The sequence below is a fragment of the Suncus etruscus genome, chromosome 3, assembly GCF_024139225.1.
Source record: "Suncus etruscus isolate mSunEtr1 chromosome 3, mSunEtr1.pri.cur, whole genome shotgun sequence".
In the NCBI taxonomy this organism is placed as follows: domain Eukaryota; kingdom Metazoa; phylum Chordata; class Mammalia; order Eulipotyphla; family Soricidae; genus Suncus; species Suncus etruscus.
In genome coordinates this window covers 69,628,467-69,772,645 of record NC_064850.1, presented here as the reverse complement: position 1 = coordinate 69,772,645, position 144,179 = coordinate 69,628,467, and the positions used below count along the sequence as shown (strand labels likewise).

The following is a 144,179-nucleotide window of genomic DNA, read 5'->3' as shown; positions in this document are numbered from 1 at the left end:
GAAGCTGAATTTCTCCTGAAACTTCAATTTACTGACTGTGGCTTATTTCTCCACCATTACCTTGCAATCTTCAGACTCACTGGTCGAAGGTGCTACAGGTGCCCGGGTCAAGCCAAGGGAGGCCTCACCCTCACCACACTAGGACTCTATATTTCATATTTATTCAACAGTGCCTAATAAGGAAATATATTTAAAGAAATATTCAAAGAAGATATACATGTCTCCTTTAAGTCTTTTGAAATATTATGGCGTGGGGGATAAAATCCAGAGCACAGCTTCAGCCTGTGATTTGGTCTTGTGGAGTCTAAACAATGGCTCCCAGTAGCCACATATCAGGATATATCCTCAAGCTGAGGGCTTCTCAGAAACGGAATCTGATAGTGAGCAACAGTCCACAGTGAAGGGAGGTGGGGAAAAAGGGCCCACTGATAACAAATCAGCACCTGAGGCAGTGGCAGCTTCTTCTCAGGCTGAAAATCTATCTTTTCACTTTGGAAGCTAGTTGGCAGCTGGCTGGGGTGGGGGAAATGTTCTTCTTTATGAGGAGTTAAGAACTGAGGGTAAAAAGGGTTAAGTGGGGGAAATAACAGAAGGGGAGCAAGAGAGTGAAGGGCTAGCAAAGAATTTGTAAAGTGGTAAGCAAAGTGGGGAAGGAGGGATTATATATAACAGGGGAAGGACGTATACAACATAGACGGACATTATGTATATTTCAGACATAGTTAGGCAGACAGTGAGGTGACCAATACATACACTCATGCGCATACAAAGACAGACACTGAGGATCAATCTATGGGTTACAGTTGAAAAGCTGACCCAGGTGAATTGGGACAGAGTGCTTAAAAAATATAAAGCTGGCAAGTCAGATGTAAAAGTTTTTCATTTTGTAGGTCAGTTTGGTTAGCAAAAATATTGTGAGTTCTTTTTGTCTGAGAATGTTTTTAACCCTCATCCCATGTGAATGAAAATTTTACTGGGTAATGGATTCTAGGTTGAAAGTTTCATTCAGTAGTTAGAATATATCCTTCTACTCTTTTCTTGCCTGAATTGTTTCAAATGGAAAATCTGGTTTTATTCTTATGTTGTTTATACTTAAGGTTTTTTTCTCTCTTATTGCTCTCTCTCTCTCTTTTTTTTGACATTTGAATTACTAAATGTCTTGGTGTTGTTCTGTTATGCTCTATTTTGCCTCTTGGATTTGTAGAGAAACCACTTTCCCAAGGTGGGGAACTTCTCTGTTATTATCTCCCTCATTACTTGTTCTTTCCCTTTCCTGTTTTCCTCTTCTTCTGGAATTCCTATAATTTGGAGCTTATTTCTCTTGTCTTTGTTCATTAAGTACCTTATGTTTTCTTCCAGGGCTTTGTCTTTCCTTTATTTTTGATTTCTTTATCACTGATGGTTGTAATTTGTCTTCAAGTTTATATACGCAATTCTCCACCTATGTAATTTTACTATTATAGCTTGCTAATATGCTTTTTAAGTTCCTTCAGTTTCATTTGTATGGATTCTTTTGTCTTCTTTAAAGAGTTCTTCTTTGAGGGGCCAGAGAGTTGCCTTGCAAGCGCTAGCCAGGGAAGGACCTTGGTTCTATCCCCCGGCGTCCTATATGGGCGTCCTATATGGTCCCCCCAAGCCAGGGGCAACTTCTGAGTGCTTAGCCAGAAGTAACCCCTGAGCATCAAACGGGTGTGGCCCAAAAAACAAAAAAAAAAAAAAAAAAGAAAAAAAAGAAAAAGAGTTCTTTGAATTGGTTGAATTGTTCATCTATAAATTTCTTAATTACACAGGCTAGTGACTCCTTGATTTCCATTGCTAAACCATTAAGTGTTGATTTTAGATTATCATCTAGGTTCAGGAGGTTGGATGGACTTGGAGATTTGCCAGAATTTCTCTCTGTATCCCCTACAGTAGATGTCTTCTTTAGCTTCCCCATTGATCTTTGCATTTAGTGGTTTAGAGTGCTGGAGTATCAGGGTGTTTAAGAAAGTGATCTATTGAATTGTTTATATGAAATGTGACTTAAGGTATATCTACTTAGAAGTTATTTTTCTAAACTAGCAAGGTTGCTAAGTATGATAAAAATTTTGCATACTAGTTTACTTATTTCTTTAGCTGATTTTTGAGCTGTATTTTCTAAGAGAAAAAAGTGCTAGATCCAATCTGTCAGATAGTTTATGATATAAATTGAAATGATGCTAGTGTGTCCACGGTTGGGGAAAGGAGGACTGATGGGAAGGAAGGGGGTTTCATAATGACACTGGAACCCAGAAGGAGTCTGAGGGAAGGCTGGAAAGGAGGTCCCATTAGAGCTTGGTGGAGGGGATTAGGATGGGAGCCTCCCTGTTCCCACCCAGACACAGGTCTTACTGTCCCCAGGGAACAAAGATTAAGCAATGGTTCTAAGATCCCGAAGAAGGCTGGGGAAAAAACAAAACAAAACAAAAACAAAAAAGACAGCCCCATTTACTTTTGGTTGAAGGGATTAAGGCGTGAGGTCCCCTATTCCCTCCCCAACAACAACCTGGTTGGCCCCAACAGATCAACAGTGATAGAACTGGAACCCAGAAGGAGACCGAGGAAAGGCTGAAAAGTAGGCTTGTTTCACCAGGAATTATTCTTGAGTGCAAAGTCAAGAATAACCCCTGAACATATCTGGTGTGGTAAAAAAGTCAATCAAATAAGCAAAGAAAAAAATGACAACAATTATCTTCCCAGTCAACAATAACAAAAAGGGATTTGGAAGCTGCTTTAGAACTAAAATAAAAAGGATGCAGAATACTTACCTAGGACTTACCTGGAACACCTTGGCTAGATCCTAATTTTATAGCCATTCAATCCTAATTTTTCAAATTTGAGAATAAAAGACAGTTTTAAGCTTTCACAATATAACTGTGCAAAGTAAGTTCTCACTGACATTGATTTTTGAGGGTCAATGTAGAGACACAGGACAGATTCCCCTCTTACTATACTTCGAAACAAAAGCAACCTGACAGTCTTGCTGGCATTGCTTAGCAAAGTCTTCAAGTCAGTATCTTTAATGACACTTTTACTTAACTAATTTTCTGAATATGCAGTAAGAGGCAAGAGTGGCGCAGGGTGGGCAGAAAGAGTCCAGTAGGCCAGTGGGCATGGCATTTATGTGGCAAAGAGCAGACTTTTGTTTGATTCCTCAGTGCCCTGAGCCCTCCAGGAGGGATTTCTGAGTGCCGTCATGAGAAACCCCTGAACACCACTGGGTGTGGCCCTCTGTCCCCTAAACTTTTTTTTTGTTTGTTTATTTTTTTTGGTTTTTGGGCCACACCTGGCAGTGCTCAGGGGTTACTCCTGCTGTCTGCTCAGAAATAGCTCTTGGCAGGCACAGGGGACCATATGGGACACCGGGATTCGAACCAACCACCTTTGGTCCTGGATCGGCTGCTTGCAAGGCAAACACCGCTGTGCTATCTCTCCAGGCCCTAAACTTTTTTTTTAAAGCAGAAAGTGAGTATGTAATTTGCACTACTCCAAGATTAAGTGCCATTTTACACTGAAAAATAAAATGGGCAGAAGTTCTATGCTAACCTGTCAAGCCAAGGACATGATGAAAATTCCTGTATGTTCACACAAATAGATGCCAGAGGAGCTTCTCAATTTATACTTTGATGTAAGTAGAAGACGAGGCAAAAGAATGGGAGGGCAATGGCATGACACAGAGCAGTTCAGTTCAGATCATCTGACTGAGTCCCTAATTGAGTCCCCAAACGAGGGAAGCTGAAGTGGCAAACCTGCTTCCAAGAGCCATCGAATGTTTATTGTAGTAATTGTATGTAGATTGTTACTTAGAGGAAAAATGATATTTCAGACAGAATGTTCCAGTTTGTGGAAGACTACTTGTTGCTTTACTTCATTGACCTCTATTTTTTAAATTGCTTTATTTAAGCACCGTGGCTACAAAATTGGTAAATGTTGGGGGTTAGGGTTCAGTCATACAATGTACACTATCCTTCACTAGTGCACCTTTCCCATTACTGATGTCTCCCATTTTCCTCCCACTCCATACCCCAACCCCCAAATTGCTCTAGAGCAGGCATTTGCTTCTCTCTCTCTCTCTCTCTCTCTCTCTCTCTCTCTCTCTCTCTCTCTCTCTCTCTCTCCTTTTGACACTGCTTTGGACTATTGTTAAAGGAGGGGTACCTTGCTGTTAGTTTCTATACTTTCAGTGCCGAGTTCATGTCTAGAGTGATCAGTCCCAACTAGCATTCGCTCTGGTACTATCTCTTGTTTTTCTTATATCCCACAAATAAGTAAAATTATTCCATTTCCATCTGACTAGTTTTACTCAGCATAATAATCTCCATTTCCACCTATGTATAAGCAAATTTCATGATTTAATTTTTTCTGAATGGCTGAATAATATTCATAGTACGTATAATATTTTATAGTTTTTTATAGTTTTACTGTTTCTTTAGACACTTATCTGTTGTCAGGCATCAAGATTGTTTTTAGATTTTGCCTATTATAAATAGTGCTGCAATGAACATAAGAGTACAGAGGGCATTTTTGTATTGTGTGTTTGTGTTTGTGAGGTATATCCCTATGAGTGGTATTGCTGGATCATATGGAAGCTTAATTTCTAGCTATTTGAAGAATGTCCATACTGTTTTCCAAAAAGGTTGGAACCAGTCTGCATTCCTACCAGCAGTGAATGAGAGTCCCTTTCTTCCTACATCCACTCCAGCACTGATGTTTGTTTTTTGTGTTGTGTGCCAGTCTCTGTAGTGTGAGATGGTACCTCATTGTTGTTTTGATTTGCATCTCCCTGGTGATTAATGATGAACAGCATTTTTTTCATGTGCCTTTTGGCCATCTGTATTTCTTCTTTGAGGAAATGCTTGTTCATTTCTTCTCCCCATTTTTTGATGGGGTTAGATGTTTTTTCCTTGAAACATAAAAATCAGTTAATCAGATGTTAATCCCTTATTTGAGGGATATTGAATGAATAGCTTCTCCCATTCTGTGGGTGAACTTTGTATAGTAGTCACTATTTCCTTTGAGGTGCAGAAGTTTCTGAGTTTAAGTTAGCCCCTTTTATTTAGCTTTGTTTCCACATGCTTGACCAGTACTATTTCATCCTTGAGGATGCTTCTAGCTTCAATGTAATGGAATGTTCTGCCTATGTTTTTCTCTATGTATCTTATAGTTTCAAGAACAATATCAAGTTCTTTAATTCATTTTGATATGACCTTAGTACATGGTGTTAAGGAGAGGCCTGAGTTCATTTTTTTAGCATGTAATTTACCATTTTCCCCAGCACTACTTGTTGAAGAGGGTTTTCTGGTTCCACTTTGTATTTCTTGCTCCTTTATCAAAAATAAATTGTTCATAAACCTGTGGGTCTATCTCTGGATATTTAAGTCTATACCATTGATCTAAGAAACTATCTTTATTCCAATACCATACTGATCACCACTTTAGAGTACAGTTTAAAATTGTGACAAGTGATTCCTCCCATCTCTCTCTCTCTCTCTCTCTCTCTCTCTCTCTCTCTCTCTCTCTCTCTCTCTCTCTCTCTCTCTCTCTCTCTCTCTCTCTTGCTAAGATTTGCTTTAGCTGTTTCTGGACATTATTTCTCCATCTGACTTCCAGGAGCATCTGATCCACATTTCTCAAAAATGTTACAGAAATTTTTATAGGAATTGCATTAAATATATACGATAATTTGGAGGTATTGGCAGTTTAATGATGTTTATTCTCTAAGTCTGTGAACAGAGTAAATGTCTCCATTTCCTTGTGTCCTCTTTTATTTCTTGGGACAGTGTTTTGTAGTTTTCTTTATATAGCACTTTTATCTCTTTAGTTGAGTTGACTCCAAGGTACTTGGTTTTCTGAGGCACAATTGTGACTGAAATTTTTTTTAATAATTTTTTTCTCATTCATTATTTGTTGATAGAAAAGCCATGATTTATTTTATTTTATTTTTTTGCTTTGTAGCCTGCCACTTTACTATATGAGTCTATTGTTTCTAGAATCTTTTTCGTGGAGTCTTTAGGATTTTCTAGAGACAGTATTATGTCAGCTGTAAACATGAGCTTCACTTCTTCCTTCACTTCTTTCCTATGTGGATGTCCCTGATGTCTTTTTCTTGCCTAATTGTTATGGCCAGTACTTCCAATACTATATTAAATAGAAGTGTTGAGAGGGGGCAACCTTGCCTTGTGCCTGATCTTAGTGGAAAAACTTTTAGGTTTTCCTCACTGAACATAATGTTTGCAATGGGTTATTGACAATATTGAGGAAAGTTCCTTCAATTCCCATTTTGTTGAGGTATTTTATTATGAAGGAGTATTAGACCTTGTCAAATACTTTATCAGCATCTATTGATATGATCCTATGTTTTTTGTTTTTTTCTTGTATTGAATTAGTGTATTATATTGATAGACTTGCATATATTAAACCATCCTTGGGTCTCTGGATTGAATTCTACTTGTTCATAGTATATGAGCTTTTTGATGAGCTGTTGGATTCTGCTTGCTAGTATTTTGTTGAGGATTTTTGCATCTTTATGTTGGGAACTGACTTGTTTGAGGACATTTTGCGGTTCTTTCTGCCATAGCCCAGCTTTTCACCTAAAAGCAATATGCAGTCTTGCTGCAAATTTTTGAGCTAAGAGAAAAGAATGTGCAGCTGCAGGACATAATTTAGCTCTAAGCCCGGAGGAGAGTAAAAACTGCCTGGTACAGTTATCAGAAACTAGGCCCCATTCCTTAAGACCACATTCCGGAGTGAATTAGGCTGTTTTCAATAAGTATATGCTACATTGTCTGTTCAAGATCACTGAGACAAGCACATCTTGCACCATTTCCTGATAGTCAAGCAATTAGGAATGCAGCTAGAAGGACACTAAAAGTTTCCATTGAAACAGCACGTTCAGCATAGCTTGAAGGTCATCCAGCCCCCTAGCCCACTGTCCACTTCGCGCCAAAAGTATGATTGACAGCACCTTTGTACTGCCCCCTTCTCCTTCACTATAAAAGAAGGAGTTGTATTTCAATAAACGCCTTTGAGCAGTGAAATATTGTCTTAGGCCATTTATTATTAACCTCTCTTAAATTTCTTACAGTGTGGTTGTGCTCCTACTCAGCAAAATAGAAGTGCGGTCGTCTGAGAAGCCTTCCCAGCTAATTCCTGCTGGCCGGGCCCCCCTGGGGGGCTTCTGGACCCTGCATCTTTACATGAAGGATATGAGCCTATAATTCCTTTTGTTGTTGTTGTGTCTTTGTCTGCTTTTGGTATCAGGTTGATGTTAGCTTTGTAGAAACTATTTGGTAGTGTTTCTGTTTCTTTAATTTCCTGAAAGAGCTTGAAGAGGATTAGCAGTAGATCCTCTTTAAAGGTTTGAAAGACTTCACTAATGAATTCATCTGGGCCTGGGCTTTTGTTTTGAGGGAGACTTTTGATTACTCTTTCAATTTCCTCAATGTGATGTCTGTTCAGGTATTTTAAATCATCTTGTTTTAACCTTGGAAGATTGTAATAGTCCAAAAATGTATCCATTTCTTCCAGGTTTTCCTGTTTTGTGTCATAGAGATTCTCTAAGTAGTCTCCGAACACCCTTTGAATTGGCAGACATCTTTATATCTTTAATCTCTGAAGTTTAAATTACTAAGAGAGAAAAACTAGTGATTACACTGAGCAGCATGAGATCCTATGATCTGCAGGGATTCAGGAATGTTCATCTCATAGCTGCTGAACTATTCTTTTGCTACTTCACTAAAATATTATGTTGGCATTTTAGGAGAAGAAGTTGGTACTCTGGTAATATGTCTAGTGTTGAATTATGTGCATGAGAAATCATCAATAGTAAATCACAGAGTCTCAATCAATAAAAATTAAAAAAATTCAGATGAAAAATGTGTGCACTTTATCTGTGTGATTTTTGTATTCAATTATGGTTGAATAACAGCAATTTTGTAGGATGCAATGTAATAAGTGAACATTCCTTTGAGGGGCTTAAACTATGAATTGGGTGACAGAAGTTGCCCGAGGCAAAATGATGAAGAACTGAAACAAAAAAGTCTTTATTTTGAAGTCAATAAGACATGATTTTCTAGCTGACTTCATGAAGATGAGTCTTTTTTTTTTCTAGATGATGCAATTTAGAAGTCACAGAAGACATTGATTCAATAATTATATGCGATGTACTTTTAATCCCCAAATATTATCTACCTTGACTCTCATCTTATTTCTAAGATTTTGCTCTGGGACTTTCCAGAAACAACTTTACTCTTAAATGACCAAGACTTACACAGTACAGGGACTTGTCAGAACATTCTGGAGCTCTGAAAGTAAGTCACCAATAATTTAATATCTGAGTTCCTGAAGCCAGTATGACACAAATATGTAGCTTCCAAAATGATGGTTTTGGAAGACCTGAGCTCACTTAGATATAAGTCCAGGTTATGTCTCTTTTAAAATCAGCTACATTACTTTGCAGGCACACTTTTTGCAAAGGGTTTAGGGTCTCCAGAGACCTGGGAGAGACATTTTGTGACTTTTTGTCTGTAATTGTATTTACTTTCAGATCCCAGATAAATGGCTGTGCCTGACCTGGCAGGTTCTTTTTGTAAAATCAAGTCTCACCTCCTGCATTACCTATTAAAGAATTTTTGTTTTTTAATTTTTTAATTTAGTAATCAATCACAAAGATTATCACAAAGCTTGTCCCTAAATGCTATTGAATTTCTAATATAGTCAGCTGAACTGCCATGATCACACAGCATGAAACTAGACTCAAATTTATGTTACTGCTATTCTATTTGTAAGGTAGAAGAAAATCATGATTTTTCTGAGACTCTTAAAAAACAACAACAACAAAATGAGTTCAGTCTATTTTAAGTCAGATCACAAAAGTTCTAGCCTCAGTTCCAGTCTCAGTTTTTTTTGGGCTGATTTGCCAAATAGATGAAATAGTTCTTATGGCAATTCTCTTCTTCTTTGGCAATTAAGAACATTCAAGTATATAATCTTCCAGTTGTCATCTAAGTCATGTTTACAATGGAAATACATGTAAACATAGGCTATTATTAAAATTAAAATTATTCTATTATTATTAAAAATAATTTTTGGCTTTAATTTGTTATTTTTGGATTATAATACTATTATTAAAGGGTTTTTCATCCATATAATTCCAATACCACACATGAGAGTACTCGACATGAGTAAACATGAGTAAACATTTATTTTTGTGGTGAGTGAAAGGAAGAGGATAAGTTAGAAATGAGCAAGTTGGTAGAAAAATGCTACTTTAAAATGCTACTTATGATAATTTGAATTTTATATAAGTAAGTAATTCAGGTGTGACTTTTTTTTTTTTTTTTTTTTGGTTTTTGGGCCACACCCAGCGGTGCTCAGGGGTTATTCCTGGCTGTCTGCTCAGAAATAGCTCCTGGCAGGCACGGGGGACCATATGGGACACCGGGATTCGAACCAATCACCTTTGGTCCTGGATCGGCTGCTTGCAAGGCAAACGCTGCTGTGCTATCTCTCCGGGCCCAGATGTGACTTATTTTTTAAACATTTCATCTTTATAAGAAAATTAATATAAATGAATTCTGTATTTTATTGGTTTCCCTACATCTACAGTTTCTCAAGCCCATTAAACTTTTGAAATTTGAGACTTATTGATTATTTGAATAAATTAAGTTATGGCCATACTGGTTAATTTTTATTATGTGAAGATAGATGAACTGCCTGTTTTATTGTCTTGAATATGCACTGAACATTTAGGCAGAAAAAGGTATGTGCAAAACTTAGGTTTGTTGCTGATATTAGTGGTAATATTTCAATTTGTCATTTTAGACAACAGACATCAATCAGTTCCATGGCCTGATACGGTTCAGTCTGAGTTGGGCTTAAAACCTCCTTACCAGTGGCATCCTGCCACCTAGCGGTTGATTATGGACTTCCCATTGGGCACTGGTCTCTAGGTCCAGGCTTTGGAAATCCAATAAAATGCTGTGAGCTATGTTTATTGATCATTGAGTCTTCTCTTGATCACTAATGCTTGTATGGAAGAGTCAAGATTCCTTTTATTCTCAAAGAGCACTCACATAACTTTAGGGAGAAATGGAGAAAGTTCAGATGTTAGACATTTCAGATCTTGGTTTGGCACCTAAACTGATTCTTGTTCTAAGTGAGACCAGCTCTGGAGTTTAAAGGCTAATTCTTCATGGATGTGCATAATTAATTATTTATCCTTAGGTGAACTTTCTCACTACTCTGTACTTCTCTAATACCTATGGCATTTACCCAGAGCTACCACATCTGTTACTGTGTATCACAACATCTCTTTGTGGAAGGTGATTTAGATTTACTGAATTTTAGAGATGCAAGTAACTTACGCAAACATACTCATATGATCCTTGATGGGAGAGAGTCTAAATATTTGCAAGCCATGTGACATTTTCCCTCTAGCTGCTCTGTCCTGTGTCCTGTGAAATTAAAATACTTTATGACACAAAAAGCAGATCTAAAGTTAAAGGGCTGATTATGCAAATGAAGATATTTTTATAATCAAAATATCTACAATGTTGAGTGAAAAGTTCTAAATGTTTGTTGACAGTTTTAAAATTGTTGCTCTTACTATAATGCATTCTACTGAGATTATTGCTAACAGGTAAAAATTTCCATTTCCTTAATTCTATAGATCCACTCTATTTACAAAAGACATGTAAAGAAAGCCAAGAAAAATTATGAGTACACCAAACATACAGTTGAAAGTTGAAAATATTGGAAGAAGAGGGTGGACCAAGTTCCTGCCTTGCCGAAGCCACACGTACTGTACCCATCACTCACCATCACTACTTTGCCAATGGCTGTGTTTCACCACTCATTTACAGTTCTTTACAGAGATACCAATTTGATTCAATTTCCAGATATGCCAGTATTTGGGCTAATATCACCAGGGCTTTTTTTTTTTTTTTTTTTTTTCTTTTCTTTTTTTTTTCAACCTGCTCTTTGCCTGTGACTTTCCCGATGGCATTAAGATTATATATTAGTAGCATTCAGCTAATACTTTTCAGAGTATTTATTTATTTATTTATTTATTTATTTTTTTGTAAACAATACTTTTTTTATTAATTTTAATTATGACAACAAAGATGCAAAGAAAGAGGACATGGTAAAGTTACAGTGGAAGCCCAATCACCCATAAGCAGAATTCTCAGTAGTCCCAACGATGATATCCCAGCCTTGATCTTTCAACCAAAGAAAATTAAGAAAAACAAAACTGAACCCATGTACAATACAATTAATTTGTCCCTCAAATTCCCAGTTGTATTACATACTATTTCTTAGCAGCACACAATATAATCCAAAGAGATTAGACTTATGTAACTCCTTAAACATTGAGGGCAAAGTACATTTATCTAGTTCCATGCACATGCTTACTAGTTTAAGTTAACCTCAAAAGTTTTAGTGGGTTGTTTTTCTTAAGGATTGGAGTCAAGGGAAAATAGTAAAAAATGGTGTTAGAGTGGCATTTGTTTGCATAGGCCCATCAAAATATAAGGGACATGGAAAGAAAAATCATGGTCTAAATACAAGGAGACCCTACCCCTGACGTTTCCCGGCACAGGACTGACTCTAGGCTCCAGGCAAACTAGTTTGTCCAATTCAAGTCATCGTCTGTAGTGGCAATACACCTTCATTCCTCACATAGTCTCTGTTGTTGGTATCATGTTTCTGTATTAAAGGTCCTGGAGTCTGCATATCCCATATTGCAGTCAGGATGGTGCAGAGCATCCTCTCGTTTCACCTCACACTTAAGGGGCACTAGAGAGAACCATGTCCTGAGGAGCAGGTCATTGTTGTTGTCAAGTCTTCTCAGTGTAATCGGAAGTCTCTTTTTAGGAGGTCGATGTCAGACCCTTGGTAGTGTCTTTCCTGGTAGAGGACTGCTTCCTCTTCTTCTCAGTGTAAACGGAAGTCTCTTTTTAGGAGGTCGATGTCAGACCCTTGGTAGTGTCTTTCCTGGTAGAGGACTGCTTCCTCTTCTTCTCAGTGTAAACGGAAGTCTCTTTTTAGGAGGTCGATGTCAGACCCTTGGTAGTGTCTTTCCTGGTAGAGGACTGCTTCCAGCTGTTGCTATAAAAGACCTTGGATGTTTCGTAGATAGCTTGCCTGGTTCTGGCGTGAATGGAGGATGCCCATTCTTCTGAGGCTTGTGCCAGGGCATTATATCAATGTTCAGGGTGTAAGGTACATTGTACTGAGATTTATTAGATAAGAACTTATCTGTAGGTATAGTGTTTTCCTATTTTAATGTGTCTATGCAAAGAAGGATCAATGCCATGAAGCGTTATTGGTGCATCTGGAGGCAATAGGAACAAGACCAGCAATTTCCATGACATAGTTCAATCATAGGCATTAAACTGAGGGACAGTTCCACCAACAATCCTTATTGAACAGCTTACAAAGAAAAGAAAAGATGAAAAGTGGATAGAAACACCATGGTAGAAGAATATAGAGAGAGTTACAGCCGTTAAAGAAAATATACATAAAATATTCAAAAGATATATGTGTGCAATTTATGTCATTCTAAATATTTCTGGGATTGTTAGATCCACTGTATGTCTTTGGTCTGAGATTAGAACTGTGTATTATTGAAGTTAAGAAGGGTAAATCGGGGGTACTGATGGTTGGGAGGAGAATACGTTCGCGCGGGGGCACTAGCCCCCGCGCGGTTTGCATCATGTAGACTAGTATGAAATTGCCAGTGATAGCCTGAGTATCACTGAACAACTATCTGCCACCCAACAGATCAAACACCACCCCCCAAGCCAATCTCAGGAGCTCAAGCCCCAACCAAGGCCAATCTCCGCAGCTGGCCTGAGAGTGGGGAAAACCCAGGGTGCCCCATCAGGTCCTCCCAGAAACCCACCTGGAGATCCGGAGGAAAGGGGGAGAGGGGGGTCGGGTGACCCAGGTCCGGGCCCCCCTACCCTAGGCCGGGCCAAGTGGCCCCTGGCACATACGGAGGTCTGCCAGGAGCCAGCCCATGCCGGCTGAAAATCCTGCCCCAGGAAGGGAGGAAAGCCCTCCCGGGCCCCAAGGACCAGAGCTCAAGACCCACCCTAGGCCAATCTCCGCAGCTGGCCTGGGAGTGGGGAAAACCCAGGGTGCCCCATCAGGTCCTCCCAGAAACCCACCTGGAGATCCGGAGGAAAGGGGGAGAGGGGGGTCGGGTGACCCAGGTCCGGGCCCCCCTACCCTAGGCCGGGCCAAGTGGCCCCTGGCACATACGGAGGTCTGCCAGGAGCCAGCCCATGCCGGCTGAAAATCCTGCCCCAGGAAGGGAGGAAAGCCCTCCCAGGCCCCAAGGACCAGAGCTCAAGACCCACCCTAGGCCAATCTCCGCAGCTGGCCTCATCACCAGGGCTTTTATGGAATGAGTGTGTACACCATTCCCTGACTTCTTTTATTTCTGGAAGCCCTGGCAGCTGAAAATATGCTCCATAAAAAGCTCAATATCAGCAATAATGCTTGAAAATCCCAGACAACTCCAAATTTTAGTATACTGTTATCCCCTTAGGAACACACCAATTTAGATGCCAATGTGTTTCTGAAACCGCCCAATGTTCAGAAACAAAAGAAGTAACAGAATGATGAACTAGCAACAAGAGCTTTCAAAATCTTCTGACAAAGACTTAATGACTTCATTAAAAGATAAAATAATTTTCACTGATTTTCTTGTAGTTGTATTCTTTATTTTTCTTTTCTAAAATTTTTCTTCCACTTACCTGGAAACAAATGTATTATGATCAACTATGTCAACTATGTGATGTAAGGTCTTTAAATAAAGTAATTTATATTTAAACAGATTCACATTTCCTAACTAGAAGAGAGGGGTAACTTTTTAGAGAGAAATATCCAGATTGAATAAAGACTTAATTATATGTGCTACTGATGATGATCTACTTTAATCTTCTTATTTTACCCTACAGTTGTTTTTTAAAATTTTTTATTGAGACCAATATGAATTATAAGTCTTTCACAGTTGTATTTCAGATACATAATGATTGTGAATTAGGACCATTCCCACCACCAGTGTTGACCTCCTTCCACCACAGTTCCCAGAATGCATCCCTCCACACTTAGCCCCCTGGACTGCTTAGTATAAAAGGTCCCTTTTATGTGTAGCTTGTAGTTTGGGTCTCTTGATTCTATTATCATTGACTTTGGGTTGGGTATTCAGGTCTGATCATTTTTAATTTCCACTCAATGCTCATGAGACCACTTTGCCCATGTCCCATCCACTTTTATTTTCCTCAATTTGTAGAAAGCCATAGAAATATGAGGTATGATGATTCATATTCTATGGTTTTGTTAAAAAAAAAAAGGGTGGGAAGCTTCTGTCAAGAAGCTATAAATTTAAATTTAAAAGAAGAAAAAAAAGGGGGAAGGCTCATGTGGCTTTTTTTTTTTTTTTTTTTTTGGTATGGGCACAGTAAGTATTGGGGAAATTAGGAAATTCCCTTAGCCTAAGAGATACAGGATGTCTCCACCCTTGAAGCATACTGCCATGAGACCCACTACTGGCTCCAGACAAGTTCATTGTTAAACCCCAAGGTCTTCCTTTACAGTGCCAGAAAACATTCTGCTCAGTTGTAGTTGTCAAAGTTAGTTCTCTGTAATTAGAGATCTTGGCTTTTGCACAAAGCCTAGAACAAAGTCTAGGATAGAGTCTTTCTTTATAGTTCCAGGAAAAGTTCTGGCAGTTGTTGTAGTCAGTCGTCTGTAATTAGTGATCTTGGTTTTTTTCACAGATCACAGGATGGAGAGTCTTCTGATTTCATCTCACTGTTAAGGAGGGCAGCCTGCTCTTAGATCAGTGCTTATCAATTATTTTCTGTCATGCCCCCCTAGGAAGAAAAAAACATTTTCAGGGTAGGGTCGAGATGGGAGGGGAAAAGGGACATTGGTGACAGAAGTGTATACTGATAAAGAGATAGGTGTTGAAACTTTCTAAGCCTAAAACTAAATCACAAATAACTTTGTAGCTGTGTATCTCACAGTTTAATTATGATTACAATACAAAATGAAAAAAATTTTATCTTTATTTTTTTTATCTTTATGTTTTATAGAAGACTATGTTATCCAATTTTAGATGGAATTTTTCTGAATACTTCTATATTGCATATATATATATATACATATATATATATATTAAAAAAAAAAAAACCTTTACTGAGGTCTGAATTTCCTGTGAGCTCATGGAGCTTATTTGAGAAGTCTGGAGTCAGCAGCTATGGAAACAAATATCAAATCAACAACAAGAGGACCTCTTCTGAGAACATATTGTTTCTTTTTGTTTTGTTTCCTTGAGGTTTAAGTGGGCTTAGAAACCTTGCATTTCTGGATAACCTGCTTTCAAAGGAAAGACATTGATGAATGAGTGGTCAAAAATAGCAAATAATTCTCAACTACTTGAAACATCTCCAGAAAGGGCAGGCTGAATATGGATGGGTAATTTCCAGTGAGAATTATAATCTTTGTTTCGTAGGTACTTTTATGAACTGTCCAACCTTCTGTTAATGGATTTCCTGATTAACGCTCCCAATAAACGCAGTTTTTAGCTGAGAGATGCTGCAAGGTAAGAAACTTATTGGAGTATTGAGGGAGCAAAATTTTCTGCTGAGGTCACTTACAAACCATTGTTCATAAAGTACCAGGCACAAAAACCAGAATTCCTAAAACACTTGAAAGCTATTTAATGTTTTCCCTATTTTGTTATACTTATTTAAAAATCATGTTCTTGTACCATAGGGCAAATGCTAAAGTTGGGAAAACTGGTCAATTACATGCAAAAAATATTAATAAACTCAAACCTCTCCTTAAAACCATGCACAGAGGTCTGATTAAAATGGATTAAAGACTATGATATCAGACTTAAAACCATAAGGTACATAGAGGAAAATGTAGGCAGAACCTACACAATGGAATACTATGCAGCTGTTAGGAAAAATAAAGTCATGAAATTTGCTTATACATGGATGACATGGAGATTATTATGCTGAGTGAAATGAGTCAGAGGGAGAAGAACAAATAGAGTAATCACACTTATCTGTGGGATATAAGAAAAATAAAAGACAGTATGGTAGTAATATCCACAGACAATAGAGATGAAGATCAGGAGAACCAGTCCATAGTAGGAAGCTTGCCATGAAAAGCAGAGAGTGCGGTTAGAGTAGAGAAGGGTCTACTATGAAAGTGATAACTGGAACTGATCACTTTGGACAAAAACTGGGTGCTGAAAGGGGAGAAAGTGTCATGCATGTCACCCCTTCATCAACACTAGTGCAAACTATAGTGTTAGAGAGAGAGGCAAAATGCCTGCCCCTGAGGCAGGTGGGTGAGGGTGGGTGGGAGGGAAGCTGGGGACATTGGTAGTGAAAAATGTGCACTGTACTGCAAATCAAAGTGTCTAAAAGGAAAATAAAGGGAGATAAAGAGAAATAGAGAGAAGAAATATGTATGCCCCAGAAACTGGGAGGACAGGAGGGAAAATAGGGAAATTGGTGGTAGGAAATGTGCCTTGGTGAAGGTTATTGTATATTGTATGACTATAACTCAACTATGAACAACTTTATCTGTGAAAAATAAACACCTATTTATGAACAACCTTGTAACCATGGTGCTTAAATATAAACAAAATTTTTAAATTTTATTATATAATAAAGCTTTATTTGGGGTAACAGGAGGTAAAGTGATTGAGTAAAGATAAAAATAGAATAATCCCTGAGCCCAGTGGGCATTATAATAAGCTTTATTTTAATTTCTTTGATGGATATATATTATGATAGTTTAAGCAATAAGGTTACAATAGTTTTTAAGTTTATATTGTATATAAAGAATTATTACACTCCCACCACCAAGGTGCTGATGTCTACCTTCAACCTCTATGTCACCTCTTATAAAACCAAGTTTATTCCCTCCTACCCCTTGCTCCATTTTTATTAGTTGACTGTTTTAATGCATGCTGCTACTGCCCTTAGCACCATCCATGTGTATGAGACCTTTTACCTATGTTTTACATATGTGTTACCTTCAATCTATTTATTGTTCTCTCACTCTCCACAAACTCTGGATCTTCCAGTGTCTAATTTATCATGAGCTGATATTGTTCAAACCCTTAATTTGATTCTGTATATACCACAGATCAGTGAAATCAGTCTGCATTGCCCTGCTTCTGTTTTATTTCATTCATTTTGATTCCTCCAGTTCCATAGAAGTTGTCATTAACTGACTGACTTCATTTTAAGAAACATTTTTTTTGTTTTGTTTTGGGATCCAGTTCTGGTGGTGCTCAGAGATTACTCCTGGCTCATTGCTCAGGGTTCCTTCCTAGTGAAGCTTGGGGAATCATGTGTTATGCGGGAGATCTAACCTGGGTTGGTTGTATGAAGTTTACTGTATTATCTCGCTGACCCAAGAAACTATCCTTAAAACAAAAAGATCTTATTAAATATATGCACATTATACATCTGATAAAAGATAGATTATATCCAAAATATACTAGGAACTCATACAGCTCAATAACAAATTAATTAAAAAAGGGGAATATGGATAGACATTGACCCAAAGAAATCAAATGGTCTTCAGACACATGAAAAATTCTTATCATCATTTACTATTTGAAAAGTTCAAATTAAAACCCAATGTGATATCACTACACACAAGTGAAACTAACCTAAACCTAAAAGATCAGAAACAACAAACTGGTGAAAATATTGAAAGAAAGCCTCATTCACTGTTGGTGGGAGTGTAAACACCTTGGGAGTTTAATATTAAATATTAAAAACATATTTGCTATGTGATCCAATAACTCAACCCAATGATGCTTATGCAAAGCATTAGAAACACTAAATCAAAAGTATATATGCATTATTATGCTAATTTACAGCACTATTTATCATTTTCAAGATATTAAAATGATCTAAGCACTCAGAGATGAATGAAAATAAGATATGTATGGTCAAATGAAGATGGAATATATGTATGTGAGAGAATACTATACAGTTATAAAAAAGGATAAATCTTTGCTATTTCAGACAATATGGTTGGAATTGAAGAGTATTATGCTAAAGAAATTAGTCAGACATAGAAATAAAACCAGATAATTTCACACATATGTGGAGATAAAAAAAATGGAACGGACTAAATTAACCCTCCACAGTTGGATTCTAACTGAAGAACTAAGGTCACCAGATGGAGAGTGGAGAATTCAAAGAGTGGAAGGGTGTTTAGTGGACTGTAGAAGAGAGTTATTAGTGTGGTAGGTGTGATGTGAAGACATATATTTGAGGTGCTGTGAACTTGTAATTCTAAAACATATACAGTATTGTTGACTATCATTACCTCAAATTTAAAAATTAAAGTGACAATTCTTTTTTTTAACATGACTACTAGAGAAATTAAAGTGACTTGTAAATTGCATCATTTTCTATATGATAGCATTTCTTTTATATATATATGTATAATTACTTTATCTAAGCACTGTGTTTCTGAAATTGTTCATGGTTGAGTTCCAGTCAAGAATGTACACCACCCTTCACCAGTGCACATTTCCTGCTACCAATTTTCTCAGTTTACCTCCCAATCACCCTCTCTCTTGCTCACTACTTTCTCTCTCTCCTACTTCTTTTTTGACACTGTGGTTTGCAATATTGGTAATAAAAGAGTACCATGCATATTACTTTATCTACCCTTTCAGTACTCAGTTCTTGTCCAGAATGATCAGTTTCAACTATCATTGTGACTTTGGACTGCTTACTTCCCTAACTATACTCACCACTCTCTACCATAATAGACTGGTCCTCCTGATCAATCTATTGTATGACAGCATTTTTTTTTGTTTTGGTTTTTGGGCCAAACCCAGTAACGTTCAGGGGTTACTCCTGGCTAAGTGCCCAGAAATCACTCCTGGTTTGGGGGACCATATGAGATGCCGGGGATCGAACCCAGGTTCGTCCTGGCAAACTCCCTTCTGCTGTGCTATTGCTCCAGCCCTGTATGATAGCATTTTTATAGAAAATAAAAGCTCTAGTACATCGAGTAATTGAAAAAAACTCTTCAATACACACAAACACACAACAAATACACCACAAAATATAAAACAATCTATTTGAAAACCAAATGAATGCTTACCCATAGAAGAATGCTATGCCCTTCCCTACATTTTTCTTTCCCTTGGATCTTGTTGTAATGATTGTTGCAATGAAACAGACACACAGAAACACACACACACACACACACACTTCTTTGTGGTACTCACTCTCTTGGTGTGGTGCTTGCTGGAGTTGGCCCTCTTTATTATGTTTGCATAATCAAGGTTATACCATTTATCAGCAGATTCTATGTTATTCAGTGCTCAGACATGTGCTTGCCAGAGAGTTTCGGTCTTGGTTGTTATGATCGCATATTTTTAAGTTTTGGGGCATCACACTTTAGTTTTTAACATATATCTAGTCACTCACCAAAGACAACGCACTCTGTTGCAGTACCAGAAGTCCCAGGCAGTGAGACACAGTGATCATGCTTAGTATATGCTGGCGTCTATCTCTAGCAATAGAACGTAAGGTCTCATTTTTACAAGACAGGGTTTTTATTTTTAATTTTTGCTACTGTGCTCTTATTGTGGCTTCTGAAGGAATGACTAATACATACACATAATGTGTAAAGGGACACTATGAAGCCTTTGAAAAGAACAAAATTTTTCCACTGGGCTTAAATATACTTAAAATACTGTTACTGAAGTAAACTACATAGAGTAATGAGAGTATTGTTAAACTATCATTCTAATAATCATTAAATGTTAAGTTTATAAAATATAACCCAAATATGAAAAATACAAAACCCATATATAATATTTTATATCTGAATTCCCGAAGTATGGTAGACCAGAGCCAAAGGAGAGAAAATAAGTAAACAGATAACACATCTGACTTCTTCTCACTCACATACACTATCTCATTTTTTGTTTGTTTTACTTTTTTTTTTTTGTGGTTTTTAGGTCACACCCAGCAGTGCTCAGGGGTTATTCCTGGCTCCAGGCTCAGAAATTGTTCCTGGCAGGCACGGGGGACCATATGGGACACCGGGATTTGAACTGATGACCTTCTGCATGAAAGGCAAACGCCTTCCTCCATGCTATCTCTCCGGCCCCTGTTTGTTTTACTTTTAAGCCACACCTCACACCTGGCAGTGCTCAGGGTTTACTTCTGGAACTGCATTCAGATATGACTTCTAGTGGGCTGTGGAGATCATATGGAATGTGGAGATTGAAACATAATCAGACACTTGCTAATCAGGCAAGTGTTTACTGTATTATTTCTCCTACTTTCATTTATTTAGATTTGCACTCATATAATAGCAAGAAGGGAAACTTAGAAGTAGAACTGCATACCATATCTTGTAGGACTCAGTTGTATTTCCAAGTCAAAACAGTAAATGGAAGTGATATGTAATGCAAAGCAAAAGTCCTACCCCAGGCGCTATCTCTCCAGCCCCTACAGTTAATTTCTTTTAATGAAAGAAACGTAGAAGTTAGTAATGATTTCTTTTCTTTTTTTTTTTTTTTTTGGTTTTTGGGCCACACCCGGTGACGCTCAGGGGTTACTCCTGGCTATGCGCTCAGAAGTCGCTCCTGGCTTGGGGGACCATATGGGACGCCGGGGGATCGAACCGCGGTCCGTCCGAGGCTAGCGCAGGCAAGGCAGGCACCTTACCTTTAGCGCCACCGCCCGGCCCCAGTAATGATTTCTTTCAGTTGGAACGTCTATGGTGAATTGCAAAGAGTAATTCTTTAGTGTCTTAATCTTTTAATCTTAAAGTATAATTTGAAAAGTCATGGGTGCTGGACATTTGTCTTGTACAAAACTGACCTAGGTTTGATCTCTGGCACCTCAAATGGTCCCCTGAGCACCTCAAGGTGTAACCCCACTCCACAAAAACAGTTTGTTTTGGTGAGCTAAAGTTTTGTTTTGCTTAACCATTTTTATTGAGACAGGAAACAGTACATTTAAAAAGTAATATATTTGCTATAAATAAATTCTAATTAAAGAATTTGATAAAAATAGAGCTCAATATGAAAAATCTATTTACATGACCTGGGGTTAACTTAGAGAATTTTTTGTAAATTTTTAATAAAGATAAAAGGAAAGTATAGAAATGATGTTTTACATTTACAAACCAATAATTTCTTTCTTATTTTTGGGGGGGTCACACTCGTTTGACGCTCAGGGGTTACTCTGGCTATGCGCTCAGAAATTGTCCCTGGCTTGGACCATATGGGACACGGGTGGTGGGGGGATCAAACCATGGTCTGTCCTAGGCTAGTACTTGCAAGGCAGATGCCTTACCTCTAGAGCCACCTCTCTGGCCGCAACAAACCAATAATTTCTAATTTTTTTTTTTTTTTTTTTGGTTTTTGGGCCACACCCGGTGACGCTCAGGGGTTACTCCTGGCTATGCGCTCAGAAGTCGCTCCTGGCTTGGGGGACCATATGGGACGCCGGGGGATCGAACCGCGGTCCGTCTCCTAGGCTAGCGCAGGTAAGGCAGGCACCTTACCTCGAGCGCCACCGCCCGGCCCCTAATTTTTAATATCTCAACAAACTGTCTGGCACCCTCGTACAGGAGCCAAGGCACTTTGCTTGAAACCAGTAGACCAGATTAGATCCCCAGCACCACTTAGATTCAGTCCCCTCGTTCATACCAGAAGAAATCCCTGAAACTCAGAGTGAGGAATAACAACAACAACAACAAAAAAGTGCTATGTAATCAGACTCATTGTACTTGTGTAATAATACCCATCCCACATTTAAATGTTAGGGGAAATGTGCATATGTATTAGTTAAAAATAGTAATATCAAATATATAGGACTGAAAATCTGAACAATGTAGGGATAAAGGTATGTGTTATATGTAAAGTGATTGCTTTATTACAAATAAATATTAAATTTTTATTATTTGAAAGGAAGTAACTTAACTTTCACAAACAGTATTTCAATCATGTTTTGTAAAATATGATTTGAATGTGGAAATAAAGTATAGAAAACTATGCATCATTCATTTAATTTGGGTTGACAGTGCAAGATTGTTCAGGTGTGGGAGAGAGGAAGTAAACATATAAAGAATAATAGCATGTCTAACTCTTTCCCTCCCACAGTGTATCTGTGTATGATCTTATTCATATAAAATTGAATACATAATTCTACACATTGCCTAATAAAAGAAGTACATTCTGAGAAATACATTACTAGACAGTTTTGTTGTATGAACATTAGATTGTAATTTAAACAAAGAAGTTACAGCCTTTACACGTGTAGTCTGTTATGGTAGCGCCTAAAAGAGCAATGGACACAGGTCTGTTGCTGATTCACACACTTGTAGGCAACACAGGACTGTACTGTTTCTTTTGAAATATAAGAAACTTAAAAGAATTGTTACAGAGCCATGCCCATGATCTACAGCTGTCGCCATGTTGCCATATCTGTCCATCAGCCAGAGAGAGAGAGAGAGAGAGAGAGAGAGAGAGAGAGAGAGAGAGAGAGAGAGAGAGAGAGAGAGAGAGAGGCAAGCCAAGCTGCAAACTCATGAATATAACAGACTCACAGATAACAACACTGGGGCCCTTCAAAAGTTGCTAGGGGACAAGTCCACCCCCTGCACAATACCCCACAATCTATGCCACCCCAATGGCTCAGATTTATTGCCTTTCCATTAATCTCTGCAGAGAGACTTAACCATCAAAACCTCTAGATATTCTGGTTTTGGGACTGAGGTCTCTGGGGTCTCTGGAGTCAGGGTGGTTCACCTCCCTACATGCCTCCACACTACCAGAAGCTCCAGTAGCCATGCTCACAACCCACAGTGGCTGCAAGGTCAGGTCATCAGCCCAAAGTCCTAGACAGAGTTGCTGCATATTGTAAAATAATGACAACCCAGTATAAATGCACTAAATTAGATGTGGGATTATTATAAAACCCAACTAAGCTAAAAAAAATAAACCCTAACAATAAAACGATCCACTAGCATCAGTTTAGTAAATCTTCAGAAAATGTCATAATGACCTGATTATGAGATTAGACAATTAAACATTTTTAGCAATATTTTTTAAAACAACTCTAGTAGCATTTAGTTGTAGCAAACAATATTAAATAAATTATTCATACCTGCCAAGGGGCAGACTTGAAGGAGGGTGGGAAACTTGGGAAAATTGTGGAAGGAATGTTGCACTAGTGGTGGGTTGGTGTTGGAATTATGCATGCCAGAAATAACTATTAGGTATAGCTTTGTAAACCCTGGTGTTTAAATGAAAAAAAAAATTGGGGGGAGGGCACACCCAGTGATGCTCAGCAGTTACTCCTGACTTTACACTCATAAATTACTTCCACCGGTTCTTGGGGGACCATATGGGATGCAGAGATCAGCCCCAGTTAAGCCATGTGCAAGGCAAAAAGCCTACCTGCTGTGCTATTGCTCCAGTCCAAGAAATCTTTTTTTTTTTAAAGAAGTGTTACAAACATTCAAAGAATAGTAATGGATGACAGAGATAGCATGGAAGTAGGGCATTTGCCTTGCAATAGTTGTAACAAAGGAAAACCAACATATGTACAACTGGCATTCCTACCATACCATTCTATTAAGTAACTCTATATCATACCATTCTATTAACTTTTATAAAAGCTATATATCACATTACAAGGAAAAAAGGGAAAGACTCATAAATATATGCCAGCAGGGGGACAGATACAATACAGTGCGTAAGGTGGGTCAGGTGCTTTCCTAGAACATAGCTGACCTGGATTTGGTCCTAAGCACTCCATATGGCCCCGAACACAGAGCCAGGAGTAAGTCTGGAGCACGAACAAATGTGTTCTCTTACTTTCTCTATAATTTATTCCTATATCTATGTACATATTTATTATATTATATTCTTTAATTTATTATGCTAATATATAATATATGTACTATATTATATATAAAATACATTGTATTATTTAATTAATTTAAATACATTATTTAAAATATGAATAAACGTATTTTAAAATATATACTTAAAAAAGTATAAACCCTAAAAGAGCACTAAGAGGTCCAAGATAAATAGATACACATGACCAATAATTAGAAATAGCCATACAGGTCTGAGTTCTGGGAGGACATATAAAACCTCCTAAGAAACTCAGCCTGCCTATCTGCAAGAAAAGAAAAAAGAAATATCCTTGTATAAAGTACTGCTGAAATAAAAAAGTCCTTTGGGCATATAGCTCTCCACAACAGCTATATTCTAAGTCAACTATACTGGATCAAATTTTTTATATGGTAATATGAAAAACATAAATAAAATTAATTATTAAGGTCTTTAAATTTTATTTAAGGTATTTCTTTCTTTTATGTGTTTCACCATTGTACACAATCATTAGGATTTGTATTTTGTTATACAATGTGGTCCTTATTCTCTATGAGTATGAATGGTGAGCATTTCACTGAAGAGCATGTCATCACTGTTACAGCATTCTGTCGCATAACCTATTATGGCTTTTGTTTGATACTCATTAAACAAATTTTATATTGCTGCTTTTCTGGTTAATGGAATTTTTATTTAGAGCTACACCCTTTGGCTCCCAGGTGTTACTCCTGGCTCTGTGTTCATAAATTACTCCTGGTAGGTTCCCCCGGGGGACCATATGAGATGCTGGGGATTGAACCCAGTTTGACAGCATTTGAGGCAAATGCCCTACCTGCTATGCTATCTTTTTAATCTCTGGTTAATGTAAATATTGACGAAAGCCTTAGTGGAGATTTATTCTTATTTCTTAAGTGCTCTTTATGTGGCTTTTGGACTCAGTCTTGTCCTCAGAAACATGACCAAACTTTCACATCAATAGACTTAAAATTTATGGCCATAATAAGTTGATTCTTTGAAAGATCACATAGATATTATGTACAGTTCAAAATATTTAATATTTTTCTTGGGCCAGAGCAATAGCCTATTTGCCTTGCATGGGACCAAAACAGGGCAGACCCTGGTTCAAATCCTGGCTTTCCATATGGTTCCCTTAGCCTACCAGGATCGACTTCTGAGTGCAGAGTCAGGAGTAACCCCTGAGAACAACTGGGTGTTACCCCTCCCCCAATGCCAAAATATTTTAATCTTTTTCTATAAGAATTTTTTAAGAATGATTCATTCATGAGCACTGATATCATACTTATTATACACTTAGTTTTAGAAAATAGGTTATAGTGAAAGTGAAGGGTGTTACTTCTTAGCAGAAGTCTCCTCAACTTTCTTCTCCTTTTTCCATAACCATTATGCCTATGTGTAGCACATGCATTTGTGCTGCTCCTTTAGTCTGGCTCCTAGAAATGAAGACAACATACAACACATCCAAAACTGACCCTCAGCAAACATTTAATGTAAGTGAAAAATCAACTTGCAAGATACCAAGGTTTTGGAGTTATTTGTTATGACAACTGTCTGGCATAATTCTCTAAGCACAAGAAATATAAAATCTCATTTTCAAGAATTCCTGCTTGGCTTCTGCAGATCTTTCTCAGGACAGGCAATGAATATGTGATTGATGACTGGCCCTTCTCTATGAGAGATTTAAGTGTAGGGTATTTGGGGTCATCCAGGATAAATGGAAAGTGACATAACCTGAGATGAGGTTTTTTAATTTTTTTTATTTTGGGTCACATTCGGTGACACTCAGAGGTTACTCCTGGCTATGTGCTCAGAAATCGCTCCTGGCTTGGGGGACCATACGGGATGCGGGGAGATCAAACCACAGTCTGTCCTAGCTAGTGCAGGCAAGGCAGACACCTTACCGCTTGCGCCACTGCTCCGGCTCTTGCCTGAGATGTTTTTAAATCAAGTAATTCAGAAGACTTAGAAGAGATTCATGTTACGTAGATGTGGCTGAGTCATGGCCATCATTGTAAGTCATCATTTGTAACCTGCATTAGGGTTCATGTCCTGAAATGCTAAGGTCAGAAAAACATTTTGAGATTGAAAACATTTCCTTTTAGTACTTGGTATAGTTCTTCATTGAAAATAATCTGGGAGGGATGAAGATGTAGTAGATGTACAATGTTCATTCCTATTATTTTCTTTCTCATTAAACTGACTTATTGATGAATCAGAGAGTAGCTTTTGTTCTCTTCACAGATCAGAAAATTCAGTATTTTTACTTAAGGGTTCGGTTGAGGAGTGGCAGAATTCACGAGACATTAGTAATCCAAGTGCAGTTCAGTGTTGGTGGATTCAACAGAGTGCAGCAACCTTTCAGGGAATGCAGGCTGTGATTTCCTCCAGGGATGACTTCACCAGGACTCTTGATAACAGTGCTAGCGTAAAATGGAATGAAATAGTTAGCTGAGCATTAAAAGACAGAATAATATGTGATCAGAAGATAGGATATTAAAAATAGCATATGGCTGGAAACGGATTTCCTCCCTCTCATACTGTGCCCCGTAAAGGGGGGCGCATTTGACCTCGGCAAACACTGTCATAACAAGCTAAGCCCTGTGTTTATGTCTCTGTATATCTCTGGAGCTGAGAGTTGCTGTGTCCTGCTTCAAACCCCGCTTCGAAAAGCTATGCATTTGAAAAACGTGCTCATTGTAGCCATTAATCCAGACATCACCTCTGATTAAAAAATCAGGTCAAATTATTTGATATATTTTTGTTTTGCAGGTTGAAGTTTCTTTTCTTTTCTTTTTTTTTTTTTTTTAATAAAAATACTATTTACAGTCGCACGGAGGGCGCGAAAAATGTTTTCTTCTTCCTAGGGGGGCATGACAGAAAATACTGAGAAGCACTGGGTTAAGGTGAGGTAAGAACAGAGACAATAAAGAATTGTTTTCATTCTCAAAATTTGTTTAGACTTAAGTACTTCCTTTCTCCCCTTCTAAATTAGAGAAATATAAACTCAATCCTTGGGTATCTTGGAGTAGATATATTCATTTTGCAAATAGGCATTATATAGAATTAGGGTAACTAGCATGGATCACTGAGGCTTTGCATCCTGTATACTCTTTACCATCACCATATTGTTGGAACAACCTGCGTTATTTGGTCCACTTGAAAAGGAGGCAGTAACTAATAATGAGTAAAAGAGTACTAGAGAAAACTTGGAGGTCTTAGTTGGTAGAAATGTCTGAATTTTGTATCTTTTTTTGGAGGGGGTCATACCCAGCAGTGCTCAGGGATTATTCCTGGCTCTACACTCAGAAATCACTCCTGGCAGGCTTGGGAACCATATGGGATGCCGGGATTCGAACCACCATCCTTCTGAATGCAAGGCAAACGCCTTACCTCCAGGCTATCTCTCTGGCCCCTGAATTTTGTATCTTAACTGTGTGATTTTGCTTGGGTGACAGTTTCTGCATGTTAATTTTATCAAATAACAGAACAACAGCAACAGTGTATAATTTATATAGAAGTTGTACAGCTTAAGTTGAGTTAATGCATACGAAGGGTTTACATGCATAGTTGAAGGGATAGTAAATGCTTTGAGCAGCATTAGCTAATGACAGAGTTCTTTACTTAGCTGAGAAAAGTCAATATAGAAGTGACTGGAATGACCACACAAGCTTTTATTTTAAATTTACCATTATAAAATTATAAAATATGGGAATAGACTATCTGAGTCTAATTTATTTAACAGTAATTATGAAGAAGTTAAAATTGGAAATACAATACCTGCTCAACAGACTTTGGCAACACGACACCACACTGCTTGTGTTTTTAGATAAACTGGAGTTGAAGTCATTTTCTAAAATGTGATGGCAATTGATGTCTATTGGAGTGTTAGAGAGCATGCCTAGAAATGGAGCAGAGTGCTATTTAAATCTTGCTTTTACTATTTAAAACATTAATTTTACTAATTCCAAAATCAAAGCTCTCTCCTGTTTTTCACTTCTCTACCATGTTACACACACTTCATTCAAAACATGCTCCATGGAAGCTCTGCCACTTAGCGTTCTGCAGCAGCATATGCAGCAACATGCACATGAGAGAGGCTTGATCTTTTATGGAAGCTATCACCTTGTGAAATGAGAAGACAGGACTCAAAAGAAGTCTCAGTACCTGCAATGCAGGCTGTCATAAAGCAGGCGATCGTGCCTGCAATCAGAGCTCTTAGTGCTCCAGAGGCGATGTCACTCTTTCTGGAAGGAGCCATGGATGCTGGATAACAGGGAAACAAGTATGAAAGATTAATGTTTAATGTATTAGAATATACCAAAGTTATAGTTTATGAGAATTTTTCTGGGGAAGATGTCTCCAAGTCAGGGGATTTTATAAAACAAACAGCCTAATCATTCAAGATTCAGAGGTTTCCATTCTGTACAGAAGAAAATAACTCCTAGATTTTATTCAAAGAATCCATAGTATGTTATAAACATAGTATGTTACAAGGCAAATGTAAGGAACAGTCTATGCAAGACATGGTCCCAAAATTTTTCTTGCTGTTGTTTTTTTTGAGCCACAGCCAGAAGTGCTCAGGAGTTGCTCCTGGCTTTGCACTCAAATTACTCCTTGCAATCTCCAAGGGATGCCAGGGATCAAATGCAGGTCAGCCGCTTGCAAGGCAAATGCCCTACACATTGCTATCACTCCAGCCCCAGGGTCCCAAATATTTTTGTCATGACATATATAATTAGTCACAGCATATTGTCAATGTACCTCTGACTCTAGGTGATCATTATAAATCTACTAGGCAAAGAAAAATCTATGTACTTGTTGGAGGTGCACTTTTACAGTTGCACAAATTTTTCTTGCAATTAGTTTGAGTAAACAGGAAAATTACATTGCATAGCAGGAATCACAAATATCAAAGGATTTACTATTACTGTAGGCTTTTTTTAAACCCTGACATGAATAACAGATAGTTACAAAAAGATGCAGAACTAATGCATGTCTATCTATATCATATCTGTTCTCAAAGAATATTATTTTTACTTACTGAGCCCACCGATTACTATTCCCAAGGAACCAAAATTGGCAAAACCACAAAGGGCATATGTGGCAATTGTCTCAGAACGTATCTGTAAAAAAGCATAAACACATAGTTGTATCTATGATATGATCTTTCTTAGCAAATACAACATCCTAGTAGGGCTTACTGTTCTGATAATGAGATAAGATTTGGAGGGGACAGAATATTCCTAGCAGTTCTAAGCCCTACATGTGTTCAGGAGTGACCAGGGCTACACCTGGTGCTGGATGAGGTGGGGGGAAAGGAAGTGCTGGAGTGAACTCAGGGTCTCATGCATGCAAAGTATGTGCTATACCACTTGAGCCATATCTCACAAAATACTAATTTTGAGAACTAAATGGATAGTGCATAGAGGCAAATACCCATTTTTTTAGAGGCTCTTTTTCCCATTTTCCTTTGAACTAAGTAAGGGAAAATGACTGTAGATTTAGAGACTCCCTAAGAAGCACATACAATAGACAAGTTGGTCTTATACTACTTTTAGGTCAATGATAACTTCTTTTTTTAGTAGTGGTTAGAGACATCATCACCTGATAATGCTCAGGGCTTACTCCTGGCTCTGCATTTAGGAATCACTCCTGTTGGTGTTGGGGAACCATATGGGATGTTGTGGGGGTACTCAAGCCCCTCAACTGTAACTTCTAATAAGCATGCTCTGGCCACCTGCTGTAATCTACCATTCCAGAGATATACAGTTTAATGGAGATATAAAATTCATCCCAAATAATGCTCACATGTATACATGTATATATTATACATAACATATTATAATATAAATCATAACATAAAAATATGATGTTTTATACATTACACACATATAGATCACACTTGCTCACATGTCACAAAAAATTGTTCAGAATGTACAAAGATTTGTTTGCCTCAGTGATAAGACATGCCCAATAAAAAGCTCTTAGAGATTTGGATACTTTAAAAAGACTACCAAATGACCACAAGAGGAGAGCATTTATCACCACAAAAATGCAAATGAAAACAAAGAAATTCTAGTAAGTATATAAAATGATTTAAAAAAGATGGACATATTAAGTTTTACAAGGATGTAGAGCACCTCAAATTTCTCTACATCATTGGTGGCAATGTGGCAATGTAAACTTACACATCTTGATACAATTTCTTACTGAGTTTACATACTCTCCATATATATGCCTAACAAACCCACTTCCAGGAATTTTTCCAGGAAAACTATGCCCATAAAAAGACTGAATATGAATTCTTATAGAATTTTATTAATAGTAGAATTTTAATTTTTTACAGTAACAACAAAATTGTTCTTAAACAGGCAGATGGAGAAATAAATCATGGTTATATATCACATTCTATTCTATAAAATAATAATATAATTCTATTCTATTATTCTATTATTTTATTTATTATATTATATTATAATTATATAATAATATATAATTCTAAAAATAATAATAAAAAAGGGAACAGTTGATAATACAATGACATAAGTGCTAAATGGAGTTCATTTATTTGAAAATTTAAAACAAGAAAATGAAAAGACTGCCTTGCAATTTTCTAGATGTGATGAAAATATTATTTTTCTTTTAATCAATCAACTAATTCATTGTGCACTTTCTAAGTATAACGATGTATACAAAATAATTATTTATGCAAATATATAGCATGAAGTGCTTATGATATATTATTTAAAAATGAAATCACACTCATTTGTTTACCCAACACATAGACACTTAAAGAAAGTTATCTATTTAATGCTAAATACTAGAGAATACAATGGTAAGTCAAACTGATTTCTTACTGCCAAATTGATTATAGCTTTGCTTAAACAGGAAGTACATTTGTAAACTCTTATGTAAATAAAATGGGCCCTTATTTTTGGTATGTAAATTATACAAAAAAAGGGAGCAATTGAAAAGGAATAAAAATTAGTAAAAGGCAGCTTATGGCTATCACAGGAGTCTTTCTATTTAACCTTGGTGTGTGCTTGCTTTTCTGGGTTCCTCAGTTCTGACTGACTGTCCATAGAAACTTTAAGTGAATGTTTATTTTATTTTGTTGGGGGGTTAGGTTTGGGCTACATGTGACAATGCTCAGGGGTTACTATTAGCTCTGCACTCAGAAATTACTCTGGTATTGGTTGGGGAAACATATGAGATGCTGAGGACTGAATCTATATTGGACTCTTGCAACTCTACCTGCTGAAGTGTTGCTCTGGCCCTTAGGTGCATGACTGAAGGTGGTAGAATTAATTAATTGAGAAACCAGTGAGAAGGTAGAAGGGGGTGTTTGTCCCAGGGCTAGTTCCACTTACTATTTTAGTCCCTATAGAGGTTATCAAACTCCTTCAGACTGAAGAACTGACTATAGAAGAGGCTCAGATTGAGAGAATTTTGTTGTTCACCAGGGGCAAAATCAGTCTGGCAAACTGTTCAAACAACTGAGGCAGCACTTTTATTTTATTTTATAAAATCTTAAAAAAGGAGGAGAAGAAAAGCAGAGTGGAAAGAAAAGGTTTGGTTCAAAGAATAAACCAGGCATACACTGGATTCCAAAGTGGTGATGCTCTTATTTTTCTTTTGCTAAACTAACATTCAAGATTCAAGACTCAGGTTTTGTTTTTTTGTTTTTTTCATTTGCTGAATGTAAGGCCACTTTTTTTCATGGTTTCTAAGAATCTTTTGTTGATATTTTCAATCAGCATATATGAAGCAAGATAAGATGTTTTAAGTATTTGAATAGTGCACTCTTCCTGGAAAAGCTCATCCTCATCTTCCCCTATCTTCCTAGTGATTTTCGCTTAGTTCAATTGACTTAAAAAAGTCAAGGTTATTAAAAGACCATGTGGAAGGACAGCATAAACATTCAAGATTATTCTTTTTCTGTTCTTGAGATTCCTGCAAAATGATCACACAGATGTGGCCAAGCAGGGCTTTACAATAAGTGGAAAGGGATGCCTGAATGATTCCACTTGACCTTTTCCCATATAAATGTGCATGATAGGTTGATAGAAAGAGCTGGACTACATTAAGAAACTTGATGCTTTCTATGGTTCTCCTTGCAGATGGAAAAAGATGCCATTTGTATAAAGAAGTCACTGTATTTTTTTTTTCTGGGCTCATACCTGGCATTGGTCAGGAGTTACTTCTAACACATCATTTGGAGAAAATACTATAGGCAATGTTTAGAGTGTCATGTCCTGTCATGCATTATGAACCCAATTGGTTTCCTGCATACATGTACTCTAGCCCATTTGAGCTATCTCCCTACCTAGCCTATAACAATTCATTTAAGAGAAAAGCTCCTCAATAAAGAGCAAATTAAAATATCAGTAAATTTTGATGTGTTCATACAAAGGGATAAAAAGCATAGATATTTCTGGGGGAAAAGCACATAACTTTCATGTTCTGATCTTTTAACTTTTGTAAGGGTCAACAATATACATAATTTAACAAATAATACTGGATTTTTGACTCATGGATAAGATCTTATTATTATCTTTTCCAGGTGATGTTGGGACATCTTCACCTCCTGAATTTCTGGATGATAAACATAAATTTCAAGAACTTGTTGACATTTTGTAGATTGGAAAAAGGAAATCAGAAATAACCAAATGTTTTTCCAGCAGGACTCACTAGTAGCAGAAGCCAAGGAGCTGATATTTCCAAATGTCTTCTGTGTACCTGCTTCTGGTTATACTCACCTCTCCTCACTCTCTAAGCCACATCAACTCTAATGTTCTCTCTTGTCTCTTTATAACTCTTTATAACTTATTGAAAGACCTGCTTGGTACTGCCAGAACTCTCAGCGTTTTTGTGCTCATTAACAAATCTATTTCTCTCTTGCAACTGGCAGTTGGGAATGGAAAGTATTTCACCTAATTTAGCCTGTCATTTACTTTTGGCAGAGAAGCAAGCTAGTGTGTGGTGATATTCAAATAATAAGGATGTTGGCCAAGCACCACTGCATGAACAGTTGAAGAATGAATACTTGAGAGGCAGGAAATCTTGAGAACTACTGTTCAGATCAGATATCTGGGTCAAAATGACCGTGATTATATAGCACAAACCAGCAGTCTCCTGGAGTAAGCTAGTATATTTGTGAGTGACATGTGGGAGTAAGTTAGAATATCCTTGAAAAATTGAGGTTGATAATGTGGTATTCAGGGAGTGCAATTTGAATTAGAAACTTAGGAAACTTGCTTTACTCTCCCTTCCTTTTAAAGTCAAGTAAGTGCCAAGAACACTTCTTCCAAATGGGTTGGTAGAATAATGGTGGTGGTCAGAAGTGTTTGCTGTTTTCCCAAGAATTTTCATATACAGCAGTTCTACTCTATAAAAAATAAGCTGTATACTCAGTTGACAACATGGCCTCAGTTACAGCCTCAGCTGGTTTCCCTTATTTCACTCAAGCAAGTCCCTGTACCTGAGCTCCTAATATGGTTACAGGAGGCTTATTTCAAAGGTGTTGGCTGAGATTTATTCTCCCCTTTCACTCACTTGGAGAATAGTTATTTTGTTCTCTGAGTTGTTAGAATATTTAAGGAGGGAGGCAAATGATTATTAATTACGTGGTGAGCCCCATGCAGGCAACCGTCTTGATGCTGGTTTAATGCTACATCGTTAGTACAAGGCACATAGCACATATAGTCCATTGAGTATGACTTGCATACAGCATATCTGGGTTCCATCTCCAGCATCCCATATGATCCCTGAGTACCTTCAGAAATAATTCCTGAGTACAGAGCCAGGAGTAAGCCCTGAGCACTACCAGGTATGGCCATAAGCAGTAAATATATTGATTGATTTTAACCCCCAGATTATATAACATGAGTTCATGCCAACTGTAGTCAAAAGTAAGTAATCATGTGGTAAGTATTAGTTTTGTTTCTCAATGCACACTATATTTAACTCAGCATAAAAGAAAATGACAAGGTGCTAAGTATACCACAAGATCAGGGATTCTGGATCTGTTTTGCTCTCTGATGAAAGCCATCATTGCTGATACAGAAAAGTACCAGTAACTGATGAATCTATGTGATGATGAAGTGTATTGAATAATAAAAAATTTTACTTACCGACATATATTGTTGTACACCATTCACAAATTTGGGTCCTGCATTTTTTCTTAAATTGATCAGTTTTGAGAGGTTCTCATATGCCACAAATTCATTGAAGAATGTCTTATAGCCAATGAGTTTAGCTACCATAAAGCTATCATTCCAGTCCACTCCCATCATGAATGAAAAGGGCATGAAAATGTAGGAGCATATTATCTACAAAACATAAAAAAGTTTTTCCTGGATTAGTGATTTGTCTTCCTAATTAAGAAGCCTGATGATATTGCCCACAGTCTCTCTCTGTTTTCCTAAGGTAGAAGGTCCATTTTCTTCCTTTCTTCATCCATTAGAAATCAAGTTTGAAACTGGATCATTATAAATAACCTAAATTCTCATTTTGGTCTGTCTCATTTATCTATGTCTTCCTACAAATTGAGAAAAGAAAAAAAAAAGTGGTTGGGAAACAGAGGCCAAGCAGTCTCAGGAACATTGAGTGGAAATAAAAAAGGTCAGATCTAAATACCCAAGCCAAAGTCAATGACAATAGAATCAAGAGACCCAAACTATAACAAGCTAAACACAAAATGGACCTGTTACACTGGTAGACCATAGGACTAAGGTATAAGGACTATAAGGTGGAGGTAGGGATGCAAGTTGGGAACTATGGTAAAGAAAAGTCAATACTGGTGGTGGGAATGGCTCTAATTCACTGTCACTATATTCCTGAAATACAACTGTGAAAGACTTGTACTTCACAATGGTCTCAATAAAAAATAAAAAAAAACTTGATTCTTAGAGATGGGGTTAGGAAACAAAGAATTTTGAGTAAAGGGAACTATAGGAGGGGCTAGATAGATAGGGCTCTTGCCTTGCATACAGGAGACCTGGGTTCCGTCTCCAGAATCCCATATGGTCCCTCTGAGTACCTCCAGGAATAATTCCTGAGTACAGGTCCAGAGTAAGCCCAGAGCACCACCAGGTGTGGCCCAACACAACAATAAGAAAAGAACTATAGTAGGAAACAGAGGTGTGGTGGAAGGAGGGTAATGTAAGAAACAGTATTAAGCTAGTACAATGTGTGAACTACACAAATTAGGCAGTTAGGAAGTTGCTCATGAGCCTGTTTATTTTCAGGAAAAGGCAGAAACAAATACAGAAGAAATAAAATAGAATATACCTCAAAACTCAGTTGTGGGTAGTCAAACATGTTTCCAAACCAGGATAGAGCTGAATTCACAAAAGACAGTAGAGCCAGGAAGGCGATCATATTCACAGCAATGTTTGCCACCAAGGAGATGGATGATGATGCTCCTTGTGATGCTGCTTCTAGAAGATTCCTAGAGTCACTTCAAAATAGCAATTCTAGAGTTATTAAGGAGTTTTCAAGAAATTGGACATCATAGGTATAGAGAAGGCATGATCAGTTAATTTAAAGAGAGAGATAGGCAAATACCATGGATGATACCATGGTATGATACCAGGATGATCACCTGAATTTCATGAAACAATGGAATGTATGTTTGTTAACTATGGGTGACAGAGATATGGGTGTCTATTATACTTTTCTTCACTTGGTAACATTTGAAATAAAATCATTGGTAAAGTTTAAAAACTAAGGTTTGAAAGCTATATTTAATTAAATGTAGCTACCAGAGAATATTTATAAGATATTTACAGTGTAGGAATTATTCAGATAAGGTCAGAATATCTATCACCTCATAAGAGAAATGGGTCACCACTTTTGCTTTGCACTCCTCCCTTCCACCTGCTGGCCCCAAGTGTTCTTTCTTAGTTGCATACTATTAACTTTATTTTCCTGAGTACTCCAACTTCCTAGAAGTTGCTTATCACTATTTCCTTTCTTTTCAATTTCCTTCATATTTATTTCCTAAATAATATACTTTATAGATTTATACATTTGCTAACTTTATAAGTAAAATCACATATATCGCATAAGAAATCTTTTGATATCTTGCTTTTTTCACACATGGCTATAACTACCTAAATGTAAAAAAATGAATAATTCTCAGAAACATGTTGATTGATGAAGTCTGTTACTTATGAGATACATTTGCAATCCTTAATCTCTTAATTTTTTTCCATGTTAACTTTCTTTTTCACAGGATAAATACAATGGAATAAAGAATGATTTTTCTTTGGTGAAGCTTAAATAGTTACAGAAATTTATTCACTTGAATACCACAGTTTACTGTATTTTTTTGTTCATTTGTTTGTTTTTTTTTTTGGGGGGGCAACACCCAGTTATGCTCATTACTCCTGGCTACGTGCTCAGAAATCGCTCCTGGCTTGAGGGACCATATGGGACTCTGGAGGATCGAATCATGGTCTGTCCTAGGCTACTGTAGGCACGGCAGATGCCTTACCGCTTGCACTACCTCTCAGCCACTGTATTTTTAATTTGGCCTCCAGCTTCCACCTCTACTCTGCCACCTGCCTGCCATTGCCCTCATTTGTAAGTGGGTACAATAGTGAATTTGATGAATGTTGATGGAATTCTTACCCATGTTCCATTTTCATGGCATTTTTAAGAGTTATTTTAGGTGTTTCTGTCTCAGGCCAGAAGAGTTTAGCCACAGCTAGTGATGCAGGTGCTGACATAACTGAAGCAGTTAATAAGTGAGAGGAAGATACCTGTGATTTTGGGAGAAAGAAAATCAATTTAGGGTCAGTGCCTCCATCATATTCAGAAAGATGGATCTTATAAGTGAAGACATGGGAATTTTTTTGTTTGTTTTTGGTTTTTTGGGCCACACCCGGTAACACTCAGGGATTACTCCTGGTTATGCACTCAGAAATCGCTCCTGGCTTGGGGGACCATATGGGACACTTGGGGATCAAACCATGGTCCACCCTAGGCTAGTGCAGGCAAGGCAGACACCTTACCCCTTGAGCCACCTTGAGATAAAAAATTCATTTTAAGTCAGAAAAATATTTTCTCAGAGGCTTGGAAGAGTTTAGTAGGACTTGATAGGGTGATTTTGGGTTGATGATCATATTTGGGAAGAAGCACAGACCCAGAACTCAATTTTCTAAAGACAGCTAAAACTGTGTAGTAGAAGCTTTCGAGGATCCCTTTGCTACTGTTGTATTGTTCAAATAGTTCGTAAAATGTTTATTTTGCTGTCTAAGTTTAGCTAGGGAATATCTGGAGAATGCAGGTATAGATTCCTTCTCTACATTTTTTTGATCTTTAAATTCTTTGTAGTGTTATATATTTCCTTATTTTTCTCCTATTTCACTACTACATAGTTGCCTTGCGACACTGACAGATTGGATAAGCTGAGTATCCAGTTAAACTGCTATTTCTAAGTGTTTCTTCACTTCTTACTTCTCCTTCATATTGGTGAACTTTTTGAGGTCCAGATAAAGTTTTGGGATGATAAATTTAGGGGTCAGAAAAGTTTTGTTGCAGTGATAGGACAATTGTCTTACATGTTTGGGTTCAATCTCTGGCATCCAGTATGCTCCCAGACATGCCAGGAATAATTCTGGAGCACAGGCCAAGGGTCAATCTTGAACACTGCTATATGTGGGCCAAAAACTAAAATACATTTTTGTTGTTGTTGCTTAGGGTCAGAGAAAAATTATTTTTTGCTCTTCAAGCACAACTATTCAACTCTAGTGTGAAAGCTATCATACAGACATAGGAGTAGTTGGTTTCCAAAGAAACCTTTTATTTTTTATTCTTTTTGGGCCACACCCAATGACACCTCAGGGGTTACTCCTGGCTATGCACTCAGAAATTGCTCCTGGCTTGGGGGACCATATGAGACGCCAGGGATCAAACCGAAGTCTATCCTGGGTCAGCTGCATGCAAGGCAAATGTCCAACAACTGTGCCATTGCTCCGGCCCCCCAAAGAAACTTTTTATATAAAATGAGAGGACTGGGTTTAGTTCATGGGCACATTGAATTGATTTCGGATTTAGATTGCATTTATTAATGCTAGTCGGAGTGAGGCTGGAGAGATAGTATAGGGGAATAAATGTGTGCATGTACCCTGATGACTCTGGTTTGACTGTCTACCACCACCAGGAGGTTGCTCTGAGCACAGACCCAGGAATAGCTCCTAAACTCTGCCAGGTGTGGCTCACAAACAAACAAAAAAGAGAATAATCAGAGTTTTTGCTTGTTTTGTTATATATCTATATATATTTAATTTTTCAGATATGCTACAGAATATAATTTTATTTTGTTGTAGTTAGATATGATTCACATTTTGAACATAGGGGATCTAGAACAAAGCTGTAAAACACTTTGAACTTACAATCTCCACACACCAAAAGAGGTGTCAACCACCATATACTAAGAAGGCCATATCTCTGTTATCTTGCCTGATAGCAATAGCAAAGAGCAATAAACAGTGATAGTTCAATGGGCTAAGCACATTTTCTGCATAAGGGAGGCCAAGTTTGATCACAAGGATGCTTGTTTTTTCTCTATATACCAACCCTCTGCCCCAGAACTGGAGTGTGTCCTGAGAAACACACTGAGAAGAAACCCCTGAGCACTGGCCCAACCAAAAACCAACAAAACAGCAATAATAAAGACATGGATGTCTAGTCCATATATTAGTCCATATATTAGAATATTCTTACCCCAAAAGAAATGTATGCACCTAAAACACTTCCAGCAATTGTTGAGAACCCGGCAGTCATTATTGCATGAAGCTCGGACTTTGTGATATGTGGTAAATATGGCCGAACCATTAGTGGAGATTCTGTCTGGAAATAAAGAGGAACCATATCAAGATACTCCTACAGTTTGCTGACCTGTGGATGAACCTGGAGGGAATTGTGTTAAGCAAACAAGTCTGAGGGAGAAGGAAAAATACTGACTGGTCTCACTTGTTTGTGAAATATAGAGAAAGTCAAGGGACCAGCAGTACTGAGCAGTAACAAACCCTGGGCCGAGGATTACAAAACTGATTACAAAGAGAACAAGGATTGGGGTGGATTGAAGATTAAACTAGAAAAGACATAGGAATAGTGGTGAAGGATTTTGGATATTTTGGTGGAGGGGTTCTATTGTACATTAAAAACCATAAAAACAACACTATTTTATTCTACTTTTTGGGTTTTGGGTCCAGTGGTAATCAGGACTTATTCCTGGCTCTATGCTCAGGGATCATTCTTGGTGGTGCTTGGAGGACCACATGAACAGACCAAAGAAGATTGGTGAATAGCCAGAAGGCATACAATAAAGTGCTCATAAGCACTTATTATCAGGAAATTTAGATCAAGATGATAATGAGGTATCATACCTGTGAGAATGACACATTAAAGTAAAAAAGAAACAGGAAACAGTCTTCATTGGCAAGGATGTGGAGAAAAGCAATGTTTTCATTACTGGTGGGATGTTGTCTGGTTCTACTCTTATAGAAAACAGTATGGAAAGTTCTCAAAAAATCAAGAACAAAGCTAACATGTGACTCAACAATTCCACTTATTTGCATTTACCTCTAGAACACAAAACATTAATTCAAAAGGACATATGCATGCAATTGTTTATTATAGCACTTAGCACAATAGCTAGTATATGAAATCAACTTAGGAGTTTAATGAAAGATGAATGTATAATGAAGGTATAATAGATATATAATAGAATCTTGTGCAGCATAAAAGAATGATGAAATTTTGCAAGTTGCTACACTTAGCCAATCATATTGAAAGCATAAAATCCAAACTACAAAACCCAAACTTAAAAATGTACCTGACAGGGGCAGGAAAGATAGCACAGTGGTAGGGCATTTGCCTTGCATGTGGCTGACCTGGGAGGGACAAGACTTGATTCCTGGCATCCCATGTGGTGCCCAAGCCTGCCAGTGTAAATTTCTAAGTTCAGCTTGAGCACCACTGGGTGTAGCCCAAAAACCAACCAACCAATCAATAAATGAAGGTTTTTTTTTTTAAATAAAAAAATGTACCTGTCAAGGTTCATAGAGGTAGTATAGTGGATGAGGTGTTCACCTTGCAAGCAGTTGACTCAGGTTCAATCTCCAGCACCAAAAATGGTCTCCTAAACCCACCAGGAGTAAACTCTGAGTACCACTAATTATGTTAAAAAAAAGTCCCTACTGAAGAGACATACTAGCAGCAGGTGGATGGAACCTGGTTATATTGGTGGAGGAAAGTTGACACTGGTGGTAGAATTGGTTTTGGAACATTGTATACCTAAAACTTAGCTATGAAAAACCGGGATTCGAATCATCATCGTTCTGCATGCAAGGCAAACACCTTACCTCCATGCTAACTCTCTGGCTTTCCCCCTTTTTTTATCTGTTCACATTCTTTGAGCACTTTTTCCATTGTATGATCATTTGCCTGAAGGTTCTTTTCCAATATCTTTTGCCTTATGGCATTGTTCTGTACATCATCTTTCAGTTCACCTATTCTGTCTCAGCTGCTGTTACCCTGTTAGAGGGGCTTTCCATTGAGGTTTTTAGTTCAACTACTGTGTTTTTCAGTTCTGTTATTTCAGTTTGAAGTTTTCTGATATCTATCTTTGTGTTTTTTTCAGCTAGAATTATGTTTTCTTTGATTTCCATGAGGATCCTCCACATCTCAGCATTACTTGAGGCTTACTCCTGGCTCTGTGCTCAATGACTCTCATGGTTGGGCTCAGTGGAACATGTGAGGTACCAGGGATGGACCCTGGTCAGCTTTAAGCAAGGTAAGTGAACTACCTGCTGTACTATTTCTCTAATCTGTATTTTAACAAGACTTTCAGGTGATTCTGAAGCATGGTCAAGTTTGATTTTTGATTTCTGGATCAGTGTGATGGGAGAACACGTGTAAATTTTGCAGTCTGTACTACTACTTTACATAAAGCCCTGAATTCACTTAGCATTAGTGTCCATTGAGACAGCTGCTTACACTCAGTATCTCCATCTAGTGGTTCACGCTGGTAGACTGATTTGATTCTCAAGCCTCCACGACGTCATTTGCACAGTCTAAAGCACTTTGCTGCCACAAGTTGAGAGGAACAAATATAAAACAGTACTAGCTATAATAAAGACAGCATCCCTAGGTGCTTTTGAAGTTGAGACTCAGAACTTTGGTGGGAAGCAATCAGGCTGTGGTTATAAAAACTTAAGCCTGGTTAAGAAGGGCAGGCAATCTACTGTGTGGGATCTCCATACATAATGGCTATACTTAAAAAAAATTAAGTGTTAAATTGAGCACCACATAAGTATGTGTGAAATTTTACAATTTCCCCCTCCTTATTTTTAATTGTTCTGTAAGATTGACTATGTTGGGCTTCAATTTATAGACTAAATAGAAACTCATTCTAAGAGCCCTCTGCAGGTAGGAGTAATCAACTCAAGATGGTGCCCTAATTAGTTCTGAGGTATTTTATGACTCTAGTGCTTCCAACTCCATAGGAAGCATGTGCCCTACTCTAATGACTGTGCTTTGGGTCAGAAAGCTGAGCTTATCTATAGCACAGTCTGCCTCTAGCAGTTATAATCCTATAATGTTTTTCTGGTGACTTGATTTTTGCCTTAAGGAATCTAATTTCCTCAGGCAATTGTGCCACTCACAGTTCACTCTTGGCTTTCTTGGTGTCTACATACCTTGCATAATGAGTAGGCTATCAGTGTTTACCACTCCATAGGAATATAGCTCTCTTATCTGGATTTTGGACCAGACCCTACAGTTTTACTTAGGGTACTGTGCTCAAGAGTGGTGCCTATCTGCTCAGGGAACCATTTGTGGTGCCAGAGATTTAAACTAGTGTTGTTGCCCTCCCTCCTATGCCATCTCTCTAGCCCAAGGAATGTTGCCCCTTTTGAGAAACACCCCTAGTATCAGTTCTTTGCCAAAAAAATAAAAAGCATTTATCCATTTACTTAAGGGTAAAAAAAATAAAGTCCACTTATAGGGAAGGGTGAAAATATTCATTAATATTTTCCTCCAAGGTCAAGAAAGACAGTTAGCTAGTTATCTCCTGCCAGTTCAAACAAGTGGGGATCAAGTTCAAGCAAGGTTGTTGGTATTTTGTTTTGGTCTTTCATATTATAAATTATATGATATTGATATTATAATATATAATATACTATACTATAATTATATTATATGGATATATTAATATATTAATACTAATATATTATTAATTATACTGCACAAACAGTAAGGCTAGAGCAGGCAAGGCAGAGGCCTTACTGCTTGTGCCACTGTTCTGGCCCCTAAAGGCTTATTTTCAACACTCATCCCAACAAAAAAAAAGAAATTTTTTTGTATTATATTTTCTAGAAAGAGTATTTATTTTAGCATGTACTTTGTTTCATTTTGATTATTGACAATGCAACTCACCTGCCCAATGAATATATTGCCAGCTGCAACGACAGATTCAATTGGAGATGATCCCATAGTAACTAGCATTAGCCACCCAACCTAAAAGAGAAAAAGGAACAAGATCAGTAAAACAGTGTTGGGTACACAACACTTTAAAATGAGGATAAAACTCTTTAAACAGAAAAAAATAGAATAAAATGTTGACAAGTCAGCTCTGGTACTAGAAGTGGGTTCTCCTTATCTTGTCCAAGAACAGGCTGATTAAATACTTCTATGTAAGAGCTAGTTCTGATACAGTATATATACTTTAAATGTTATATAGCCAATATTGTTGAAATATTACATATAAGTTGTAAATTGTTTTGCTAATGGTCAGAGTATTCTTCTTATTATATTAGCATTATCATTGCAGTTAAGGTATGTTTATTTTAAGCCTTTGGTGTGGTAACAATTTAATGTTCACATTAACTATTTTACAAAGGTCCTATAATCGTGCTCATTTTATAGAAGTGAAAATTGAGGTATAGACCACTTCAGTTGTTTCATTAATGATCATCCAACTACTAAGAAGATAAGTTTTTTTTTGTCTACATTACTCTCAAATGAACATGTTTATTGTTTTCTTTTCGCAGTCTTTCCGTCTAAGTATGGCATACAACCAAGGATAAGAACTTCCTGTTGTGTTCTCTCCTTTTTTGGTTACATACAAACATAGTAACACTCCATGCTTAAATAGTGAGAAAATCATGGGCTCTGGTTACCTCAAATTTCTATGTTCTGTGGTATTGTTTCTATCTCTTCTCATCTATTTCTTTCTCTCTAAATCGTTATACCCAAGGTCCATATGTACTATCTGTGTGCATTCAAACTGACAAATTTCTTATTTCTATGCTAACAGATGAATGTTTGGCAGTTTCTGGGCAACAAGAATAAGAACTTCTCAAACTATAAAAAAAAGTATGCTCACAAACTCCTTTACAAGCTGAAAGCAGCTTCCCCTTTTTGCTTTCGTTCTGTGGCAATTCAAACATCAGAAATGTATAATTTTATTACCCTGTAAAGAAAAGCAGTGACTCTAAGGCACTTGCTCTTTAAGGTGAAGGTCTGACTTGTCCCAGTTAACTACTTTCTTGTCTAATTGCAAAGATTTTATGAAAATATTTTGCAGGTTAAAGCCTTTATTTTATGGTTGCATGAAGGAAAGACGTTAGGAGAGAAGATATTTGTATGGCAGTAGAGAATCTTTGAGCAAAGAAGAAGGTACTTTGTAAAAACCTGGGTAAAAGAAAGTTGAGAGTTTGTCCCTAAAATAACCAGCTTTATACCTGTCACCTTGTTTGTGACAGTCCACGTACCTTTCTAATGATCCATTGCATCAGCCCCAGGTAGTACATCATAGACATCACAGTGCTGAAGAAAACCACGATGGGCAGGACCTGGATGTGACATGGGAGGGACCAAAACATCATTTTATTGTTGGCCCAGTTATTACGAGGTTTCATGGAGTTTCCAACTTCATCTTCCCCTGAATCTTAAGTAATAATGATGAAACTAAATAGACCTTTTACCATTAGTTTCTCACTTCAGTCTCTTATACTAATTTGTTCTGGATAAGCTAAGTCCATTTAGAAAAACGAACAGGATTGGAGAAATGGTGCAGGAGGTAAGACATTTGCCCAATATGTGGCCAATTGCTCATGAAGCCACAAGATCATCTCCCACACTCAGAAAGTTTCCGTTTCCTCCCTAGCAGTGGTGAAAACTCTGACAGTGATATAGGAAAGATATATGAGAATATAAAAGAATACAAAAAAAAAAAAAAACAACCATGTAAACCAAGCCATGAAAAATCATGGGTACACTGGCCACACAACAAGAGAGCTGGCAATCTGGAGAGAAAAGGAGAAGTCAAGCCCTGCTCTGCCAAAGCCACACCTACTGCATTCATCACCCAGAATCTCTGTTTTGCCAGTGGGCCTGCATCAGCACCCCTGCACAATTCCTTTTGGGGACACTAATCTGAACAAACTTCAAGTATGCCAGTATTTGAGATGATATCACCAGCACTTTTTGTAGTGAGTGCGGGCACCCTTCTGTATTTTCTTCTTCCAGAAAGCCTGGCAACTGAGAGCTTGCCCCTAAAAGCTTTAGTATCAGTAAAGACGCCTTCAATTTCTGGACAACTTCATATGTTTGAGGCTGTCATCCCTGTAGAATTTAACAGAATGAACAGCTAACCAGGGTTTACTAAACCTTCTGCCACTGTATTATTGACTCATTGGAGATACAATAATGCTTTTTCTTTTTTGTTGTTGTTTGTTTTGGGGCCACACCCAGCAGCTCTCAAGAGTTACTTCTGACTCTGCACTCAGAAATTGCTCCTGGCAGGTTTGGGGGACCAAATGGGATGCCGGGAATCAAACCTGGGTCTGTCCTGTGTTGGCCACATGCAAGGCAAACACCCTACCGCTGTGCTATCTATTTCTCTGGCCCCAAGATACAATAATTTTCACATATTTGTTTATTACTATGCTTCTTTTTTATTTTTAAAACATTTTTTGTTCTCTTTCTTTCTTCCCTTTTATTTATTTACTTTATTTAAAGAAATATTTAAAGAAAATGCATCACATATTTGACATAGTTGACCATGGTACTTTGGTTTCCAGATAAGTGAAATTCCACAAATGAGTGAAATTACTCTACGTCTAACTTTCTTCCTTTGACTCATTTCAATCAGCACAATAATCTCCATGTCTGTCTATGTGTAAGTGAATTTCATGACTTCATTTTACTTAACAGCGGCACAGTATTCATTTGTGTAGATGTACCAAGTTTCTTTAGCCATTCATCTAGTCTTGGACATCTGGGTTGTTTCCAAGAATTTGGAATTGTAAATAGTGCTGAGACGAAAATAGGGATGCAGAGGGCTTTACTGCGTGGTATTTTTAGGTTCCTAGAATATATCTCTAGGTATGGTATTGCTGGATCATTTGGAAGCTCAATTTCTAGTTATTTTTTTTGAATATTTGTATTATTTTTTGAAAAGGCTGGACTAGACAGCATTCCCACCAGTAGTAAATGAGAGTTCCTTTCTCCCCATATTCATGCCAGCACTGATTGTTTTTGTTCTTTGTGATGAGTTCCAGTCTCTGTGGCTTGAAATGATATCTCATTGCTTTGATTTTTTTGATTTGCATCTCCCTGATAATTAGAGATGTGGAGCATTTTTTTAATGTATCTCTTGGCCATCTGAATTTCCTCTTCGAGAAACGCTCTGTTCATTATTTTCCCTATTTTTGAATGGGGTTAGACTATTTTTTCTTGTTAAGTTCTATCAGTGTCTTGTGCATATTAAATATTAACCTCTTACAGAATGGGTGTTAGGTGAATAGTTTATCCCATTAATAGGCACTTTTTTTGTATCCTAGTACTGTCTCCTTTGAAGTACAGAATCTTCATAGTTTAATGTAGTTCTATTTATCTTGTTTCCATTTGCTTGGTCAGTGGTGTTTCATCCTTAAAGAATTCTTCAGTCTCAATGTCATGGAGTGTTTTGCCTACATTTTTTTTATGTACTTTATAGTTTCAGATTTGATAGCAATGTATTTAATTCATTTTGATTTAATCTTTGTGTATGGTGGTAAAGAGAGATCTGGATTCACTTTTTTTTTTGCATGTAGTTTACTAGTTTTTCCAGCAATACTTGTAGAAGAGGCTTTCCATGCTCCACTTTGTATTTCTGGCTCCTTCTTCAAAAGTTAATTGATCGTAAACCTGTGGGTCCAGCTCTAAATATTCAGGTCTATTCCACTGATCTGATAAATACCTTCAGATAAATACCATGCCGTTTTAATGACTACTGCTTTATAATACAGTTTAAAGTTGTGAAAAGTGTTTCCTCTTTTTTTTTTTTTTTTTGCCAAGGATTGCTTTAGCTATTCATGGATATTTATTATTCCAAATTAATTTCAAGAGTGTTTAATCCACTTCTTTGAAAACTGTTATGAGTATTTTATAGGTCTGACATTAAGTCAGCACAAGGCTTGGGAAATATTGTCATTTTAATTATGTTAATCCTTCTGATACATGAGCAGGGTATATGTTTCTACTTTCTAATGTCCTCTTTTATTTCTTGAAGCAGTTTTTGTAGTTTTGATTTGTAGGTTTTTCACCTCTTTAGTTAAATTGACTCCAAGGCACTTGATTCTCTGAGGCACAATTGTGAACAGAATTTTTCAGTATCTCTTTTCTTTCATTATTTGTATATAAAAACATGCATTTTTACATGTTAATTTTATTGTCTGCCACTTTACTATATAAACATATAGTTCCTAGAAGCTTTCTGCCAGAATTGTTGAGATTTTCTAGATACAGAATCATGTCATATGCAAACAGCTTGAATTCTTCCTTTCCTATATGGATATTCACGATATCTTTTTTTTTTTTTTGCCTAATTGCTATGGAAAGTACTTGAATAGATGTGGTGAGAGTGTGTAACCTTGTCTTGTGACTGATCTTAGAGGAAAGGGTCTTTTTTTAAGGAAAGGCTTTTAAATATTTTTCACTATTGAGTATATTTTTTCCATGGGCTTGTGGTAAATAGCTTTGACAATATTACAGAATTCTTTCAATTCCTATCTTGCTGAGAGTTTTTTTGTTATCATGAACAGGTGTTGGACCTTGTCAAATTCTTTATCTGCATTTATTGATACAATCATAATATTTTTGCTTTTCCTTTATGTGGTATATTATATTAAGTGACTTATATATGTTAAATTATCCTCTAATCCCTGGAATGAATTCTATTTGGTCATAGTGTATAAGCTTTCTTGATGAGCTGTTGAATTCTATTTGCTAATATTTTGTGAGGATCTTTTTTCATTAAAAATATTGGCTTATAATTCTCTTTTTTTGTTGTGTCTTGGACTGCTTTTGTTATCAGAGTGAGGTTAGTTTCATAGAAACTGTTGGGAGTGTTTATATCTCTTCAATTTCTGGAAGTTTTTTCAATTTAAACAATTGGAATTGTTTAAAGATTTCACTAGTGAATTCACCAGTGAATCTATATGGACCTGGGCTTTTGTTTTTGGGAAGCCTTTTTAATTATCATTTCAATTTAATCAATCATGATAGGTCTGTTCATGTATTGCAGATCAACTTGGTTCAACCTTAGGAAATTTTAGGAGTTCAAATATTTATCCATATCTTTTAGATTCCCTTGTTTTGTGGCATAATAATTCTCAAAGTAATCTCTGATTATCCTTTGAATTTCCATAGTATCTGTAGTGAAATCTTCTTTTTTAATTTCTGATTCTTTTATTAAATTTCTTTCTTTCTCTTCTTGCTAGTGTTTTATTTATTTTGTTTATTTTTTCAAAGAACCAACTGTTGCATTCTTTGGTCTTTTGTATTGCTTTTTTGGTATCCAGTTTATTAATTTATGCTTTAAGTTTTATTATTTACTCCATTTGCCTACTTTTGGCTCATTTTAGTGATCCTTTTCCAATTTCTTAAGCTGTGCTATGAAAATATTTTTGTAAGCCTTTCCTTCTTTCCTGATGAATTCTTGCAAAACTATAAAATTGCCTCTTAATACTGTTTTTGCTGTGTCCCACCAATTCTGTTAATTCATGCCTTCATTTTCATTTGTTTCCAGAAATGTTTTGATATTTTTTTAATTTCATCTATGATTCACTGGTTGTTCAGTAGCGAACTTTTAAATTTACAAGTGTTAAAGTTATTTTTTCCCTGTCTGTTTGCAATTCCCTTCTATTTTGAGTTCAGCAATGTCTGAGAATATAGTTGATACAACTTCTATTTTTTTTATTTTATGGAGACATGTTTTATGTGGTCTATTTTGTAGGATTTTCCATGTGCATTGGAGAAGAAAGTGTATACAGCTGTGGGGGGATGAAAAGCCCTATACATATTTATGTATCTATTAAGAAACTCTCTTCTATTTCTTCCTTTAAAAACAGTATATCTTTGTTGAGTTTTAGCTTGGTTGATTTATAGAGAGATGACGATGTAGTGTTAAAGTTTTCTCCTACTTGTATTGTTATTGATTTTTTTTCAAGTCTATTAGAAGTTGTTTTAAGTATTTTTCTGGCCTCTCATTGAGTGCATATATGTGTAGGATTGTGATGTCTTCCTGATGTACATATTTATTGATTATTGAATAATGAGCTTTCTGTCTCATAACCATTTTTAAGCCTATGATGTCTATGATGTCTGAGATATGGCCACCACTACTTTTTTAAGAGGTTGTTTGCTTACAGGATAATCTTCTTCTTCTTCTTCTTCTTCTTCTTCTTCTTCTTCTTCTTCTTCTTCTTCTTCTTCTTCTTCTTCTTCTTCTTCTTCTTCTTCTTCTTCTTCTTCTTCTTCTTCTTCTTCTTCTTCTTCTTCTTCTTCTCTTCTTCTTCTTCTTCTCCTTCTCCTCCTCCACCTTCTTCTTCTTCTTTTTCTTCTTCCTTCTTCTTCTTCTTCCTTCTTCTTCTTCTTCCTTCTTCTTTCTTTCTTTCTTCTTCTTCTCTCTTCTTCTTTTTCTTCTTTCTTCTTCTTCTTCTTCTTCTTCTTCTTCTTCTTCTTCTTCTCCTTCTTCTTCTTCTCCTTCTTCTTCTTCTTCTTCTTCTTCCTCCTTTCCTCCTCCTCTCCTCTTTTTTTTTCCTCCCTCCCTTCCTCCTTCCCTCCCTCCTTTCTTCCTTCCTTTCTTTTTTTTTGGTTTTTGGGCCACATCCATCAGCGCTCAGGGGTTACTCCTGGCTCTGTGCTCAGAAATTGCTCCTGGCAGGCTTGGGGGACCATATGGGATGCTGGGATTCGAACCACTGTCCTTCTGCATGGAAGGCAAACACCTCACCTCCCATGCTATGTCTCCAACCCCAGGATTTTCTTCTAATATTTAACTTTGCATTGATGTTTGTTCTGACTTTTAAAATATGCTTCTTCCAGGCAGAAAAATGTTTGATTCAATTTTCTGATCCATTTTGCAGCTTTGTGTATCTTTATTGGTAAATTTAGTCCAATGACATTCAGAGATATTATTGTAATGGGGTTTTGTGTCATCTTTTTCTAGTTTAGTGTGTTTTTGAAGTTTGTCTTACTTTAAAGTAGTCACTTAAGTTTTTTTTTAAGTTTGGTTAGAATCTGTTTTAGTATATGTGCTGCTGACGCGAGCACTGGTTTGAGTCTGTAAAGTTCCTGAGCTTTTGTTTATCCAGAGTAGTGTGCATTCTTTAGTCTAACTTGAATGAAAGTCTGGCTGGGTAAATTATTCCAGGTGAGGTGTTAATTCTATTGAGTTTTTTTCACTTTTTCCTACCACTGCCATCAGGTCTGGAGGCTGCTGGTGATTCTTAAGTATGCTTGATTGTATGTTATTTCCTTCTTTGTTATTGCTGCTTTTGGTAATCTATCTATGGTTTTCATCATTGCAAATAGGATGTGCCGTGGGGTGTTTTTGTTTGGGTATCCAATTTTGGGCATTCTGGATGTGGGTGCATGCACTCTTCAACTCTGAGAACTTCTCTGCAATGATATCATTGTTGATTCTTCATGGAGGTTTTCGTCTTGTCATTCTGGGGCTTAAGTTTTTTTTTTTTTTTCCTATTGAATTTATCCCAGAATTCTGCTGTTGTCTGTTCAGGTATCTGGGTATTTTCCCCATTTACTCTTTATTTATTTTAAGGCTCTTTTTGAACTTCTGTTGTCTGGAGGTGTTGTGCTGCTCATCTTTGAGCTCACAGATTCTGTCCTCAGCATTTCTACTCTACTATAGTTCTACTCTACTTGTGAAGTCTTCCAATGAGTTTTTAATTTCACCTAACTAGCTTTTCATTTCTATTAGAATTTTTCTCATTTATGCTCTCAGATTCTCTTGAATCTTTTTTTTTTTTTTTTTTTGGTTTTTGGGCCACACCCGGTAACACTCAGGGGTTACTCCTGGCTATGTGCTCAGAAGTTGCTCCTGGCTTGGGGGACCATATGGGACACCGGGGGATGGAACCGCGGTCCGTCCAAGGCTAGCGCAGGCAAGGCAGGCACCTTACCTTTAGCGCCACCGCCCGGCCCCTTCTCTTGAATCTTAATGGCTGCTCATTCCACTGTTTCTTTGAGTTCTTTGAACATTTCCTCACTAGTTGGATCTTCAGAGCTTTCTTTTTTTGTTCACTAAGTGTGAAGATCTGCACAGATCTGGCAGAGCCACTGGCCCTGGCACAGGGAGCTTCTTTGTGAAAATTGATTAGTTTGCTGAATCTTCTCATGCTCACATCTGTACCTGCATTTGTCTCTCAATCCCCTGGGGCTCTCTCCACACTGCAGTCAACCTGTTTAATTTGCTCATTTCATGAGGCTCTCTGATGTCATAGGACCACTGATGTGATGGACCAGTGACCTGAGGCAGGAAGCTTATTTATCACAATCTCTGTTTCTTAATTACCAAATACCCAATGTCCTTTTCCCCTAAAGTTTTAGATACTGTTATGACATGTGATTTTCATAAGTATAATTTCTTAGGCAACATTACAAGTTCTTCCCCCAACTACTTGAAGATTTAATATTTTCTCTAGATGTTTCTCTTAATGTTATAGTAACAAAGTAAAAGGTTTGTATATATAAATTTATAATGAACAAGGACAGTGGTGTGCTTTGCTCCAATAACATGACCTACCATCTAGTTAGTTTGGTTTTAGCTGAACATTTTTGAAAACCATTAAGTTACTGAGAAGAAAGTAATCATCTAGAAAAATGATTTGGCTTTACCTTAAATGCAAAGAAGTGGTCTGTGTATTTCTCACCAAAGACGAAGGAAGCACCAGCATTAGTATACTCCAAAAAAGTCTGAGATAAAGAAAGAACAAGAACAAATGGGTGACAATGATTGAAGTAGTAATTATAGTCTACAGGACCCACCAGGCTCTACAGAGGGTAAAGAGTTCAACAGACTTGTTGGATCAACTTGGAAAACTGAATTTTTTTCTTTCTAGGAGATGACATGGAAATCTATTTTTGAACACTATCTGCATAGAGTTTTTTTTTTCTCATTATCTGACTGCAGGATGTTCAATAATGAAACATTGTCACTAATAGATGCATTTCTCGGTGGTAACATCTTGGAACTGTGACACTCTCTGAGCCTGATCCAAGGGCAAAATGGTGTAGAGGAGTGACTTACTGGATGAAATTAGAAAGGACAATCATGGTAATAGCAGAACTAGATGCATGAACATATTCTTTGTAAATAAAATTATTTGTTTAATTCATGTTATGAAATTAAATATGGTACATCTAATGCAGATCAAACAATGCTTATTTACGACATTCTGAGTATTACGTCAAAACATTAACAGTAGCATAAAAACAAGATGTTCTTTAAAACTAGACATACCTGGACTTGTTTGCCCAACCAATCAAAAGCCATAAATCCAGGACCAGTTCTTAGAATTAAGAGCCCAAGAAAAAATTGTAACCCAATTCCCCAAAAGACAGGCCTCCAGTAAACCTAGAAAGATGAAAAGAACTTATTAGAAGTAAATGGTGACTCAGCATAAATGGTGAGTTAAGGTTCACTTCAGATGTATCTCAAGTATAGTCTGTTACCAATATTTTATTTGGGAAGCCAAAGCAGTCATTGGCAGAGAATCTAATGATAAGATCATACTAAAAATCTCAACTTTGTATTCCTCTATTTTTTTAATTTATTTATCTAGTTTTTGTCGACTTCTTTGTTTTTGTTTGGCTATTGAAGTTGTTGTCTCCATTTATATTTATTTATTTATTTTCTTCTTTTCTTTTCTTCCTTTATGTGCTCTGCCACATTTCTTTATTTAAATACCATGGCTTTTATGTGATGCTTATCTTTTTTTTTTTTTTTTTGAGTGCTCACTGGATATTTTTTTTGACACTTCTTTTTGTACTGTTGTGGTGTTTCACCTTCTTTTGCCCCTTTGTCTCTCAAACTTAGGATGAGAGCCTCTAGGAAGACTCCACCCCTTTTCTGAGTATTTGATTTTTTCCCCAGTTTATTACTTTTCTCTTCTTCAAACAAAACCACATAACTTGAACTATCTAGTCCTGACTCCCAGTTAGAGAAGAAAATAAGGGAGGTACCAAGACCAAACAGGTGTAAGACCACTAAGTAGTAAGCTAGACACAGGGGGGACCACTTATTCTTTGAGACAAGCCCTGGGGGTGAGGGAAGAGGATATGGGAGTAGGACGGGAACAGAGGTTGCGGGAGGACAATTCGGTGATGGGAATTCCCCCAATTTTATGTTAATATGTACCTAAAATATTATTATCAATGATATGTAAGCCACTATGATTAAAATAAAAATTATATTTAAAAAATTTGAGTTCGAAGACTTTAGTCAAAAACTTATATTAATGTTTGGCAAAATAATTTAGCCACAAAGTTTTTATAATATTAGAAAAGTCATTAAAGGAAGAAGGATCTGATCTTCCTACTGGTTGTTCATATTAGATACTCAAAATTATTTTTATTTTTTTAAAAATAAAAGGCAGAAAATAACTCCTCGGTGTGGCTAAGGTTTGCTAATCTGATGATTTGTAAGTCGATTAAGTGAAATTCCACTCTTCCAGGGAATTTGCATTTCACTGTAAAAGGAACCAATTAATTCTAAGGCATACCCAAGAGTGCAGCAATAATGGACAATTACCGTATTTTCCGGCATATAAGACGACTTTTGAAACAAAAAAATTCAACTGAAAATCAGGGGTCATCTTATACGACAAGTATATCCCGAAAAATGTTTCAATATGCCGCTAAACGAAACAAACAAACAAAAAAATCAGGCCTCAGAGTTTCCAAATCTCTTTCTTGGGGGCTCCCAAACAGTACTCAGAAGATCTGGGGGCCACTTCTGGCAAAACCCAGCTAACCGTGTTGGTGGTTCATTGCTAGGGTCCGAGGATGGGGTGTTGTTTGGTTCATGTAGAAGGGGAGATTAACTGATGCCACCAGGGAATTGCCAGAAAAGTTGCCTATGATAGGGGACCAATCATTGCAAGGCTGCTCGGACTGCCTCTCTAACTCAGCCAATCCATGCAGGCTTTTTATGCATGCAAATCAGACAATGTTCTGGACCCAAATCTACGCTGTCAAAAGCCTGCTCAGATTGGCCAGAGTCAGAGAGGAAGTCTATTACAGTATAACCTTTGAACCTTTGCTTGTTGTGATTGGCTCACTGTGGTACATACAGTTGCAGCACAGGAACATTCTGTCTGATACAGCGAATATAGGCCTAAACCTATGTTTTAACTGCAAAATTAGGGGGTTGTTTTATATGCCCAGTCGTTTTATACGCCGGAAAATACGGTATCTACTTTTATTTTTGGTGCAGACATGAGTGGTTTCCAAAGAGCCATGAGATTGTTTGCAAAGAGCCATGAGATTGTAAGCATAGAAAAAACATAAATGTTCAACCCATGGGGAATATTACCTTTTATTAGGTTAGTGACTTTAACTTCTGATGAATATTTTTTTTCTTGTGTAAATTTTTTTTTTTTTTTTTTTTTTTTGGTTTCTGGATCACACCCTGGCAGTGCTCAGGGGTTCCTCCTGGCTCTATGCTCAGAAATCGCTCCTGGTAGGCTCAGGGGACCATATGGGATGCCAGAATTCAAACCACTGTCCTTCTGCATGCAAGGCAAATGTCCTGCCTCCATGCTATCTCTTCGGCCCCTCGTGTAAAATTTTACATGATACTTTATGAAGTTCAGATAAATGTCAAAGTTTATCACTTTGAGACAAGTGTGAAGTTTGATGACTCAGTATTGTCAATGTAATAGAGTATACAATAGCAGAAAAAGAATGAGAATTGAAATTAATGTGAACAAAACTGTTAAGGAGAAAAAAACTTGGAATAAAATAGTCTAAATTGCAAATTATTAAATGAAAGTTTGGTAAATTGGAGAATACAATGACAGAACAATAAAGTTATTGTTTAGGGAAAATATAAAGTTATTGTCAGGGAAAATATACATCAAAATTATGACTTTTATTTGTGTGTGTTTAATGTAGGGAAGTAGGTGCATGTATAATATAGAAAATGACTGAGTGAAAAATGAGAGAATAACAGTATTATGAGAGCTCAAGAGGAAAGGTACTACTGTCTCTTGAAATATAGCAAGGTAAAACTTTAAAAACTTTAAATAGGGGCCGGAGAGATAGCATGGAGGTAGGGTGTTTGCTTTTCATGCACAAGGACAGTGGTTTGAATCCCGTCATCCCATATGGTCCCCCGTGCCTGCCAGGGGTGATTTCTGAGCATAGAGCCAGGAGTAACCCCTGAGAGTTGCCAGGTGTGACCCCCCAAAAATAAAAGAAAAACTTTGAATAACAGTTTATTTGTCTCCTCAATTTTTTTTTAGCAATTTGCATATGAGAGAAAACCCCCAAAATGTTTTAGTCCATTCTTACTTTAGTTGGGTGCTTGGAAAATAGAAATACCAGGGCAATGTACATTATGAGTCCTCCAAATGATACCAGTTGCTGTTTGCCCAGTTTGGCAGTGTCCAAGGTCAGCCATAAAATAATCCCAAGGATTAGTGAACACCAAATAACCCTAATAAAACAAGAAAGGAGGCATTTGTTGAGCTAATTTGAAAATCTTAATGAGACCTGACTAAATAAACACTATTAACAAGAGTAACACACCCTAGCATCAGAAAGTTATGCTAGATTTTTTTTTTTTTGTATTTTGAGCCACAGCTGGCAGTGCTTGGGAGCTACTCCTATCTCTGGGGCTCAGAAATGATGCCTGGCAGGCTTGGGGGACCATATGGGATGCCATACCTACTGTACTATCACTCTAATCCCTTTGTTGTTAGAAATATCAACAGATTGACTTTAAGGTTAATATAGACCATAAACAAATAAATAAATATGCAGTGTGTTTTCCTTCTACAACTTTAGGGTCTTTCACAGGTTTATGAATCAGAGAAGAGGGGTCAGAGCGGTGGATCTAGAGGTAAGGCGCCTGCCTTGCAAGTGCTAGCCTAGGACAGGCCGCTGTTCGATCCCCCGGCATCCCATATGGTCCCCCCAAGCCAGGAGCGATTTCTGAGTGCATAGTCAGGAGTAACCCCTGAGCGTCAATGGGTGTGACCCAAAAAAGCAAAAAAAAAAAAAAAAAAAAGACTCAGAGAAGAGAAATGATTGAGTAGGAAGTTCAGTGATTTTTTTTTCTTTATGAAATCTGTAATTTGTTACCTTTGTTTTGGGAGATGGGCTAGGTATTTGGTTCTTATTAATTTTCAGACGAAACTTAATATGTGTTCATTTCAGTAGAGACCTGACATAACTGGTGCCTCTCAGAGTTAAAGTAGACTTTATATTGAATTCTGACTTCCGGAGGAATCTAGGGAGTCTGATAGGCTGATTTGCAGTTTGAATGAAATAGTAGAAGGATAGTGCTGGGATAGCATGATTCTATTTTATAAAGTTAAAATTGCATGATGATTTCTGGTAGATCTCATGAAGGTTATGATGGTATGAACTGGCCCTGGGTCCTACCCTACACAAGGGGACCACCTGAAGAGAGAGGAGAACACAGAGAGAGGCTGAGGTAAAAGCTTTTAGTGATCATCTGCAGAATAAACCACTGATAGTAAACTTTTGTGTATGGTATGTGACAAGAATATAACTATTTCTTTGTACAAAGCTGTTCAATTTTCTATTGACATTTTCTGATAACACTTTATTTTATTGGCTCCTTTGTCATATTTATGGCTAGCAATTGTATTTAGTTTGTCTACTTTTATTCCAATATCAAATTGTTATAAATACTATAGTTTTGTGGTATAGCTTAAAGTCAGAGAACATCTTATTTTTGCATATTTTCTTAGGATTGTTTTGATTATTTGGGATATTTTATGCTTTTATATTAATTTCTTTAAAATATTTTCTAATTCACCTAGTTTACATGAGGCTGTGGGGTAGGCTAATGGGAGGGGTCCTTGGGACACTGGTAGAGGTTTCTCTTTGATGGTGGTGTGATGTTGTAATTAAATACCAATGAAAAGTAACAATATTGTAAACTCCAGTACCTAAATAAAAATTTTAAGTTTTGGTTTGCTCTTCAAGCCCATGTCCTCCCTTGACCACATATCTCACTCATTTGTCTATGCTTTGGTACTGCTATCTCTGAAGAAGGCTGTATTCTCTTGAACATGTACTTTCCTCATTCTCTCCCTTCACATTTTTCTAAATAAGTTTCAATATAAACATTTTTGTTTCACACACATACAAAAAAAAAAAAAGAAAGAAAGGAAGAAGTACAATCTTTTCTAATTATTTGAAGAATGCCAATGCAGCTTTTTTTTGGGGGGGGGGTATTATTTTTGGACCACACTCATCACTAACTAGGATCTAATGCTGGTTAGGTGCTCAGGGATTACTCCTATTAGTGCTCAGGGGCCATATGCAACACAGTAATTGAACCTGAGTTAGCCACATGCAAAGTATATTTGGTCAACCCAATGAAATATCTCTCTGGTACTGCCAATGCGATTTTCATAGAGGCTACACTGAATCTATGTAATGCTGTAGGTAGCATGAGCATTTTAGCAATGTAAATTTTTTCAAACTATAAACATGGACTCTTTCAAAAATTTTTATGTCTTCTAGTTCTTTTAACAGTGTCTTATTATTTCCAATATATGATGTAAAAATCTTTCACATATTAAGATGATTATTAGACACTTATTTCCTTTTTATGTGGCAGTTTCCTGACTCCTTACCATGAGTCATGATTTTTTTAAAATATATTTTTTAGGGTATTGAAAATTAAATTCAAAGTATATAAGGACATGCTCTATGGCTGAGATACATCCATGGTCTTTACAAGTCATAATTTTAACATATTTATTATAAAAAATGTTTTGTATTGGGGCTGGAGCGAAAGTACAGTGGTAGGGCATCTGCCTTGCACACTGCCGATCTAGGATGGATCAGACAGTGGTTTAATTCCCAGAGTCCCATATGGCCCCCCAAGCCTCCCAGGAATGATTTTTGATTACATAGACAGGAGTAACTCCTGAGCATCACAGGGTGTGGCCCAAAGAAGAAAAAAATGTTTTGTGGTCTTAACTAAAGAAAAATTTAAAACGCATATTTTTAGTGAGTAAAAGAAAGATGAAGAAGAAAATTCTGGGGAAGGAAATTCAGAAGAAAAACAAATCTAATTAAAAACTGTTTAACCTTAATAGTCAATAATGATGAGTTACCAGTTGGCCTAATTTAATGAAATATGGATATGATTTATGCTCATTAAATATTTATAATGGCAAAATTTTGTAAACAAATTAAATAGTTAACCAGAGAAAACAAATGCAAACTAAGATTAATTGTGCTCTATTTATTTTGTAAACAATGATTAAATATATAATTTATAATTTACATAAAGGTTGTAAATTAGGGAGAAAAATTAAGCAAAATAGTTAATTTTTTTAGGTTTGTCAGAAATCTTAATAATTAGGAGTTAAAAAATCTCTTCACAAATAGATATTAAGATTGGGTGACATAAATGTTGTTTCCTTCTGTGCCAAGACAGATATTTATCACAATGTTCTTCCCCTGCCAAAATCAAGAAAGCTAAATATATGCTTACACAATGACTAACTCTCCCAATATCTCAAAATCCTAACTTCATGTTGATATGTAGCCATAAAGGTATCTTTCTAATGTAAGTCATAAAATGCTACCAAATTAATGTCTTTTATTTATTTATTTTGGATTTGGGGTCACAACTGGCAGTACTCAGGGGTTACTCCTGGCTTTGCACTCAGAAATCACTCCTGGCAGGATTGGGGGACCATATGGGTTGCCCAGAATCTAACCACCATCTCCTGGGTTGGCTGCATGCAAGGCAAACACCCTACCTCTATACTATCTCTCTGGCCCCATAAATTAATATCTTTTAGACAGCCTTTTTTATCATATAAAGGTCGTTCGAACTAAGGGAATATGTAGAGGCATTTGAACGCCTCCATAGTTTGCCTTAGTTAGACCTTGATTTTCTCTTTATAAAATAAATGCAATATAATGGATCACTGTATAATTTGTTTCTATCTTCAATATCCTATAAGTGAAGAAATAATCTTAGAGCAAGATTTTTGGAACAATGTAGAAAGAGATATAAATAAAAGAAACAGCTACATTACCACTTTAGCCAGAACCAATGGTTGTTCAGTAGTCTTCTCCCAGGGGACAAGCACTCAACAATTCGTTGTTCATATTTTGCCATAAAGTGATCCCAGATCACAAAGAAGATGACAACTATGGTGATCACAAAGAGAGGGAGGGCTCTGTGAAAGTTGATCACACAAGCTGCTATCACCAGAGCTAGGTAACCTGTTCAGGAAGCAAACACAGTGAACATCACCATTACTTTTAGTTGGCTAACACCAGTCCAGTCCAGTGAAGTGCAGATTCAGGGGTTATTAAACCTGGTGGTGCTCAGGAATCACTCCTGGATCTGCATTCAGAAATCACTCCTGGCAGGCTCAGGGGACCATATGGGATGCCGAGGATTCAACCTGGGTTGGCCACATGCAAGGTAATTGTTCTATCTGCTGTACTATAGCTCCCCCCTTATTTTCACATTGAGAATGTCTTTGTTCTGTCTTTCCATTCAATATTTATTATCCCTCTTTTACATAACCTTATTAAAACGACCAGATTATAAGGCCCTTTATTGGTTTCTGTGCATACATGAGGCTTATCTTTTCTCTAGATAATCTTTTTTGGATTAATTTTTTCTATTTATAGATATATAGAACATTAAAAGAAGCTTATTCTCATTCCCAACTGGGTGATTACCATATGGCTTTAGAAAGAAATTATTTTAGTAATGACAACATTTCCTAGGAATGTCTACAAATACAGTCTCTTTTTAAAGGTGGTAACTACAATTGTATTTGTTTCTCTAAATTTGTGTTTTGCAGGTAAAGTTTCATAGGAACGTAGTCATGCACAACTGTTGGCTTTCATATTAAAAAGGAAGAGATGTATGATTTCACTATGTGCTCCAAAGTCTAAAATGGCATAGAGAAGGCCACAATCTTTACTGTGGCTGTCTAAGCACTTTCTGAACACTGATTCTTAGGACATGGAATTTTTATATTCAAGCCAGTGGATCTGGGTGGAGAAGTTTTCAAACTTTACAGAGAGTGCTGTTTGATGAATGAGCCACAAAGGTTCTTGATTTGGAGGAACTATTATTAGGATATACCCCAATTGGGTGGACATAATATCTCACTCTGCCTTTATGAAAGAGAAGTTGGATGTGACCCTAGGTTCTACCTGTATTTCTGTAGATAGTACATAAATACAAGGTGGTTTATCATAAAGCAAAAATTTTATATAAGTCAGTTAGTTTTGGGGCCAGAGCCGGTGGCATTCGGGTTACTCCTGGCTCTGTGCTCAGAAATTACTTCTGGCAGGCTTGAGGGACCATATAACATAAGATATCAAGGACCAAACCTGGTTCAGCCATGTGAAAGACAATGCTCTATTTGCTATGCAATTGCTCAGGCCCCTCTACCCTTTTTAAATTATTGTTTTCTAGTTATCTGGATTTGTGTTGCTCATTCTTCAGATATTCATTACAATAGCCAAGACTATGAGAGTAAGTGAGCTAAATATTAGCTACTATCGAGGTTGGAGCAATAGCAATAGCACAATTGGTAGGGCACTTGCCTTGCATGCACCTGACCTTGTTTGATCTCCAATATCCCATATTGTCTGCCCAGTCACAAGGAGTGATTTCTGAGCACAGAGCCAGGAGTAATCCCAAGCACCCCAGGGTGTGACCCCAAAACAAAACAAAACACAATTAGCTACTATTCATACAAACCAACTAGATGAAGAATCAACTTACATAGGCACCCCAAATAATTTCAGGAGCTTTTGGGGGGGGGGTTTGGGATCATCAAACTTGGTGATCATCACTTGGTGATGCTCAGAAGTTACTCCTGGCTATGCACTCAGAAATTGCTCCTGGCTTGGGGGACCATATAGGACGCCAGGGTATCGAACCAGGGACCATCCTAGGTTAGCACGTGCAAGGCAAATGCCCTACTGCTTGTGCCACCACTCCACCCCCCTCAGGAGCTTCTTGATTTGCCTCTTTGGATGACGCAGTGTGATATAGAGAAAAGAGGTTCATTTTAGTTTTGAAAAAGTTAATATTTGAGGGCTCCTTAAAGAGACACTTGCATCTGATTCTTTTCTTATTTACCTGCTAATAAAATGCTCCAGAAGATGTACTTAAGGATTGTTTTGTGTCTTTTGCAAAAGTCACAAAGTCTACTATATTTCTTTTCCAGAAACCTGTAAAAATACAAAAGTAAAAATGTAGGCAGAGGTAACATCTTAGCATATGTTGAAAAGGGTGAAAGAACCCAAAATTGAGGGGATTGTGCTAAGCTCACCATAACACTTATCAAATTCAATTGAAATTTTTCAGTATTAATTGGTCAGTATGAAAATTTAAGATTAGTATCACTAAAGTAGTGAACATTTTCATTTCTCAAAGGCCTTTTTATGTTCCACAGAGTGGATTACCTAAGCTTAAAACAATTTTCTCTTCCCTTATCTAGACTTTATTTTCTGCCTCTATAAACCCTCGTATTGTACAGCTATTTGGAGACTCTTTTACTTATTAGACGAGATATTGTCTAATTCATGAATCATTTAATAAAGCTCATCAAGTTTTTATAATTAATTTGATTGGATTTTTGTTATTTAATGCATGGAACAAACATCTCAGGCAAGAAAATCTTCCTAAAACAACAAAAAAAGTATGAAACATATGTCCTACAAAACAGGAATGGAAAGCTTATTTCATTTTAAACTAAAATAAGCTATATATTTGGACTACTTTGATGAATAAATGTGTCTGTCTACCCTTGAGGGATTATAAAGCTCCAAGAAACCTGTTCTTAAAAATTGAGAAGCGGAAATGAGACAATCAAAAGTAGATGAATATATTATGGGCAGAGTGTTTCTCACTAGATTAACATGGCCTTTTGTCATTAGTTTTTGAGCCATAGTGTGGAATGTTGATTAAAAATTTCAGGTTAAAATAAAAACAAACAAAAACAAAGCAAAAATATTTTAGGTTGGTGAAACATTACGGGAAATACAATTTTTGTCTTGCATGTAACCAACTCCAATTTTCTCCCAGGCACTGCATGCATCATATAGTTATCCATACACTGCCAGAAATGACTAAACCCTGAACACAGAGTAAGAAGTCCTGCTGGATGTAACCTACATACCTCAAATAAAATTAACACATCTCTTTAAAAATATAGTCTCTTCTGGTTCTATGATTTTGAGAAAGTTTGGGTTCTATTCTCTTTAGAGGAACACTGTCCAGTTTCACTAGGGGTTTGAAATGTAAAGTAGGCTTCATGTATTTGAGATCTATTAAACAGTAGGGGTGGTAATAAAGCTATATCAGACATATCTGGGATTTGTGGCATGTTTCTTTTTGTCCAAACCTTTGTTGTAGGATGTGAGTAGCAAATCAACAAATGGGGTCTTCATATAACTTCTTTCAGGGAGAATTATGTCTACCAGTGAGAGAGATACAAAGGTCACAGGAGTGTACTCATTTGGACTATCCTTTTTTTCTTGGGTTCCACAGATGCCCCACAGAAGCTCTGAGAACTTAAAAGTTGCCCCTGTCAGGATACTGGAAAGCATTTCTAAAAGCACTGCTTTTCTTCTAGTAAGGTTCATGTCCAGCCTCCAGGATCTTAGAGAATTCAGACCCTCGCAGAAATTGCCTCCTACTTATTTATTATTTATTTATTTATTTTTTTTTGGGGGGGCACACTTGGCAGTGCTCTATGCTCAGAAATCTCTCCTGGCAGGCTCGGGGGACCATATGGAATGCCGGGATCTGAATCACGGTCCTTCTGCGTCTAAGGCAAACGCCTTACCACTGTGTATCTCTCTGGCTCCTAACTTATTTAAGTTTTTATTTCCCTTTCTTCCAGCACATCTAACACCTCACTTTGAAGTCTGTTACCTTACAAGTTTTAGGGCATGGCCCCAGGCCTCCAGGGCCATTTTTTGTTAAGACTTGTGAGCCTTTAGAGATTTCATCTACACTTTACTCCTATTGGCTTTGTTGTGCTCTTTCATAAAGTAGTAGTATACATTGCCTAACTGGAATAGTCTTTTACAACTTTTATAACTTTGCACTGGGGCCTATGAGAGGATTATGAGCCTGTACTGTGCATATGAGATACTGGTTATCAAACCTGATTGACCTCTACCCTCTACTATTTCCAGGCCCTTTTTTTTGTTCTTAAAGAAAGGTCATGCACAGGAAGAATTCCTGAATGCTCAAGAATTATCACTGAGCATCACTGAAAGTGGTCTCCAAACCAAACTGCCCCCCCCCAAAAGAAATCCCAAAGGACAGCTTAGCTATGTCACACTTTTTATGGTCAAATGTAGGAAAAGGCTGCTATTGTATTTTTCTCTGCTGTGAATGTAGTGCTAAAAATAATGGTGCAGTGCGGACACTTCATATGACACATACATCTACTCTATAGACTACGTCTATCACACTTTAAATGTAAGGAATATAGTGGTACATTGCTACCATCTGACAGTGAGTGGATAAAATAAAACATCTAAAAACAGATGCTTTGGTTATTTAATTATTTTGATAGGATAATTCCCAAATTCTTGTTGGTATTTCTGTTACACTAACATTAGTGAAACTTGAGCACCTCTTTTTAAAGGTATTTTAAAGATATTTAAAAGATATTTTTGGTATTTTTAAAGATATACCTGGAGGTGATAAGGAATTATTTTTGGCTATGTGCTTAGGAATGACTCCTAGCAGTGGTCAGAAAACTGTGTAGTATACCAGGGATTGAACTGTGGTTGACTCTCTACAAGCATGTACCCTATCTCCTCTACTACCTCTCTGGAGCAGTTTGGATGCCTTTGATTATGTAAGAGAATTTCTAAGTCCCCAGTAATGAGAACTAAACTAAGTTCAAAACTGAACTAAGATCAATTTCAAGGTGAATATTCAAGGCAAATATGCTTGTTGATGTACTTTTCTTTTTTTTTTTTTTTTTGGTTTTTGGGCCACACCCGGCGGTGCACAGGGGTTACTCCTGGCTGTCTGCTCAGAAATAGCTCCTGGCAGGCACGGGGGACCATATGGGACACCGGGATTCGAACCAACCACCTTTGGTCCTGGATCGGCTGCTTGCAAGGCAAATGCCGCTGTGCTATCTCTCCGGGCCCTGTTGATGTACTTTTGATCCTAAGTCAGACTTCAAAAATGTTTTATGATACATTAAAAACAATGTTCCTCAGAGAAGTAAGACTTAAATGCAATTTCGTAGGAATTTAGAAAATTGACAAGTACTTAATTATTATGATAGAAACAGACAATGTTAGACTAGAATTAGGAATTGAAATTGTAAACTAGTTTTGTTCTTCTCTGACCAATCTTGGGCAAGTAATTTCTCTGAGTTTTATTTTTCTGATCCCCAAATGGAAATAGCAGTCTGCCTTTTCTAGTTCATAGGGTAATAATGACTTATAATACCCTGAGGATAGAACAAGGTAGGAGAAAATTTCTTGTGATTTTAATTGAATTGAACTTTGGAAAGTCAGTTTTTTATTGATTGTTGGTAAGAAGATGAGTAAATGACTTTTGCACAGACTGGAACAATTAGTTGATAATTTACCTTTAATTAAAAGACTGTCCTGGAAATTGGATTTCCAGTAAGTTAATAGTTTGGATTTACCTCCATTGATTTACTTGGAGCTACATTAATTAAAAAAAATGTGTTGCAGGGTTAGAGGAATAATAGATGGCCTTAAATGTGACTGACCTCCCTGACATCTCCTATGGTTCCCTGTGCACCTCTAGGGGTAATTCTTGAGCAAAGAGCTAGAATTAATCTCTGAGGGTGTGGTTCAAAAACCAAAATAAGTAAAATAAAAAAATTAGTGTTGAATGGATTATTAAGGGAAATAAATGATGGTGGGGATAATCTCTAATAAGTCATAATAAATGCTTAAAATTAGATAATGATGGCTGGAAGATAGGACACTTGTGGTGCCTGACCTAGGTTCAACCCCTAGTATTCCACTTGGTCCCCTGAGCCAGCCAGGAGTTATTTCTGAGCACAGTGACAGGAGTAATAATTCCTGAACAGGCCAGTTATGTCCCATCAAACAAAAACCAAATTAAAAATAATATAAAAATTAAATTATATGAATATAAAATAAAGTGTCAAAACCAAATAAGAATAGGTCTGATTATTTATTCTGGGTTAAAAAATCATACCCTTCTTGTTGTATCTCTTGATCATCCTCCAAGTTGTCTCCAATAGTTACCTGTTCTTCATCCTGGAAATCATACATTGATGAAATAATGAGAATTCTGCACAGACTGAACCTTGAGACCCTTCATTCAGAAATTTGGCAAAAATCTTTCAAAGGAACCTTTCAAATTATTATGCAAGAAGATGGCTGCAATTGCCTTTTGCACAGACATTTTTTTCCTTGCCTTTACAAAAAAAAATCCAGGCTCATTTGTCTCTTCCTTTACTACCAAAGAAGCTATTAGTATTTTTCCTTTTCTTTATGGTACAGACTCATAATTTGCTTTTTACTCCTGTTACTACTGTAATCAATCATTCAACCTCTTTTCTGAAATGAAATTAATACTAGATGCTGCATGAATCACTTCCTTTACACTCTACCAGCCCTAATTTTCAAATACCAGAGATCAAGGCTAGTTTCATTTTTCAGGCAATACAAGACTTCATATATAGATTTGAACATTAGCTCAGCTGGAGAGATAGCACAGCAGTGTTTGCCTTGCAAGCAGCCGATCCAAGACCTAAGGTGATTGGTTTGAGTCCTGGTGTCTTATATGGTCCCCCGTGCCTGCCAGGAGCTATTTCTGAGCAGACAGCCAGGAGTAACCCCTGAGGGCTGCTGGGTGTGGCCCAAAAACCAAAAAAAAAAAAAAAGAAAAGAAACTCTCGATCCAGCTATACCACTCCTAGGAATATTCCCTAGGAACAGAAAAATACAATACAAAAATCCCTTCCTTACACCTACATTCATTGCAGCACTATTTACCATAGCAAGACTCTGGAAACAACCAAGATACCCTTTAACAGATGAATGGCTAAAGAAACTGTGGTACATATACACAATGGAATATTATGCGGCTGTCAGGAGAGATGAAGTCATGAAATCTTCCTATACATGGATGTACATGGAATCTATTATGCTGAGTGAAATAAGTCAGAGAGAGAGAGAGAGAGAGAGAGAGAGAGAGAGAGAGAGAGAAACACAGAATGGTCTCACTCATCTATGGGTTTTAAGAAAAATGAAAGACATTCTTGCAATAATAATTTTCAGACACAAAAGAGAGAAGGGCTGGAAGTTACAGCTCACCTCATGAAGCTCACCACAAACAGGGATGAGTCTGTTAGAGAAATAACTACATTTTGAACTATCCTAATAATGAGAATGTATGAAGAAAATAGAAAGCCTGTCTAGAGTACAGGCGGGGGTTGGGTGGGGAGCAGGGAGACTTGGGACATTGGTGATAGGAATGTTGCACTGGTGATGGGTGGTGTTCTTTACATGACTGAAACCCAAACAACACAATCATGTATGTAATCAAGGTGTTTAAATAAAAATATATTAAAAAAAGAGTTGATAAAAGTTACCTTGTGATATAGGATCCTTCTATCCCTTGAGCTAAAGAAAATTATTCTTATATAGCTAATCTTGATCTAAATAATTGAATAAAAAAAACCTGAACAATATTTCTGTTTAAGTTCTTAAGTATCTACAAGCTATCCTAATGTCAGAATCCTCATTTCTTCTATTCTGCAACAATATTTTAAATAGCTATTGTAATCAGCAGCAACAGGAGAGAAGAATTAATCAGTGAGGTTAATGATTGATTAGAAGAAGAGGCTGAATGTCAAACATGAGCCCAACTTTCTATTATATCCATGTAGGTTTTGATTCTCTTTATTTTTGCTTGACTGAGTTAAAGTATCCTTAGAGTATTTCCATCAATTCTATGGGTGTATAGTTCTTCCATGCTCACCTACATGACACTTTTGACTGAAACTCTCTTAGTTTTTAGGGCTGAACTTCAGGAACCAGTAAGGCAATAAGTAAGACAATAAGTAAGGCAAACAGTAAGAGAATAGCCAATCTAATCTGCTGCAAATGAGGACCAAGTGTTCTCTAGGATGATTTTTACATATTTTTATATTCCATCTAATACTTTGCCTGACCAATAATCAAAGTTTGGTATGTTTTGCATTTAAATGATCATAATTAGGTCATTTACATGTAGAGTAAAATTTCACCACATTATGTATGTGGAAAGTCTTTATTATTATTGTTTTCTAACCCCTCCTCAACCCTTTTCTTTTTTTAATTTTGTAATGAAATCAATGGGAATTACTAGCCTTTCACAGTTGTATTTCAGGCACATTCCCACCACATTTCTCCACCATAGTTCCCAGCATGCATCCCATACCTTCATCATTAGCCTCCTGGACTGATCCTTTTCGTGTTTAGCTTGTAATAGTTTGGGTCTCTTGATTCTATTGTTGTTGACTTTGACTTGGGTATTTAGTTCTAACCTTCCCCTCCCCCCCTACTCAATGCACCTGAGACCACTTGGCCCTTGGGTCCCATCCACTTTTTTTTCTTTTCTCAATTTGTAGGAAGACATAGAAATATCAGGAAAACAAAATGATTCATGTTCTAAAATTCTATGAAAAAGGCGGGAGCCCCTATCTGTAAGATATAAATAAAATAAAATTAAAAAGGGGGGTGTAGATATGGCAAGCTTTTCATTTTTGTTTTTGTAATCATTGGGGGAAATTAGAAGGCAAATTTCCTTGGCCTAAGAGAAAAAGGGTGTTTCTACCCATGAAGCATCCTGTCATAAGACTGACTACAGGCTTTCCAGGCATGTTAGTTGTACAATGTCAAGGTCTTTCTTTATGGTCCCAGGAAAAGTTCTTCTCAGTGGCGTCAACCCTTCTTATCTTTAAAACAAAACAACAAAAACATTCCTGACCCCAAAACCATGGATATATATCCTCCTTTCCTCTCACAGACAAACCTCTTGGAAGTTGTGGCCAAACTCTCTTTACAACCTGATTACTTCTAAACCAACTGTGAGCAGATTTTTGCTAACTGGCTCTTCCAAGGCCATCCAAAGACCATAGTTGCTAAATCTTGATGCTATACTCCATCCTTGAAATATTCACATACCTGTTGTTTAAATCTAATAATGTTTTTAAACCTTAGTAGTTTTTTTTAAAATAACAACTGATGTGATCAAATATTAAATCTAAATTATTATTGTACAAATTATTATGGTATACAAATTTAATGCCTCCTAGATATTTTCATTACTTGATAATTTTTTTGTTTTTAATTCTCGGAGAAATCAGAGACCAGGTCTATAAACATAATATATATGTGTGTATATATATGTATTCCACTGTCTGGAAGTACTATAATTAATTAACTTATTCATTTACTGAGGATATACTGGTTACTTCCAAGGCTTGACAATTGTAACAATCTCTAAAAACATCTAAAATATATATTTTTGTAGATAGAAATAGTTTTTTCTTCTTATTAAAGGATATTATATAAATACTTTTTATAATGTATTATAGCATGATCCCAGCATAGGTGCATATGAGCATATACCTGCTTTATTCTTTGTTTTGGGGTCTGTTCAGAGGGGCTTGGGAACCATGAAGTTCTGGATCTAATCAATGCTTCCTGCACACAAAATGTGTGTTTCAGTCTTTTCTGTATTCTCTCTGGCCTAGTGGTTTCATGCGTGCTTTCAAAAAAGCAATTTCAATAGTTTGTTTGATGCCTTCCCACTTACCTTCACTTCTGTTTGCTTGGCCAATAGCATTAATTGATAAACAAGCCTTTAGATTCAATATTATTAAGGGTTCTGCCTATGCTTTTCTCAAGATACTTTATGGATTCGAGTCTGATATCAATGCTTTTAATTCATTTTCTTTTTTTTTTTTTTTGTTTTGTGTGTGTGTTTTGGGTCACATCCTACAGTGCTCAGGGTTTACTCCTGGCTCTGTACTCAGAAATTGCTCCCTGTAGGCTCAAAACCATATGGGATGCCAGAGATCAAACCTGGGTCAGCTGTGTGCATGGCAAAGACCCTGTCCATTGAACTATCGCTCTAGCTCCCCTTTAATTCATTTTCTTTTGCTTTCATGAAACCCTATCATTGACAATATTATAAATTGTAAATCACAATGAATAAAATGAAAAAGTGCTATAAAAATGCACCTATAGAAGGTGCAAGAGGCACTGCTTTTATTTACTTTTTAATTGCTTTATTTAAGCACTGTGATAACAAAATTGTTCATTGTTTTGTTTCAATATACCGTATATACAATATACACCATCCTTCATCAGTGAACCCTTCTCTTCATTGATGTCTCCCATTCCTTTCACCCCTTTCCACCTATCAAAGCCTTGCTCTAGGGCAGGTGATTTGCTTCTCTCTCTCTCTCTCTCTCTCTCTCTCTCTCTCTCTCTCTCACTCTCTCTCTCTCTCTCTCACTCTCTCTCTCTCTCTCTCTCTCTCTCTCTCTCTCCTCTCCTCTTTTTGTCACTGTGGTTTGCACTATTGTTAATAGAGGGGGTTGCCTTGCATGCCTCTTTCTCCCCTTTCAGCACTAAATTCTTGTCCCGAGCTGTCATTGTACTAGTAGAACCTTCTTTACTCTATCTGCACTCACCACTCTTTGTGGTAAGCTTCCTATCCTGAACTGGATCTCCTGACCCTTGTCTCTATTGTCGCTGTGTATGATTATAATAATGTCTCTTTTATTTTTCTTAAAACCCATAGATGAGTAAGACTATTCTGTGTCTATTTCTCTCCCTCTGACTTATTTCACTCAGCATAATAGTTTCCAAGTCCATTTCATGACTTCATTTTTCTCAGGGCTGCATAATATTCCATTGTGTAGATATATCACAACTTCTTTAACTACTCATCTGCTGTCAGACACCTGGGTTGTTTTAGGTTATGGCTGTTGTAAATAGTGCTGTACTGAATATAGTAAAGGGCACTGATTTTAGGCATTGATTTATTCTGGAATTACAAGTAATACTCTTGTTTCCAGTTTTTGCTGCAATAATTTCCTAACTTTTCTACCTCAAAGCAGTTATTTTTTTTATCATGAGTAAACTCACTTTAGGATTACTTTTTGAATGATAAAATAATGTAATTTGCTTATTTTTTTTTATCAGAAGAAGTTTTTGAATGATACACTATGCTGAATCCTAATAAAAAAGCCATTCTGGCATTCTGGCAGAATGGCTCAAACTTCTGTGAAAACTTAGATGTTATTGAAAAATCACAGGGCATAAAGAAAAGTTTTAGAATTTTATTTTAGCTTTGCCTCTGGTCTGTCTCTTTTACTTTATAGTGGGATTGCTTTTGTCCATAACTGTCTACCTTAGTATGGCATTTGTATATATGATGATGTATTGTCAGAGAAATTCTGAGTCTAAGGAGTCTTTCAGGGAGTTTGAGGACAGTTGTATAAACACAAACTCTTAGTTTAGCAGTCTGTGTTCCCTTTTTGCCCTTAATCTTCCAGTGAGCTCTTAATCTATTCTTGGTTTTTGGGCCATACCCAGCGGTGCTCAGGGGTTACTCCTGGATATCTGCCCAGAAATAGCTCCTGGCAGGCATGGGGGACCATATGGGATGCCGGGATTTGAACCAACCACCTTAGGTCCTGGATTGGCTGCTTGCAAGGCAAACGTCGCTGTGCTATCTCTCCAGCCCCTCTTAATCTATTCTTTTTTTTTTTTTTTATAGCACAGCGGCGTTTGCCTTGCAAGCAGCTGATCCAGGACCAAAGGTGGTTGGTTCAAATCCCGGTGTCCCATATGGTCCCCCGTGCCTGCCAGGAACTATTTCTTTTTTTTTGTTTGTTTGTTTTTGTTTTTGTTTTTTTTTTTTGTTTTTGGGCCACACCCAGTAACGCTCAGGGGTTACTCCTGGCTATGTGCTCAGAAGTTGCTCCTGGCTTGGGGGACCATATGGGACACCGGGGGATCGAACCGTGGTCCGTCCAAGGCTAAAGGCTAGCGCAGGAAAGGCAGGCACCTTACCTTTAGCGCCACCGCCCGGCCCCCTTAATCTATTCTTACTGTGACCACTGAGCATTAAGATTTTTGTCCTTCAGCTCTCAGGGTGATAGCATGCAGTTGCCATGGTAACTGGTTGCCAAAACACTTCAGCCATACCTGATTGATGCTTCCTAACTCTTTGCTTTGCACAGCTCTGCCCCGTAGCGTACTGTTGTATCCTGATGAATTCTGGTTTTCACAAAAGTCTTCTTCAGCCTAAGAAAAAAAATATAAATTACAAAAATAAAATTTCAGAGTCAAGAAACAATTGTTCTTTCAATAAATGATTCCATCCATGAAAGTATAACGAAGGTGAAACAAATGATGAGTCACTGAATCTTGAGTTTATGAAGAAAGAAAATATCTTTTCTTGCTATAATAAAAAAGTTTAGTGATTTGAGGAAGAGATATAAAGGAGAGCCAGTTGCCTTTGCTGGAGCCATATAATGTTCTAAGTGGGCCTGAAACTAAGCCATAGGTTTCAGGCTTCTTTCCATCATATTACTCAGGATTTCAACTGAGAGAATAAAACAGTAGTGCATGATAGATTTGGTGATTTAATTCTTTAATATTAAATTCATGAGATATTAATTTTTATTTGGTTTAGAAGCAATAACTGGTAGTGAGGAGCCCTATGGAGGTCACTCTTGTGAAACTGTCCGATTTTATTTTCAAGAACTAGCAAAGTTTGTTCTGACTAATCTGACATTTTAGAAGCAGTTTCCAGATGGCACAAACACTTGGTTGGTTTTTCTTTCTTTTATTTCATTTCACTTTGCCTTTTTTTTTTTTGTTTTTTTTTTTTTTTTTTGGTTTTTGGGCCACACCCGGCGGTGCTCAGGGGTTACTCTTGGCTGTCTGCTCAGAAATAGCTCCTGGCAGGCACGGGGGACCATATGGGACACCGGAATTCGAACCGACCACATTTGGTCCTGGATCGGCTGCTTGCAAGGCAAATACCGCTGTGCTATCTCTCTGGGCCCCACTTTGCCTTTTTAATAAAATGTTTTTTGCAAGGAAGACAACAGATAGGCAAGTGGTGTCACATAGACCCCTGTGTTCAGAAATACCCCTTGTTAGCCCTATTATCTGTAATCTCTTAAAAACAGCAAGTACATCACTTTCATTTTCACTTTAGATCTCTGGCTGGCACCAAGATCTAGAAAAATTTCCAATTTGCTTTTCATTTTCAATTTATTGAAATGTGTGTATATATACATGAATAGATTTTAATTATGAGAAAACACATGACTATGCCTAAAAGTTCATACTGCTACACTGCCCTTTTCTTTAATTAATTAATATCTTTATTTAAGCACCATGATTACAAACATGTTTGTAGTTGGGTTTTAGTTATAAAAAAGGACACCCCCCCATCATCAGTGCAATATTCCTGCCACCAATGCCCACCATTTCCCTACTCCCCACCCCCTTCCTGTATTTGAGATAGGCATTCTGTTTCTATCATAATTTCTATATCTCACTTTAGCAGAGTGTCTTATTATAACAGATGCTAACAATTGTGAGCTAAAGTTACAGTCAGTAACATTACATAACAATGTAGTATCACTATTACTCTGTGTAAAAAGATAGTGCCTCTTATTGACATCATCACTAAAACACAAAACATTAAGTTGAAAGCTATGTGCTATGCCCATCATAGTGCCAAAATATGGAAAAACCCAAAAGGTCCAGCTACAGATGAAAGAATATATAAGTTGTAGAATGTATACACAATGAAATACAATGAGAGTCTAAGAAAGAACAAAATCATGCAATTTGCAGAAATATGGAAAGAATATCATGCTGAGTGAAATGTCAGAGGAAAAGGATAGATACAGAATAATCTTTCTCATATGTGAGTCTTAAAGATATAGAGCAAGGCAGCAACAAAAGTCCAAAGGAAACAATGAGAGAACTGAGTCACAAAACAGTTGGGGTGGGGGGTGCTGTCTTGTGTGGGAGGTGCAATGGGATTTTTGAGAGAAGGAGATGGATACACTTGTGAAGAGTGTGGCATTATAATAATATGCACTAGAAACCATTAATAGCATAATAAATCACATAACTGTGTGAATTTAGGTAGTATGGAGAGATGACAAAGAATTGCTAATTATTGAATTTGGCCAATGGAATTTACATATTATATACTTTCTTCCTTTTATGGATGCTGAGGTTTTCCTCAAAACACAGTTAAAAATAGAGAGATAGTACAGCTGTAGGGCACTTGCAGAAACAAATGGGTTCTATCCCTGACATCTCCCCTGAGCACTGCCAGCAGTAACTCCTGAGTGCAGAGCCAGGAATAAGTCTTGAACACAGCTGGAGGTTACCCCTAACATTCCCCCTCAGGAAAAAACCCAAGTCCCCCATCACATCTAGAGCTCAAAGCCAGAAAGATAACACAGGAGGTAAGACAATTGTCTTGCATATGGGAGACCCTGGCTTGAATCTTTGGCACTACATATGGTCCTCTAAGAACTGCCAGGTATAACCTTCACCCAAAACAACAACAAAAAAAAAACACAAACAAAATTAAAAAGCCAAAAACAAAACAAAACAAAGCAGAATAGGTAAAAAGTCACAGTTTGTGTCTCTCGATATATTCTTCCTTACGGCACACTTAGTGTCTACTCTTTCTTTCAGAATTCTTGTTTTGTGGTTTGCTGCAGTGCTTCAGCTTCGTTGAGTATTTCTACCACCTAGTGGCAAAAAAAAATTTTTTTCTTGAGGTAAACCAGGATGTTGCCTGATTTTAAGGGGCGGGGAGACAGAGTGAGTAAGAGACAGAGACAGAGAGAGATACAAAGAGATGGAGAGAGACAAAGAGCCAGAGAGAGAAAGAGAGAAAAAAGAGAGAAGAGAGAGAGAGAGAGCGTCTCTGTATGTATGTTTCACTACGTAAACAGGATTGTTTTATACCTAGTGTGGAATACATGTCTTGTTTTTAAACATTTTAGGAAGCACAATGTCTCTCTTTTGAAAACTTTTCAACAGGATTAATGTGGCCACTGTGAGTATTGATTGGTGTTGAAATACTTAGAATTTATTTTTTCTTTCTTTCTTTTTTATTTAATTAGACATGTGAAGTCTAATTGGTGGTTTATCATTACCTCTCAGCCCATTGTTTCTTTCCATGTAGACATTTTCTTTCTATTGTTTTCTATTTTCTTTTATTGGTTCTATGTAGACATTCAAATGACATTATTATGCTGAAATCTTACTTGATGTTTCTAAGCAGTTCATAGAACATTTCATTTTCTCTAGTTAGCATCCTTTGTTGGCTGCTCTATTCCCCCTTTAAAGGGCAAATTTTTTGAGCCAGAAATTGTACCTGGAGATTTTATCTTATCTGTCTCTCTGATTTTGCATTTTATGTGCTCGTTGAGTGAGTGCAGATTTACAGAGTGTTTAATAGCGTATAACAAAGTATTAGAGTATATATAAGTCAGATGTTAATAATTGCTCTAATGCAATTTTGAAACCATATAATAATGTCAAAAACAGGAAATTTCTGGAACCAGTTCCATCTTTTTATGATACCTCTTTCTATAGAATCTTAGCTGACCATACAAATGCTCCCTTTTATAACAAGATTCAGGCCAGGGAATGTAAGCAGCAGTGGAGCTCTGCAGGGGGAGGAAACAGCTCAGGCTCCTTCTTAAGGGATAATAGACAGATGAGCCAGATATGCTGGTATTTGGGCTGATATCATGAGGATTCTATTGAAGTGAGTGAGGGCACCCTTCACCCTGCCTTCCCATATTTTGGGAAGACCTGGCAACCATAAGCATGCCCACAACACAGTGGGCATGACACAGTTCCATAGACTCTGTTCTTGAAAGAGATATAAACAAAGCTTGGATACACAACCCAGGCAGCTGAAAGCTGGAAAAGTTGGGAGGAGAGGGTGGGCTAAGCCCCAGCTCTGCCAAAGCCAAGCTTGCTGCACCATCATCCAAAATCACCATGGCCCTGCTTCACCACTCCTCTATGACTCTCTATGACTCTGCAGAGACACCAATCTGACCAAACTCCAGGTATGCAGGTATTTGGCCTGAAATTACCACGACATTATTGGAGTGAGTGCAGGAACCCTCTCCCTCTGCCATCTTCTGGAAGGTCTGACAGCTGATAACATGCCCCACAGAAGTCACAATATCAGTAAGAGTGCTTTAAATTCCTGGGTCATGTGGCCACATTTCTGGTCATGCAACAACTCCACTTGTGTTTAATATTGTAATCCCTGTAAGAACATATCAATCTACATGCCAGTGTGTATATGAAGCTACCTAATGTTCAGAAACAAATGAAGTAACATAATAGCCAGCTAGCAACAAAGCTTATTAAACAATTCTAACAACAACCTCATTTTGCTCTCACTTACCTGAAAACAAATGTATTATGATCCACTATGTGATACATGCTCTTTAAATAAGGTAAATTAAATTTAAAAAAGAGACAGTGGGCAAATAATCTTATCTCTCTCCCCTTTCTTCCATGCCTGTTATGTGAACAGATTGCACGAACACAAGGGTCCCATCTTAGTGTGGCCAGTGGTGATGGGGAGTGAACTTGGGTTCCTTAGAAACTTGACCAGTGTTTTCCTCAATCTCTTTAGTAACAACCTCCTGACTTTCCCCTGTAGCAAATAAGCTTCTCCTTTGCTATATTTTGGTTTTGCTTTTATTTGCACCAGGACTCATATATCTTATGGCCATTGGACATTATAAATTTTTGTGCAGATCTTTTTCAATTTAGATGGGGTTATGTTTTTTTAAACCCAATGCAAGTATTTTAAATTGAAAATTCATTTCATACATAGAGAATTAACTGAATTTAAATTAACTGAGCCTACACTAAATGTGCTCTGAAACTTATTAAACTTAAATTGGACAAAATCATGCAACACAAAGCCTTTAGGATAATCAAGTGTTGAGTATCTCACATCTTTACTGAATAGAGGAAAGCAGTAGGTGATACATTTTTGTGAGTTCCTGGCTCATTGGGACTTGTGACTCAGTTCCTGCCCAGAGTTATGAGTGATTTAACTGCAAATCACTGCCCCCAGAAAAGAAAAAGATACAAATTTTACTATTTTACTCTTATTTGGAAGCAGGTGAGGCATTGCTCAAGGGTTACTTCCAGCATTGTGTTCAGCTCTTATTCACAGAGCTTCCTAAGGTACAGGCTAGGGTGCATACCAAGTAAGTGCCCTAACTTCTGTATTATCTCTACAGTACCCAATATAAAATTTAAAGTTGGGCCAGAGATAACACAGCGGTGGGGTGTTTGCCTTGCATGCAGCCGGATGAATGGTGGTTCGAATCCTGGCATCCCATTTGGTCCTCATGCTTGCCGAGAATGATTTCTGAGAGGAGAGCCACGAGTAACCCCTGAACACCCCTGGGTGTAACCCCAAAGCCAAAATAAATAAAAAAATAAAATTTAAAGTTCAGTTTCTGTTAAATGTGTATCATTTTTCATGATCATAATGTTCCAAAATGGTAACTTGTAAATTGCAAGGTATCAGGCAAATATTCAATCCTGTGCATTGAGTCCTGGCTGTGCTGCTCTCTGTTCTCCCTGGAGTCACAGGCAGTTCCTAGTGGTGCTTCAGACAGGTGTATGAAAAAAGTTGGACACTAAAGGGCATGCTTGGCCAACAGGAACTATAAGTAAAACAGTGTGGGACATGGTGGGTAGGGATGCAAGCCCTTATGCACCTCACAGCTAAGTAGGAATTTGACATTTGATTGTTTCTATAACTATACTTACAGAGTATGGGGAAAGAATATCTGTTTCTTAAAAAGATCTTAAGTAAATATCCAAGTCAGGGACCATGTACCTTTGATTCTATGTGATGGAGTTCTGGGATATTTCTTAATAAAAAGGCAAGGATAAGTTAATGAACTAAGCTCACGTAGTGCATTCACAACAGTCAAGATGAAACCTGAACTTCAATTATCCAATCTCAGGCCACTCAGAGCTTGTAGAGTTAGTCCTCAGGCTCAGACCCTTGAAGTGTCTCAAGACTTTGTATATCTACAGGTTAAATTCCCTTTCAATAAGAAAATATGACTTGGGGCCAGGGATATAACTCAAGTGGTAGAGTATATGCCCAGTTTGTGTGAGGTCCTGAGTTCTATCCTTGGCAATGTAAATCTCCATCTCCCTCTCCAGCACAATGGGGGAATGAGCACTGAACTCTCATGCCTTAGATGCTATGTCAAGAATTACTGAGAGTAATCCTGGGCATCTTAAGTCTTGTTGGGTATGAGAAATATTTAAAATAATGCTGATAATAGTAATCATCATAATATATTTTAAATAGCACAGACCTTGATCGTGAAGGAAAAAATAATCAGAACACTACTTAGAATAGAAGGGGAAGAAAAGTGAATGTCAGCCTGCTAATTTCTTTTTTGTTTTTATTTTGGGCCACACATGATGATGCTCAGGATTACTCCTGGTTCTGCATTCAGGAATGATTTCTGGCAGTGTAGATGACCATATGGGATGCTGGGGATTGAACCCAGGTTGGTTCACGAAAGGCAAGCATCTTATCTCCTGTACTATCTATCCTATCTAAATTCTACCATTATCTATGTTTTTTAACTGCTAAGAGCTGAAAAGGATGTGAAGAAGGAGTGTTAACAGAAAGCTAAAAGATATATATTAAGCTAAAAGAAATTGGTAGAAAAGCAGAAAAAATAATGAAAGGTGGAATATAAATGAACTTATGGTTACAATAAATTTTAAATTAAGGAACTGTCAACACAAAAAGACACACATTATGATAAGTCAAATAGAAATGCAAAACATGAAAACTATGAAGAAAGATATTTCTCAAAAGGCCAACATTAAATTTGATTAGAGATGCTTAGAACAGGCAAAAATATCTGGGAATGTGTTCAAAGGATTTGATGGAGTCAGAAAGACAAACAAAGCACAACCATAGACTGAAAATGACTCTGTGACTCAGAAAGGGAAAACATTTAGTGGTCACAATTATGATCAAAGCTGAAAGAAAAAGAAAAAAAAGCTTTTTATTGTTTTCTTATGTGTATGTGTGTCCAAAAGGAAGCAATGGTTAGGGTATAATTTCACACTATGAAAAAATACAAGTCAATGACAAGGAAACACAAGAAGTATCTACAAACACTTTTAGAATGAGGTTGAGATCACCACTTTAAGTCTCTGACTGTTAAAGGAAGCAGATGTAAGAATATAAAAGGCCAAGTAAACCAAGTCACAATGAATAATAGGAATATAAAGAACATCTATCTATAGAATCCCATGTCCCAAATAGAAAATACCTTGTGGCCAAGACTTCTGGTTGTCTTTAATATTGATTCTTCTTTAGAAATTGGACAATGAGTTTTAGCAGGACTCAAGATTTCTCTGAATAGATGCACATTTCCTAACTTCCATGTGGCTCTGATTAAGTTCTGCCACTTGGAAAAAAACTGCATGCACCTCTGGGAAGTGCCTGAAAGTGGAGCATTCAGTATGTCAGTATTTATGTAGGGAAATGTAGGTTTGTCTTTAGTCACACACTGAAAATAAGAAAAAAAAAGAATAACTTTAATAGCAAGTGCTAATAAAGTGTAAATTATATTTTTAGGTATTTGAAATAGTTATGTAATCGTTTGACTGTTTGTATTGACTCCAGATAATAAGGACATCTTTCCATCTTTTTCATCCATTTCAAGGGTGTTTCTACCACTTCTTAGTCTTTATGATGGAGTGTGCCAATAAGGTAGAAGTGGCTACATCTGGAATATATGCATTTTTTCCTGCATGGAGGGCTCACTCCTGGCTCTCAGCCCTGGTCAAAACAAGGGAACAGTATGGAGTGCCCAGAATCAAATCTGGCTCACCTGCAATGCAAAGCAATGCTCTACCTGCTGCCTGCCTCAGATCTGGTTTTATGTTCTTACAGACACCTGAAATAAACAGCAGGAGTAAATTTTATCCAGCTTCTCAGTCATCACTGATAACATATGGTTTTTCTTAAAGTAGCTAGCTTTTTCCCCTTAAACTTCCTCAGAGTCCTGGGGAAGAAATACAGATGAAATACAGATCAGCTTCCAACCTATTTCTGGGCCAGAGAGTGGTTGTTCCATATAAGGTCTACCTGATGGTGCAGTCCATTAAGGTTATAAAATAAACCTGCCATAAAGGCCAAGAGTTGGTTCCATCTGGCAGTCTTTCAGTATTAGAAACAGGAACCTGATCAAACACATTCATATGCTAACACATGATCTCAGTTTTATGTACTATAAATGTTTACTTTTACATATGTATGACATGTCCTGTGAATACTGACTAGGCTCATTATATTAAATAAATAAATTCATCCTTGTTAAAAAGCATGATGAGATCATAATTCACATTTGGAACAAAGTGAGCATCAAATAAGTAGAAAACAAGGCAATGTTTGCAACTTACTCAATGTCATAAAATGAGATGGCTTATATACTGGGTAGAGGGCAGTGTAGAAGAATAAATATGTGAAAAAAACCCAAATTTTATTTTTATAATGTAGGTTGTGGATATATATATGTTCATTATAAGGTTCTTTCAGCTTTTAGTATGTCTGAAAGTTTCATAATAAACCAAACAAAAGATTATAAAATATTAAATAAAAAACCCCATCAATTTGCAGTGATACAGAGAAAGAGAAACTGGAAGAAAGAAATCTAGTTCTTTCAGAAGATTCTGAAGCAAGAAATATTGAAGAAATGACAACTGGGACCAGAGAGAGAGAGTTACAGCAATTCGAGAGTTTTCCTTTTAGAAGACTAAGTTTTCCTTGCATAAGTTTGCCAGTTTTCATTCTTGACATCACATATTATTCCCTGAGCATTGCTAGGCGTGACCCCAGAGTGCAGAACTAAGAGTAAGCCCCAAACACTGCCGAAACAAACAAATGAAATAAAAAATTGCTATATTCAAAGTCCTCAAGTGATAATTGGTTGAGAAAATAGTTGTCAATGGATGCTAACATCAGTAGTTTTTTTTTTTTTTAATAATTTTTATTGTGACCAAAGTGAATTGCGAATCTTTCACAGTAATATTTAAGGTACATAGTGACAATCAGGGCCATTCCCACCACCAGCGTGGTCCTCCCTCCACCCCTGATCCCAGCATGCATCCTATATCTCCCTCATTTGCCTCCCAGACTGCTAGTGTAACTGCTCCCCTCTGGTATAGCTTGTAGATTGGGTATCAATTCTGTTGTAGTTGACATTGGATTTGGTGTTTAAGTCTGATAATTTTTTTTATTTTTAATCAATGTTCATACAACTGTTTGGTCCTGGTACCCTCCATTTCCACCCACCCCCCAATGCATGAGGCAGAACAAGATGATTCAAGTTATATGATTCTGTTGGAAAAAAAACTGGGAGAATTCTGTCTAGAGATTATAAATACCAATTTAAAAGAACAAAGGAAAAAAATGAAGAAAAGCAAAACAAAAAAACAAAACAAACCCCTAGCAACTACCAAAAAAAGCATCCAGATACTAAAAACAACCACCATCATATAATAATCATGAGAATAAAAGAAAATAAAAAATAATAAAATAAAGAAATAAAGAAAAAATAGAAAAGAGAAGAAAAATAAGAAGAAAAAGAAAAAGAAGAAAAAGAACCCCCCCCCCCCAAATGAAGGAAGAAGAGCTGGTGTGGAAAGGTTTTGTGCCTCCTCCTCCTCCTCTTTCTTCTTCTTCTTCTTCTTCCTCCTCCTCCTCCTCCTCCTCCTCCTCCTCCTCCTTCTCCTTCTCCTTCTCCTTCTTCTTCTTCTTCTTCTTCTTCTTCTTCTTCTTCTTCTTCTTCTTCTTCTTCTTCTTCTTCTTCTTCTTCTTCTTCTTCTTCTTCTTCTTCTTCTTCTTCTTCTTCTTCTTCTTCTTCTTCTTCTTTGCATAGGCACAGTAAGTATTGGGGAAATTAGAAAGGGAATTCCCTTGGCCTAAGAGATAAAGGGTTTCTACACCCTTGAAGCATACTGCCATGGGAACAACTACAGGCTCCATACATGCTCATTTTCATACCCCAAGGCCTTTATTATGGCGTCAGGAAACTTTTCGCTCAGTTGTGGATGATAAAATCAGGCCTCTGTAGCTAGAGATCTTGGTATTTGCACAATAAGATAAGATAAGATAGAGTCTTTACGGTTCTAGAAGTTATGTTCCATCATTATTGTTCTAATCAGTCTTCTGTAATTAGTGATCTTCATTTTGCTCAGATCCTAGGACAAAGCCTAGGATGGAGTCTTTCATTATGGTTCCAAAAGTTGTGTGCAGTTGCAGTTGTCAAAGTCAAACCTCTGGAATTAGAGATCTTGGTTTTTGTACAAATCCTAGACTGAAGCCTAGGCTATGATCTTATATCTTAACTATAAGTTCTGCCCAGTCATGGTTGTCAAAGTCAGTCTTTTTAGTTAGAGATCTTGGTTTTTGCACAGAGTAAGGACAACATTTTTCTGATTTCACCTTAGGTGATGAGATAGGGTTAACCTGCTCTTAAATCAAGTTGTTGCCATTTCCTCATTGTCAGAATGTCATATCTAACTGGTACAAGTTGGTGCCAGAGCAGTATTAGGAATTTCCCAGGGGGGAGTTTGGTTCCTGGTACTGTTGCAGGGAAATGTGTCAGTTCTGCATCTGGGATCTGGGATTCTGGGTTGGAGGTCCTTGTCCAATCACATGGAGTCTAAATTAGGTCCACATAACACATGTTCAGGGTGGGAGGCACCCCTGTATTATAAAATGTATAAGTTCTTAGCTCTAGTAGATAAGAGCTTGTTTCTGTGCTTAAGATTTTCCCCTTTTTAGAGTACCTATGTAAAAGGAAATGGTGCCATATTATATTGCTGGTGCATTTGGGGCTAAGAATGATGGCTACACAATCTTTATACCATGGTTTTGACCTGAGATTTTATTCCAGGCAAGACTTTTTCTCCTAGGTTTTCATACCAAGCAGAACCAAAACAGGTGAAGTTAAAGAAAAAAAAAAAACAAATAAAATTTAAAAAGTAATTAATGAAAATAATTGATGAAGGAGGCTACATTTACATTTGGGAATAAACTCACTAAGAGGTATTATTATAGAGGTATTAAACATACAGAGGAAATATAGGCACACCCATCAAGTCTTTTGAGACATTCTTGTTGGGGGGTGAAATCCAGGGCACCTTTTCATCCCACACCATGGTCTTGTTGGGCTTGAGAAATGATTTACAGCATTAAGGGATCAGGTAGTCTTTGAGCTGGGGGTCCTTCTAGAGTTGAACCTGGTAGCATGCAACAGTCCACATTTGGGGGAGGGGTGAGAAGAAGGACCACAGCATGAGTCAGCAGGAGTGTTGGTTGTAGTTTCTTGCCGGGGCATGAGATGTGGGACTGAGAGGATGTCCTTTTGCTTTAGAAGCTGTGTTGTGGTAAAACCAGTAGGTTTTAAGAGTAGTGTATTTACATTTAGTCTTTAAGTCTCAAGTTTCAAATTCCATACTAATTAGAAGGAAAGAAATCTTTATATAATTGCCTATTTATCCCATCCCAACCAAATCATAACCGAGAGTAAAGTAAAATTTTCCAAATACGCTTGATGTGTCTTTTAAATTTTTCTTTTTACAGGTAATTTTCAAAGTCTATGACTATTAATAAAACTATAAAATAGTTATACCATGTAGAAATGCACATTACACAACATCACTTTTTTTCAATTGGGCTGACTTTGGGATTGATTGCAATTTTTAATATTCAGGTTGAGAATTTTACTTAATATAAGAAGAAACAAAGTCACGTAATTTGTCAATTTGTGAATAGTACTGGAGGGTATCATGCTTAGTGTAGTTTACCAGAAGGAGAGGGACAGATATGGAGTAATCTCTCATAAGTGAAATATAAGGAAATATAATAAGAGTTTTCAGAACTGAATTTATCAATACAGGAGTGGGTTGAGAGAACTGAGAAGATGGAAAGAGACCCTGAGACAATGATGGAGGGAAGCAAATACTTTGTATGTTATTAGAATTTTGTATGCAGTAGCCCCCATCATTATTAGTATTCTAAGGCACATACTTTACCCCAAAATACGGTAAAAATAAGATTTAAAAAGGGTGACTATTTCAGCTGTATTTTAATTCTCTATTATTGTTTTTTATTCCTTTCTTCATATAAACTGATTATTTAAATAAAAATGGAACACACACAAGAATTTCTTCTGGGGCAGGGGTCTCAAACTCAATTTACCTGGGGGCCGCAGGAGGCACAGGGCTGCATAAGGGATTTTGCTTATCGAATATTCGCAATAAAAAATCTCATTAGTAAGAAAAAAAATCGCATTAAACATTTGCATACCCCAAACGGGGAACTGCTTGGGTATGCGAATGTTTAATGCAATTTTTTTCTTACTAATGCGATTTTTATTGTGATTATTCGGTAAGCGAATAATAGCGAATACTGTGATATTTGAAGGCCGGCCGCGGGCCACAAAATGTACGGAGGGCCGCAGGCTGCGAGTTTGAGACCCCTGTTTTAGGGAGTCAGAGTAATAGAACAGCTGATAGCGTGCTTGCTTTGCACACAGTCAACCCGGGTTCAATTCTCCGCACTTCATAAAGTCCTCTGAGCTAGAAGCTATCTCTGAGCAGCCAGTAGTAAGTCCTGACCACTGTTAGTTGTGGCCTAAAAGCACAAACAAAAGAATTTCTTTTAATTTCTATTAGTTATATGAAAGGAAAAAGAACAGAGAACTTTACCTAGTTTTTTCTTTCCTTGATTCTCTAATATTTGCATATTTATCGATTTTTATTGACTTGAAGCATGAATCCATTTATGAAGAAATGAAAAAAAGCATCCTTTCTTTTCTGGTGAGAAACCATTCAAATATTTTCACTTAAAGTGTCTGTTCCTTCTCTAAATCACATGTTGAAATTATTAATTCTTTTTGTTTGTTTTCCTAGCCACAACGTGAAGTACAGAAAGCTTTTGCCTGGCTCTGTACTCAGAGATCATATAGCTCTTGTTGGGGCTAGGGATAGGAGACCATATGCAGTCTGAATATCAACTCCAGGTCGGCCCTGTACAAAGCATGTATCTTACTCACTGTATGATCTTTCCAGTCTTCTCATATATTGAAATCCTTTGCTGTTGTTTGCTTTGGGGTTGCACCTGGTGTTGCTCAGGCATTACTTTGGTTCTACATTCAGGAATTAATCCTGGCTGGCTCGAGGAACCACATGGAATGCCAAGGATTGAATATGGGTCAGCCACATGCAAGACAAAACACCCTCCTTGTAGTATTGCTCTGGCCCTAGTATGTTAAAATTTTAAAATTTAAAAGATGATGGAGTGGGGCCGGAGAGATAGCATGGAGGTAAAGCGTTTGCCTTTCATGCAGAAGGTCAATGGTTCGAATCCTGGCATCTCATATGGTCCCCGGAGCCTGCCAGGAGCGATTTCTGAGCATGGAGCCGGAAGTAACCCCTGAGCGCTGCCAGGTGTGACCCCTTCCCACGAAAAACAAAAACAAAGAAAAGATGATGGCGTTAGGAAACAGGGCCTTGGGAGGTACCTAAATCAAAAGGATGGATACTTATGAATGAATTTAATGTCCTTATAAAAGAGACACCCAAATTTCTCCAACACCTTCTACCACATGGGGACCCAGCAAGGAGTCACCAGTGGCTATGAACTGAGAAGACAAAAGTGAGATCATGCTGACCTCTTGATTTTGGACTTCAGTCTCTCAATCTGTGAGGAATGAATTTCTGTTGTTTATGTAGAATCTATCCTGGTTGCTATCACAACTGGTTTTGTTTTCTTGCTTTGAATTTACTCTTCAACTCATTCCACATGTCCTCTGCTGCTATCACTTCATGGAAATAATCCTTGCCAAAGACATGGACAATTCCCATATTCCCAAACCCAATTTTTATTCTGCACAATGGGTCACTTCAAACATTTTCCTCCCTAACTTTTGTGAAACCACACTTTGTTAATTTCCTTGGACAATCCCAACTTCTCCTCCTCTCTGTAAGTTTTTTCTTTTAGCTCTGGAACTAATATTACATACAAGTTTCTTTGGGATCTGTCCCAGGTTTCTCATTTACACCTCTTACCTGTATATTATGCACCAAAGTATAGGTTAGATATTTTGCTTATGGCTACATACACACATGCTTATATATACATTTTATTTTCTGGGTAGTTAGAAGAAAGCTGTCATCTGTAAATTACATAGTTGATTATTATTATGATAACTATTAAAAAGTTCAAGACATTTGATGTGAGCCTTGGAGGGAGCTTAGTAGCAAAACACTTACTTTTACTTTACAAGTGTGAGGCCCTGGGTTCAATTCCTGTCACCAACACAAAATAAAAACAGAAATTCAAGACTTTATTTCTACAGGTTATCTGTAAAGAACTCAACTGTGTTTTCTATTCCAAAGATGCTATCTAATTAGTTATAGGGAACCAGAATTGCTTTTACTAGCAAAACATTCTTCTACTTGAAGAAAAAAATAAAGGCTTAATCCCTTTTTTCAACTGAAGCTGAAACTAAGGTTTTTTATTTCCTCTTCTGATCTATTGTGGTAAACTCCCCCCCCCCCCAAATAAAACAAACACAATACCTTCAGTCTATCTAAAGGGATCAAAATTCTGACTGTGATATAACTATAAATTTGTTTTATATTTTTCTGTTCCCTTTTTTTTGGACCACACCTAACAGTGCTCAGGTCTTACTGTTTGTTTTGCATTCAGGGATCTTATTGGCAGGGCTCATCAGTTGTGCCAGGGATCAAAACTATGTCAACCACCTGTGAGACAAATGTACTATCCTCGATCTCTTGACTGCTTTTTACTTTCATGATGAGTCTACCACATCATGGGCAACAGTGGGAAGTTTTCCATGTATGTTGTCTGGGGTCAAAGAGTTGAGACTCAGAATCATACATTGCCCAATATTTATTTTATATATAAATATATAAATATAATATATTAAACATAGTATATATGATAGAATTATAATATATATAACTCCTTCAAATATCCTAGAATAAATATATATGAAATGAATATATGAAATATATTTTTCATATATATTTTTATATATTCATTTCATATATATTTATTCTCAGGGTATTTGGAGGAGTTATGATCTTTCTGTATGTATTGGCCTTACTACAAGGTTATTTTATGTCAATGTAGTTAACAGGGAGGCATTAAAAATGTTACATCATAATATAATAGGGACTCAAATTTTCTCACATCAGAAAGAAAAGTTGTTAAAGTCACCTTAACTATTAACATTTTTTAAAAGAGAAATGATTAAGTAAATGAAGATTAATCTTAAGCAAATAGATTAAATGTAGAGTTTACAAAAGCTTTTTAAGAAGTTCATAGAACAGGGCCTGGAGAGATAGCACAGCGGCGTTTGCCTTGCTTGTTTGGTTCGAATCCTGGTGTCCCATATGTTCCCCCGTGCCTGCCAGGAGCTATTTCTGAGCAGACAGCCAGGAGTAACCCCTGAGCATTGCCGGGTGTGGCCCAAAAACCAAACCAAAAAAAAAAAAAAAAAAGAAGTTCATAGAACAAACCAAAATATTTTAAAAGGATGAATTTTTGAAGAGAACATGTTGGGTGCTGAGCTGCCACACTCTGATAAGGCACTAAGAGACTGATTCTTACCTTTGCTTGACAAAAATGCTGAAATAATCACAAATTAGTATGTTGGTATTTCCCATAACTTTTTAGTCAATGGAGTATAGTATTTTCTATAAGAAGAGATAGCATTTGATCTGTATTTTACCAATTTCTAATTTAGTGTGCATCAAAATCACATTGCACACCCAACTATGTAGTTTAATAGTTCCTGGTACTTGTGTACTTATTTGTTACTCATACTTTACAGTAATTTTCCAAAAGGTCCACGATGTGGAATATCAATACTGTTTTTTTTTTTTTTTTTAATGATGAAATGGGTACAGGAAAGGACAGGTAATTTGCCTAAATGCATGATAGTGTAGTTCTGGAACCTCAGCCTAAACCAAAAGAACTTCTGGCTTTCCCTACTGATTAACTAGCTTAGTTTAGTTAATTAGTTAATCAGTTTAGCTTAGTTTAGCTTCTCTGCCTGTGCCTTGTGGTTCCTGTCACCTGGCTCTTTTCACAAACTTACCCATTCTACCCTCCCCTACTGCCTTCTGAACAAGAGGTCCCCTGTGATCTCTAGCCAAGGTCAAAGTCATGGTCATGGTCATGGTCATGCTCAGTACCTTCGGTGCTTGGACTGTACAGATTATTCTCCCACCTGTGCTTTCTAAATTCTTCCTCTTCAACTTTCTTCCTTCTTCTCTGCCCTAAAGGTCACACGAGGAAGTGACTGTGTGGTCATCAGGAAGATTCATCAGGAAGTTTCTGGGTCCTAGAAATGTCTTTTGTTGACACTGTGTGCATCTTTTGTTTTGCCTTGCCGAACTCAGGTTACCCTGTAACTAGACCTTGGCTCCGCACCTGTGTGCCTCAGTGTGGTTCTTCATTAAGCAATTGTATGTTTCCAATCTCTCTGGCTACACAAGTTAGACCAGTGTTCTCCAGCTACTTCCTCCTTGCAAATATTCCTGCATCAATGGGTAAATGAAACTGTGTAGAATGTAGTAACCTAAATTAGAAAAATAAGAATTCTTGAAAAATTAGTAGCATTGTACCATGGTGCAGGGGTCCTCAAACTTTTTAAACAGGGGGCCAGTTCACTGTCCCTCAGACCATTGGAGGGTCTGACTATAGTAAAAACAAAATTTATGAAGGAATTCTTATGCACACTGCATATATTTTATTTTGCAATGAAGAAACAAAACAGATACAAATACAATATGTGGCCCACGGGCCATAGTTTGAGGACCACTGGTAGTGAAAGAGTAGGATACTGGTAGGGCAGTAGGTTCCACCAGTGCTTATTTAAGTTTTTGTTTGTGTTCCTGGACCATACCCAGTAGTGCTCAGGGCTTATTCGTGGCTGTGTGCACAGGAATCATAGCTCATGGGCTCAGGGGACTGTATGTGGTGCCTAGAATGAACCTGGGTTGGCTGCATAGAAGGCAAGCGTTCTGTCTATTGTACTATTGTTCCATCCCCCTGCCTGATGCTTTATAGATTGTGTGGTCTTGAGGGTTGGAATATTCCAGAATTAAGCATGCCAGGAAATTCTCTAGAGGGTAAAAATAGTCTCTATTAGTCCCTTTCAGAGCATGGCTGACACTCCTGGTACAAAGAACCAAGCCTCACATTATTGGATAACTTTCTGACTGCCTAGCAGAAGAATTTATACCATTGCTTTAGTTACAGATCTTAATATCCTGACTGTTTAGTTTATTCCAGAATGTTGAATCCACAAATTCTAAAAGGCAGCTTTCAGTCTTAAACTGAACATTGCTTTTGAATTCTTTGGAATAGGATTTTGAAATCAGCAAAGATTCTAAAGGCAAATTCGAATGTATTCATATTCCTATCCCTCTCAGTTACCCAGTCATTCTCCCTGTTGTACTTTTCCATTCAGAACCTCTTTACATACTGTCATATGAAAAAAAAGTTTTTCTGGACATGGTATCTGGGAAAATATATCCAAGGTACTCTCTTGAGTATGGTCCTTTAATCTTCCATGGAGTAAGTGTTTAAGATATATTAATAAATAAAAGGGATAATAAAACCCTGTGCTTGTTTGAAACATTTGGAAACTACCTTCCAACTCCCAATCTAGGTGAGATCACTTTTTCATATTGTGAATAAGCTTTGTTGTGCCAATTCACAGTTGGTAGCTTAGCTTAATCAAACAATAAAACAATAATGGTGTGTTCAACTTCTAGCATAATGTTTGGCATATTGTCAGACCTCAATAAATTCTTGTTGATTCAATAATATCATGTTTTATATTAGAATTTTGGTATTCAGAATAAAGCAAAGAAACTCTTGAATTTATAAATTTAGTACAATGGGATGAAAGTTCATAAGTCCTTTGAAGTGATTGAAACATTCCTGGTAGTTGGCTATTTTGTTCCCAGATACTTACAGAAGTTTGGAAGGTTTCACATGATTTATAAGATTTGCCAAAGAAATGAACATTTTTATTTACATACAAAGGTTTCAAGACAAGAAAGCTAGTCATTCCTCACCCTATATACACTTTCACTCTCAGTCTCTCTCTCATCCAACTCCATTTCCACTTTCTTAAAAGTCTTTTCAAAAGAAAAGCAACAAAAAATTTGACATAGCAAGGCTGTAGAAGAAACATACTGCAAAATAGTAGTGCAATTTACAACAACCCCACTGCCAATATCATACTCAATGGTGAAAAAAATTTTCTGTGGGAAGTCATTCTTTTAATAAAAGTTCTAAGGTTGGGGTAGTCCCCTGGGTAAAATTAGTTTAGCTTAATTTAGATAATGAATGTAGATAATGTGTACCCAAGTGAGAATAGTATAAAATAAATTTTATCTAGATTGGACAATGAGGTCTATAAATATGTGCCCAGTAAGGAATTCTATTATGTTAATCCTATTTTTTAAATAATTTTTATTGTGACCAAAGTGAATAACAAATCTTTCAAGTAGTATTTTGTAGCATATGAAAAAGTTTCCATAAGATGATTCTTGGAATTGTATTTAAAAGTGTTTCCTTAGGATTGTTCTGTGACTTTTGCCCCACCTAACCCTTCCAGGTGGGGCGCTGTGGAGTTGGCAATAAATAGCTTGAGGGACAGGAGTGAGGGTCCTTCTGTGAAAAAGCTGCTGGCTGCAGGAGGATTCTCTGGCTCTCCTTGCCCGATCTTTTAAACCCTATCGTTCTTGTCTGTGTGGATTATTATTTGCTGCGGATAAATATTACCAAGGTCTTCCCCTGACAGGGGACAAGGGGATGGGAAGTAATTTCTCATTCTGGGGACTGTTCTTGGATTCACAAATACCCAGCCAAGATAACGGCGAAGATATCTTGCAGATGGCGCCGGGAACAGGTGGACCTGAACCCTCAATAACTGTAAGTGAAACGCTTTATTGGAAATTGCCTCTGGAGATCCTTGGATGGCTTCTATGGTCAGCCGTGTTGATTGTGCCACCTTGTTACAAATTCTTTGGTTTGGCATTTGTCAAGTGGATATTTCCATACTATTTAAAACAAATAGGCTGGATGATAGGTAAATTCATTGCTTTTGGATGGTTGTGGTCTATAGTTCAAATGACAATTGATACTCAAATATTTGCCTCGCCTGTGTTGGCTCCATTAACCATAGTTTGTGGAATCTCTGTGGTTGCTAATATTGTTATGGCGTGCATAGGTATTGGCTGGTATTTCGTTAGGGAAAAGTGTGGGAAAAGTGAGGCTAAGACCAGCCTGGAAAATAAGGAGATCTATCCAATGAAAATCCAGGCCAAAGTGCAGGCTGATGAATCTAGCACCACCATCAAAAATATAGGCATTTTTCCCAACAAAAAATCTACTCGGAAACATAATTTAGAAACTCAGGACCCAAATCAAAATATTAACACTGATGACCAACCCCCGGTGCTAAGTCCACAAGTGAGTCCGGATTCTGTACACAGAATGGAATCACAAAATAGTGCTGGCTCAGATGACGAATCACAGGCTAGTGCTCCACATGTCAGGGCTCAGAGCCCGGTGCAAAGTACTTCTGCTAATCCGGCCTCAGTTCCGTTACAAACAGTATATAGAACCATTTACGAACCCCTTGAAATAGAAGACATGGAACGGTTTAAGAAAACATGTAAGGAATTTGGGCCAACCTCTCCATACTGTGTGGAAACGCTAAGACTTTGGTGTCGAAAATCACTTTGGACACTGCATGAATTTCAAAAACTAGCTGAAATATGCTTGCCATCTAAACAGCGAACGGAATGGGAGATGTTCTATGCGGAGGGTGTGAAATCCAAATTATATAGCCCGGATGGAACAAAAAAACAAGTGGCAGGGGTCACTCTATCGTATGAATTATTAATGGCAGAAAATCAATATGCAGATATTCAGGCACAAGCTGCTTTACCTAAGAAAATCTTAAACATAATTAAAGATATTGCAGTATCCGCATGGGAAAAACTTGATATGAACAGCACAGGTGCAGGAACCTTTTTAAGAATTACCCAAGGTCCCCATGAGCCATATATCGACTTTGTAGCTAAACTCAAAGATGCTTTGAAAATACAAGTCAAAGATAAGCAGGTTAGAAAATATTTAGAAAAAAGTTTGGCTTATCATAATGCGAATTCAGCCTGCAAATTGATATTGGCCCCTTTGCAGGACAAGGCTGACTTAAATGAATTTTTATATGCCTGCAGAAATGTTTATGATTCTTCAGCAAACCTGGATCCAGTGCAAACTTTTGCGGTTAGTAAGGGAACAAAGTCTTTCTACCCCCGGGGAAAAAGCGCTGCCCCAAAGCCTGGTCTCTGCCCAAAATGCAAGAGAGGTCGCCACTGGGCAAAAGATTGCAGATCTGGAAATCTCCCTAATAATAACACAGGGAATGGTTTTAACACCACACCCAGGAGGCAATTCTTCTGTTACCATTGTGGAAAACAGGGCCATATCAGAAGAAAGTGTCGTCTTTTGTTAAATCAAGCTCCTCAGGGACACACATTTCCAATGCAGGGAAACGCCTACCGGGCCAGTCCCCAGGCCCGAGCAAATCAGGGGCAAAGCCCACAAACCATACTTCTTCCGAGCCCAGCCCAAGATTGCTCACAATCAGCGAATTAATTCATGCGACTGCGGGGAGCGCTGGGCTCGACATAACTTGCCCAGAGGACATTACAATTTACCCAGGAGCATGCCCCTTCATGCTAAAAACTGGCATTGTAGGCCCGCCACCCCCAGATACAATGGGGTTGATTCTGGGCAGAAGTTCCCTCAATGTAAAGGGTATATCAGTAACCACAGGTGTCATTGACTCAGATTCAAAGGGAGAAATTGTTGTAGTAATTACGGTACCGGATACTTGGACATTCAAAAAGGGGGAGGCAATTGCCCAGATAGTAATAGTGCCGTATGTCAAATTTGGGACTTCAGATAAGACACGAATTGGAGGTTTTGGAAGCACAGATCCAGGGGCCGCCCATAACCCAATTATCGCTTTGGTTACTAAATTTAAAGAGGAAAATCCGATGATTAAACTTCACTTTCAGGGGCGACCCTTTAATGGAATGATAGACACCGGGGCGCAAATCACAGTAATTTCTGATAAGGAATGGCCAGAAAATTGGCCTCTACAAGAAATTCCATACTCGCTAGAAGGAGTAGGAGGTTTAAGTTCCTGTCTGTTAAGTAAAAGGACTATGGTAGTTCACGGCCCAGAAAATCAAAAGGCCATAATTAGACCTCATGTGGGCCCATTCTCACCTTCTCTGTGGGGTCGCGACCTACATAAGCAGTGGAAAGCTGAATTCCACATCCCATTAGCTCCAGAAGAGTCTGGAACTTCTCCTGAAATGAAAACTCAGAATTTTTGGTAGGGGCCACTGACAGAAAGAACCCAGCACCGATAAAAATAAAATGGAAATCTGATGAACCAATTTGGATAGGTCAGTGGCCCCTTAAAATTGATAGATTAAAGGTGCTAACAGAATTAGTGGAAGAACAGCTAGAATTAGGGCATATTGAGCCTTCATTTTCTCAATGGAATTCGCCTATATTTACCATACAAAAGAAGTCCGGAAAATGGAAACTGTTGATGGATCTGAGAGCAGTAAACATATCTATGGTACCCATGGGAAAATTGCAAACAGGTTTACCATCACCTGTAGTTATCCCAAAGGAATGGCCACTAGTCATAATTAACTTAAAAGACTGTTTTTACCATATTCCTATTCACCCGGATGATAAACACCGGTTTGCATTCTCAGTTCCTTCTATAAACAATACCCATCCCTGCCGGAGGTTCCAATGGACTGTCCTCCCCCCGGGCATGCTGAATTCCCCAACAATGTGTCAATTTTTTGTAGATAAGATTTTGAGCCCTGCTCGAGAAAGATTTCCTCAAGCCATGATCTTTCATTATACTGATGATATTCTTATCACAATGAACAATGAAACAGATCTACAGGACGTATATTCTTTTGTTATTGACTGTTTGCAAACAGCAGGACTGAAAATAGCTTTAGAAAAGATACAGACTATGCCACCATATCAATACTTGGGTTTTATTTTGGACCGAACGTCTATACATCCACAAAAAATCTCCATCAAAAAAGAAAACCTCAAAACACTTAATGATTTTCAGAAACTTTTAGGTGACGTGAATTGGCTCCGGCCTGCGCTAGGAATCCCAAATGCAGAACTGTCTAATTTGTTTAAAACGTTGGAGGGTGATTCTGCCCTAGACAGCCCGAGAAATTTAACTATAGAGGCAAAAAATGAATTGGACTTCTTCTTGAACAGGTTGCAACAATCATTTCTCTCAAGATTCATCCCGGGAGAGAAGGTTTCTTTATTAATTTTCCCTACAAAAGAAACCCCTACGGGGGCATTGATGCAACAGGCAGGTCCCCTGGAATGGGTATATTTACATAACAAACAGCCTCGGTCTGTGATATCTTATTTGGATTTAATTTCAGAACTCATTATCAAAGCAAGACTCAGATCTATATCTTTACTAGGATTTGACCCTGATATATTAGTATTGCCAATACCAAAAAAGGAAATTGAGTCAATATTGCCTCTTAATGAATCTTTACAAAGGGCCCTTTCAGATTTCACAGGAGAAATTTCCTCTCATTATCCACCAGGAAAGACATGGGACTTTTTGAAAAAAACTCAGTTTGTTATTTCTTCTATCGTTCGAGACTCTCCTATCCCCAATGCAAAGGTTTTTTACATAGATGGGTCCAGCGGGGGTAGGGGTGGGATAACTGGAGAAAACATGAATATAACTATAGATACCAAGTATAAGTCAGCACAGAAAGTTGAATTAGCAATGTTAATTTACCTATTAGAAAATGTATCTGACGCCATGAATGTTGTCTCTGATTCTTTGTATGTGGTAAATTTATGTCCTGTGATAGCCACGGCCTCTCTCAACGCTCATAGCCCAATTATACAGAATTTACTACAAACATTACAACAGCTTATTCAAAAACGAACTGAACCCATTTTCATCACGCATATTAGAGCCCACTCAGGTCTTCCAGGGCCAATGGCTCAAGGAAATAAAACTGCAGATTTGTTGGCAATGCCTATATTCAAGTCACCTACAGAAGAACATACAGCTTTACACACAAATGCTCGCCGCTTACATGTAAATTACCAGATTCCCTGGAGGCAAGCTAGAGAAATTATAGAAAGGTGCGACATATGTGCCCCATTAGCAAAAAAGACTCACATAGCAGGAGCAAACCCAAGAGGCTTACAGTCGAATGAACTGTGGCAAATGGATGTAACTCAAACAGATTTATTTCCAAAGAAACCTTATCTTCATGTGGTGGTGGACACTTATTCTCGATTTATTTGGGCAATCCCTATGTCTTCCCAAAAGTCTAAGGCAGTTTGCAGTTTTCTTTTACAATGCTTTTCAGTTATGGGTGTTCCGTATTCCATTAAAACTGATAATGGACCCGCCTATATCAGCAAAACTTTTGAATTCTTTTGTAAAAAATGGCAGATAAAACATCTGAAAGGAATCCCCTATAATTGCCAAGGACAGGCCATTGTGAAAAGAGCGCACAGGACGCTAAAAACTCAATTACAAAAGAATAGAAAAAGAGGTTTAGCACCTACTGAGCTGTTATCTTTGACTCTTCTTACACTAAATTACCTAAATTTACCCCAAGGGGAAAGTTACACTGCTGGAGAAAGACATTTTAAAGAAGATATTCAGAGACAAGAAACATCACATATACCTGTTTGGATCAAAAAGGATGAAAAATGGATCGCTGGATATCTTCTTCTGAGAGGAAGGGGATATGCATATGTTTGTACAAATGACAACCCCTCTAAGAAATTTTGGGTCCCTTTACGCCTCATCAGAAATCGAATTAGTACAAACCACCAGGATCAGGTTGCTGGGACTACAAGCCTGCCCCCACGTCAAATACAAAATGCTCAAAACACTGACAATTGTAACACTGCTGTGGCCTCTGAGAAAGTAAACAAGGGATTAACGTTTACACCCAATACCTTGAATAAGGCAGACAAGAGTAAGAAACCCTTACATTCCAGAATGCAAATAGAGAAACAGAGACCTGCATTTACAGGATTACGAAATTTAGGGAACTCATGCTATATGAACTCAATATTACAATGCCTGTATAATATTTCAGACTTAACTCAGTATTTTTATCAAGATCATTATAAAAAAGACATTAACAAAGAAAATCCAAGTGGACATAAAGGTAAATTAGCAGAACAATTCGGTAATCTCATAAAAATCATGGGAGATGGATGTCATAGGAATGTCAATCCTGAACACTTCAAAGCAACAATTGGTTTACTTAATGACCAATTTGCCGGACACAACCAACAGGATCCTCACGAATTATTGATGTTCCTTATAGAGGGACTACATCAGGATTTGCTTACTGAAAATTCAATAGCAGATAAAACTATACACCTGATAGACAATGAAAAACATGAACAATCTAGGCCTAAACACCAAAAGGCTCACAAATCTCTTATATATGACCTCTTTCAAGGACAGTTCAAATCTATACTACAGTGTCTCACATGTCACCAAAAGTCTGAAGTATATGAGACATTTGTTCAGTTGTCCCTGGCAATCAAGCCTACAGATAAATGTACGTTACAAGAATGCCTCGTTGAATTCTTTAAAGAAGAAGATTTGAAAGGTAACAATAGAATTCATTGTAACAGCTGCAACACTAAAAGGGAATTTTTGAAGAGGACATACTTGTGGAAATTACCTCCAGTATTAATTATTCATTTGAAATGTTTTGCTTTTGATGGCAAACAAATTAAAAAACTACTCACTTACGTGGATTTTCCTTTAGAAGACCTCAACTTAGCAGAATTCACTCAGGAAAAAACTTACAAAACTGAAAAATACATCTTATCATCAGTGTCTAACCATTTTGGTAAACTTCATTTTGGACACTGTACATCATACTGTAATATTGACTCAAGACAACACTGGATCAATTTTGATGACAAGAAAATCAAGAAAATTCCTACTGCATCGGTAAAATCCACAGCAGCATACATCCTGTTTTATACTTCTCAGAGATCTACTATAAATGCTTAATAATTATTTATTTTATTTGTTAGTTGTCATTAATGCTTTATGATTCATTTCACAGGTACTCCCGCTGAATAGGATTTATTATGATGAATCCCCATTGTAGTTGCTTGTATGATGTATTTATGTCTTAACACCACTATTGATCCAGGCTCCCTCGAGAGAAAGCTTCCTCATCGTACTAAGGTATTATATAGCAATATATTGAGATATACTCATCTAACAACTTTCACTCTTTCACTCTAACGTCATTGTTTTATTTGCCTCAATTTAGGCTTCTAGATGGAGGTGAATTCATAATTTTGACATAACAGTACCTTTTAGGTGGACTCTCTTTACAGTGCTCATCATCTATGGTTACAATAGAATTACTTGTCTCTACTTGTATTATTGGTTTCCTTGGTCGTATTGTGCATGAAATTCTCTTGCAGATTTACTCGACTATGCCTTAAAAATACATCTTTTGTTGTTGCTGTGAACTTGAAGATTTTCATCTAAACTGTTTGCCGGCTATTGTATTTTAAAGCGCTTTTTGTTGATTCAGCTGAATTTTTTTGTTTTTGTTTTTGTTTTTTTTTTGTTTTCGCTCTATTTGGGATCCTCCCAGCTAACATTTTTTGGTAAGTATGAGTGAGTGATGGCCATGTTTGTGTGAAATATGTTTATGTATGTCTTGTGTGTTTGTATGTCTTACATGTTTTGTATATAGTTCTTTTTTCCTGACTTTATCTTCCCCAATTTATTCTCACTTATCCTTCCCTCTTTTTTCCGAGTCCCTAACAGTCTATTTTCAGGAATCCCTCCACATTTGCAAATCATCGTGTGCAAATCATCACCCACTATGACAAGCCTCCTGATCTCTGACTGAGAAAGACATCGTAAACTGTTGCAGTGCTGTATCCTGCTTCTTATTACAACTGCTTTCCCTGACTCATCAAGTTTCTTTGGTGGGACTTTTGGGAGTTCTGGACTCCCTATCTTTTCATAGTAGTTTTTGAACTTGGGAAAAATTTCAGCTCTTGTAGTTTTATAATTGTAATCCTGTAAAGTTATATTTGAGTCTACACTTTTGTTGATTACTGTAATTAATGATTTTACATCTTAGTTGTGAATTCTCAAAATTGATATGGTATTTCATTAAGGTTTTACTTTTGTTGCTTTGGATTAGGGGTTAGATACTGTCATAAATAAGTTGCTAGAGTGTAATCCTGGCTGGTATTTTGGCCTTTTGCATGGGTGCATCATTGGAAAAAATAGCAGGTGCAAAAGGAGGTTTTATCCATTTTGAATAGACCCTCAATTTTTTCATTTACACGGGGAAGTTCTCTGCCTTAAGCATTTTGTTTTGGTTTTGACCTTAAGCTCCCACCTAATAATCGGCCGTACATGGTTCTTCATTTTCGGACCTCTTATGAACTGCTGACTGGACTATAACTCATCTTGGATTGAATTCAAGTACATATGGATCTTATTTACTTTGGCGCCCATTGTGCGGGTGTGTGTGTGTGCCTCTTCCTTCGAAATAGGGGCCTAATTCACTGCCTCCAAAGATGGGCTTTCTTCTGCTCAAACTGTACTGGAATGGAAAATGTGTGTCTTCTAACCTGCTACGCAGCCTTGTGAGCATCTCATCTAAGGATCTCTGTCTCCGAATTACTTTCGGGCTTTGTGATTGCCCCGGGAGCTCCCCATGGCCTATTAGGTCCTGAATATTGGAATTTCTTACTCGACTTCTGCTTTTCAAGGGAATACTTACTCGGAATTGATCATCTTGGATGCTGTACATTTTATTCTACTCTGGAGCTTGTAGTTGATTCCTTTACATCTGTTTCTGGTTTTGAACACCCTGTGTTAGGCTAAAAAATTTTTTTCTATACTTTTTCCCGTGATGCACTTATGCAAAAAGCCACTCTTTTACAATTGCTTAGTTATTCTTTTTACAATTAAAAAAAATATATATATATATATATTATTTATTTCTGTACATTATTATTGTTTATTGTTTCTTTACAAAAAAGGGGGAATTGTAGCATATGAAAAAGTTTCCATAAGATGATTCTTGGAATTGTATTTAAAAGTGTTTCCTTAGGATTGTTCTGTGACTTTTGCCCCACCTAACCCTTCCAGGTGGGGCGCTGTGGAGTTGGCAATAAATAGCTTGAGGGACAGGAGTGAGGGTCCTTCTGTGAAAAAGCTGCTGGCTGCAGGAGGATTCTCTGGCTCTCCTTGCCCGATCTTTTAAACCCTATCGTTCTTGTCTGTGTGGATTATTATTTGCTGCGGATAAATATTACCAAGGTCTTCCCCTGACAGGGGACAAGGGGATGGGAAGTAATTTCTCATTCTGGGGACTGTTCTTGGATTCACAAATACCCAGCCAAGATAACGGCGAAGATATCTTGCAGTATTTAAGGTACATAGTGACAATAAATCAGGGCCATTCCCACCACCAGGGTTGTTCTCCCTCCACCCCAATATGTGTCCCATATCTCCCTTCTTTGCCCCCTGAGTGCTAGTGTAACTGTTCCCCTATGTGTATAGCTTGTTGTAGATAGGGTATTGATTCTGTTGTTGACTTTGGGTGGTGGTTAAGTCTGATCATTTTTTATTTCCACTAAACGTTCATATGGATGTTGGGTTCTGGTACATTCATTTTTATTTTCCCCCTCAATTCATGAAGCAGAACAAAATGATTCAAGTTGTGTGGTTCTGTTAGAAAAAGACAGAAAAAAAGACAAAAAAGAAGAAAAACATAACAAAAACTCATCAAATAACAATAAAAAAAGACAGTAACTACCAAAAAAGTACCCAGTGTCAAAAAATTACGAGAGTGGAAAAAAAAGAATAAAGAAAAAGAAAAAATCAAAGGAAGGAGTGCTGGTGTGGCATGGTTTTGTGTTTCCTTTTTATTTTTATTTTTTGCATAGGCACAGTAAGTATTGGGGAAATAAGAAAGGGATTGGCCTAAGAGATTCAGAATTTCTCTGCCCTTGAAGCATACTGCCATGGGAACAACTACTGGCTCAATACATGCTCAATATCACACCAAGGTCTTTTTATAGTGCCAGGAAACTTTCTGCTCAGTTGTGGATGATAAAATTAGGCCTCTGTAGGTAGAGATCTTGGTATTTGCACAGGTCATAGAATAAAGTCTAGGATAGAGTCTTTCTTTATGGTTCTAGAAGCCTAGGATAGAGTCTTTTATTATGGATCCATAAATTCTGCTTAGTTTCAGTTGTCAGAGTCAGACCTCTGGAATTAGAGATCTTGATATTTGTATAAGTCCTAGGCTGAAGCCTAGGCTAGGATCTTTCTTATTGGTCCCAGAATAAGTTCTTCCCAGTCATGGTTGTCAAAATCAGTCTTCTGTAGTTAGCACTCTTGCTTTTTGCACCAAGCAAAGGACTACATTTCTTCTGATTTCATCTTACCGTTAGGTGATGAGATAGGACAACCTGCTTTTAGATCAAGTTGTTGCTGTTTCCTCATTGTCAGGATGTTATATCAAAACTGGCACAAGTTGATGGCAGAGCGGTATTAGAAATTTCCCAGGTGGAGTTTGGTTCCTGGTGTTGTTGTCGGGAACTGTGTCGGTTCTATGTCTGGGATCTGGGGTTCGGGTTGGATGATCACTGTCTAATCTCATGGAGTCTAAGTTGGGCCACATGACACAAGTTCTGGATGGGATTTATATCCCTAGAAGATAAGATCTTGTTTCTGTGCATAAGGTTTCCTCCTTTTTAGTGTGCCCATACAAAAGCAAATGGTGTCATATTATATTGCTGGTGCATTTTGGGTAAGAATGACAGGCTACACAATCTCTGTGCCCTGGTTTTAACCTGAACTTTTATCCCAGGCAAGACTTTTTTTCTAGATTTTCATACCAAACAGAACCAAAACAGGTGAAGTTAAAGAGAAAATATATCTATATAAATAAAAGAAATAAATAAAAAGGAATTAAAATGTAATTAAAGAAAAAATTGATGGAAAAGGCTACCTTTATGTTTGGAAATAAAGACCCTAAGAGACATTATTATAGAGATATTAAACATACAAAGGAAATATAGGCATCCCCATTTAGACTTTTGAGATATTCTTGTGGGGGGTAAAATCCAGGGCACTTTTTCATCACACACCTTGGTCTAGTTGGATTTGAGAAATGCTTTTCAGCATTAAAGGATCAGGTAGTGTCCTTGAGCTGGGGGTCCTTCTGAAGCTGAATCTGATGTCATTAAGCAGTCCACATTTGGGGGAGAATGAGAAGAAGGACCACATAGCATGAGTAGGCAGGTGTATTAGTTGAAGTTTCTTTCTTTTTTTGGGGGGGCCACACCCGTTTGATACTTAGGGGTTAAACCTGGCTAAGTGCTCAGAAATTGCCCCTGGCTTGGGGGAATCATATGGGACACCGGGGATCGAACCTCGGTCCTTCCTTGGCTTGCAAGGCAGACACCTTACCTCTAGCACCACCTCGCCAGCCCCATTAGTTGTAGTTTCTTGCCAGGGCATGAGATGTGAGACCGAGGGGGTATCTTTTTGCTTTGTGAGCTGAGTGGTGGTTTATTGGGGCAGGAGGTCGGTCTTGGTGCCTAATGAGTTAAGAACTGAGGTAAAAATAAGGTATTGTTACATACTAAAGTTTGTTTCATGTCTAGAAATCAACTTAATATGAAGGTGAAAAAGACTTATACAAGAGGAAATGAAAAGATATTACCTGTTTATGGATAGGAATGATCAACATTGCCAAATTGACAATACAAATTTAATGTAATTACATTTAAAATTAAAATTCCAATAACTTTTTCAAAGACATGAAACAAACTTTAGTATGTAACAATAAAATTCCTTGAACAGGCAAAGCAGTCCTTGGGAAAATAAAATGGGAGTACTTGGGTGTTTCAACTTTGAACTATAATACAAAACTATAACAATTAAAGCTTCATGCTTCTGGAATAAAAATAGGTCTTCAGATAAATGGAACAGAATTGAGAGTCCTGAATTAAACCAATAGATTTATTGACACCTAATCTTTAACAAAGGAGCTAAGTATATGAAGTGGACCAAAGAAAATCTCAACAAATAGTGTCGAGGAGGGAGGAATCTGCCTCTGCTGCGAGATTACCAACTGGAAGAGACTGAGGGGACCTGTGGCTGCATATGTGGCCACAACACCTTCCAATTTTAATACTGTCAGTTAAGTAGGACCATAGCAAATATTATACAAAAATTGCAAAGAAGACCAGAAAACTATTAACTGGCACAGGAGATCCTTAGATTGACCTTATTCAAAACCATTGTGCTATATAATAATTATCATAAATTGACTTTTATTAATATAACTTGACAATTTCATTTTCCTATGTGTTGTAAAAACATATGAAATCAATTTGAGCACGAAAGGGGACATAGTTGGGTGGTAGGTGAGAAAATGAGGACACTGAAGAAGACATATGGATGACCAACAGGAATATGGAAAATGCTCCTGATCACTCATAATTAGTAAAATAGAAATCAAAATAACATTGAAGTAGCATTTCAATTCCATGAGAATTGAATGTATTAAAATCTCTTGAAACATCAGTGTTGACATAGTTATAGTAAAAATGGATCTCACATCTACTTTTGGTGAAAATATCATGTGATTCAACTTCTATAGAAAGCAACATAGGAATCTTTCCATAAAATAGAAAAGAACTCTCATATGACCCAGTTATATTAATTCTTGGCATCTTTTTCTAATCAAAAATATTCATTTGGAAGGATAAATGCTTATACTATGTTCACTGCTTCAACCTAGTACAGTAACCAAGATACACAAACAACCTAAATGTTCATCTATGGGTCAATAGATCAAGAAGTTGTGATTCCACATAATGGAATACTATGTAGCTCTAAGAAAGAACAAAACAATTTAATTTTTGATGATATGGATGGACATAAAGAATATCATGCTGGGGCCGGAGAGGTGGCACTAGAGGTAAGGTGTCTGCCTTGCAAGAGCTAGACAAGGAAGGACCTCAATTCTATCCCCTGGTGTCCCATATGATCCCCCAAAGCCAGGGGCAATTTCTGAGCACTTAGCCAGGAGTAACCCCTGAGCATCAAACAGGTGTAGTCCCCCCAAAAAAAACAAAAAAAATCATTCTGAGTGAAGTCATATGAAAGAAATGTGATAGACTCAGAATGATCTCTCTCACATGTGGAACTTAAAAATACATAGCAAAGTAAAAACAGCTCCTACATGAGATATTCAAAGACCAAAACTGGTTGAAAGAAGAGGATGATTTCATGGAAGAGCTTGGCTAGGATTGGTAGTATCTCCTCTTGAAAGATTTGAAAAAACTTATTAGGAAATCCATCTGGGCCTGAACTTTTCTTTTGGGGCAGATGCTTGATTACAGTTTCAATTTCCTCAGTAGTGATGGGGGTGTTTAGATATGCTACATCCTCCTTATAAGTGTTATAAGTGTCCAAGAATTTTTCCATTTCTTCTAGGTTCTCATGTTTAGTAGTATAAAGTTTCTCAAAGTAGTCTCTGATTACCCTTTGGATCTCTGCAATATCTGTCGTGATCTCCCCCTTTTCATTTCTAGTATGGGTTATCAAATTTCTCTCTCTCTCTCTCTCTCTCTCTCTCTCTCTTTCTTTGTGAGTTTTGCCAATGGTCTATCAATCTTGTTTATTTTTTCAAAGAACCAACTTCTGCTTTCGTTGATCTTTCGGATTGTTTTTGGTTTTCCACTTCATTGAGTTCTGCTTTCAGCTTAGTTATTTCCTTCTGTCTACCTGTTTTTGGTTCCTTTTGTTGGTCATTTTCTAATTTTTTGAGCTGCGTCATTAAGTTATACAGGTATGCCCCTTCTTCCTTCCTGACGTGTGCTTGTAGAGCTATAAATTTTCCTCTCAGGACCGCTTTTTCTGTGTCCCATAGATTCTGGCAGTTTGTGTCTTCATTATCATTTGTTTCCAGGAAAGTTTTGATTTCCTTTTTGATTTCATCTCGGACCCACTAGTTGTTCAGTAGCAGGTTGTTTAATTTCCAATTGTTAAAGTTTTTCTTCTGTGTGGCTTTGTAGTTCACATCTAATTTCAGAGCCTTGTGGTCAGCAAAGGTAGCCTGCAAGATTTCTATCCTTTTTATTTTATGGAGGTATGTTTTATGTGTCAGCATGTAGTCTATTCTGGAGAATGACCCATGTACATTGGAAAAGAATGTGTATCCAGGTTTTTTGGTATGGAGTGTCCTGTATATATCTACTAGTCCTCTTTCTTCCATAAATCTTTTCAGGGCAGTATGTTTTTGTTGGGTTTCAATCTGGTTGACCTATCAAGTGTTGATAGGGCCGTGTCGAGGTCTCCCACAATTGAAAAAAAACGGGAACACTCCCAAAGAGCTTTTATGAAGCCAACATCACCTTGATACTAAAACCAGACAGAGATGCTGCCAAAAAAGAAAATTACAGACCAATGTCTCTGATAAATGCTGATGCAAAGATCTTCAAGAAAATCCTGGCAAATAGAATCCAATGCATCATCAAGAAGATCATACACTATGACCAAGTAGGTTTCATCCCAGGAATGCAAGGATGGTTTAACATCCATAAATCTATCAACATCATACACAACATCAATAACAAGAAAAATAAAAATCACATGATCATATCAGTAGATGCAGAGAAAGCATTTGATAAGGTCCAACACCCATTCTTGATCAAAACTCTCAGCAAGATGGGAATGGAAGGAACCTTTCTCAATCTAGTTGAAGCCATCTACCACAAGCCAATGGCAAATATTATCCTCAATGGAGAAAAACCTAAAAGCTTTTCCTCTAAATTCTGGTACAAGACAAGGCTGTCTGCTCTCACCACTCCTCTTCAACATAGTCCTGGAAGTTCTTGCTATAGAGATCAGGCAAGAAAAAGATATCAAGGGAATCCAGATAGGAAAGGAAGAAGTCAAGCTCTCATTGTTTGCAGACGACATGATACTCTACTTAGAAAACCCTAAAGACTACCAAAAAGCTTCTAGAAACAATAGATTCATATAGCAAGGTGGCAGGCTACAAAATCAACCTACAGAAATTAATGGCCTTTTTATGCACGAATAATGATAGGGAAGAGATGGAAGTCAGGAAGGCAATACCATTCACAATAGTGCCACACAAACTCAAATATCTTGGAGTCAACTTGACCAAAGACGTGAAGGACCTATACAAAGAAAACTATAAAGCCCTGCTCCAAGAAATAAGATAGGACACACGGAAATGGAAACACATACCATGCTCATAGATTGGCAGGATTAACATCATTAAAATGGCAATACTCCCCAAAGCATTATACAGATTTAATGTGATCCCCTTAAAAATACCCATTCTTCAAAGAAGTGGATCAAACACTTATGAAGTTCATCTGGAACAATAAACACCCTCGAATAGCTAAAGCACTCCTAGGGAAAAGGAAAATGGGAGGCATTACTTTCCCTAACTTTAAACTGTACTACAAAGCAATAGTTATCAAAACAGCATGGTACTGGAATAAAGAAAGACCCTCAGATCAGTGGAATAGGCTTGAGGTCTCAGAGAACATTCCACAGACATAAAATTACCTAAATTTTAGCAAGAAATCCTAAGTGGAACAGGGAAAATCTCTTCAACAAGTGGTGCTGGCAGAACTGGTTAGCCATTTGCAAAAAAGCGAACATAGACCCCCAGTTAACATCATGTACGAAGGTAAAATCCAAATGGATAAAAGACCTTGATATCAGACCGGATACCATAAGGTATATAGAACAACACGTCAGTAAAACACTCCATGACATTGAGACTAAAGGCATCTTCAAGGAGGAAACTGCACTTTCCAAACAAGTGGAAGCAGAGATCAACAGATGGGAATACATTAAACTGAGAAGCTTCTGCACCTCAAAAGAAATAGTGCCCAGGATACAAGAGTCACCCACCGAGTGGGAGAAACTATTCACCCAACACCCTTCAGATAACGGGCTAATATCCAAAACATACAGGGCACTGACAGAACTTTACAAGAAAAAAACATCTAATCCCATCAAAAAATGGGGAGAAGTATTTATGGTATCCAGTTCAAAACAAGGATTCAATAGAATCCAATGACCAACTTTGTATCAAAAATTAGGCAATGTAGATGATATTCCTAAGGAATTCAGAGAAATACATTAACAAAAAGAAAATCTCAAACCTATACCAAGTGAAGAGATTGAGTTAGTAAGTCACACATTTAACACAGAAGACCTCATACCTCAAAGGATAAGGAAAGAAAAGAAGACAAATAGCTAAAACTGGTAATTAAACCGGGGGCCAGGGATTGAACCTGGGTCTGCTGCTTGCACGACAAGTGCACTACTCACTGTGCTATCACTACGGTCCCTGAAAAATTACATTTTTTAATTTGATCTTTATAGTTTTAAACTCATATCTATGGTGATGTTGAATCACTGTATATATATGGCATATAATATATTTATGGTATATATACAGTATATATAATATATATGGATATAAAATCACCACTATAAGGGTTATTATATATAATTTAATATATGGATACTTCAGCTCTATAATATCCTCTTTATGCTTCCACCCTCCACTTTTTGTTTCTATAATCTAGAGTTACTGCTTTGTCTGCTGCCTTTGATACTCATTCCTTAGACATTTTCTTTTCTTTTTTTTTAAATCTATTTAAACACCATGATTACAAGCATGATTGTAGTTGGGTTTCAGTCATAAAAAGAACACCCCTTCACCAGTGCAACATTCTCACCACTAATGGCCCCCTCCCTTGTTCTCCACCCCTGCTTGTATTTGAGACAGGCATTCTACTTCTCATTCTTTTTCTTTTTTTCTTTTTGTTTTGTTTTAGGGCTACACCCTGTGATGCTCAGGGGTTACTCATGGCTATGTGTTCAGAAATCGCTCCTGGCTTGGGGGATCATATGGGATGCTTGGGGGATCATATGGGATGCTTGGGGGATTGAACTGCGGTCCATTCTAGGCTAGCACAGCCAAGGCAGATGACTTACCACTTGCACCACTGCTTGGTCTCCTAGTGTAGTTATTTTTCTAACTGCACTCACCACTCTCTGTGGTGAGCTTCATAATGTGAGCTGGTCTTTCTGACCATCATCTCTATTGTCTCTGGGCATTATTACTATAATGTCTTTAATTTTTCTTAAAACCCATAGATGAGTGAGACTATTGTGTGTCTATCTCTCTCTCTGATTTATTTCACTAAGCATAATAGATTCCATGTACATCCATACGTAGAAAAAATTTATGATTTCATCTCTTCTGACGGCTGCATAATATTCCATTGTGTATACGTGCCACAGTTTCTTTAGCCATTCGTCTGTTGAAGGGCATCTTGGTTTTTTTCAGAGTCTGGCTATTGTAAATAGAGCTGCAATGAATATAGGTGTGAGGAAGGAATTTTTGTATTGTATTTTTGTGTTCCTAGGGTATATCCCTGGAGTGGTATAATTGGATCACATGGGAGTTCAATTTCCAGTTTTTTGAGAAATCTCCATATTGTTTTTCATAAAGGCTGGACTAGAAAGTATTCCCACCAGCACTGATTGTTTTTCTTCTTTGTGATGTGTACCAATCTCTGTGGCATGAGATGGCACCTCATTGTTGTTTTGGTTTGCATCTCCCCAATGATTAGTGATGTGGAGCATTTTTATGTGTTTTTTGGCCATTTGAATATCTTCTTTGAGCAAGTGTCTGTTTATTTCTTCTCCCCATTTTTTAATGAGGTTACATGATTTTTTCTTGTTAAGTTCTGTCAGTACCTTGTATATCTGATGGGTATTGGGTGAATCATTTTTCCCATTCTTTTGTATCCTAGACACTATTTCCTTTGAGGTGCAAAAGTGTCTCATCTTAATATAGTCTCATCTGCTTATCTCTGCTTCCACTTGTTTGGAGAGTACTGTTTTCTCCTTGAAGATGCCTTTAGTCTCAATGTCATGGAGTGTTTTACCTATGTGTTGTTCTATATACCTTATGTTTTCAGGCCTGATATCAGGGTCTTTAATAACCTTTGATTTGATGATTTATTAATCATCAAATTAATGGATTTGATCATTGTGTATGGTGTTAAATGGGGTCTGAGTTTTCTTTTTTTGCAAGTGGCTAAGCAGTTGTGCCAACAGCACTTGTTGAAGAGGTTTTCCTTGCTCCATTTTGGATTTTTTGTCCCTTTATCAAAAATTAAATGATTGTATGTCTGGGGCACATTTTCTGAATACTCAAGTCTATCCCACTGATCTGAGCATCTGTCTTTGTTTCAATACCATGCTGTTTTAATAACTATTGCTTTGTAATACAATTCAAAATTGGGGAAAATAATGCCTTTCATATTCCTTTTCTCAAGGATTGCTTTAGCTATTCGTGGGATACACCATGATTACAAGCATGATTGTAGTTGGGTTTCAGTCATAAAAAGAATACCCCCTTCACCAGTGCAATATTCCCAGGAATTTCAGGAATGTTTGGAGACACATACCCTGCAAGATTAATAGCATTAAGATGGCAATATTTCCCAAAGCATTGTACAGATTTAATGCAATCTCTTTAAAGATAACCAAGACATTCTTCAAAGAAGTGGATCCCTAGATATTTTCTCTGTAACTTTTTTCTTTTTCTTTTTATGTAATTACCATGTTTTCAAAAATTTTCATACTGGAATTTCAGTCATAGAATGTACACCACCCTTCACCACTGTGCATTTCCCACCACCAAAGTCACCCATTTCCCTCCACCTCAAGCCCCTGCTGTCCCCTCAGACAGGCATTCTGTTTCTCTCCCTCCCTATCATTGTCATGGTAGTTGTCATTGTGGTTAGTGTTCTAGCTGCACTCACCGCTCTTTGTGGCAAGCTTTATGTCATAAGCTGGTCCTCTTGGCATTCAGCTCTATTGCCTAGATAATTTCTTTATACCAAAAAAACATCTGGAGTTTGTTCTTGTTCTTCTTGATTTATTCCATTTAACATGATATTCTTTAGTTTAATTCAAATTATAGCAAATTGCATAATTTCAAAGTTTGTGGCCAGGCAGTGTTTTGTTGTTATAAACCACAACTTCAAAAACTCTTTTGTTATTAGACATCTGCATTGCTTTTATATCCTGGATATTGAACTAAGTGCTGAAATGAACATAAGATATGAATATAGATCTTGTGGGTAGATACCAAATAGTGGCACATTGAGTCATAAGGACTGACCTAGACATTTCCATCAGTGTATACGAGAGTTCCTTTTTTGCTATAGTCTATCAGCACATTTTATTCCTATACATTCTGACATATGCCATTTTCTTTAGTGTGATGTGATGTTTTATTGTCATCTTGAGTTTTCCTATTTACGATAAACAAAAATTTTTTTTTCTTTTTTGGTTTTTGGGTCACACCTGGCATCACTCAGGGGTTACTCCTGGCTCTATGCTCAGAAATTGCTCCTGAAAGAAAGGCTTGGGGGACCCAATGGGATGCTGGGTTTCAAACCACTGTCCTTCTGCATGCAAGGCAAACACCCTACCTCCATGCTATCTCTCTGGCCCGATGAACAATTTTTAATGTCTACTAGCCATATTTATTTCTTCTTTTGAGAAGTACCTGTTTGCTTCTTTTCCCCATTTTTTTTTTTGTTTTTAGGCCACACCCAGTGATGCTAAGGAGTTACTCCTGACTGTGTGCTCAGAAATCGCTCCTGGCTGTGGGACCATATGGGACATTGGGATCAAACCCAGGTCTGCCCTAGATCAGCCTCATGGAAAGCAAACTCCCTACCATTGTGCTATCGCTCTGGCTCCTTTTTTTCTCTATTTTTAATGTGTTTTTTTTTTAATTGACTAGTGTTGACCTTTGTGAGTAATTTGTATATCTTTTCTTGTTCTTTTGTTTGATTTGTGTCACACCCAACAGTGCTCAAGGGTTACTTCTGACTGTGCACTCATGAATTACTCCTGGCAGATGTGAAGGTTACCTAACACTAGGGTACCCCAACACTATATTTTATATTTACACAACAAATGGTGATCCGTATGGGGAGAGGACCTGAGAATCCAAAATGATCTCAGTGATGGTGTGTGCTTTAACTCTTTGGTAGGCAATTTCAGCTTTCTTGAGCAGTAGTGAGAATGGAGATCCCAGAATGTTGTACCAATGGAGATCCCAGAATGTTGTACCACGTAATACCTGATCTGAACATGGCGGAGATCCCTTCAGGAGGGAGACAGGGCAGTGAAATGGAGAGAGCTGAACCCTTGAAGCACCTCCCCAAAAGTCTAGGTACCCAACCTTTCTCCTATCAAAGTTGCTTTTTCCAGAGGACCACGGTCTCTCAATCTGCAGAAACTTATAGAGGCCACTGATTGAGAAAAGCCAGAAAGAAAGCTCTGTTGGAAAGGGAACTGCAGCCCCAAACTCAGATTCTGGCCCAGGCGTCCTCAGCTATTCTACGCTCCCAGACTCCGCAAGGGACTGCCTGGCCATGGTCTGGGGTTCATTGGAGCTAAAGCCAAGTGGCCACCCTGTGCATTCTGAGGAGTTGGCTCCAGCTCGCCAGTGTCTGGACATCATATATTTTATTTATTTTATTATTTAAAAATATTGTAAATATATATATTTGCATATAGGAATGAAATAACTTTTTGGGTATTGATTTTGTAGCTTTACTACTTTTTTTTGTACTGGGTTATTGTTTTTAAAACCTTTTTAGTAGGATCTTTAAGGTCCTCTATATATTATCATGCCATCTGTAAATAGTGACAGTTTGTTTTCATCTTTCCCCACTTGAATCCCTTTGATTTCTTTCCCTTGCCTAACCTCTACTACTAGGTCTTCCCATGTTATATTAAATAAAATTGGGGAAAATAAGATTCTTATTTGTGACCTCCATCACAAAAGCAATTGTTGTGATGTGCTTTTTTTTTTTTAAATGCTTTTAATTAGCTTGTGGCCAAAAAATAATTCTTGTTAGCTCCAGAAATTCTTGTTCTAGGCTATGTAAAAAGAACCTACTTAAAATGTTAAGGTGATAACCTAGTTTTATCCCTGGTTCTGCATATTCCTCGGAGCACTGCAGGATCTATCCCTTAAGACCCCTACCTCCAACCTAACATATACACACGCACCAGAAGGATGACCTGGGCAATGCCTGGCACTGCAGAAACTGAGCATATTTAGGCCCTACCATTAAATTATTAGCTCTGTTGGGCAAGAACCCCTGGAAAGAACATGGTGTCTACTGCACTTGTTTGGGCTCATCCCTACTAAAAATAAAGCACTGGTGGGGAGAGTGTTCTTTTTATGATTGAAACTCAAGTACAATTATGCTTGTATTCAAGGTGTTAAAATAAAGATATTATTTAAAAAATTAAATTAAAAATAATTTTAGTGATATTGGTGTATAGTATGGTGTTAGATCATTGTATGCAACAAATTCTATCATGGTGCCTTAATTAGAGAGAATTGTTAATTGTGAACAATTATACTAAAATAGGAATTCGTTTATTAAAGTAGACTAAAAAATACTACAATGAAACTCTACTCAACAGTGCTTTCATGTAACCCTCCAAATGTTGGCTTTCATTTAATAAACCCTACAAAAGTGCTTGGCTTATGAAGAAATACATCACATAAAAGACTTTCTTCATATATGTACAGTGAAAAGATAAATTTCTTCCCCAGTCCTGCCTGAAGACTTTTGTAAGCTAGTTCCACACCCTTGCTTCAGAGCCAGCTCTGTGCCTGTAGAGGCCACATATGGCAAAATTAATGCTTTCTCATGGAGAGAAAGAAACTTTAGAAAATATATCATTTTGAGAACTTGCCTGATTTTTTTTTCTTACCCTTAGGAAATCTTAGCTTTATCTCACTTTTTGTGCTGTAAAATTTTATCTTCTCTTTACTCTCTATCTAGAGATGATCTCAATATAAAAGCAAGAAAAACATTTAGAAAATATGATAGAGGATCTTCATGGTATTGTAGGGTAAAAATAATTTTCTGAATAGGACATATAAAACATAAAATATGTAAAGTGGAACCACAATAATAATTTTTGTTTATTAAAATATTATAGAAAGGGATCAGAGTACAGTGGTTATCATGCTGATATGGCATATGCATGGCCAACACAAGTTTGATCTCCAGGCAACCCTGATGATCAATAGTAATTCCTGAGTGCAGAGCCAGGAGTAAGACCTGAACACCATTAGGTGTAACCTTAGACCCCCTACCCATACAAAGCTCACCAAATTAAGGAGAAAGACAGCTTCAAAGAAGAGGAAAATTTTTGTGAATCATACAACTAGAAAAGTCTTGTATTTGAAACATCTAAGGAACTGAATATTTAAATAATTCTTTTAAATTAATAGGATTGGATGGCACTATATGGGAGGGTACAGTGTGGTATGTACAAATAGAAAACTGTGAAGACATAGTCTTAAAAGTTACATTTATTATAAACCAATGACAAGCCAATAAATCTATTAATAGGAAAAAGTCAAAAATCAGTACTGAAAATTGTCAATAGACTTGCACAAATTTTTCACAAAGTAGTTGTCAAGAGGCTAAGAACAGAGACACTAAACTCAATTCTAATGGCATACTATTTTGCACCTATTCAAATCATTGAAATAAAAAGAACATATAATATACTGATGAGGTTCTGAGGAATAGGAACTATTAAAGGGTAGTGACAAGTTAAATCACTTAGTATTTTGCATTGTTGCTAAAATTGAAAATACATCTATATTACTAATGACCTATCAACATAACTGCTAAGTATAACTCCAGAATAACATATGCACAAGAAGACTTGTAAATATTCACAGCTCTGTTGTTTGTAGGAACTTCCCAAAGTTTCACATTGAACAACACTTATCATTTATATACATATATGATTTTTAGCTACTCCCAACAGCTTTCAGGGGTTACTTCTGGCTCTATGCTCAGAAATCACTCTTAGCAAGCTCGGGGGACCATATGAGATGCTGAGGATCGAACTAGGGTCCGTCCCGGGTAGGCTGTGTGCAGGGCTAATGTCCTACTGCTGTGCTATCACTCCGGCTCCAACACTTATGATCTTTATCTGTAAAATGAATAAACTATGTTCATATTTATAAACTATGTACATGTTTATTTATGGTACCACTGAAATTAGATGAACTTTATTCCCATGCAACAAACACCATGAATAGCTCTCAGAAATGCCGGCTGAAGAAATTAAGACAGATACAAAATGACCCAGGTTGTCTAATTTCAGATTACTGTTTTAAAACAATAAATAACAAATTTCTTGTATTTTTATGTACATACAGTTCAAAAGTAAGCATCAAAGGTAATCTGTGGAAAGTCATGGAAGTTAAATTATAAAACTAAGCAGTGAAATGATCACCAAAAAGTTGGAATTAGTGTTTATCTCTGAAGGCGGAAGAAGAAAGTGTGGAGTTGAAACATCAGGACTGAGTGTTGCTATTTCTGTTTCTTGAGTTGTATGGTACTTTAAAATAACTTTATATTCGGTCATGTATTTTCTGCATATTTCACAATTATTGGTGAGAGGAATAGGGATAAAGGAAGCCCTCCATATGGTGCAAAATGGGTCCTGCTGCTACTCTGGGGGATTCTTGGCCAACATGGCAGACAGGTGAAGGCCCAAGGATCCAATGCTGCTTAGAAAGTCCTACAGTGCTAGAGAGGACCAAGGTCATGATGGCAAAGCATGGGATTCCAAAGGCTGCGTTCAGTGGTGCTCAGGAGACCATGTGGTGCTGGGGGGTTATGCCAGGATCTGCTGCATTTAATCCCATAATCCTTAACCCCTTAATCCAGGGGTCTCAAACTCGCGGCCCGTGGGCCGTTTGCGGCCCTCCGTACAACATTTTGTGGCCTGCGGCTGGCCTTCAAATACCGCAGTATTCACGATTATTCGCTTACCAAATAATCGCAATAAAAATCGCATTAGTAAGAAAAAAAATCGCATTAAACATTCGCATACCCCGAGCAGTTCCGTTCAGGGTATGCAAATGTTTAATGCGATTTTTTGCGATTTTTTTCTTACTAATGCGATTTTTTATTGCAAATATTCGGTAAGCAAAATCCCTTATGCACCCCGACTTTGCCTCCTGCGGCCCCCAAGTAAATTGAGTTTGAGACCCCTCCTTAATCCCTTTGGTTCCTATGGAAAAAAAAAGTAACAAATGTCCTCTATCTATAAATAACTCTTATCTTGCCTTCCCTGAGCATCTATCTCACTCTTCCACCTCATCTCTCTACTCTTGTATGTCAGAGGACATGGCTTCTGTCCTGATTTTCTCATCTCTTAATTCCCCTTAGACTACAAACTGCCTCTCTTTCCTTGCACAACAGGTTTACTGGTAACCTAACTGGCAAATCAAATAAATTCATCTCCAAGAAAAAAGTTCTTTATCTAAGGGAGAGTCTTGGTGTGTATCTTATTCTCTCTCTCTCTCTCTCTCTCTCTCTCTCTCTCTCTCTCTCTCTCTCTCTCTCTCTCTACTCAAGACCTATCTTATTCTTGCTTCTGCTCCTCTTCTCTGCCTATGGACTCTCTGCTTTAGTATGTTTTACTGCTTCTTAAACACTGGTGCTTCCCTTGCTTACTTCTTCCCTCCACATGGTCTCCTGCATATCTAGGGCACATCTCTGTGCTAACAGACTTCAGACACCTTCATCTTTATCTGTATGTTATGAATTATTTGGTTTCAAACGACAGCATTGATTTTTTTCTTTTCATTAAATATCTTCTTGGCTTCCTGTATCAATAAACAGAGTTGCTCCCAAGTTGACATCTTTAATCTAGAAATATTTACCCATCACTAGCTTTGACCTATCTCAGTATAACTATTATGACTATATTCTATTATGACTATATTCACGTTATGTATCGGAACCTACAAATGTGATAATATTTCTCCCTTCAACTTCGTGTTGATTACCTAATGCCCAATAGGATTATTTTAGAACGTGAAGACTTTGAGAGCTGAGAATGTCCTGAGACATATGCCTAATACTAATAAAATAGTTCTAATTGAAATTTGTGTCCCAATGATGTTGGGTTTGAGTTGACACCCAGTGCTGAGAGTCAAAGATCACCTCCTACAATGCAAGATGCAAATTGGAATTTAATTGGTTAACTGAGATCAAGCCCTTGACAAGGAGCCTGGGTCAAATCTTCAAGCAGTTTATATAGAAATCACAAGCAGTAACAGTATAATCATTTCACTGTTTAAATGTCTTAATTAATCACTGATTTTTTTGGTTGTCTAGGGATATTCCTGGTTGTCGATGGGGAGTATCTCTAATACAGAACCTGGTTGTCAAAGGGATCTGCTGGTTATTAGGGGGATGGTCTGATTTTAGACCCTGACTTTCAAGAATTAGTTTGATTCAACCCTTTGTTTGTTACGGGAGCCTTTTTCCAAGCTCACTCAACCCCTACTTCCTTATTCCTGGAGGGCATCAACTTTGGTTTTATTTCTGAGTTAACTTTCTCTGCTCTCAGCCAGGTGTGGAAAAGTATTTTACTAGTGCTTGGGCTTGTCTAGAGTTCCTTATGATGGAGTTAGAGGGGAGAATCTTGGTTAACTTTCTTAAACAAGCAAAGTACAGAAGCCAAAGAAATGTCATCTCTAAGCAAAGGTGCACTATATTCTAACATCAACATTCATGGGCTTAGGGGAATTACTTCTTACAATGAAAGATATCTTAGAGGTTCCAGGGAGATAGTGTAGTGTCAAGGCACTTGCCTGGCATGTGGACAATGCAAATTTGATAACTGGACCTCATATGGTCCCCAAGTTCACCAGAAGTGAGCCCTGAGAACAGAGTCATGAGTAAGCTCTGAATACCACTGAGTGTGGCCCTAAAACCAGATAGAGTGAGAGAGAAAGAGAGAGAGAGAAAATGAGAGAGAAAGAGAGAGAGAGAGAGAACCCAGACTCAGAATGCTTCCCTTGGAATTTCCATGTGAGATCATAGTGAGAAGGCATCTGTTTGTCTATGAGGAAATATGTATAAACCAGGTCTCAAATCAGCTGATGACTTAATCTAGGACTTTCTGGACTTTTCAGGGTATGAGTTAGTTTCCTGTTTAGCAGTTATCCAGTCTAAAGTGGTATTTTATCAACCCAAATGAATGTAGAAAGTACTTCTTTTTATTTATTTATTTATTTATTTATTTATTTATTTATTTATTTATTTATTTTTTGGTATATGCCCTACTCTCTGTACTATCTCTTTAGCTCCTAAGATAATATCTTAAATCCATTACATTTAAAAAAATGTTGGGCCACACCTGCTGATGCTCAGGGCTTATTCCTGGGTTTTTGCTCAGGGATCACACCTGGAGGAAGTGCTATGGAATGGGATATGGTCCTTTAGGGACTATATGGGATGCCAGAGATTAAACCCAGATTGGCCATATGCAAATCAAGCCTTACCATCTATACTATCTTCCTGGTCCCCATGAATGGGTGTTTTGTTTGTTTTTGAGCCACACCTGGTAGCTCTCAGGGGTTACTCATGGCTCTGCACTCAGAAATTATTCCTGGCAGTCTTTGGGGGTCATATGGGATGCTGAGTATCAAACCTTGGTTGTCAAGTCAAATATCCTACCCACTGTGATATCACTCTGTTCCACATGTATGTTTTTTAGAACATATTAGTTTGCCCATTTATTTAAACATAGGATATTCTACTTCCTTACAGAAAATAGAATGGAAATATTTAGGTCAGTGTTGCTCTTACCCCCTCAGCCTGAATCCCACCAACTCAATAATAAAGGGTGCTTCCACACTGTGTGACCTCCAACTGGCTTCTATTTTTTTTTCCTTCCCTCCAACTGACTTCTAGCACAGGTCTATTCACTTATATCTACCTACAACAGAATCATTCAGGGTCCTCTAGATCTATGGGTTTGGTATCCTTGTATTTAACCAATAGGGTATTAAAAAGCTACACTATATAGTTAGGCCTAAAATAGTTGTATATGAACTAAACATAGGTAGATTATTAATTTCATGTCATTACTCCCTAAACAATACAGCATAACATTTATTTTAATCGTATCATAATATAGAGGTGACAGGATTACAGAGGTTATATGAAAATACTTAGTAATTATAATTTCCTACTTTTGGGGAGGCTGTGCAGAGGATTGAACACAGGGTCTCATTCATGAAGGTGCGTTCTCTAACCCTGGGCTATAGTTTATGCTCTTATGGCCACTTGAACAGCTGTGGACTGCTATATTTGAGGGTCCGATGTAACCCTATGGATTCTGAGGACCACTTTAGTCTTTAAAAAGAACAGTTTGAGAGTGTAAACTTTGATCAATACCTTGTTGAATACACTATTGTGCTACTGGTTCAGGCCTGCTCCTGCCTTTCCTCCCCAAGCCCCAGACACATACCTTCTCTATGCCAAATAGACCCACACTTTCAGGTCCCAGACCTACACACAGACACTCTTAACTTCACAGTACTTGTTAACACCATTCCTGCTCAACTGGGAAGTCCTTGCCCAATCTTTGATTCCTAAATGATGTTTTCTCTCCCTCTGTAATGCTGTTAGATACTTTAGTTGGCACAGCTTTCTTTACACTTATTTACATTAATGTACTTGGCCCCATCCTCCTCCTTTTTGTGTTTGATCTACATTATTATATATATATATTGTATATATATTATATATATATTGTTTGTTTATGCTTGCACTTCTCTCTCTCTCTCTCTCTCTCTCTCTCTCTCTCTCTCTCTCTGTTTTTGGGTCACATCCGGGGTTACTCCTGGCTATCTGCTCAGAAATAGCTCCTGGCAGGCACAGGGATATGAGATGCCGGGATTCGAACCAACCTCCTTAGGTCCTGGATCGGCTGCTTGCAACGCAAACGCTGCTGTGCTATCTCTCTGGCCCCAATGCCTGCACTTCTTGAAGACAAGGATATTGCATTAATCCTTCTTGAATTGGTATTTCTCTAAGCTGTGGCCACATCGAGGGGGATAGATAATGATTTTCCTGAGTATTTACAAATTTCTGTTTAAAAGCAAGTACTAGTCTAAATAGTGCCATATGTTGTTGGTTTATATTACTCTGTTCCATCTCAGTTGCCCTGCTCCATGCTTTGTATTATAGAGATGCTTTGGGAGGCAGGAGAGATAGCATAGCAGTAGGGCTTTTTTCTTGCATGCAGCCGATCCAGGACAGATAGTGTTTTGAATTTTGACATTCCATATGGTCCCCCGAGCCTGCCAGGAGCGATTTCTGAGCACAGAGCCAGGAGTACCCCTGAGCGCTGCCAGGTGAGGCCCCAAAACAAATATAAATAAATAAATAAATGAGAGATGCTTTGGTTTGATAGATGAGTATGAGGGATGGAATATAAGAATACTATGGATACATGTTTGCTCTCCCTAATGATTAAGAGAACCCAGTGCTGCTGATCAGTCCTTTCTTATGGAAGACACTCTTCTTGCTGAATATTCACTTTGGCTTTTAGACAATGATCCACACCATTCTAATTAATTATAATAATACTTATACTTTAAGCTTTATTATATTTAATACAAAATGTTTAAAGACTTGTCACTCTGATAAATGCACTTTGTTGTAAGAGATATTTAAACTAAAGAAAATTCAGGAAAACAGACTAAAATAAGAGCTCTATGCTCTTCTCTAAATGCAGATAAGCAGAGAATAGATTTTCTCTTTATGTGTTTTGCACAATTTCAATAGAAAAAGGAAAATAACTCTTAGATACTACATCAGAGGTGATAGTAGCATGACTTTAAATAAGCAAGTCTTATTAGCAAACTCAATCTACCATAATTCCCCCATATATTTTTAACCACACACCTAATTTATTGACCCTATAAATCCTAATGTCTCTTTTCTTTGTTTTTTGTTGTTTTTTCAGAACATTTCTGGGAAGTCCCATGAATGAAATATTAAAAACATTCTTTGGGGGGAACATACCTAGCAATGTCCAGAATTCTGGTTCTGCACTTAAAATTACTCCAGGCAGTGCTTGGAGTATCATATGGGATGATGGGGATCAAACCCATGCTGGCTATGTGTAAAGAAAGTGGCCTATCTACCACAAGTCAATGGCAAATATTATCCTCAATGGAGAAAAACTAAAAGTTTTTTCTCTAAATTCTGGTAAAAGACAAGGCTGTCCTCTCTCACCACTCCCATTCAACATTGTACTAGAAGTCCTTGCTATGGTGATTAGGCCAGAAAAAATATATCAAGGGAATCCAGATAGGAAAGGAAGAAGTCAATCTCTCATTGTTTGCAGATGACATGATACTCTACTTAGAAAACCCTAAAGACTATCAAAAAGCTTTTTAGAAATAATAGATTCATACAGCAATGTGGCAAGCTACAAAATTACACACAAAAATCAATGGCCTTTTTATACACCTACAATGATAGGGAAGAAATGGACATTAAGAAAACAACCCCGGGCCAGCATGGTGGTGCTAGAGGTAAGGTGTCTACCTTGTCAGCGCTAGCCTCGGACGGACCACGGTTCAATCCCCCGGAGTCCCACATAGTCCCCCATGCCAGGAGCAACTTCTGAGAGCACAGCCAGGAGTAACCCCTGCGCATTACCGGGTGTGGCCCAAAAACCAAAAACCAAAAAAAGAAAACAACCCCAGTCACATTAGTTCCACATAAACTCAAATATCTTGGAGTCAACTTGACTGAAGACGTGAAGAACCTATACAAAGAAAACTAAAACCCTGCTCCAAGAAATAAGAGAGGACATGTGAAAATGGAAACTCATACCCTGCTCATGAATTGGCAGGATTTAATACTCCCCAAAGCATTGTACAGATTTAATGTGATTCCTCTAAAGATATCCATGGCATTCTTCAAAAAAGTAGATCAAACACTTTTGAAATTCATTTGGGACAATAAACACCCTCAAATAGCTAAAGCACTCCTAGGGAAAAAGAATATGGGAGGCATTCCTTTCCCCAACTTTAAACTGTATTACAAAGAAATAGTTATCAAAACTGCATGATATTGGAATAAAGACAGACCCTCAGATCAGTGAAATAGCCTTGTGTAGTCATAGGATGTTCCCCAGACATACAATCACCTAATTTTTGATAAAGGAGCAAGTAGTGTTGGTACACTGGTTAGCCATTTGCAAAAAAGCAAACTCAGACCCCCAGCTAACACCATGTACGAAGGTAAAATCCAAATAGATTAAAGATCTCGATATTAGACCTGAAACCATAAGGTATATAGAACAAATGTAGGTAAAACACTCCATGATATTGAGACTAAAGGTATCTTTTAAGGAGGAACTGCACTCTCCAAACAAGTGGAAGCAGAGATAAACAGATGGGACTATATTAAGCTCTGAAGCTTCTGCACTTCAAAGGAAATAGTGCCCAGTATAAACGAGCCACCCACTGAGTGGGAGAAAATATTCACCCAATACTCATCAGATAAGGGACTAATATCCAAAATATATAAGACACTGACAGAACTTTACAAGAAAAAAAATCTAATCTCATCAAAAAATAGGGAGAAGAAATGAACCCTTTGACAAAGAAGGAATATAAATGGCCAACAGGCACATGAAAAAATGCTCCACATCACTAATCATCAGGGAGATGCAAATCAAAACAATGCCACAGAGATTGGCACACATCACAAAGAATGACAATAAGCAGTGCTGGTGGGGATGTGGAGAGAAAGGAACTCTTATTCACTGCTGGTGGGAATGCCATCTAGTCCAATCTTTATGGAAAGAGATATGGAGATTCCTCCAAAACCTGGAAATTGAGCTCCCATATGCTCCAACTATATAACTCCTAGAAATATACCCTAGGAACACAAAGATACAATACAAAAATTTCTTTCTAACATCTATATTCATTGCAGAGCTATTTACAATAGCCAGTCTGGAAACAACCAGATGTCCTTTAACAGATGAATGGCTAAAGAAACTGTGGTACATATACACAATGGAATATTATGCAGCCGGGGCCCGGAGAGATAGCACAGCGGCGTTTGCCTTGCAAGCAGCCGATCCAGGACCAAAGGTGGTTGGTTCGAATCCCGGTGTCCCATATGGTCCCCCGTGCCTGCCAGAAGATATTTCTGAGCAGACAGCCAAGAGTAACCCCTGAGCAATGCCGGGTGAGACCCAAAAACCAAAAAAAAAAAAAAAAAAGGAATATTATGCAGCCGTAAAAGAGATGAAGTAATGAAATTTTTCTATACGTGGATATACATGGTATCTATTATGCTGAGTTAAATAAGTCAGAGGGAGAAAGATAGAAGCAGAATAGTCTCCCTCATCTATGGGTTTTAAGAAAAATGAAAGACATTTTTGCAATAATTCTCAGAGATAAAGAGAGGAGAGCTGGAAGGTCCAGCTCATGACATGAAGCTCACCACAAAGAGTGGTGAGTGTAGTTAGAGAAATAACCACACTGAGAACTATCATAACAATGTGAATGAATAATGGAAGTAGAAAGCCTGTCTAGAGTACAGGAGGAGTGAGGTGGGGAGGAGGGAGATTTGGGACATGGTGATGGGAATGTTGCACTGGTGAAGGGGGTGTTCTTTACATGACTGAAACCCAACTACAACTATATTTGTAATCAAGGTGTTAAAGATATTAAAAAAAAGAAAAAAGAAAAAAATGACATGTATTTTAGTGTTTGGGTGTATATAGAGAAAAGTCATTATGTATCATCTTGCAGATAACCACATCCTAAATATTTGGATTAAGGAGATGTAAAAATAATTGCAGAGTTTAAACACACACACACACACACACACACAAAAGCAAGTGGCCTACTCCTTGTACTAATTCTTTAGGCTCCATTCTTAAAATATATATCTTTTAATTCTGTTAATCTTTCATTTTTTAAATTTAATCCTTGTATCTTGAATACTGAATCTTACAGAGAAGAGGAAAAGCTTTCTCCTCTTAGCAGACAACTGAGCAGAGATTTGGCAAGGGTTGTGGGTGAGAGTGAGAGTAAACAAAGTTTGAGTCCAATTATCTTCCTTATTCTCATTAATACCTAAATGCCTGTTTCATGATCCTGAAGTCCAGCAGGTTCCTGGCATTTGATTATGCGAATGTCTCTTCTGAGATGATGCTCAACAAGGAAAAAAAGCATACCAGATAAGGAAAGAACTTCCCTTAAATTTCGAATCCCAGACTCATTGAGCACAGCATGCTGTTTCCCAGCACATGACTACTTCTGTACCACCCAATCCTAAGTTGGCTGCATTAATCACTCAGGGAGTTTTGGTTGGTGACATGCCACTACTTTGCATATGCCAGCTTAGCTGGGTGAGGCACTCAGCCACCCTTTGACAGCAGGGTTGTGATCTGCTTAGGAGGATGGAACCTTCAGGTTTTAATTCTATCTGGGATCTTGGGTCCTCTCATTCTTTCCCCTCAACAGTTTTTTAAGGAAAAAAAAACTGTCTAAAAGTAAATACTGCATCCCCCTGTTGTGAATCAAAATACTATAAATACTGTGAATAAATACTATATAATCTTGCTGTGAAATAAAAACAGAAAATAAAGAGATCAAAACAAGTTTGTTGAAAAAGTTTTTTGGGGTTTATTAACTCAAGAAGAATCCAGGAAGGAAAACTAAGAAGAATTAGAATGAATGCTATTAAGCATCAGAATATAACATAAACAAATCTACTGCTTTCGTTAGGTATTTTCACAAGAAGTAATGTAAGGACAGCAGTGGAGAATCTCTGACGCTTTGCTTGTAATGAGGAGCAGTAACTATGTATTAAAACTATAAACATTGACTATTGTAAACATGCTGTCTTAAGTACAAGATATGTAGCTATTTAGGCATAAGAGATTTGCTAAGGACAGATGAAGATACAGTATTTCCATGTACTTGCTCTTAAACGACAGATTAAATCTGAGCTCACCTGGAAACTAGTATTGCTGTAGCCCTCAGCTGGCATCCTGGAGCCTGGCATCTTGCCCAACTCCATGCTCTTTTCTCTTCTTAGGGAATTAACTGCACCCGAATTCTTTTGTAGGTCAGGGCTGGAGGTCTTCTGGCATATAAAAATGAGCACAGGTCCAGCTTATGTCAGAATGACAACTAACCTGCTTTGTAGGAAGCTGAAAACACTTCAGTTTGGAAACTTCATTAGTAAGTTGCTGGTTGGGGCGGGGAGAAAGACTGGGTGCGGTGCAGCCTACCTGTTCAGGTCCGCCCTCATCAGTAATCCTTCTTCCCCCAGGGTTTCCTGGACAGATAAAAATGCAGAGCACAAAGCAGAATAGGAGGCTTTTGGTACAGTAGTGCAAGAAGCAATTTATTTCCTATAGACAGTATTGGGGAATAGGCAAGGTGCTAGTGACAGGAACAGCTGGGCTGTCTGCTACCAACCATTCTGGGCCAGCTACTTACTTGCTACTTCATATTTTGTGTTCCTGACCTACGTTTTAAAATTAATTATTATTTTCTTATGGTTTGGGGCCACTCTCGTTTGTACTCAGGGTATGCTTTTGGCTCTGCAGGCTCAGGATGCTTCAGATGGAACAACCCTTCAGGCGTTTGCAAGGCAAGGCATGAGCAAAGGTACAGACTGTACTATATCTCTTGGCTTATTTTAAAGAACCTTGAAGGGCCACAGTGATAGCACAGCAGAGATCTGGCGTTTGACAGTTTGATCTCCGGCATCCCATATATTCCACAGAGCATCGCCAGAAATGATCCCTGAGCACAGAGCCAGGAACAATCTCTAAGTACCCTCGTGTGTGTCCCAAAAACCAAAAAATAAAAAAATAAAGAGCCATGAAAAACTGAGGTGTGGGGAAAAACGTATTCCTTGGGGTTTTGGCACAAAGAAATAAAATTCAAATCAGGTGATTTTTTTCAGTCTTTTTCTCTATCCTTTTCATTTTCTCCTTTTTCCTCCTTTTTTTTCTTTTCGTTGTTTTGGGCTACACCTGGCAGCGCTCAGGGGTTACTCCTGGCTCTGGACTCAGAAATTGCTCCTGGCGACCATATGAGATGCCAGGACTCAAACCCAGACCCTTTGAGTGCAAGGCAAACTCCCTACCTCTGTGCTTTCGCTCCAGCTCTTCTCCATTCTTTTCAAAGGACTGGTTTATTTTTAAGAATCTAACTGTCAGAAACGCAAGTAGTAGATAAACACAAGATGACCAGATGATTAGTTTATAAAAATGATTCCTTGCTTCATAAAATTATTAGTTATATGACTCTATCAAATATCTTTCTCTAGTATATTGACAAAAACTCATGTATCTACTAAATAATAAAGTTACAAGACTATGAAGTAAGAGGAAAATGCTTGTGATAAATTCTAAACAAAAATTAATAAACTGAACACTGCTTGCAGTGGACAAATTAATGGAAAAATAATATAAAATAAAAATAGAAAAAAGATAAATACTATTAGCAGTAATTTGGGGGTTGTAGCTTTTTGGTAATTATTATTTTCTCCTTTATACTTTGCTGAGTCTTCTATAATAGCATAAGTTAGTATTCATTAATCTTATTAGTACTATGATGTATTAACATAATATGAACATAAACTATTAAGCATTTTCTTGCCTGAACCCTACCTGGGTTCAAAACCTGGTTCTACCACATAGGTGAGGAAATCACAGTGAAATAACTAAGTTTAACCTGCAGCCTACTTTTAAGGTGGCTGAGAATTAAGAAGAAATGCTTTTTAGTTTTTTTAAGTGGTTGGACAAAAACAAAAGGATGAATGTCTCATAATAACTTGGAATATTAAATTGCAATTTACATGCCCTACGCACAATTTCATGAACACATCCACTCCTGTATGTATGGTGTGTGCCTAGAAGAGCAGGGCTGGGGAGTTGGTACAGATGTAGTGAGACTCAGGCTAACTATTTAGCATCTAATCTTCTACAGAAAATATGTGCCACAAAAGTAAAATCAAAATGAATTAAAGACATTGATATCAGATATAAATCCACAAGATACATATAGCAAAATATAGGCAGGACATTTCATGACATTGAAGCTAAAGGCATCTTCAAGGGTAAAACATCACTGGCCAAGCAGGCAGAAGCAAAGATAAATGGGACTACATAAAACTAAGAAGCTTCTGCACCTCAAAGGAAATGGTCACTAGAATACAAAGACTATCCACAAAATGGGAGAAACTATTCATTTAATACCTATCTGATAAAGGGTTTATATCCAAGATAAATAAAGAACTGGTAGAACTTAGCAAGAAAAATACCATCTAACTCCATCCAAAATGGGGAGAAGAAATGAGCAGACATTTCCTCAAAAAAGAAATACAGATGGCCAAAATACACATAAAAATGCTCCACATAGTTAAGCATCAGAGAGATGCAAATCAAAACAACATTGAGGTAGCATCTTGCATTATTGAGGCTGACACACATCACAAAAACCAAGAACAACCAGTGCTGGTACAGATGAGGGGAGAAAGGGATTCTCATTCACTGCTCATAGGAATGTCAACTGGTTCAGTCTTTTCGGAAAACAATATGGATACTCTTCAAAAAGCTAGAAATTGAACTTCCATATGATCCAGCAATTCCACTCCTGGGAATATACCTGAGGAGCCAAAAAAGACAATGTAGAAAAGCCCTTTGCATGACTATATTCATCATATTCATTATCTGGAAACATCGAAAGAGCCTGAGAAGAAATGAGTGACTAAAGAAACTGTGGTACATCTACACAACGGATATAGCTACTAAGCAGCTGTTAGGAAAAATGAAGTAATGAAATTTACTTATACACAGATTTATATGGAGAGTATTATGCTGAGTAATAAGTTAGAAGGAGAGACTAGACATAGAATGCTCTCTCTCTCATTTGTGGATATAAGGGGAAAAAGATAGTATGGTAATTATATCAAAGAAAATAGAGATAAGAGTCAGGAAGACCACCAGCCTGTGATATGAAGCTTCCCACAAATAGCGGGAGAGTCCAGTTAGGGCAGAGAAGAAACCACTAAGACAATGACAGTTGGAAATGATCAAAGTGAGAGAGAGAGAGAGAGAGAGAGAGAGAGAGAGAGAGAGAGAGAGAGACTGAGAGAGAGAGAGAGAGAGAGAATGAGAGAGAATGAGAGAGAGAGAGAGAGAGTGAGAGAGAGAGAGAAATGAGAGAGAGAAAGAGAGAATGAGAGAGAGAAAGAGAGAGAGAAGAGAGGAGAGAGAGAGAGAGAGAGAGAGAGAGAGAGAGGAGAGAGAGAGAGAGAGAGAGAGAGAGACTATCTTCCCATAGGCAGGCAGGGGAGAGGACAGGAGGGAAAATGGAGACGGGTGGTGGAAACTTTGCACTGGTGAAGGATGTGGACATTGCATAACTGAAATTCAATCATGAATAACTTTGTATCTGTAAAAAAAAACTAACAATTGTATTATGAACAATCTTGCATCCACAGTATTTAAATAACAACAACAACAAATATATGCAATCTGACAAATTCATTATGTGAATTTGGGTGAAATACTGTATTTCCCATACCTCAGATTCCTCATCTGAGATAATAGGACGCATTTTACATAGAATAATACAATGTTTATACTTTTAAAAGCACTTGGGATAGACCTGTGATAGATTTTTTAATATAATAGTTATCTTAAAGTACAAAACAAAAACAACATGAAATAATCTTTAAACAATGATTTCAAGTGTTTTAGTTTAGGTATAACCTTTCTTCTAGATAAGCTTAATGGTTCAGTGCTGTGCTATGAAAACTGACTAGGGCTTATATTAGTGTCTCCCAAATCTCTTCTTTCTGACATCTCACTTTGTATTTATGCATTCCTATTTCAAGTCATTGCAATTTATCAACATGAGAATTTTATATTTTAGCTCTTTATTCATTCTCATTGATGAATGGAGATTTAAAAATATAGTATTAAAATAATTGTGATTTACAAAGTTCTTCATAGTTGGGTTTCAGACATACAATATATCAGGGCCAGTCCTACTACCACTGTCGACCTCCCTCCCTCCATCAGTGTTCCCGGAGTGCATCCATGCCACTGCTCTGCCTTACCTCCTGAACTATATTTCCAGTCCCCATGCATATAGTTCTATATAGAAAGATCTTCTTGTGACATTTATTTTTTTTGTAATAGTATTTAAAAAAATAAAATGAGATTTAAAAAAATATGAATACTCCTATCAGACACAGAACAATTTTGAAAAAATGAGTTTTGGGCTGGAGTAAGAGCACAGCAGGTAGAATTTTTGCCTTGCACCTTGAGTTTGATCTGCAGCATCCCATCTGATCCCCTGAGCCTGCTAGGAGTGATTTCTGAGTGTGGAGCCAGGAATAACCTCTGAGCACTGCTGGGTATGGCTCCAGAAAATAAATAAATAAAAATTTTAAAAAAAGAGTGGTATCTGTTTTCTGCTATTCTCTACTGAAAAACATTTTAAGTACTACAGATTAATATTTGTTTGTATAACTTAAAGTACATTAATTTGTAAGATGTTATCCTAGAAAATTTACAAAGTTTGATTTACTTAAAAAAGGAAAGAAAAATGCAACTGTGTATTTGATGTATCAAGTATTTGAAAAAATTTTTCTTTCAAAATAATAATGGGGCTGGAGATTTAGTACAGGATTAACCCCTTGGATGTGGCCAACACCTAACACTCCCGGAAGCACACCTTGCCCTTAACCTGAGTTGGAGTAGCCAACTCCCCCCAAAAACAAACAAACAAACAAACAAAAAACCCCTTCAAAGTCGAAAAGAGTACAAGAGTTAAACACTTGCCTTGCATCTCACTGACTGCAGTTTGACCCACAGATTCTTATATGCTTCCCTAACCACTGCCAGGGATCATTTCTGAGCACAGATACAGGAATAACCCCTGAACACTTTTGGGCATTGCCTCTCAGTATTCTTATTGTCTTCAATCTGCTGCACTTTGACTTTTTTTTTAAGGACGTTTTTGAGTCTGTAAAGTTTCTGAGCTGTTGTTTATCTGTGAAGCTATGTATACTTCCTTCAAACCTGAAAGTGAGTTTTGCTGGGTGCAGTATTCTAGGTGAAGCATTTATTTCATTGAGTTTTGTTACTATGTCCCATCACTGTCTTCTGGCCTTGAGTATTTCTTGTGACAGGTCTGCTGTAAATCTCAAGGATGCTCCTTAAATATAATTTCCCTTTCTGTCTTGCTGCTTTCAGTATTCTGTCTCTATCTATGTGATTCATCATTGTGACTAGGATGTGTCTTGGGTGTTTTTCCTGGGGTCTCTTTTAGCTTGTACTCTTTGGGCATACAGGATTTGGTCACACGTATTCTTTAGCTTTGGTAGTTTTTTTGTGATGATGTTCTTGACCGTTGATTCTTTCTGGAGATTTTCTTCCTGGGTCTCTGGGACTCCAATGATTCTCAAGTTGTTTCTGTTGAGCTTATCAAAGACTTCTATTTTCATCTACTCACATACTTTGAGTAATTTTTCCATTGACTGATCATTTGCTTTAAGGCTTTTTTCCAATCTCTTCTGCTGTATGGAGTTGTTATGCATCTCATCTTCCAGCTCACTAATTCTATCCTCAGCTGCTGTTACCCTGTTGGAGAGGCTTTCTATTGAGTTTTTCAGAACTGTTATTTCAGTTTGGAGTTTTCTAATTTATATCTTCATATTCTTTTGATTCTTATTCGTGTTTTGTGCAACTTGATCTATGCTTTCTTTGAGTTCTGTGAACATCCTCCATATTTCTTCCCTAAACTCCATGTCTGAGAGGCTAGGTGGTTGGCCATTTTGGGTCATCAGATTTGCCATCTTCATACTCTATGCCTGATGTTGGTCTGCATTGTTTCCCCATTGTCACACTTGTATTGTGGGTTTTTCTACGTGCTGTGGTGGTATTCATCGGCTAGGTGGAGTGCCTAGTGGCTGCTTTGCTTTGTGGCTGAACTCCTCTGGTTCCACCCCTTTTGGGAGGGACGACTCACCTCAGGAGAAGCAAGCCCTCAGGAAAGGATGTCAGAGAGGATTATCAAAGTTTCTAGGCCAGAGCAGACAGAGTGAAGCCTCAAGATGTCTGTCGTGCTTAAGATGCCCAGCAAAGTCCAGACTTTACTTTTCAACATTCCTATTTTCCTAAGGCAAGGTTAGCTAGAGAAAACAGGTTTATTAAAATTCTGCCATAGAACCTGCCCCTCTGGGTGATACTTTGCCATAACTAAAGTTCATTTTCTACATTAATTATAATACTGAGAAGAATAATCTTGATAAAGACTAGATTTATAAACAAGAAAGGTAAGAGAACTTTTGTCTGCATAACAGTGCCACCTGCCCATCATTTGTGTTGTTTCTATGATATATCTATTTTATTTTTACAGCTCTCTAAATACTATTTTCCATTTTTTTTTTTTTTTGGTTTTTGGGTCACACCCGGCAGTGCTCAAGGGTTACTCCTGGCTGTCTGCTCAGAAATAGCTCCTGGCAGCACGGGGGACCATATGGGACACCGGGATTCGAACCAACCACCTTTGGTCCTGGATCGGCTGCTTGCAAGGCAAACACCACTGTGCTATCTCTCCGGGCCCACTATTTTCCATTTTTAAGTAGGAAACATCTGAGACTCAGAGAGCTAACATGGCTTGTCTAAGATTACGATAAAAAGTAGTAAAGACAAAATTTGAATCTTAACTTCTGAAATAAAATCCTGTCAAAGCTAAATTTTAGAAAAGAAAGACAACCTAGTGAAGTACAGATAACAGTACCTAAGAGTATACTCTCCTTTTATTTGAAGGGAGGCAGACTGCCAAAGAAAGTAAATGAAAAACAAAAAAGGTTCATCAAATTGAAAAGTATGGTGTTTAAGAAATCAGAAAAAAATACACGATGTAGTTGGAAATCCTAACAATAGATGTCCATGCTTAGGTGAAGTGATTTTAAGATGCTTCACATATAGGTCTGCCTTAATGATTTCAGTTTTCTTTGTCTGTACTAAGAACACTCTCTGTGGTTATTTTGCAGATATGTAATAGTCATTAAAAATGTAGGTTTTGGACCAGAGAGATAGTATGAAGATAAGATGTTTGCCTTGCATGAGGAAGGATGGTGATTCGAATCCTGGCATCCCATATGGTCCCCTGAGCCTGCCAGGAGTGATTTCTGAGTATAGAAGCAGGAGTAATCCCTGATCACTGCCAGGTGTGACCCCCAAACAAAAACAAACAAACAAAAATGTAGATTTCTAGTCAGAGAGATAGTACAGCAGATAAACTGCTTGCACTCAGTTCATCCAGATCCCATCCCCAGAAACTCATGTGGTTCCTCAGGTACTGCAGGAGTAATTCCTGAGTACAAAGGCAGGAAAACAGGTGAGTGTACCCCCTAAATAAACAAATAAACAGACAGAAAAACAAAACTGCAGGCTTGGATTTAGTACAGTTTTATTATAATTTTTTTCTTTTACTAAAATTAACTGTAATCTCAGGAAAATTACTAATCAGAAATCTCTCTAAACATCTGTTTTTTGTCTGTTAATGTGTCTGATTTGAGATATTGCATGAAAAAAATGTCTGGAACTGGACAATAAGAATCCACCCAGGTTATAGAAGAAACCAACAGTTGCAGAATAACAGTCAACCCAGAGTAGGTTTAGTAAATATCTAAAAACAAGTCACCATTACAACTAAGCAGACAAGGTAAACTAAGAAAGTAAAAAAATTGTATTTTCCAAGTTTATAGGGATGGAAATATAGCTGTAATGTGAACAAAGATTTTTTTCCAGAGGGCTTATTCTTGAGAAAAAAAATTCTAGAGACAAAAACTTTCATTTGAACTGATTGTTCTGTCTACAATACTCAGAGAAAAAGATTTTCTGTGAATAGACTACAGAGAGAAAATATCATACTAGGGTGAGTCTATATATGATTTCCTTTAGATTACATATTGCAGGGATTAGCAATGAGTTAGCAGTGAATTCTGCATGATTTAAAGGTTCATGGACCTAGCACAAGATCTGAACACTTTGGCATAACTTCTAATCACCACCACTTTGCATTATTCTGTTGTGAGAAAAACATCTATTTTGGTTTGTTGTTCTTTTTCCTAAATGAGAAAAAATAAACACAGCTTGTCAAGGAATTATGGGTAATTTTGAATGGTCAGTTAAATAAGACTGTAGCTAAAAAATCATTGCAATCTCTGAAACAGAACACTCAGAAACCATCATGAATTGAGTAATGACAGAGTAATGTTCTGAGGAATTCCTGTTAGGCAAGTTTTTTATTGGGTGAACACATAAACAACACGGTATTTTTAAGCCAGGGGCTATATGGGCGCTGTGTGAGTCCAGGATATTGAAAAGGGACCACAGGTAAAAACTGCATAGATGGGGGAGGGCATTGCGTGAGACTAGCGAGCTGACAGTAGGAGGGAAGTAGGAACAGGAAGGAAAAAAGGTCAGAAGGGTTGGAAAAGACTTTCCTGGTTGGAAAAAGACTTAGAAACACTGTTACAGTCCACAATACTCTGGGGTTGTATGTTTATGCTGTTACCTTCAAAACTACACGACACATTACTGAAGACTGTGTTTGCTTTAACCTGAATGTGAGTGAGAATAACATTAAGGAGCTCCTGAAATTTTGGGATAAACTATGTGCACTTATGTTTATGTTTTCTTCACAATTGTGGTAAGAATCATGAAAGGACACTGAAAATGAAAAACTTGGATGAAAAGAAGAACATTTACATAACCTCTCAATGCTTCTTAACAAATTAAAGATCAAGAAAAACAAAACCTTTATAATGGGAAACCTCCAAATTACTAACATAAACCTAATAATAAAAATAAAAGGCATCAGACTCAATAGGAGGACAAATAATTAGCTTGTATTCTTCAAATTGTTAAGGTTATGAAGGACAAAGAAGGGAGAACAACTGTTCCAAATTGCAGGATAGCTAAGGTACATGCTTTAAAAAATTCAATTCATCATGATGGAGTATGCAGTAATTCCAGAGCAAAGGGAAACATTTTTTTTAAAGAATTATATAGGAAAAATTGACTAAAGTTAGCCATAGGATGGATCAATGATATAGTTATAGAATCAGTAAGACATTCGTAGACTGTACCATCTGAAGACCCTGCACATTGGAGCTCACTGTCTGCCAGTGACCTATAAATGAAGAATGGGGCCCTCCCATTGTCAGGAGAAATGTTGGAGTGAATGTATACAGAAGAATTATAGATTCATACCACAGGAACTGCTGAATTCATACTGTCAAGCTCCAGAGTTGGACAAGATCACATTTTCCTTGCTTGATGTAGACTAAGGCTACCACCAGATGAAATTCTGTGGTCTTCATCAGGTGAGATATGCTCGTTGACAATAGAGAGGAGATCCCTGCATGGGAAAGGACTGAGATCTAGCTCTTTCCCATGACATAATCAACAGAGTCTATTGCTTCCTGAAAATGTCAGCTGACATCAATTATCTGAATATCTTTCACAAGCATTTCTTTGTTGACTGGGAAGGTTAATGTCAATTATTAGCTGGGAGATTTTTTTGTAGAATAGGTGGACAAAGGAGGCCTATGAAGTCTGTCACTAGATAGATATTCCTCAGGGCGCTGAGATGTGCAGGTTGTATGGACCTTCTTTTTGAGTGCATGGTCAGTATTTTTTATTTATTTATTTATTTATTTATTTTTGAGTAGATTTTTTATTGTAAGAATTTATTCGAGACAAAATTGATTAAATAATGAGGTAAACTAACATAACATAATATAGTAACATAACATAACATAATATATAATATAATTGATATAATAATACATGTAAGTCAAAGAAAGTTTCTGATTAAAAACACAAATTTTTTTCCTTAATGGCTTACATATCTTTCACCGTAGTATTTTAGGTACATATTAACATTGAATCAGGGGAATACCCATCACCATATATGTCCTCCCCCATTCCAGTTCCCTTTCTACAACCCATATACCCCACCATCACCCCCCGGGCTGCTAGAGTAGGTGGACCTCTCTTTGTCTGGTTTACTATTAGTAATCACATATCTGTTTGGTCCTGGAACCCTCCCTTGTTTCCCCCTCTATTTAAGAGGCAGAGTTAGATAAATCGAGGTATGTGGTTTTGTTTGAAGGAAAGAAAAGCAATAGATTGGGTACAAAATAAGAGAAAAAAATACAAAATAAAAAAGAAGTCAAAAGTCAAATACACTGAAAATGGGCGGAGTCCCTCTAGAGGCTTCCAACCTCAGTTTGAGAGAGGACGTGAAAAAGGTAATTGAAACACCACAACAATACAGAAAGAAATATCAAATTAAATAACCACTGAGCACGAGAGCAATAAAGACAGGCACCACACAATAGTCTCGATTCTGAAATCAGATCATGCTCGAGTGCAAAAAGAAAGAGGAAGACAAGACAAAATAAAATAAAATAATATTGGAGACATCAACCTTAATCTCCACACCAAAATAAAGACGTCAAAAAAATCGATCAATCGATAAATAAACATTTGGAAAAAATGATTGTTTTGTGCTTTTTTTTTTTTCCTTTTCTTTTTCCCCCTGCGTAGGCACAGTAACTATTGGGAATATTGTAGGGGGAATTCCCGTGACCTAGGAGATACAGGGTTTCTCCACCCTTGAAGTATACTGTCATGGGATTAACTCTAGACTTCTTGCATGATCATTTACTCTCCCCTTGTTGCTTTCGTGGTGTGTGAAAGACTTCTGCTTTGTCTTGGATGGTAAAATCAAACTTTGTATCTAGAGATCTTGGTGGCTGTGCAGCTCAGGGAATGGAGCTTATAAAGTTTTTCTTTGTGGTTCTAGCAGTTATGCTTTTTCAGTGTCCTTTTAATCCATCTTCTGTAGTTGGTGTTCTTGGTCTTTATGTTGCTCCTAGAATGGAGCCTGGGACAAAGTCTTTCGTTATGTTTTTAGAAGACCCGTTCAGTTGCAGTTGTTTCAGTCAGACTTCTGGAATTGGAGCTCTTGTTTGTTGAACAAATCGTAGACCAAAAGCTAGGCTAGAGCTTTTTGTTGCTGTTGTTGTTGTTGGTCCCTGGATGCGTACTGTCCAGTCTTGGTTGCAACAACCAGTCGTCTGTATATAGCGATCTTGCATTTGCACAGATCAAAGGGTGACATGTCTTTTGATTTTGTCTTATCGATAGCTGATGAGGAAGGATAACTTGCTCTTAAATCAAGTTGTTCTCATTTCCTCATTGTCAGGTTATCAATTTAGAACTGGCACATGTTGGTCTCAGAGCAGCACTGTAAATGCCCTGGAGGGGTTTGGTTCCTGGAGCTGTTGTGGAGAACTCTGTCTTTTCTATGTCTGGGGTCCAGGAGTCAAGGCTGGATGGTCGGTGTCTAGATTCCTGGAGTCTAAATTGTTTCCACATGACATACACTCAGGGTGGGAGTGACCCCCAAAAAGCAAAAACAAATCAAATCAAATAAAAAAACTAAAACAAGACAAAACAAACAAACAAAAGAAACTAACAAGAATAAAAAAGAAAAGAAAAAAGAAAAATAACAAAGAAAAAGGGGAGAAAGTGATACAGGAGATCACTTTACATTTGGGGAAAAACAGGATAAGAGGTAGTGTTATAATAGGTCTATACTTATGATGAAAGAATAGGGTTCCCCCTTGTCTTTTGAGATTTCCTTGTGAGGTGTGGGGTCCAGGCAGGGAGGTCTTGGGTAGAGTTCTTGCAGTGGGGGTCCTTTGGAGCTAGTTCCGGTATCAAGCCACAGTCCACATTAGGGAGAGGTAATTAGGAGGGCCACACTGCATGAGTCTGTCAGGGTGTTGGTTTTATTTTCTTGCTGGGAACGAGGTGAGAGCTTGAGTGGGTGTCTCTTGACTTGGGTAGTGGGTAGTGGTAGGAGGTCTTTCTTGGTGCCTAGTGTATTAAGAGCTGTGGGTGAAGAGTTATAGTGTGGTGGGGATATCGGGAGTGGGATTGAGGGGTGAAGGAATAGTCTTATTTCTGGAGGAGGGAGAGGGGATAGTATATGGGAGGGGTTATATAAGGTATAGGTATGAGTTGTTTGTGGTTTAGGTTTGTCCCTTAAGGAGAATTCCTATCTCTGTGTGCTCTTGCATGCATATAAACATATAAAAGTTAGCTTAGGTGTATATTAATGTAGAGAGGTATGGAGTGCAAGAGGTGCGCTGTGTACTAAGTATAGTACTTGTAAGGAAAGGAAACTAATAGAACAACTTTTGGGTATGTATAGGGTCACACCCAGCAGCGCTCAGGGGCTACTCCTGACTCTATGCTCAGAAATAAGCCCTGGCAGGCTTAGGGGACCATATGGGATGCCGGGATTTGAACCACCGTCCTTCTGCATGCAATGCAAATGCCTTACCGCTGTGCTATCTCTGCGGCCCTGGTCAGTATTTTTTATATAGAGGAATGAAAAGATTTGTGGGGCCAAGCTACTTAGTAATCAGGTTGTAACTGATGTTTTGCACATTCTTACTCCATGACTGATGTGAATGTTCATGGTTTCAACCTTCTCTTATAGAATCCACACACTCAGGCTATTCCAAGTAGAAGTGTTTTTTCCTCTCACTTTAAGGTCTTTCTACCTTAAAACTGCAGCCTGTATGGCTGCACTTTGGCTCACAGCAAAGCCAGGTTTACAGCAGTAAACTTCCTTAAGCAAGCAGAGTACAGAAGCCAAAGCAATGTTATTGCTAATATTATTTCTAAGCAAAAGCACACCATATTCTAACATCAAAATTTAGGTTACAGTTAATTCTAAATCTTAGATTCTAACATTAATTCCTAAATCTTTGGGACTATATTCTATCCTACGTAATTCTCCCATGTGGCTAAATTACAAATTCCATACAAGTTTTGTTATTTCAGAATTGGAAGGGATTTATTGATGACAATGATGGGGTTAAGATTTTTGACATAACATATCCATAAAATGTTAAGATTTGTCACTACTAGTCTGCAAGAATCAGAATTTAATTATCAGTGACACAAATAAATGTAAACATTTTAGGAATGTGTCCCAAACATTTTAAGTTTATTTTTTAACTTTTTCTAAAAGTCTAAAAGTTTGTGACATCTTCAGATCACTTACATATTCAGCATTATTCTTTTCTACCCAGTTACTTTATGCATTAGAAGCTTTAGATACTGGTGAGTTTTCTAACAAGAATTTTTAGAAATTGTAGCATTATTGTGGAAGCATAATATTGATATTTTTATTTATTCAACTGTTCCTGAAAATTTGTGGGCAGAAAAGGCTATGCCATATTATGTGTTATAGCAATAAAAACTATGTAAAAAAATAAAACAAATTATAAAAGTAAGCAATAGGAGGCTGGATAGTTAATACCATGGGTAAAATGCTTGCTTTGCATGGTAGTTGATCCTGGCCACCTCATAAGATACCCTGTCCCCTGCCAGAACTTATGTTTGAATGCAGGCCAGGAATTAAACCTTGAGCACTGCAGGCCCCAAAACAAACAAAAAAATAAAGCAATGAAACCGGTTTGCATTTTGTTAATTTTAGCATTTACTTAGTAGTTTTTGTTAATATTCATTAGCACACTCAAAATGTGTCAAAACTTTATTTAAATTTATTTTTAAAATTAATTTATCATTCTGTTACTTCTTTTGTTTTTGAACATTTGGTGGCTTCTGAACATTGATGTATAAACTGGTGAATTCATACAGGGTTGAAATTATTAAAAAATTGGAGTTGTCACACAGCTGCAAGCAGCCTTGTGGTCTAGGAATTCCAAGCACACCTTAGGCTCAGAGATTAAACACTGTGCCCCAAGTAAGAAACTTCTGGAGCCAAAACATACCAACCTAAGTTATCTGTCTTAAAACTTGATTTTTTCCTATGCCCATATCACCTCATTTGGTTGCCTCAAACAGCTTCAGGTTACAGATGTGAGGGAAATGTTTGGGTATAGAGGGACTCTGAAGGAAGGCGAAGATTTATGAGCAGAGAGGCCTGAACCACTAGAGTGAGACAGCCTAGGACAAAACAGCTCTGTGGAAAACCCTTTGTTCTTCATAATCCAATCAACCAAAAGGCAATTTAGCTTGGATAACCTGCCTACATGCTCGATTCTGCATTTGAAGACATAAAAATAGAATGGGATCGTGGGTTCTGGACGAGAGCTGCCAGGATGACCCTAACTCTGTGTGTGTGTGTGTGTGTGTGTGTGTGTGTGTGTTTATAGTCACATCTTTGTTCTTTTTTTTATACATTTTTTTTTATTGTGACTGAAGTTCATTACACAGAATTATTTACAGTACATAGTGACAATGAATGAAGGGCTTTCCCACCACCAATGTTGTCCTCCCTCCACTCCTGTTCCCAGCTTGTCTCCCACATATCCCTCCTTTACCCCCCAGAATCCTAGTGTAACTGGTCTCCACCTTACAGCTTGTTATAGGTTGGGCATCTATTTTGTTTGGTGTTCCAGTCTGGTCATTTTTTATTTACACTACATGTTCATATAACTTGGCCTGGTATCATTCTTTTCCCCCTTCATTTTATGAGGCTGAATGATTCAAGTTATGCTATTCTGTTGGAGATAAAAAAAAAAAGGTTAAGGAAAAGAGAAGAAAAAACTTGGTATCAACTACTAAAATAGAAAGAAAAAAATCACTGAATAATATCCACAAAAGTGAAAAAGAAAAAAGTGAAGAAAAAAGAGAAGTGAAATAATATCAAAAAACAAACAAAAAATAAAGCAAAACAAAACCAGAAAAAGTGGTGCAGTGGCAGGGCTTGGTGTTACCCCACTTTTTTTTTTTTTTTTTTTGTATAGGCACAGTAAGTATTAGGGAAGGGAGGAAATTCCCGTGGCCTAAGAGATTCAGGGTTTCTCCACTCTTGAAGCATATTGTCATCACTGGTTCCATACCTTCTCATTGCCATAGTCCAGTTTTTTTTTTTTTTTTGTGGTGTCAGATGACCCAAACTCTTGGTTTAAGATAATAAATTCCTGGGCCAGAGCAGTGGCGCAAGCTATAAAGCATCTGCCTTGCCCTTGCTAGCCTAGGACAGACAGAAATTCCATCCTCCCCCACCACCAAGCATCCCATATAGTCCCCCAAGCCAAGAGCAATTTCTGAGCACATAGCCAGGAGTAACTCCTGAGCATCACAGTATGTGGCCTCTCTCCCCCAAAAAAGATAATAAATTCCTTTTTCTTCCACCAACTTGGGCTGCAATTTTGGTTCCTTAAACTTTCTTTATCACAAAAAATATTAATAAAACCCAGCATTGTGACCTAGGCACTAATATAGTTCTAGATACCGGAATTCATGAGGGAATAAACCAAAGAAATATCCTGAACTAATTTATGGGTTTTGGAACGTGAGAGCCAAAAAACCACAATAATTTTGCCCTGAGTTCCTGGATAACCTGTTGAGAGTGATTGTGGTGAGCAGCCTGGAGGGCAGAGATGAAAATCTAGTTCTTTCATAAGGTCCAGCTCAGCACTAAACCTGTTCTCCAGGTGCAATTCCTTGCACATAAAGCTAGAAAGAATCATCTTACTCTCTTTCTTACCTTTATCTTCATTCTGATCTCAGTTCTTGACTCAAGGAAAGCATTTCATGAATAGTTAGTAATAAGCTCAGGTTTTTCTGAGATAGGTGAAGGCTAAAATCAGTGTGGTCCAAACAGAGAACAGGTCATTCCAGCCATACAAATTGTCTACAATATACAATAAAACATAAAAATTGGCTACAAACTCATGAGAGATGATTTAATTTTGAAGAACACAAATCTGTAGCAGTGATCATTACTTCAAAGCAGAGAAAATAAAGGTAGGTAGAGGCAGGTGTCCTTTGACCAGAAAGATAGACTGTGTATACTGTTTGGATTCCTTGTGATGCAGTGGGGTCCTTGGGTGACTTATGTGAAGTAAGGGAGTGAGTAAGTGTTGGGAGAGAGACTGCAGCTCCAAGAAGAAAATCTTCTCTTTCTCTTTATCCATCCTGCAAACTGGGTACCTGGCTGGGGGAAATGTAGGACTGTGGGTCTTGCTGCTCTTTGCAGGAAAGGAAGATCAGTCCTAGATCTTATCCAAGCCTTCCAAGTTTGTTGCCTTTCTTTCAAAAAAGAACTTCAGGGGCCGGGAAGGTGGCGCTAGAGGTAAGGTGTCTGCCTTACAAGCGCTAGCCAAGGAACGGACCGCGGTTCGATCCCCCGGCGTCCCATATGGTCCCCCCAAGCCAGGGGCGATTTCTGAGCACATAGCCAGGAGTAACCCCTGAACATCAAACGGGTGTGGCCCAAACCCCCCTCCCCCCCCCCAAAAAAAAAAAAAGAACTTCAGGAGGAGACAAGCACTGAAGTAAAAAAAGTTTTATTTGGAGATTCTGAGCAAGTGTGGAGGGAGATGATAGAAATCAAGGGAGAGTGTCTATTTCTCCAAAGGCTGAGAGAGCCCCAGTGCACATTCCAGAGTCTCAAGAGAGATAAGGGTGATGTGTACTCAGCATTGTGTACTTAGGCAATACAGGTACACATCTCCTTTGTTCTAAGTTGACTTTTTTTTTTGTTTTTTTTTTAATTTTTATTTTTAATTATGAGAACAAGGGTGCAAAGAAAGAGGACAAGGTAAAGTTACAGTGGAAGGACAATCACCCATAACATAATTCTCAGAAGTCCCCTTGCTGATATCTTAACTTTGAAATTTCAGCCAAAGAACATTAAGATAAATAAGACAGAATCCATGTACAATTACTTTGTTCCTCAAGTCCCCAGATTGTAACCCATTATAATATTTCTTAACAGTACACAAGGCAATCTAAAGCCATAAAACTTACGTAACTCCTTAAACATTACAGGCATAGTATTTTCTTACATTTCCATATACATGCATATTAGCTTAAGTTAACCTCAAATTTTAAGTGAGTTCTTTTTAAGGATTAGAGTCAAAGGAGCACAGTAAAAATGGTGTTAGAGTGGCAATTGTTGTTTGCATAGGCCCACCAAAATATGAGGGACATGGAAAGAAATAACGTTGGCCTAAGTACAAAGAGACCAGACCCCTGAAGTTTCTTGGCACAAGACGAAGTCTAGGCTCCAGGCAAGCTAGATCATCCAATCCAATACATTGTCTGTAGTGCCAACACACTTTTATTTTTCACACAGTCTCTGTTGTTGGTATCATGTTTCTGTATTAAAGATCCTGGAATCTGCATATCTTACATTGAAGTCAGGATGTGGAGCATCCTCTCCTTTAACCTCACAATCAAAGGGCAATGCAGGGAGCCCTGTCCTGTAAGCAGGTCGTTGTTGTTGTTAAGTCTTCTCAGTGTTAAGGGAAGTCTCTTTTGAGCAGGTCGAAGTCTGAGCAGGCAATACAGGTACACATCTCCTTTGTTCTAAGTTGACTTTTATAGTTTCTCCTAACCTGCCCATCCTGGGCTTTTCTACTTGGGCAAGAGATCTATTGCTAGGGTAGTTGCCATGGGAAAGAGTCAGAGGTAGCTGTTAATCTTCTTAGATATTCTTTTCCTGGCTTTTTAGTCCTATTGGAGCTTTTCTCAGTAGTGGTCCAGCCTTTTCTGGGCCAGCAGTGGCACCAGGTGAGATTTATTAAGGACAAAGTAAGCCCTCCAAATCCTGTCTCTTGGTTTTTATCACATCTCAAATATTCATTGCCAGAAGCAGGGCCTTTCCCTGCATGCCTGCTTCACTTGGATGAAAGTGGACACTGGTGAAGGGATTGGTTTTGTAATACTGCATGCCTGAAACCCAGGCATAAAAGATCTCTGCAATGTATGATGACTAAGGAGAAATAAATACTGATAATAATAATACTTATTCATGAAATAATTTAAAATATTAATTACAAATAAATAAATGAAACTAAGGGGCCATAGAGATGATGCAGTCAGTCAGGCACTTGTCTTGCATGTGACCATCTAGGCTTGTTTCCAAACATCACATAATGGTCTTCTGAGCACTACCAGGAATGGCCCCTTGCACAGTACAAAGAATAAGTCCTAAGTACTGCTTAGGAGTGAGTCCCTCCCCCACAAAATAAAAGAAAAAGAAAAAGAAAAAGAAGAACCAAACTAACATAAATGGATTGGCTTTCATTTTAATTGTTGGCACTGGTTTGTGAGAAGATGTTTGTTTTATTATTTTCTTCTTGTGCTTTCTGTGCTGTGGGTATAAAGACTAGAGCAAAGAGGTCATGGTGACTTTAGTTTCAGCATTATTCTTTAGCTGTGTGGCCTGGGCATGACTCAGTCATCTTCTCTTTCTTCTTGTTATAGTTTATGAAGTTATTTGAAAACATTTAGACTTATGCTTGGCAATAGTACAAGCTATCAAAGTTAACATACGATTGTTCTTATATGATCTTAAATAGTTGTAAATTTAACAAAAAACATTCCCAGAATTTTGTTACTACAAACAGAATTTGCAGCCTTAATCAGAGTATTTCTGCTAAGGTTTCTTGAAGTAGACCTAGTATAGGGACTTACTCTTGGAGATCAACGGTCAGAGCATTTGTTTGAACACACTCAATTTTTCTAAGAGGAAACAGCATTTTTCCTTGTGGCTATAACATGTGGACAGAAAACATGAATTCTAAGAAGTAAGACACAAGGTTATTTGTTACAGTCTGCTGTACAATACAGTGTTTTTTTTTTTTTTTTTTGGTTTTTGGTTTTTGGGTCACACCCGGCAGCATTCAGAGTCCTGGCTCCACACTCAGAAATTGCTCCCGGCAGGTTCAGGGAAACCATATGAAATCTAAAAAACATATACTTCCTACTCTGTTTTGTATATGCTTTCTCTCTATATGAAACATTAACCCCACAGTCTTGCTCCTCAGATCTACCTGCTTCCCTGGAACTCTGCCTGGATACATACCTCCAACTTTCAAATCTCTACTATTGCATTTTTATTTTATAGTAAAGTGATTTTACAAGTGATTATTTTTAGTAAGATTATATGTAGTGATTACTTAATTATTACAAATGATATTAGAAGAAATAAAATGAAATTATCTGTGGAGGTTTGGCCATACAAATCTTTCCAAGCAAAAAGGAAGTGAAGGGGAGGCATGTAGAATTTTAGAACTCACATTTGGAATTCATTTCATTTTATTACATTATTTATTCTCCTATTATATGCAAGATTTATGGCCATAAGAATATTGTGGTTGTAAAGATTAACCAAGATAGCAAAGTGGCATTACACCCACTAATTATTTACTTCCTAATTTTCCATGCTGGTCTATGAAAACCTTAAATGCTATTGCTGTGTTTTTTCAAATTACTCTTCCTTTCAGCGGGGCACCTTTGCACCACAACTCCTGTGGCCTTTTTATCATCTAGGTTTGCTTTTATCCACATCCCAGTCATAGTTTACAAGCCAACTGACATCAATTTTTTTAAAAAAATTTTTATTTACTCCTGTCTCTGTGCTCCAGGATCTCCTTGGGTTCTGAGGATTGAACCTAGGTTGGCAACATGTAAGGCAAATGTTCCAACCACTGTACTATTTCTCTAACCACCAACTAGTGACATCAATTTTATATTATTATTATTTATTATTATGCCATACCCAGTGGTGCTCGGGGCTTACTCCTGGCTTTGTATTCAGAAATCACTCGTGGTGGACTCGGTATGAGATGTCAAGGAGCACATTTGGGTTGGCTGCATACAAGATAAACACATTATTGGCTATCAATTTTATTTATTTTTATTTATTTTTACCCCCAACATAAGGCTATCAATTTTAAAACCTTCCAACCAGTGAAGGAAATAGGGAAGCTTCCCCTTCCTCTTGGCCTTGCAACCAGGAATAAGCTCCGTAGCGCTGAAACCCATATTGAAACCCATTACTGCACATTCTATTGGCAGGTGTGGAACTGTTGAGATCTAAGTTGATGACAGATGCTCCTATAAGTGCCAATGTTACTAAGGGGAAGAGAGTTGATCTACATCTCCTTGTCACAATCAAATACGTTTATATGGTAATGAAAATATTCTGTAAATTAGGGGATAAGCCTGTTAGTATAAATAATTTTTCTATCAGTACTCAGGAGGCATGTAGAATTTTAGAACTCACATTTGGAATTCATTTCATTTTATTACATTATTTATTCTCCTATTATATGCAAGATTTATGGCCATAAGAATATTGTGGTTGTAAAGATTAACCAAGATAGCAAAGTGGCATTACACCCACTAATTATTTACTTCCTAATTTTCCATGCTGGTCTATGAAAACCTTAAATGCTATTGCTGTGTTTTTTCAAATTACTCTTCCTTTCAGCGGGGCACCTTTGCACCACAACTCCTGTGGCCTTTTTATCATCTAGGTTTGCTTTTATCCACATCCCAGTCATAGTTTACAAGCCAACTGACATCAATTTTTTTAAAAAAATTTTTATTTACTCCTGTCTCTGTGCTCCAGGATCTCCTTGGGTTCTGAGGATTGAACCTAGGTTGGCAACATGTAAGGCAAATGTTCCAACCACTGTACTATTTCTCTAACCACCAACTAGTGACATCAATTTTATATTATTATTATTTATTATTATGCCATACCCAGTGGTGCTCGGGGCTTACTCCTGGCTTTGTATTCAGAAATCACTCGTGGTGGACTCGGTATGAGATGTCAAGGAGCACATTTGGGTTGGCTGCATACAAGATAAACACATTATTGGCTATCAATTTTATTTATTTTTATTTATTTTTACCCCCAACATAAGGCTATCAATTTTAAAACCTTCCAACCAGTGAAGGAAATAGGGAAGCTTCCCCTTCCTCTTGGCCTTGCAACCAGGAATAAGCTCCGTAGCGCTGAAACCCATATTGAAACCCATTACTGCACATTCTATTGGCAGGTGTGGAACTGTTGAGATCTAAGTTGATGACAGATGCTCCTATAAGTGCCAATGTTACTAAGGGGAAGAGAGTTGATCTACATCTCCTTGTCACAATCAAATACGTTTATATGGTAATGAAAATATTCTGTAAATTAGGGGATAAGCCTGTTAGTATAAATAATTTTTCTATCAGTACTCAGGTAACCAGGAATCTAAAACTTTACTGGCAACACCCATAAAACTTTCAGAACAATGGGGAAACAAAGAAACCCAGTTAGTCTGAAGACAAGAACAGAAATTCAGGCAAGCCCTCAGGTTCATGAGGTGAAGTGAAGTTGTGGGGCCTGGGGTAGCAACTGCATTACTCAGTTGTGAACCCAGGTGAGAACACCCCCAAAGGCATGGTCTCCAGAACAGCCAAAGCTTACTTGGCCACAAGGTAATTTCTCACTCACATGAACTCCCCTGAGACCTCCCTGGTCATGGGGAAGACTGACAGTGACACAAGAAAGAAGCATCTTGATACTACAAAAGGAACCATGGGAAAGTAGTGCAAAACCCCACCATACTTACAGGGAGAAGACTGCAAATCTATAACTTCGATTAGTAATAACCCTATATAACCCCTATATATCCCCCTGAAGTGGAGATCAGAGTGGAAATGTTTAGGATGTTCAATGAGCTCAACGAAGGAATAAAATGTACTGCCAATAAAACACAGAAGGACATGAGGGCAAAGATGAGAAAAATACAAACAGAACTGTCAGAATGGAAAAACTTGGTAAGTAAAATGAAAAATTAATTGGTAGGCCTCACCAATGGAATAATAGCTGCTGAGGATAGAATGCCCCTAGAAGATAAAGTACAGAAAAACCTCCAAACAACAACAGATGATGGAAAAAAGCCTCAAAATAAACAGAAGACAGAAAAACATTCCCGAAATAAATGAGCAGATGTCAATAGATTTTGGGGTTAAATTAAACCCCCAAACAACATAAGAAGCATTGGGGTTGCAGAGACTCAGGAAAAAAAAAACATATAAAGAAGCAATAGTCAAAGAGATTGCCAAGAAGTTCCCAGAGCTGAAGAGTGTTTGCACCCATATCCTGGACACCTGAAGAATCCTAGCTAAAAGAGACCCAAATAAAAACACTCCAAAGCACATCCTAGTCACAATGATGAAAACCAGAGACAGATATAGAATACTGAATGTAGCAAGATCAAAAATGGAAGTTATATACAAAGGAAAATCCCTGAAATTTGCAGATTCATCACTAGCAATCCTCCAGGCATGAAAGCAGTGAAAGGATATAGTGAAAAAATTCAACAAAA

At 37.5% G+C, this 144,179-nt stretch overlaps 1 protein-coding gene across 1 annotated transcript; it reads right to left on the bottom strand.

The window, feature by feature from the left end:
• Positions 1-25,850: 25,850 nt before the first annotated feature.
• SLC28A3 (solute carrier family 28 member 3) lies at positions 25,851-121,994 on the bottom strand. Its single transcript, XM_049770701.1, has 18 exons — positions 121,920-121,994; positions 70,781-70,879; positions 64,764-64,825; positions 60,669-60,760; positions 58,591-58,780; positions 54,848-54,992; positions 51,795-51,908; positions 51,170-51,247; positions 43,759-43,839; positions 42,422-42,502; positions 38,705-38,830; positions 36,608-36,738; positions 35,264-35,432; positions 34,105-34,302; positions 29,013-29,094; positions 28,136-28,234; positions 27,749-27,869; positions 25,851-26,391 (listed from the first exon to the last, which is right to left on the bottom strand). The coding sequence occupies exons 1-18, from the start codon at positions 121,983-121,985 to the stop codon at positions 26,265-26,267; spliced, it is 2,061 nt and encodes a 686-aa protein (XP_049626658.1). The 5' UTR covers positions 121,986-121,994; the 3' UTR covers positions 25,851-26,264.
• Between the last annotated feature and the right edge of the window lie 22,185 nt (positions 121,995-144,179).

Coding starts and splice junctions, on each gene's coding strand:
- SLC28A3 (XM_049770701.1), bottom strand. CDS start 121,985: ATGGAGTTGGGCAAGATGCCAGGCTCCAGGATGCCAGCTGAGGGCTAC. Junction 60,761..64,763: donor CAAGAGATACAACAAGAAGG/GTATGATTTTTT, acceptor GTATTTTTACAG/GTTTCTGGAAAAGAAATATA. Junction 29,095..34,104: donor GTGTACAACAATATATGTCG/GTAAGTAAAATT, acceptor GCTTTTTTACAG/ATACGTTCTGAGACAATTGC.